A 111,582-nucleotide genomic window follows, 5' to 3' on the forward strand; every position below is an offset into this window, starting at 1 on the left:
CAGGGCTGGCAGGAGGGCGCTTCCTTCTGGAGCTGGGTCCTGACTAGGGAGTGCCTGGGTGAGGTGAGGACCTGGTGGCCGCAGTTGTGGCACTGTGCGCAGGCGCGGAACTGACCGGACCGAGCGGGCGGCTGTGGCCTCGCCAGCTGGTGAGAAGCGGGCGAGGGTCCGAGGTAGGGAAGGGAACGAGCGGGGAATGTGGACACCTCTTTCCCCGCCAGGCCTCGCCGGCGTCTGACCCTCCCGGCCTGCGGCACCGACTCAGGTGACTGGGCGGAGAGCTGAGGTGAGGGGGCGGGTCCGCGGCGGAGAGGGACCAGCTGGGCCTACGACCACGGTCACCCCACTCACGTGCGCGCGCCACGTGGGCCCGCGGGCTCGCCGAGGACCCTTGGCTACCTACCGGGGCGCCCCACTAGCTGCTCTGGCCCATCGAGCACCCCTTGGAGCTCTGTGTCCCGACTGCGCGCCCGTGTTTTACAGGCTGGCAAGCCAGGGCTCAGAGGCACCAAGCGGGTCGCCCGGGGGCACCCAGCTGGGGTACGGCCATGCCGGGGTTCTAGGGAGATCGGTTTTGGTGGGCTCCGGAGTCCATGCACTTAGCGATGAGGCTGTAGTCAGAGATTTGAACTTGGGATCTGTCTGTTTTCTTTAAGGATGCAAAATGGTTTGCGTCCTGGCTGCGGTGGATCGCCCTGCACCGCTGCCTGCCTTGACTGCAGGGCCGGAGCTCAGGCGCCCTCTGCTCCCGGACAGACCGCCCCCGCCCCGACTTCTGCGGGGTGGGCTGGCAGGGGGTGGGGGAGTGAGGGGACGGTCGTCAGTCCTGGGAACTCTTGAGATCCCGACAAATGATCTCGAGATCCCGAGGGCAGGATTCATACATGAAACCGGAGAAAAGCTCATTATAATGGGTCAAGGTTTTGTTCTGCTTTTTTTTTTTTTTTAATTTAATTTAATTTTATTATATTCCAAGGAAAAGTACCACCAGAGGCTAGTGAAGGGACTAGGAAACTCGTCACCCCCTTGCGGAGGCAGATGTGAAGCTTTTGGAAATCAGTTTGGCAATGAGTCTACACCCGTGGACCTACTGACTCCTTGTTTGGGAAATAACTAGGATAAAACCTAAGTAGAGAAAAGGTTACTGCATAAGGCAGTACAGTTTGGTAGGGTTTTGTTGTTGTTGTTGTTGCTTTTAAAGAGACAGATCTGGCTCTGTCGCCCAGGCTGGAGTGCAGTGGTGTGATCATAGCTCACTGCAGCCTTGAACTCCTGGGCTCAAGCGATCCTCCCACCTCAGCCTCTTGAGTAGCTGGGACTACAGGCACGTACCACCATGCCCAGCTAATCTAAAAATTTTTGTAGAGATGGGGCACTTGCTGTATCACCCAGGGTGGTCTTAAACTCCCTAGCCTCAAGTGATCCTCTCGCCTTGGCCTCCCAAAATGCTGAGATTATAGGCATGAGCCATTGTGCCCAGTTCAGTTTGGTATTTTATATTAATAAATAGCAAGTAGTAGAAACAACCTCTAAATCTCCAGCAGTAGAGAATAGTTAAGTAAGTTGTGATTATTTATGTGAAAATATAGCCATCAGATGTGAAAAAATACTCTTATCAGGAAAGCCAGATGCAAAGTTGTGGTTACAACTCTACAAAAATATGTACAGAATGACTGGGCGCAGTGGCTCCCACCTGTAATCTCAGCACTTTGGGAGGCCGAGGGCAGAAGATCGCTCGAGCCTAGGAGTTTGAGACCAGCCTGGAAAACACGGGGAGACCCTGTCTATTAGCTGGGCCTGGTGGCACATGCCTGTAATCCCAGCTACTTGGGAGGCTGAGGCAGGAGGATACCTTGAGGCCAGAAGGGCAAGGCTGCAGTGAGCCACAATCTTACCATTGCACTCTAGCCTGGGGACAAAGCCAGGCTCCATCTCAAAAAAAAAAAAAAAAAGTACAGAATGACTAGAGGGGTATATACCTAATGATGAAAATAATAACTACTTTTTTTTTTTTTAGCAGAAGGGTCATATTTTATTAAATTCTCACAAAACCTTCTAAGACTAATATTCCCATTCCACCAATAGATAACTGGAGTGTTACCTCATCAGCAGTGTGTCTGATGCTACACAAGATAGTATCACAGCTAGTGTGCTATTGGGCCTCTGAAAATGTCATATTTAGCCAGTATTTGAGGACTTAGTGTGTGCCGGGTTCAGGGCCAGGCACTGGAAAGCTGTTGGTGAGTAAGGCAGCCATAGTTGCTTGAGTCATGAAGCAACTATACTCCATGGGGAAATATACATGTATATAAAATTTAGTTTTTGAGACAGGGTCTTGCTGTGTCGCCCAGGCTGGAGTGCAGTGGCAGGAGCACAGCTCAATGCAGTTTTGACTTCCAGGGCTTAAGCAATCCTCTCACCTCAGCCTTCCAAGTGAATGGGACTATAGGTGTGCGCCACCCTGCCCAGCTAATTTGTAAAAAAATTTTTTGTAGAAACCAGGTCTCCTTATGTTGCCCAGGCTGGCTTTGGAACTCCTAGGCTCAAGTGATCCTCCCGCCTCAGCCTTTGGAGTGGCTGGGGTTACAGGTATGAGCCACTATGCCTGAGGCAGATTATTTATTTATTTATTTATTTTTGAGATGGAGTTTCGCTCTATTGCCCAGGCTGGAGTGCAGTGGTGCAATCTTGGCTCACTGCAAACTCCGCCTCCTGGGTTCACGCCATTCCCCTGCCTCAGCCTCCTGAGTAGCTGGGACTACAGGCTCCTGGGTTCACGCCATTCTCCTGCCTCAGCCTCCTGAGTAGCTGGGACTACAGGCGCCCGTCACTGCGCCCAGCTAAATTTTTTTTTTTTTCAGCTTTCCTGGCTTTTTTTTTTTTTTTTTTTTAAAGTATTTATTGATCATTCTTGGGTGTTTCTCGGAGAGGGGGATGTGGCAGGGTCATAGGATAATAGTGGAGAGAAGGTCAGCAGATAAACACATGAACAAAGGTCTCTGGTTTTCCTAGGCAGAGGTCCCTGCGGCCTTCCCCAGTGTTTGTGTCCCTGGGTACTTGAGATTAGAGAGTGGTGATGACTCTTAAAGAGCATGCTGCCTTCAAGCATCTGTTTAACAAAGCACATCTTGCGCTGCCCTTAATCCATTTAACCCTGAGTTGACACAGCACATGTTTCAGAGAGCACGGGGCTGGGGGCAAGGCCATAGATCAACAGCATCCCAAGGCAGAAGAATTTCTCCTAGTACAGAACAAAATGGAGTCTCCTATGCCTACTTCTTTCTACACAGACACAGTAACAATCTGATCTCTCTTTCTTTTCCCCACATTTCCCCCTTTTCTTTTCAACAAAACTGCCATTGTCATCATGGCCCATTCTTGATGGTTGCTGTCTCTTCGGAGCTGTTGGGTACACCTCCCAGACGGGGCGGCCGGGCAGAGGCGCTCCTCACATCCCAGACGATGGGCGGCCGGGCAGAGGAGCTCCTCACTTCCCAGACGGGGTGGCCGGGCAGAGGCGCTCCTTACTTCCCAGACGGGACGGCTGGTGCCCAGCTAAATTTTTGTATTTTTAGTAGAGATGGGGTTTCACCGTGTTAGCCAGGATGGTCTCCATCTCCTGACCTCGTGATCCGCCCACCTTGGCCTCCCAAAGTGCTGGGATTACAGGCGTGAGCCACTGCGTCAGGCCTGTTTTTGTTTTTTTTGAGACAGGGTCTCACTCCCTCTCTAGCAAGAGGCCCAGGCTAGACTGCAGTGGCACAATCACTGCTTTCTGCAGCCTCAACTTACCAGGTTCAGATGATTCTCCTACCTCAGCAGGAGGTGGGAGACTCCCAAGTAGCTGTGACTATAGATGCACACCACCATGCCTGGCAATTTTTTTTTTTTAATTTTTTTGGAGAGACAGGGTTTCACCATGTTGCCCAGGCTAGTCTGGGACTCCTGGGCTCAAGCTATCCACCTACTTTGGCCTCCCAAAGTGCTAGGATTACAGGCATGAGCCACCATGCCCGGCCCCCAAAGCAGATACTTAAATGAACACTTATAGTCTGCTGGTGAGAGTGAGTTTAATGTATTTTAATTAGTTTATTCTAAGTCATTTTTTGTTCAGGATATTAGCAAATATTTTCAGAAGTCTGTATTTTTAAGAAATTAAATTTGTGGCCAGGCGCTTTGGCTCGCGCCTGTAATCCCAGCACTTTGGGAGGCCGAGGCAGGTGGATCACAAGGTCAGGAGATCGAGACCATCCTGGCTAACATGGTGAAACCCTGTCTCTACTAAAAATACAAAAAATTAGCCAGGTGTGGTGGCGGGCGCCTGTAGTCCCAGCTACTCCGGAGGCTGAGGAAGGAGAATGGTGTGAACCCAGGAGGCGGAGCTTGCAGTGAGCAGAGATCGCGCCACTGCACTCCAGCCTGGGTGGCAGAGCGAGACTCCATGTCAAAAAAAAAAAAAAAGACATTAAATTTGAAACTTCAACTTTTTAATTTTTAGGTTTAAAAATATCCTTTTTTGCTGAAGGAACACATTTGCTGGTATAGTTTCAGAATGTCAAGTACTGTGTCCTACTGGATCTTAAATTCTGCAAGGAACAGCATTGCCACATTGCAAGGGGGCAGACGCTTATACTCCAGGTATATCTCAAATAGGAATAAATTAAAATGGAGGCTCTTTTCCCGGGTGCCACCCACCCTAAACAGTTCCCCGTGTGGTGGCTTTAGTCTGTGCAAAGCCTACAGACACACATCAACAGAGGAAGATGATTTTCACTTGCAACTCAGCCCTGAGCAGATAAATGAAGTGCTTCGAGCTGGTGAGTCAACCCACAAGATTCTTGACCTTGAAAGCAGAGTCCCAAATTCAGTGTTGCGGTTTGAGAGCAACCAGCTGGCTGCCAATTCCCCAGTGGAGGACCGGCGAGGTGTAGCCTCCTGCCTGCAAACCAATGGACTGATGTTTGGCATCTTCGATGGACATGGCGGTCATGCATGTGCCCAAGCAGTGAGCGAGAGGCTCTTCTACTATGTGGCAGTGTCCCTGATGTCCCACCAGACCCTGGAGCACATGGAGGGAGCTATGGAAAGCATGAAACCCTTGCTGCCCATCTTGCATTGGCTCAAGCACCCAGGGGACAGTATCTACAAGGATGTCACATCTGTGCATCTTGACCACCTCCGTGTCTATTGGCAGGAACTGCTTGACTTGCACATGGAAATGGGACTAAGCATTGAAGAAGCATTAATGTACTCCTTCCAGAGACTGGATTCTGACATCTCGCTGGAAATCCAGGCCCCGCTGGAAGATGAGGTGACAAAGAACCTGTCACTCCAGGTTGCTTTCTCTGGGGCAACAGCTTGCATGGCCCATGTTGATGGAATTCACTTGCACGTGGCAAATGCTGGTGACTGCCGAGCCATCCTTGGTGTCCAGGAGGACAATGGCATGTGGTCTTGTCTGCCCCTTACACGTGACCACAATGCCTGGAACCAGGCCGAGCTGTCCCGGCTAAAGAGGGAGCACCCTGAGTCAGAGGACAGGACGATCATCATGGAGGACAGGCTGCTGGGCGTCCTCATCCCCTGCAGGGCCTTTGGGGATGTTCAGCTGAAGTGGAGTAAAGAGTTGCAGCGCAGCATCCTGGAGAGGGGCTTCAATACCGAGGCCCTCAACATTTACCAGTTCACACCCCCACACTACTACACTCCACCCTACCTGACTGCTGAACCTGAGGTCACATACCACAGGCTGAGGCCCCAGGATAAGTTCCTTGTGCTGGCCTCAGATGGCCTGTGGGACATGCTGAGCAATGAGGACGTGGTAAGGCTGGTGGTGGGGCACCTGGCTGAGGCAGATTGGCACAAGACAGACCTGGCCCAGAGACCCGCCAACTTAGGGCTCATGCAGAGCCTGCTGCTGCAGAGGAAAGCCAGCGGGCTCCACGAGGCTGACCAAAATGCAGCCACGCGGCTGATCAGACATGCCATCGGGAACAATGAGTATGGGGAGATGGAGGCAGAGCGGCTGGCGGCGATGCTGACATTGCCAGAGGACTTGGCGAGGATGTACAGGGATGATATCACTGTCACTGTGGTGTATTTTAACTCAGAATCAATCGGTGCATATTACAAGGGGGGTTAAGAATCTCCCATCCTATTGTCAAGGTTAACATAAATGCTCTTCTAAAACGTTTCACTTACTCCTAAACTAGCTATCCAAACCTTGCTATTAAAGGCGCAGGCAGATTTAATTTGCTAAATAGACTAACAGGAGGAAAAAAACAAACAGCCTAGCTTTAAAAAACAGTGAAATAGCAGTGATTTCATGTCCCTGTATGTTCTGATTAAGTCTTATATGCAGAGAGGACAGAGCATAAAGTCTGTAGAATTGGCTTGGGCTTGTGTAGCCCAAGTCATTTGATAAAGATGTTGTTAAACTGTGTCAGCCTGAGCCTTCAAAGGGTAAATTTAATCATGATTCTGAGAATAAAGAACTTCAGGAGCTTCTTAGGTCTTGCCACAAAAATCTGCAAATTTGATAATTCTCCTGAATTCACAATCATGGACTTCTAGACTATGAAGAGCTATTTTATTTGTTTGTCTTTTATTTAAATTACTAAGGCCTAGGTTTACAAAGCATACTACAGGACACTTTTCTATGCAATATCCTAACTTTTTTTTTGTGATTATGCTTGTGAGAAATTTTGTAATACTACATTCTAGTTCTGTTTTCGTTTATTTTAAAACTGAATCCTTAAACTTGCAAACACGCCTACTGTAAGCATGCTTGGAATGACTTGTTTTGGTTTTCAGCTGATAGGATCTATGCCTCTGGACCAGCTGAATTTACTGGTGCAGCTTTTTGTCCCCTCTACTGAGTCCCATTCCAGAAACTTTGAGCCATGCTAGGAGGTAACTAGTCTATGCCTTAACTCCTGACCTTTCCTGCATTAGTAAAATTTCCTCCTGGGCTGAGCCTTTGGGGGTTGATTCATAGCATTAAACTTTCTGATTATACCTCTCAAACATTCGTCTGTCAATTCCACACAATCCTTCTACCTCTGCTATGCTGAACCCCTCATTCACCCTGCACCTGCCAACTGCAAAATACCGTCTGAAAGAATCTTTCACATGTTCCTGCTTCCTATGGCTGCAGGAAAGGAGAAAATGTGATTGCATGTGGTAGTTGTGGTGTTAGATGTTTAGACAGGACACGTTAATTTAGCGGATTGTGGACTTAAGATTCAACCTCTATCTGGAGAGGTGAAAATACAGAGGCTTAAAGACAACAGTTTCTAACCAAGGTTCTCTGAATCCTTTCCTGAGAGGTGGTGTGGAGGAAGGAGGAGTGAGACTTATCAGATGGGATGCTTGCCCCAAGACTGTGGGATAAACCACCATTGCTAGTCCTCAGGAATTAGACCATATTTAGTATAGGAGTTGGGGCAAAAATAAAAGTGTAATTTGTAATGGTTTCTGTGGGCTGTAGACTCTTTGTATTTACTTGGAAATTCAGTCATGTGGATCCATTTTGGAGATGAATTTCATCTCATGAGTTGCTGTGGCATTTAAACAACAGGAAATGTGTCCCTAAATGGAAACAAATATAATCCCACAAAACCAACAATTTTATTTGCCTCTACTACATCAGGCAGAATTCTTCAATTAAGCTGAACTACATTTGTTGATCCCTTTTCTCACCTTACCCCTTTATGCCACCTACTGAAAAGAAAAGCAAATAGCTGGGTTTGGTTTCCTGTTTTTTGTCTATGTCCCAGCTGACATTCAGTCAAATGTTGGGATACTTCTAATTTGGTGGTGTTTCTCTGTACATTTTTCAGTGCAACTGTTTAGTCATGTGTTTTCATCTAAGAAATTATATTTTGAATATTTAAGCCTTGATCCTTTTATTCTGAAACCATTAATATTCCTTCTTGGCTGGGTGTGGTGGCTCACGCCTGTAATCCCAGCACTGTGGGAGGCCGAGGCGAATAGATCACCTGAGGTCGGGAATTCGAGACCAGCCTGACCAACATGGGGAAACTCCGCCTCTACTAAAAATACAAAATTAGCCGGGTGTGGTGGTGCATGCCTGTAATCCCAGCTACTCGGGAGGCTGAGGCAGGAAAATCGCTTGAACCTGGGAGGCGGAGGTTGCGGTGAGCCAAGATCACACCATTGCACTCCAGCCTGGGCAATAAGAGTGAAACTCTGTCTCAAAAAAAAAAAAAAAAATCCATCTTATCTCTTAGTCCTTCCTTCCTGCCTGCCTGCCTGCCTGCCTGCCTGCCTGCCTTCCCCTCTCTCTCTCTCTCTTTCTTTCTTTCTTTCCTTCTTGACAGGGACTCCCTGTAGCCAGGCTGGAGTGCAACGGCATGATCTTGGCTCACTGCAACCTCTGCAGCCCAGGCTCAAACGATCCTCCTGCCTCAGCCTCCCGAGTAGCTGGGACTATGCACCACCATGCCTGGCTAATTTTTTAAATTTTTTGTAGAGACAAGGTTTTGCCATGTTGCCCAGGCTGGTCTCGAACTCCTAGACTCAAGCAATCTGCCCACCTCGGCCTCCCAAAGTGCTAGGATTATAGGCATGAGCCACCGCACCCAGCCTATCTCCTAGATCTTGAATCAAAAATAAAATGTAAATCACTTCCATTCTGCTAGCATGAGGGTTTGTTGCTAAAATTGAGGATTCTATCTGACATTTACTTTTTGTTGTTTTTTGAAACAAGGTCTTGCTTTGTCGCCCAGGCTGGAGTGCAGTGGCATCATTATAACTCACTGTCAAACTCCTGGACTCCAATGTTCCCTCCCCTTTTAGCCTCCCAAGTAGCTGGGTCTACAGGCATGAACCATCAGGCCCAGATAATTACAAAAATTTTTTTTTGGTGAAAACGTGATCTTGCTATGTTGCTCAGGCTGGTTGTCTGACATTTTCTTTGTCCTTTATTCTTTATACCAGCTAAACCCTGGAGTACCCTTGAAGCCTTTAATGGCATACAGAGTACCTGAATCTTACTTTGGAGCCTAGCATGGGTCATAAATGTATCTGATTCATTAACTTGTGAGACAGCTGAGAGAACACAGACTCCTTACCTGTGTCTCCAGGCATATCTGGTTTTTCTCCGCCTAATAGATTTTCCTGCTTTGTAGTTAGTAATATTGAGAAAGAAGAAAGGCTTATTTATCATTTGCTTTTTTTCCACTGTGAATCATCAGTTCTTTCCATGAACATTCTGGGGAGAACCTCCTGATTAAACTCCCGTCTCCCTGACCACTATTCTGCTGTCAGTGGACTTCGTGAAGCACATGGGCTACTGCCCCAGGACACTGGGATTTGAGAGGAGGTTAGTGGTACTTGTCAGGTCTTTCAAAGCATTTATTATTCCTTTTATACAGAGATTTCAGTATTGAGACTTAAAATGAACTGAAAAATGAGATTGAACATTCAATATTTTGGATGTAACTTTTGAAGAAAGTATGCTTTGGTGCTTAAAATTGTATATGATTTTAGGTAAGAAACTTTGGTAATATTGGCATAATTTAGATTTACTTTCTTTCTTTCTTTTTTTTGAGACAGTCTCACTCAGTCGCCAGGCTGAAGTGCAGTGGCACAATCTCAGCTCACTGCAACGTCTGCCTCCCAGGTTGAAGTGACTCTCGTGCCGCTGCCACCGAGTAGCTGGGATTACAGGCATGCACCACCACACACCACTAATTTTTTGTATTTTTAGTAGAGACAGAGTTTCGCCATGTTGGCCAGGCTGCAAACTCCTGAGCTCAAGTGATCCTCCCACCTCAGCTTCCCGAAGTGCTAGCATTACAGGCATGAGCCACCACATCTCACCAGATTTTTAAAAAATATATAACTGCATCTCTGTTGATTCTGGGGCTTGGTCAAAATGGATAGATAAGATAGTATCCTAAATTCAAATTCATGGCTAAGCACAGTGGCCCACACCTGCAATCCCAGCACTTTGGGATTCCAAGACAGAAGACTCACTTGCGTACAGTATGAGACCAGCCTGGGCAACATAGATCTTGCCTCTACAAAAAAAAAAAAAAAAAAAAAATAGCCAGGTGTGGCACATGCCTGTAGTCTCAGCTGCTTGGAAGGCTGAAATGAGAGGATCTCTTGAGCCCAGGAGGTCTAGGCCAGAGTGAGCTGTGATCGTGCCATTGCACTCCAGACTGAGTGACAGAGTGAGACTGTGTCTAAAAAAAAAGTTTGAATTAAAAAAAAAAAAAAGTCGGCTGTGCACGGTGGCTCATGCCTGTGATCTCAGCACTTTCGGAGGCCAAAGTGGGTGGATCACCTGAGGTCAGGAGTTTGAGACCAGCCTGACCAACATGGTAAAACTCCATCTCTACTAAAAATACAAAAATTAGCCTGGAATGGTGGCGCAAGCCTGTAATCCCAGCTACTTGTGAGGCTGAGGCAGGAGAATCCCTTGAACCCGGGAGGCAGAGGTTGCAGTGAGCTGAGATTGTGCCATTGCACTCCAGCCTGGGCAACATGAGTGAAACTCCGTCTCAAAAAAACAAAAACAAAAAACAAAGTCAAATTAGCATGATAGATCAGGTTACTTAAATTCAACTTTCTGAGATGTTATTTGTTAACATTAAGGCTAATTTATTATAATGAAAATGTAAACTTTGAGGTATGTTAATATATAAACATCTTTTTCCCAGAAGTACCTTTGGCCTAAAAGGTTTTTAGTATTCAGCACACTGGGTAAAGTTCAGTTCAGACACAATCAAATTGGCATCTTTTAAACATAAGTGAAATATAGAGAGCTTGAACTTGAGTTACTTAAAGAAGATACAGTATAATTAATCATACAGAACAACACAAAAATGTGTTTAGAGTGACTCTGGCCTGACTCTTGTCCATCAGCCCCTAGTAGCCTATCTTCAGCCTTTGGGAAGTCTTAACTTCCCGGGTTAAACTAGAATATTCTGGAACTGAGCTGTCCAAATTTTGTCTTAAAGTGGATCATTTGACTCTGAAACATGACTTGTGGCAGAAAAAGCCCTGGTGTTTCCTCGTAGCTGGGGATAAAGGCCAGTGAGCCAGCCTGTGATGAGAGCTGCCCCTGGCACCCTCTGAGTGGAAAGCTCATTGGGACAGCCATGCAGCTATCCGAGCCGACTGAAGCCCTGTCCCTTACCCCTCAGGCACCTGACGCTTAACTTGCCTCCTGGGAAATACTGATCTAGCATTTACTTGGAACAATGATTAATCATGTTCTTTAATAGTTACTGACATTTGTATTTTAAGCTGTATACCAATGTTCGTATTTGACATTGATTTTCTAACCATTAGAGATATTTAATTAAAACTTGTAAATGAAAGAAACAAAATGAAATTTGGTTTCTTTTGGTTTGAATCCTAATTTTTTTTCAGTCCTTGGGGTACTAGATGAGGCCAACCTTTTTTTCACCACCTTTATCTGACCGTGGAAGATTTTAGGCTGTTCAAGAGTCCAGCCAAAAGAGAAGTATGCTGCTCTGCAAAGTTTTGGTGGCTGTTGCCCAGGAAATCCTCATTTAGTGTTGACCATGTGTGTGGAGACCTGAAAAGAAGTGAAGGCTTTTGTTGTGAGGGTCTCCACACACTCAGGGCCAAAGCCTGCCAGAATTTCATACTATTTAACTTGAGACATTAAAACCAACTTGGCACATTACCCCCCCCGCCCCGGAAGAGAGAAGTGGGCGGAAGTGGAAGGGTGCAGTGGCTCATGCCATCATGCCCAGCCAACCCTCCTTTTCAGCGAGATCAAATTGATGCCCAGAGGTTGAAAAACACCCACGACACAGCGGTAGGGCCAGGATTTGAACCAAGTCCAAAGTCCCAATACTGGGCTTTCAGGAAGGGATAATTATGCACAGTTTTTTGCACAATTTTGGCCTGGAATGGGTGGGGCTGGGAGGAGAGGTTGGTGGTACTGAAAGGAAGCTAGAAGGCTTTTTGGGGGTTATTGCTGATAATAGCATAGTTCTATGGGCAGAGTGTGGTGGCTCACACCTGTAATCCCAGCACTTTGGGAGGCCAAGGTGGGAGGATTGCTTAAGCCCAGGAGTTCGAGACCAGCCCGGGCAACATAGTGAGACCCCCCCCCCATCTCTACAAAAATAAAAATAAAAATTAGCCAGGCAAGGTGGTGTGTTCCTGTAGTCCCAGCTACTTGGGGGCTGAGATGGGAGGGTTGCTTGAGCCCAGGAGGTGGAGTCTTCAATGAGCCATGATTGTACCAATCTACTTCAGCCTGTGCAGCCAAGCGAGACCTTGTCTCAAAAATAATAATAATAAAATAAGGCTGGGTGCTGTGGCTCATGCCTGTAATCCCAGCACTTTGAGAGGCCAAGGTGAGCAGATCACCTGAGGTCAGAAGTTCGAGAGCAGCCTGGATAACATGGTGAAACCCTGTCTCTGCTAAAAATACAAAAATTAAATGGGTGTGGTGGCACACACCTGTAATTCCAGCTACTTGGGAGGCTGAGGCAGGAGAATTGCTTGAACCCGGGAGGCAGAGGTTGTAGTGAGCCAAGATGATGCCACTGCACTCCCGCCTGGGCAACAGAGCGAGACTCAGTCTCAAAAATAATAATAATAATAATAATAAAATAAAATAGCTCTGTGGACTCTGATAATGCTTTGGCTCTTATGAGTAAAGCTACATATATTTAACTTATACACAAGCCAATGTCCCATCGTTTTAGAACATGATGAGGGGAACACAGGGAGAATTAAATTTTTTTTTTTTTGAGACAGAATTTTGCTCTTGTTGCTCAGGCTGGAGTGCAATGGCACAATCTCAGCTCACCACAACCTCCGTCTCCCAGGTTCAAGCGATTCTCCTGCCTCAGCCTCCTGAGTAGCTTGGATTACAGGTATGCACCACCACATCTGGCTAATTTTTAGTAGAGATGGGGTTTCTCCACGTTGCTCAGGCTGGTCTCAAACTCCTGACCTCAGGTGATCTGCCACCTCGGCCTCCCAAAGTGCTGGGATTATGGGCTTGAGCCACCGCGTCTGGCCAGAATTAAAATTTTTAAATTGAGCTGTTTGACCTCTTTAAATAGAGCAGGGAGGAATTAAATTTACAGACTTATTTTTTGCCTTTCATCTCTATAGGTTTGTTCGTTTGTTTGTTTGTTGGTTTTTTGAGATAGGATCTGGCTCTGTCACCCAGGCTGGAGTGCAATGGCATGATATCTTCTTACTGCAACCTCTGCCTCCTGGGCTCAAACCATCCTCCCACCTCAGCCTCCAGAATAGCTGAAACTACAAGTATGTGCCACCATGCCCAGCTAATTTTTTTTGTATTTTGTAGAGATGGGGTTTTGCCATGTCATCCAGGCTGGTCTCAAACTCTTGGTCTCAAGTGACCCTCTTGCCTCGGCCTCCCAAAGTGCTAGGATTCCAGGTGTGAGCCTCCATGCCTGGCCCATCTCTAGAGTTTCTCTTTCCATTTTACTTGATGCTACTAAATGCCCTTAAATGGTCCCCAGCTTAGTGATCCTGTGAATTGTTGGTGGCCAGTGCTCCAATCAGCTCTCTGGGATGGATGAACCTTTACTGACGTCTGTGGGTCAGAATGTCTTTGCTCCATTGGCCCCTGACTTTCTCTACCAGCAAGCAGCCTTGATCTGGGAAATCACCTAGCTGGGAGGAGCAAGGCAGGAAGTGAGAGGGAGGGTGGAGTGCGGGAGCAGGGCTGCGGAGGCCTGGCCTCCAGTTCTGATATATATATATTTTTTTTTTAGCAGGGTCTTGCTCTATTGCCCAGGCTGGAGTGCAGTGGTGCAGTCATGGCTCACTACAGCCTCGAACTCCTGGCCTCAAGTGATCCTTCTGCCTCAGGCTCAGGCTCTCAAAGTGCTGGAATTACAGATGTGAGCCACCATGTCCAGCCCCAGTTCTTTTTTTTTTTTTTTTTTTTCTTTTTTTGAGACTCACTGTGTCACCCAGGCTGGAGTGTAGTGACATGATCTTGGCTCACTGCAACTTCCACCTCCTGGGTTCAAGTGATTCTCGTGCCTCAGCCTCCCAGGTGGCTGGGACTACAGGCATGTGCCACCACACCTGGCTAATTTTTGTATTTTAGTAAAGATGGGGTTTCACCATGTTGGCCAGGCTGGTCTCGAACTCCTGACCTCAGGTGACCACCTGCCCCGGCTTCCCAAAGCAGCCCCATTAACCTAACCCCTGGGAGAGTGGTCTATAGAGGGAGTCTCCAAAGCCTACTCTGTCTCAGATCTCAACTCCTCCTGCCTTTCTGGGATTCTGGGAAGCCCTCCCATGCCTCACCCCATTTTCCCTGCAACAGATGAACAAAAGGAATGTCTGCCATGAACTACTGCTCTGTCCACCCTGCACAAGCTTGTGGCCCCGTGCAGTGGGTCTGGGATGGAGCTGCAGGGCCACTGTGGAGGCAGCGGGACTAGCCAATGTGGCTAGGTGGGAGGAGCCCTGCAGGTGAACTCCTGGAATGGGAAAAATAAGCAAGGTCATGTGGTGGCCTCAGGAAGGGCTGGGGGCGTGGCTGGCTCTTCATCAGCATAGAGGTAGGGAGGGGGCAAAGCAGAAAGTCCCGCCTCAATCCCCCACTTTCCCTGCATGTTGATACCAGGGCTTTTGGGTATTTGTCCTTGTTTCCTCGTTTTCCTCCTCCTCATCCCCATCCCTGTGGCTGCAGTCCTGGTCCCCTGTCCTGCCCTGGGGGTGCACAGGCTGCCTGTGGAATGAGTGAGGAAGGATGGGAGGACTGTTGGAGCGGTGGATAGACAATTAAGGGAGGAGCAGGTGAGAGAGAAGGAGGCAAACAGTGAGTGGCTGCATGGTTGTGAAAAGCAAGGAAAGTTGGTGAGGAGTGTCCAGTACCAGAGGGGCTTTGGGTGTGGGTGGATGGAAATGAACAATTTGCCAAAAAAAGAACACTACATAGCCAGGTGTAGTAGTGCATGCCTGTGGTTCCAGCTACTTGGGAGGCTGAAGTGTGAGGATCGCTTGAGCCCGGGAGGTCAAGGCTGCAAAGAGAGATGATCGCACCACTGCACTGCAGCTTGGGTGACAGAATGAGTTCCTGTCTCCAGAACAAAACAAGACAAAACAAACAAACAAAAACAGAAAAGGGGGAACACTACAGAAAGGTGAGAGCCATTCTGTGTTCTCACTCAGGGCCCTGGACACAGGATGATCCCGGATGGTGAGGCGGAGGTGAGGACATTGCTATATGAGCGGAGAGTTGGCTGAGCGGCCTCTGAAACGAAGCAGTGCAGGGATGGGGAGGGGAAGGTTGTCAACCAGCCAGCATGCTCCTGGGCCTGTGGAAGGGGAGAGCGTCCACGGTTCACCTGGGGTCCCAGGGACCTTGCCAGCCCTGTACTGGGCTTTGGCATGAAGGGGTGGAGAAGCTCTTCCAAGCTCTGACTGGTGTCTTGGTTACTAAATCCTGAGGGCGGCATGATGAGAACACCAGTGGGGAGCCTTTGGCTATGGGGTTCTGTGAGTGAGGCAGTATGAAGCAGAAGTTGCCTCTAGATGTCACCATCTGACCACACTGGCGTCAGCTGTGTGGCGTTGGAGGAAAGTGTTCATGAGATGCGGCCTGAGGCCTGTCCCCAGCCCAAGCTGGGCCTCCCGGCGACTGCAGCCTGGAGCACCTTCGGGAAGCCTCCTGGGACTCGGGATGTCTTTGGGGCTGGGAACAAGTGTGGGTAGAGGAAGGGCCGGGTCCTGTGGTCACCCAGCCCTGTCTTGTAGGGAAGGAACTGCTGGGGTCCCAGGAGGAGCCGGAGCCAGGCAGTGGGCTCCAGATGGTGGGGGAGTGGCTGCCACCTTGACCATCTTCCCCTGCATGGCTGTTCTCCTCTGTGAACCGCCCCATGCCTCTGACCCCCATCCTCCCTACCCCATTCCCTACAGCCAGTCCCCACAGCCACTATTCCAGCAGCCCGGAGGGCTATTCCCATCTGTCCTCCCCTGTCCCAGTTCCAATAATGGACCACACCACCTTTATCTTCCACCACCCCAAATGACAGCTGTCCGTCTAGTCAGTTCCACCCATCATACCACAGTCATCCTGACCATGTCACTCCTTTGCTCTGAACCATGGCTCCCCCTCACCCTAAGGAGGAAAGCTCAGACTCCCTCTCCCCAGGGTGGCCTCTCCAGCCTCCTCCATCTGCTCCCAGCAGGGTGGGCATGGCCGTCACATCTTCCTAGAACATGCCAGGCCTTTGGCCTTGCTGTTCCCTCCGCTGGAACACCTACCACTGCACCATCCACCTCCACCTGGCTTGTTCCTGTGACTCAGCATGACTCTACTGAAGCATCCCCTGCCCTGGGAAGACTTTCTGGCTTTCCAGGTAGTACCAGCTCCTGTCTCCAGTTCCCATGGCACTGGGACCTCCATCACATCTCCTCAGATAGCTCCCCCATGTCTGTCAGTCTGTCTGCCCTCTTGGCAGCACCAGGGACCTCCTCTGACTCTCCTCTGAGTACCCAGGGATCAGCCGAGTGCCTGGTATGAAGTAGGCACTTGCACATGCATTTAAAATGTTAGGGAGGAAAGAGTGGGAAAAGAGAAAGTGGTCCTTGTCTTTCCTCACAAGCTGAAGTCACCTCTTGCAAGCACTGGGCCTGTGCCCTGGTTATCCCTGGGATGGAGCCCAGAACCCTCCACCTTTTGCTTCTTGCTATGGGCTTTTTGTTCTGAGACAGTCTCATTCTGTTGCCCAGGCTGGAGTGCAGTGGCACGATCATGGCTCACTGCAGCCTCAACAATGTCCGGCCTTTGAGCCCAAGCTAAGCCATCATATCCCTTGTGACCGGCACGTATACATCCAGATCACCTGAAGCAACTGAAGATCCACAAAAGAAGTGAAAATAGCCTTAACTGATGACATTCCACCATTGTGATTTGTTTCTGCCCCACCCTAACTGATCAATGTACTTTGTAATCTGCCCTACCCTTAAGAAGTCCGCACCTTTGAGAATGTACTTTGTGGGATCCACCCCCTGCCCGCCAAACATTGCTCCTAACTCCACTGCCTATCCCAAAACCTGTAAGAACTAATGATTAATCCACCACCCTTTCTTTGCTGACTCTCTTTTTGGACTCAGCCCACCTGCACCCAGGTGAAATAAACAGCCTTGTTGCTCACACAAAGCCTGTTTGGTGGTCTCTTCACACGGACACATGAGACAAACTTCCCCTGGCTCAGGTGATCCTCCCACCTCAGCCTTCTGAGTAGCTGGGGCTACAGGCGTGCACCATCACCTGGCTAATTTTTGTATTTTTTGTAGAGATGAGGTTTCGCCATGTTGCCCCAGCTGGCCCTGTTATGGTTTTAAGGATAACCACAAATTCCTTGACACTCTTTCCATCAAGGAGTGGGGTCTAATTCCTCTCCTCTTGAATCTGGGCTGGCCTTAGAGGCTTGCTTATAACTGTCTCATGCGTGTCCATGTGAAGAGAGTCCACCAAACAGGCTCTGTGTGAGCAACAAGGCTGTTTATTTATTTTGGACTCAAGGCGGGCTGAGTCCGAAAAAGGAGTCAGCAAGGGTGGTGGGATTATCATTAGTTCTTATAGGTTTGGGGATAGGCAGTGGAGTTAGGAGCAATGTTTGGCAGGCAGGGGGTGGATCTCACAAAGTACAGTCTCAAGGGTGGGGAGAATTACAAAGAACCTTCTTAAGGGTGGGGGAGATTACAAAGTACATTGATCAGTCAGGGTGGGGCAGAAACAAATCACAATGGTGGAATGTCATCAGTTAAGGCTATTTTCACTTCTTTTGTGGATCTTCAGTTGCTTCAGGCCATCTGGATGTATAAGTGCAGGTCACAAGGGATGTGATGGCTTAGCTTGAGCTCAGAGGCCTGACAATAACTAGTAGAATATAGTAAGTCTTTATATAATATCCTCACTTAATGTAGTTCTTGGAAATTGCAGCTTTAAGCAAAATGACGTACAAGGAAACCAATTTTGTCATAGGCTAATTGACATAAACCAGAGTTAAGTTCCCACAGCATATTTCTGGTCATAGAAATATCATCAAACTTCTAAATAAAGACCCAAATGCTTCTCATATTAAACATTGAAACACATGTAAGAAAGACTAATAGAAACAAGGCCAGGCGTGGTGGCTCATGCCTGTAATCCCAGCACTTTGGGAGGCTGGGGAAGGCGGATCACCTGAGGTCAGGGATTTGAGACCAGCCTGGCCAACATGGCGAAACCCTGTTTCTCCTAAAAATACAAAAATTAGCCGGGCTTGGTGGTGGGCACCTGTAATCCCAGCTGCTCAGGAGGCTGAGGCAGGAGAATTGCTTGAATCCAAGAGGCAGAGGTTGCAGTGAACCAAGATTGTGTCATTGCACTCCAGCCTGGGCAACAAGAACGAAACTCCATCTCAAAAAAAAAAAAAAAAAAAAAGAAAGAAAGATTAATAAAAACAAGTAATACAATTATTTATCCAGTTATTCCCGTTCAAGGTCATGGATGGCTGGAGCCTATCCCAGCAGCTCAGGGTGCCAGGCGGGAACCAGGCCTAGACAGGATGCCATTGCCTTGAGTACACTCACACTCATGCAGACTGGGAGCATGCAGACAAGCTAGTTAATCTAACATGCACATCCTTGGGATGGGGAAGAAACCAGAGTACCCGGAGAAAGTCCACTACAGACTCCACACAGACAGTAGCCCCAGCCAGAAATAGATTTTTTTCTTCATTAATGTTGTAACACAATAATGTTGAACAAAATGAGCCAGGAGTGGTTGCACACCCCTGTAGTTCCAGCTACTTGGGAGGCTGAGGCAGAAGGATCGCTTGAACCCAGGAGTTTGAGGTTACAGTGAGCTATGATCATGCCACTGCACTCCAGCCTGAGCAATAGAGGGAGACCTGTCTCTAAAACAAACAAACAAACAAATCGTTAAAAAAAAAATAAAAACTTTCAGTGACATCCTCCCAGTCCTGCCTCCCAACATCCTCCCCTGCTTCCAAGGAGTCAGAAAAATGTCACAATCCCTTCATGATGTGCGAGGCTGAGTGTGACCTGGCCCTGCCCACTCTTCAACCCCATCTCATACCTCTACCACTTCTGTGCTTCAGCCACTCTGAGTTGCTTCCGGCGCGGGAGTCTCTCTGTTAACTGGACATAGTAGGGACTCAATTTGTGATAATCTGTGATCATAAACTAGGTCACATCTATGAGCCTATGCTCAGCACAGAGCTGTGCTAGCAGTTTGCATGTATTATCTCATTTAATCTTCATGCAACCCTATGATCAAGTATTATTAACCCATTTTGAAGATGAAGAAACTGAGCCTGGGCAGGTAAAAGGATGTGCCCAAGGTCACAAAAATAGCAAATGCAGAGTCGAGTTTGAAACCCTGGCATCTGACTCCAAAGCTTCCTCAGCAATAATGTGATTCCACTGAATATGTATTGATTTGATGAGAAGCACGTGCTCCACCTGCTCCCCAAAGGCCTGGCAGCAACTTAGGAAGGAGAGTGAGCTGTTGGTCTATGGAAGCATTCTAGCAAGAGCTGGGGAACACTAGGCAAGATGTGAATTGGACAGAGTGTGGGGGCCCCACCCTGAGGCGGGACCTCTGCCTATGCCTGGGATTGGGGGCTGTGTGCACGCATGGGTCATGGGATACCCTGTATAGGGCCTTTCCCTGTGTCCAGGCCAGCCTAGTCCTTGGGGCTGGGGGTGGGCAAGAGCAGGTGGAAGCTTGGGGAGCCCGCCTCGAGCAGGCGGAGTCCAGCAGACCACAGCCTGTCCACTGTCCTGACCCTGTGGCCCTGGACTGGCCTCTGCCCTGGGCCTGGCATCTCTGGCTTGGGGAAGGGCCCAGAACTATGCAGGCACACAGTGAGGCCTGCCCTCCCACCTGCTACCAGTCAGAATTTATCTCAACTGAGTGAGAAATAGACAGAGGGAGAGAGAGAGAGAGAGACAGAGAGAGAGAGGGAGGCAATTGCGTAAGAGGATTTGAACAAAAATGGTTATGGCACTGGTGTTTGTAAGAAACGGAAACTGGACACCGTTGACATGTCCTCCTCAAGGGCTGGACAAAGAGATTCTGATGTGTCCATCCTGGCAGACTTTAGAAATAATTAGGAAAAGAAAAAGTGATGGGGGAAGATCTTTATAGTTTATCTGACAGGAAACAGCATGCTAATTGTCAATACTGCAAATGTCGAGGGGAACTGATCACAAAACAGAATGTACAGTGTGACCCCAAGTTGAAATCCTTCCCCCAGCCCTCACACACACTCTTCCACCAGCTCCCTCGTGACTTACCCTATTGGCCAGTGGCCAGAGGGTGGGGGAGGGGACTTATCTTGGGAAGTGGATGAGATCACCCACGGCTGGCTGATTTAGTACTGGGTAACTTTTTCCACCCTTATGGCTCTCAGAGGCTTCTGTGCTGGCTCCTAAACCTTGGCGCCAGCCTCAGGCTAGAGGGGGGTTATGCTCCCCCTCCCCAGGGTGGAGATGGTGGCTAAAGCCGGATAGGGCACAGGTGCTGGGCTGACGCAGAGATGGAGTGGCAGAGGGGGTCTGGGGAGTTCCAGGGCTCAGCTGGGACCCTATGAGAAGTTTGCTCCCAGCAGATCTGGGTGTCCTGTCATTTCCCAGGGACCTGTGTGTGCAGAAAGTGCATTTTGTGGATACAGGAATATCCCAGAGGATAGCCACGGTGTGAAGAGCTGAGGGGTCTCCCTGGCAGTGCCTCTAACACCTTGGCATGTCTTGGGATTCCAATCAGCCAGCAGGGCTCTCCTCAGACAGGACTCCCCTTGTTTCTGGCCAAAATTCTGGTGGGGATGGTTTTGGGGGGAAGAGAGAAGTCTGTGCTGGGAAAGGGACTAGGGCTCAATTCCAGCTCAGCAAATAACTATTCAGTTCAACTTGCTGCCTGCCCCCTACCTCCCACGCCCCCACTCTCCCACCCGCCGGTGCCTATCAGGCGACTTCCAGCCTTAAGGAAACTTTGCAGTGTGTCCCAATCCCCTGAGCACAGCCACACCTCTGAGCCTTTGCCCAGACAGTTGTCCCAGCCTGACCACCTTTCCCCTCTCCAGCTGCCTTTGTCAACCCCCACCCTGGAGCTGGGTCAGGTGCCATCTGTCCCCAAGTCAGCATCCATCATGTCAGCTTGTCTATGTTCATCTGGGGTGAGCCTGAGGGCAGGAGCTCGGTCCAGGGAAAATTCTAGGACATGCTGGATGAAGGAAACGGTGGGCTCCTGGAAGGGGTCAGGTGTTGGGAGAGGACCAACTGTGTGCTCAGACCAGCTGTTCTGTGCCAGGGCCTCGAGGGGGGCACCTAGGAGCCCCTCAAACCCCACAGCAAACAGCAAGAGAACAGGGTGTGGGGCACTCTGCCTGGGCTCTGCCAGCGAGGAGCAGGAACTGGACAGAACCAGAGTGAGCTAGAGTGTCTCCTCCTTAGCCTGGGCCCTGGGCAGCAGGGCTGGGAATGGAATTCTCCAGTTGGATGGAGCTGTTCCTGGAAAATCCCTATATGCCCTCCCAGAAATGTGCTTTTGTGCCTGGCTCTGGCTTCTTCAGGGTTGGAGGAGAAGGGACTTTTCTGCTGCTAGGCAATTCGGGCAAGGCCCTTACCCTCTCTGGACCCCTGGGCCTAGACTCCAGGACAGATGAGCAGGGATTCATGCATCTATTGAGTGCCCTCTGTCAGCCTCACTAAATTCTCTCACCCACCCTGAGAGGCAAGGATCAGGGTTCCCATCATTTGGGAAGGAGGTAGATGCTCGGAGATGCCAAGTGGCTTACCCAAGGTCACATAGCTGAGTCGGGACTCAAGCCCCTACCAATCGAGGGTCAGCCTGCATGCGGTTCCAGCCCCCTACCTGCATTTAGGGTCCCTGAATGGGCAGCGTGAGCCTTCAGGCTGAGGACGCCACTGCCAGCTCAGGTCCACCTGACTGAGGCCAGGCCTGGCCCTGTGCCTGCCACTCAGAATAACCCTTGTGGTTGTGGGCATGGATCGTGGCCCATCACCTGGGACCTATTTTTGTCCTTCGGGTAACAAGGAAGTCTCACCTTGTGCAGTAACCATTTGGGACAAGGATGGAACATGTGACCCCCCAACCCCAGCTGATCTTGCTGCCCGGCCGGGAAGTGACCCCAATAGGGAAGGGGAGGGCCTGCTCCAGCCACTTCCCAGAACTTGGCTTCCTACCCTCATCCCCCTCTTCTCAGCAGCCCATACCCCTGCACACACACACACACACACACACACACACCCCCTATAACCAGGGTGCCCAGAGCATCTGCATTTGTCCTTAGGATCCATTGCCACGCCTTATGCAGTGGCAATGCCGCTTTCTCACATCTAGCTGTAGACCAAGCCCATTTCCTCAGGTTCCAGTCAGAGGGCTCTAGAACCCAGGTACAGCGGCCAGCCAGGGATCTAGCATCTAGAACTGGACCTTCAGAATTGCGGGCCTGGAATCCTATGGGGCAGTGGCTGATGGCATTTGAAGAAATCACAGAAGCTGTGGGCACGACTACATCCACTCTGAAAGGTCAAGTGCCATCTCGAGGGTCAACCCCAAAAGGCTTTTATAGAAGGGATGATTCCTGTATGGAGTGGAGCACAGAGACATAGAGGGCACCCCAGCAGACTGAGAGGGGCTGCTTTGTGCTGAAACCAGGCGTGTACACATGTATGGGGATGGGGTGGGAAGGGTCATGTCCCGAACCCAGTAACATAAAATAAATGCATAGAAAAAAGACTGGAAAGAAATCTGGTAAAAACATAACTATAACAACAAAACCAAGAATGACTGCAGCTGTAATGACAATAATAACAGAAGCTGTTCCATTTTTTGAGAGCCAAGTATGTGCCAGCCTCTGTGCTAAGTAAGGGCTTTGCTTGTATTATCTCAGTTAATCCCCACAGCGTGCTCTTCTCTGGGTGGGGGTGGGTGGGCAGTGGCCTGTGGGGTGAGCTCTATAAATGTGATTGTTTTCTGCCAAGTCTGCAGCTTCTGCAGAGGTAGACAGAAGAGCCCTTAGACCCCATCTGTAGGAGATGTTATGCTCTCCCTGCCAGCAATGCAGGGTGTGAGACGGCATGGCCAGCCCCCCTTGGGGATGCCTTCCGGGAGCCAGCCAGGCCCACTGAGCTAACCTCAGCCTCCACTTGGCCCTACTCCTCTAGGCGTTGGGGCTCAAAATAGCAGCCGCTCGAGAGCTGACAATCAAAGGCCAGCTAAAAAAAGGCCCCTCAGTCTGGGCTCTGTCGCACACGGCTCGTAGAGCCTATTTTAGGGGAGAGGGTGCCGACGTGCCAACGGAAAATCCATAGGGCGGGAGTCTCCCAAAGTGGGAGACCCATGTGCCTCCCTCTCCCCACTCCGGCCCCCCCTACCCAAGTGCTCACGTGCACACACACTCACATTTTGCAGCCCTTAGCCTGCTTCCTGACCACTGGACCCTGTCATCTCCACCACAACCCAGGAGAGGGATGAGGAAATTGAGGCTCAGAGAAGGGAATTGACTTGCCCAAGGTCACATGGCTGGGAAGTGGGCAGGACAGCCGCCAGATGGGACCACGGTGGCTCACAGTCCAGTGCTCTCCCACGGAGGAAGCCGCGTCACTGAGGAAGCCAATACATTGTTCTCTGGAGTGCCCAAAGCTCAGAGATGGGGCCAATGGTGGGGTGTTCTGGGTTGGACTGAGGGTGAGTAGGAGCTGAGGGTGACCTGTGGTCTTAGTCTCTGCATGGGAAGAAATCTCACTAGAACCCCCCCGGCCAGTTCTGAGGGGACCTTGCCTGGCTGTGGGAGAGGCGGCTGGAGCGGGTCCTCCTCGGCACTGAGCCCAGCCCAGCCCCCTCATCCTATCCCTGTGACCACCTCACGCCCTGCCCCGCCCAGGCCCCCAGAGGCTGGCAGGCCCTGCCAAGTTTCCAGGGAATGTGTCAGATAAAGGGCTGGTGCTCATGACTCTCTCCCACCCAGCAGCTATCTCTGACCCGACTGCCACCACCACTGCCACCGCCACTGGGAGGTGGATAAGAATAGCAACAGCCCCAGTGAGTGGGCACCCACAGTGACACCAACCATGTCTTTAGGTGTCCAGCCTCAGCCTCAGACTGAGGATGAGTCTCCAGGGTCCCCTTTTCATCAGTTCCAGCCCCACCTAGCTCCCCCATCATCCCGGGCCCAAAATCCTACCACATCTTAGGGTAAAACTCCAAGCCTCATCCCTTGCGGCTGCTGCCTCAGCAGAGGGAATCTGGAGGGGATGCCATCGCCACATTGATCCTGAGCTGGGGACTGAGCCCTGCCCTTCACTGGGGAGCTGTATGACATGGAGCTGGACATTGTCCCTCTCAGGGCCCACAAGCAGGGCAAGGTGGAACAGCAGCCGCTGGAGAATGAGACAGCCAGCCAAGGCCTCTCCAGGGGCTGCGTCCCCCGTTGTCCTGGTGACCACAGTCTAGTCTGGCTTCTGAGTGCCCCTGTGAACTCTGACTTTCTGGTCAGTGGGGATGTGAAGAGGGTGAGGGTCCTCATGTCTCACAGATAGGGGTCACTGGGATACGACCACCGGGTGGTGTTGAGGGGGCCCTGCATGAGTCCTGTGACACTCCTGTGAGGGTGTGAGGGTGGCTGCATCACTGCAAGGTAAGAGGCTGTTGTCATGGAACCCATGGTGAGCATAGTTGTGACACTGGAATCGGGAGATCCAGGGAGCCTCATCTCCAACTGTGACACATGGGGGTGATGGAGGGAGCCGAGTCCCAGTCCCCACGTCAGTGACTCCTGCAGCTCTCACAGCCTGACTCATTTCATGGCCCCAGACCTGGTATCCCCAGCCTACTTGCCCCCGGCTCTGGCGCCTTTCTCTCCTCGTGTCCTCCCTGTTCCCAGGCGACTCTTCCTTTTTTGTCCCCCCCATGTCACCCACCTACCAAAAGGGTCCCAGGGAGGAGGTCAGGGATGCTAGGGAAGAACGAGGAAGGGTGGGCCGAGGCAAGCTCCTCGCACACTCACACATTCTGATGTATGCATCACACAGACCAGACTGCAGCATATACTTATACACCCACAGACACACGTGTGCACACACGCCTGGTAGAGTGACCGGGCCACTAAGAAGTCTCCCAAGCTCAGTCTTCCAACACCAGCCCTGTCTGGTAGGCCCCCACCACCCCTTAAGTCAGGGCCCCACGCCGCCGAGGCCCTCACTTTAGAAACGCTTCCTCCCGCTGCAGCAGCGTGTCTGGCGGTGACACCCTAGGAAGAACTTCTGCCCCGAGGCCCCAGCTAGAGTCCTGGGTGGGTGTAGGTAGATGTGGGTGGGGTGGGGTCTCTGAGGGCCCGAGACTGTTGCTTTCTTTGTGGGTGAGGGCCAGACTGACCTCTGGGCCTCTGGCTTTAAGAGCCCTAATCGCTGGGGCTGGAAAAAGTTTAAAAATATCCTCATGTTTACATTCTTTCCAAGCTGCCTCCCGATCCTCCGTGCTGGGTCCCTTTGATCTGGCCCAGTGCCTCTGGAAGGGGCCTGGGAGATGGGGAGCATGAGGCCTCTGCTGGGGCTGACCCCTCAACCCCCTCCAGCTCCAGCCCAGAACCCCGTGAGACCCTGGACATCACAGACCCAGTGAGCACCTGGGCACTGGAAGGGAGCTGGGGCTGGAAGGGGTGTCTTGCACTCTTTCGTTGGGGCTGGAGCTGGGGCTCCTCTCCAAACTCCCTCCCAAAAGCCTGGGCCTCTTGGGACCTCTAGGGAGTGTGTGTAAGTGTGGGGCTATAGGTCCCTCAACAATCCATGCACTGGGGAAAGTCACATTTACTGAGCCCTGCAGTACCTGGCATTCTGCTAAATGCATTGTGCAGGGATTATCTCATGGAGTTTTCCTAAGGACAAAAACTTGTATCACCAAGTAAGCCAAGGCTCAGAGAGGTGAAGCAGTTTTCCTGGGAACACATAGCATGGATAAGCACAACACATGCTCTTCTACCCATAGAGTTATTGGTTGGCCCCCACCTTGCTCTAGCAGGGGCGAGGCCCTGCCTGCAGAATGAAGCCTGCCTAGCATTAATCTCTACAGGCATTCACTGGCCCACTGCCAAGCCTAGAGACCAATCAGCTTTGTGTCTCTCTTCGTTTGCGACCCAGGATAAGCCACACCCCCTCTCTGATCCTCACCTTTCTCTCTTTCTCTATTTATGTAGAGACAGGGTTTCACTTTATTGCCTAGGCTGGCCTTGAACTCCTGGCTTCAAGCAATCCTCTCACCCTGGCCTCCCAAAGTGCCGGGATTACAGGTGTGAGCCACCACACCTGGCCACCTTCCTCTGCAGAATGGGGCTGAGGATACAGGACAGTTTTATGTCCCCAGATGCCCAAGGAACCTGGGCCCTTGTCTGTGGAGAAGGGGCTTGTGGACCTGGCGGTCAGCTCCAGCACTGACAACCAAGAGTGGTCTGGGGCCTGGAGGTCCGAGGAAGAAACCCTCAAACTAGAGCAGATGCCTTCATTTGCCCTGGTATCCTGTCATCCACCCTTTCGTCTGTGGGTCTCCCACCCACCTGATTACCAACCCACCCATCCATCTACCCACCAATCCATCCGGCCATGCGTCTGCCTAGCCATCCACTTATCCATTCACCCACACACCCTCCTATCTCCCTACTTATCCATCTAGGATAAGGGCCAGAAAGTGGTGGTTATAGCTCAAGTGACACATCTTATGGCTGTATGAACCGAGAAATTTCCCTCCTTCTCTTTGCAATTCACCTTTCCATCTTTACAAGAAGGAGCTGATCTGGGTGATCTCTAAGGCTCTGCTGGGAAATCTTGTGGGAGCAGAGACCACCTCAACGCTGTGGACATTTCCAGAGAGGTAACACAGACCTTGGCCAGATATTTACGCCATGTGCTGTGGTTCTAAGACTCCCAGCTGCGGCCCTTAACCTCCCTGAACTTCAAGATCCTCCAATGCAAAATGGGGCCAATAATCCACCCTCGTAGGTTGATAGGAAGATTAGATGAGACACTACCTCCAGAAGGTTTGCACCCAGAAGACTTCTGAGTGCATGCAGGCCGAGCAGAGGATATCCTGGCAGAGGGGCAGGGAAGCCTTGCCTGGATGAGGGTAGCCAGCAGAGCCTTCAGTGGGGGTACCTGAGCCAGGATGACAGGGGCCAGCCTCAGAGTCCAACCCCTGGGCTGGGGATCCTGGCTGAGTCTTTGCCAAGTTGCCCGCCCTGTCTCTCTTAGCTGAGCTTGGCCTCTATCCCACAGAATCTGCCAGTAGTGGAGAGATTATCTCCTAAAAATAGGGCCTGGGCCCCACAGAGGTTGTTTTTCTCCCTTTCCCGTGATTTACCATCATCAGCTCATGGTGCATGGGACAGCAAGTCCCACCCTGACTCCCCAGAGATGATTGAGAAGGGGACATAGGGGATCAGCATGTATCTGGGGTCACCCACAGATCAGGGATTAGAGGTCAATCTGGAGAGCTCAGCTCTTAGCAGGGCTCAGCCGGGCTCAGCAGAGCATCAGGACATGGCTTAATCTTGGGCCAGGGTCAGGGGTTCACCTCAGAGGGGCAGCTCCAGAGTAAGCCACGGGGGTGCCTGTCCCGCTCCGATTGTCTCCATCTAAGTGACTCCCCTTCTCTGATTTCCTGCAGATGCCCTCAGGCACTCACCAACCTGTGTGTGAAACACAGCAGTGCCTTGGAGCCTACACTGGGGCAGAAGGACGCATCCCCAGCTTCACCTCTCATGCTTCTGACCCATGGGGCCTCACCATCCTACCCAGGGCCCTGCAGAGACTGAGGGGCCTCTGCCCATCCCTGGGTGTAGGTGACTCATGCACAGGAGCACAAGGTGCTCACACATGAGCAGAAGATGGGGACTCACAAGGTTTTGCCTTCCCATAGCAAAGATGACATCCATGAAAACACAGAGATGACACCCTCAAAGACACCCCTCCTTGACCATCACCTGCATATAGTTCACCCATCCAGGGTCTGTAGCTGGTGGGCTCTGGATGCCCACAAAAATGACCCACTTTGCTGTGGCCCCAAGCTTTCACCAATAGCCCATATGATGTCTTCATGTCCTTCCCTGCAGGGGACCTCAGTCTTGTCCTTCAAGCCCAAACCCTTTCTATGTGGCAGGAGATGGGGAAGGGATGAAAAAGCAGGTGTGTGCACACTCACACACACACATGCACACATAGACACTGAAACACAGACATACCAATCCCATAGGGTCCAGCCCAGCTCTCTGGGGCTTTATTATTGGGCAAACATCCTGACATTTGGAGCACTCCCATGGGCAGTCCATAAAGTCGGTGTCCAGGCTCTGGAGACATGTCTGGTGATGGTGATGGTGACTCCACCCCAGGGCAAATGGAGAGGCTTCTACTCTGTCCTGTCCCCTGCTGGATCTCGGGTGCCGGGCTCTCTCCCAGGGGACTCGGATGGAGCCAGAGGCCAAGTTCCCAGCTAGAGCTACCTGGGCCATTCAGACAGTCGCCTTCAGGGGCACGCTGTCTGCTGGTTGATCCGGGTCCTTCTTCCTTGACATCGTCCAGTGGGTGAAAATGAGGATGAGGAAGATTCCTGTGGGGCCCAAGAGGGATGGATCAGGCCTCAGAAGGGGCTGTGGGACTTGTTCATCACGAGGGACTTCCTGTGATTGGCATTGGATTAATGAAGAGATGAGTTTCCTGGACAGCATCCCGAGGCTGGGCTGGGTATGACTCTGTGGTCCTGGTGCCTGGAGAAGCTTGACTGCTCGGCCTGCTTGGCCCCTACCCCTCTGAGGCTGACCCAGTATACTCAGCCTCCAAAGTCCCCTTCTCTGGGGGACATCGGGGAACCAGTAAGTTGGATCCCAACTCCACGGACCTCCAAGAGAAAGGCTCATCACAGCAGTGTGCTAGAACCAGCAAGGAAAACCAGCAAGGAGAAAATTTCAGGGGCTAAAGAAATAAAGGGGATGGAAGGGGTGGCTTAGACTGACACAATTAGGCTAGAAAGACCTGGGTTCTGTCACAACCTGACTGTGTAACCTTGGACCAGTCACTTAACCTCTCTGAGCCTCAATTACCTCATCTGCAAAATGGGGAGATAACAGGATCTACCTCATAGGGTTGCTGGGAGGATTCCCAGCAATAGTCCCTGCCACACAGTCAATGTGCAATCATGTAACCGTAGATGCTATTATCAATGATGATGACAATGACTATGATCAAAGGGGCAGGCGCATAATGACTAGGAGAGTTGGGGGCTTCCTTTTTCAGAGCTGGGGGCACCATGGGGACAAAGGTGTTTATTTGGAGGCTGTGGTTCCAACCACCCATCGCCCTCGCACATGCAGGTAATGTCCAACCTCCATTACCTATTGCTACCAGGGTGCCTACAAGGATGCCCACTGCCGACAGCTTCGTGGGCATGCCCTTCATGTGGCCCACCTTGCGCATGCACTGCCCCTCCACGTTGCAGCGACACACGATCACTGGGGGGAGAGGGGAGGAAGGTAAGAGTAGGGAGGAGAGGGCTCCCCCGCTGCTCAGAGCCCCCAGCCCAGCCACCTGGCTGATATGTGTGTGTTTCTGCACATGTGTGTATTCATGTGTGTGTGAAGATATATGCGCTAGCCAGGCGTAGTGGCTCACACCTGTAATCCCAGCCCTTTGGGAGGCCGAAATGGGTGGATCACTTAAGCCAGGAGTTCATGGCTGACATGGTGAAACCCCATCTCTACTAAAAATACAAAAATTAGCTGGGCATGATGGTGCACACCTGTAATCCCAGCTACTTGGGAGGCTGAGGCAGAGGAATTGCTTGAATCTGGGAGGCGGAAGTTGTAGTGAGTCGAGATCATGCCACTACACTCCAGCCTGGGTGACAGAGTGAGACTGTCCCCCAAAAAAATGTATATGCCTCTGTGCCTGTTCCTGTGTGCCCAGGTATGTGTGCCCAGCCATAGGTGTGCAAGTGTGCACAGGCATGTGCTGTCCACATATGAGCAGCCCATATGAGCAGCCCATATGCATGTGTACCCAGCTCCCTCCTCTTGCATCCCAGCAGTTCCCTCAGGAACTGCAGGCTGCACCCAAGCCCAACCTCACCTCGAACCAGGAGCTGCCACATCTGGGCATTGTGGCTGACCACCACGGGGATTATGTGTTCACGTGGCTCCACCCAATGCAGGGCCAAGGTGAGGCAGGCATGGGAACCTTTCGGGACAGCAGGCAAAGACCAGGGTCACCAGCCTGGACAGGCCCTCTGGGGGCTGCTCCCCCTAGGCCTAGCCCCACCCCCATGGTAGAAGGGCATCTCACTTCCAAGTGACACCCCCTCCCTGCCTTGGCCACAGCCTCCCTCCCTTTCTCCACCACACACCATTGAGAGTCTGGAGGCGCCAATCCCGTTGCACCGTGGGGTTGGGACCAAGGGTGAAGCTGTAGGGACCGTGCCCACTGGCCAGATCGGGGTCCTTGCTGGGTCCACTCACGATCAAGCCATGGTCTTGGCGGGGCGTGCAGAGGTGTCGGGAGGGCACAGGGGCAGGAGTCAGGGCTTGGGCAGGAGGGGCCTTCAGGAAGTGGATCACCAGGGGTGCAGAGGTGCTCAGTCTCGGCTCATCTGCAGAGGAGGCAGTGCTGAGCTGGCCGGGTGTTGTCAGGGGGAGGGTGAGCTCTGAGGTCCCTGGGCTGCTCCCACAGCCCATGAGCCTCACCTTATAGACTCCCCTGCCACTCTCCCTCCATGCTTCTCTCCACCTGTCATCACCCCCATGCCACTGTGGACATCCCTGACTTTGGCGGAGCTCACTGCTGCTGGGTCTGCCCTGTATCACAGCCCAGCTCAGAGTTGAAACCTGCCTCCCGGGGCTCCCCACCCCAGGGCCAGCTCTCTGCCCTGAGCCGTGTTCAGAGTCCTCCACACCCGGCTCCAGTGGCCCATTCAGTCCAGCACTCCTTCCCCAGGGGCAGCCCCTGGTCCTCCTGCCACCTCCCCGGCCCTGTACCAGTCCCTGAAGCTGACACCCTGAGAGGCCCTCCAGGGGCTAAAGGACAGGGTTGGGAGATTTTGTGTGTCGATCTAGGAGAGTGGTCAGAGAGGAGAGGCAGACACCAGACTTGCCCACTGGAGGAGCAGATCCATTCTCAGAGAATAACATTGAACCCAGCTTCATATCTTCCTCTCCTGCTTGGGGCTGGGGGTTGCCAGTGAGGGCCTCTGGGAGGAAGCTCTGTCCTGCTGTCTGTGTGTCTGAGGTTTGTACCCCCTCCCAGGGGCTCCCATCACTGCCTGGCCATACCTGTATCCTGGGCCTCCACGAGCACTGTGTAGGTGTCCCCAGGCTGGGCACCCTGCAGGGACTGGGCGGTGTGCACCTCCCCGGAGACCTTCTCAATGCAGAGCCAGCCCTCTGAGTCATTGACTAGGGAGAACCTGCCGCCCAAGGAAGGAGGTGAGGGGGTACTGGGACTACATATAGGGTGTTGTTCAGAATCCCCCAGGGCTGTGTGACTTGCTTAAATTCCACACCCTCTCTGTGACTCAGGGGCCACAGCAAAGCCTGGGGGCCCAGTCTCTCTCTCCAGCTTCAGGATTTTTTGTTGTGGTGGTGGTGGGTGTGGGATGAAAAACAGATCATGTGGGTAGGGGAGAAACTCTCAGAGCCTGGGAGACCCATTTCAACTTTGCTCACTCCAGGTCACCCTGCAAGGGAATCAGAGTCTAGGAATAACCTTGTCTGTCTGCAATCTGTTGGGGGGCATTGGAGGAGGGCCTGGTCCTCCCTCCAGGTGCTGAGGCATAATCTGAGCTCTCATGGGGTCCAAAACACCCCTCTCCATGCCCCACCCAGTCCATCCAGCCCCGATCCCTGCCAGGAGTCACAACCTTGGCATTTGCCATAGTTTGAGAAATATTGCAGGCTGTAGATAATGTGAGTCCCCTCTGAGGCCCTAGGGTCATCCCCAGGGAGCAGGGGCAATCCAGTCCAGGTAAGGGGCTGGGATTTTAGCTCACCTGAGGGTTCGGCTGATGGGGTCAGAGGGCTGGATTGTCAGCAGGAGAGAGCCGGCTGGGGCACTGATGGGGACACTGGCCTCGTAGCTCTCCTGGTCCAACTTGGGGGGTGGCATCACTCTCTCCACCAGCACAGTCACCATGGCTGTGGCTCCAGGGCCTGGGCCTGGCCCCACCAGCTTCGCCACACTCCGCACCACCACCACCACCTCATGACTTGGAGCTGCCTCATAACTGAGGTTCTGGAACCAGGAGGCCCAGGTCACTGTGCGGGCCTGGGCAAGGCACACGTGCATGCATGTGTGCATGTGTGGGCCCCTTTCCCAGCCACCCTGGCCCTCACCTTGCAGAGTCTGAGTCTAACATGCCCAGAGTCTGGCTCCCAATCCAGGCCAAAGATCCCTTCCGTGTCTCCCCTCTCAATGGCAAAATCCATGAGGCGGAAGGTGGGCTCGAGGTCAGCATCAGTGGCCGTGAGCATGGCCACCAGAGTCCCGGGCTCCACATCCTCAGGGAGGCTTATAGGCCCAATCTGGAGAAGGAGGAGGGATGGTGAGCCCCCCACCAGCATCCTTCCCAAGGTCTTCTCCCCTGCATCTGCTTACCTGGGAAGTGATGAACTCAGGGGCGTGATCATTGATGTCTGTGACTGTGACTTCGACCTCACACGTGCTGCTGAAGCCTAGGGCAGAGGTGGACGTGTTGGTGAGGTCAGGGTAGGAACAGAGGCGACAGGGGGCCTGGGTCACCAATCAGGGCACTTACCACCCTCTGTGCCTGCCAGGTCCATGGCCAGCACCAGAAGCAGGATGTTCTGGCCAGCTCGGAGTGGGAGCACCCCCAGTGTCACACTGCCTGAAGTGGGGTCCACCTGGAAGGCTCTCCCCTCTACCCCATCCTCAGGTTCAGGGCTCAGGAGCTGATACACAATGTGGGAATTGGGGGAGCCAGGGGCATCTGCATCCTCTGCTGACAGTCTAGTCACTTCAGTACCTGTAAGACAGCACCCGCCTGAATAGGACCACAGCCTAGCCTGGAGGCCTTACCCCACCCACTCCTTATTTTGTGCCGAACTAAACTGAACTTGAGCTCGTGTGTGTGTGTGTGTGTGTGTGTGTGTGTGTGTGTGTGTTACGGAGGGGCATTGACATGGGGGCCTGAGGCTAGGTCCTTATCCCAGAGAAGAGCAAGACCAGGTGGTTAATAGAGACTTCGTCCCTTTCCCATCCCGTAGCTTACCTGGGGGGCTGAGCTCAGGGATGCTGACTGCGGGGTCACGGGGAGGGCAGACAGGCACGTTGTCATTCTCATCCATCACCAGCACGTGCAGCTCCAGAGGGGCTGCATAGTCCTCGCCACGGGAATTCTGAGCCCGCACCTGGAGCAGGTACTGCGGTGGGCAGTAGGGGGCTTCAGGTCAGGACCAAGGGCAGCTCCAGCCTTGCCTGGCTCTGAGTTTCCTTCCAGTGGGCCAGCTCCAGCTCTTCAGGGCTCTTTCCCACTGCCTCAGCCTCTGTTGTAGTTGTGACACCCCCAAAAGCCAACTGGACACTGACCAAGCACCCCCAGCCTGCATCCCTGGCTCCCCATTCATATCACCTCAGCCTGGGCTTCTCTGTCCAGCTCTCTGGTCACGTAGAGGTTTCCCTCTGCATTCACATCAAAGGGTCCCGGGGGATGGCTCTCCAGGTGATAGTGCACATCACCCCCACTCCAGTGTACCTGGGGGGGACACCCCGGGCCAAGGGGCAGGAACAATCCATGTCAGCCTTTGCACCCCATCTGATTTCTGGTTGAGGAGCCTGAGCCCCAACTGTGTGACCCAGGCAAGGTGCTTCCCTCCCTGGGCCTGGAGTCCAGGTGGATCCTTCTGTTCAGGGCACATGTTGTTAGTGGCCTTGCCCTGATCCAAGCCTGGACGCTGGCCAAAGTGCCTGAGTGACCAGGTTACTTTATTTTCTGCCCTCTCAGCCTGGGCCTGACCCCAGGGCATTCCTAGAAGAGGCCTGAGACATTCCTGGTCCAGGGTGACAATCCCCATGGCAGCAAGAGGTGGCAGCTGTTCTCCCTGAGGAAGCCTTGGGCAAGTTCAAGAGGTCAGAGCACAGAGTCACGCCTGCCAGAGGATGGCAGGGCAGGCGAGGGGCTGTGGGCCTGCATCTGGGGCCTTGAACACCCCAGTCCACAGTGGGAAGTAATGGGAAGAGTGGAGGGAGGAGAGGGGTCAGGTGGGTTCCAGACCCAGCCCCCAAATATCCATGAGACTCAGGCCTGGCTGCACCATCCATGGGGCTGCTTCAGCCACTGACAGCCACTTACTCACCTGGGCCATGTGGTGCGGGTATAGGACTTTGAGATTCTCTGCCAGGTGGATGGGTTCTAGGGGCACCCAGGTGCTCTCTGTGATGGAGACTTCCACGGTGGCAGTGGCCTGGTGGCCTGAGACCTGGTCGCCCATGTCCTTGACCTGTACCAACAGCTGGTAGGTCCTCTCCAGGGCATGGTCAAGGCTGGTGCTCCCTAGAACAGGGAGGATGGTCAGCTGAGCAGGCAGCCACGGAGCAGGGGCCAGGGCATCATTCTCAGCAAGATACCAGACACAAAACCAAGCATACGGCAGGTGATTGGGACATTCTCTTGGCCAAGGGAAGAGAGGAAATTTAAGCACTGTTGTGAACCTCCAACAAGTACATGACAGTTTGCAAAGCCACCTCCATATCTCTTCACACAATGAATGCGTGATAGACTAGAGAGGTAGGTGGATGACCAGGATGAGGAGGTGGGTAGATGGTAGATGATGGGTTGGTTGGATGAATGGGTGGTTGACTTGGTAGGTGGATGGGAGTTTGAGTGTGTGAATAGGAGAGTGGTTGGATGAATGGGTGGTTGACTTGGTAGGTGGATGGGAGTTTGAGTGTGTGAACAGAAGAGTGTTTGGATGAGTGATGGGTGGTTGGATGGACTGTGTAGGTGGCTGGGTGGTAGATGGGTGAATGCGTGGCTGGCTATGATGATGTCTGATTCACTTTTCTTTCCATCCCTAGTTCATGCCTCTGGTCTGAGCTTCCAGGTCCAGGTCTCTTCTGCCATCAGTCGCAAGGTTGCTCAGCAGCATCTTAGGCTACAACCCCTTAGACTGTTCCTATCCTTGTCCCTTAGGCCCAGGTCTCCGTGGAGCGTGGAGCTGAGGCCCTCCATTCACACCATTTCCTAGCTCTCCATGCCTGGCCTGCCTCCACAGCCCCCTGCCTTGTTGCTGTCTCCACCTAGAGTGCCCTTCCCTCCCTTTTTACCTCTCAAGCTCCCACCCATGCTTGTCTTATGGCTCAGATACCACCTTCTCCAGCTTTCTCTGACCCTCCCTCCCCAGCACACCCTGCTCGGGCTCACCTTTGGGGCTGAGGGCCAGAGCCCCCAGCCGAGGCTCCAGCTGGAACATGTCTGGAGAAGGCTGGGCTGGAGTCTGGCTCAGGACGTGGAATCGAAGATCCGAGTTGGCTGTGCCTGGCTCATCCCAGTCTGAAGCCTCAAGGAAGAGGAAGGGGATGCCTGGTTCACGGTGGGAGGGCAAACTGTAAGGGATAGAGAGGGTGGGGAGAGTCTCCCATGCCTCTCCTATTTCTCCTCTGTCCTTTCTTCCCTATCCATCATCACATCAGGACTCTGGAGATGAGCCACGGCTTTTCGTCTTACTTCCCAAATGAGCAAACTGAAGCCAAGGGTGGATGGCACTCTCAGTGGAGTAGGGAGGAACAAGGTGTGACAGAAATGGTACAGGATGGGCCAGGCGCGGTGGCTCTTGCCTGTAATTCCAGCACTTTGGGAGGCCGAGGCGGGCGGACCACCTGAGGCCAGGAGTTCGAGACCAGCCTGGCCAACAAGGCGAAACCCCATCTCTTTTTAAAATACAAAAAAATTAGCCGGGCATGGTGGTGGGTGCCTGCAATCCCAGCTACTTGGGAGGCTGAAGCAGGAGAATTGCTTAAACTTAGGAGGTAGAGGTTGCAGTGAGCTGAGATCGCGCCATTGCACTCCACTCCAGCCTCGGTGACAGAGTGAGACTCCATCTCAAAAAAAAAAAAAGAAAGAAAAGGAAAAAAAGAAAAGAAAAGAAAAAAGAAATGGGACAGAAATGGCTGCCCTGTCCTATGCCAACTGTCTGGCCATCTCTTCGCTCTCTGCTGTTCCATCAAGGCCCACCTGACTTTACTGTAAATTGGCTGCCCTGGTCACTCACCAGGCCTGGTATCCCGGCTCAGGCGAGCTCTGTAGATGGCTTGAGAGAAACGGGGCACCTGGTCATTCTCATCCTTCACATGCACAAGCACAAGCTGTGGACCCCACAAGACACGTCCATCCTGCGTCTCCAGGGTGACCTGGCAGGGAAGGGGAGTCAGCGTCTGGCCCTGCCTTGCCTGCTCTCCCCTACACCCGGCCCAGCCATACCTGTAGCTGGTACTCTGCCTGCTCCTCTCGGTCCAGGGCCCTGGTCACCAGCAGGAAGCCAGAATCTGGATCCATAGCAAATGGGCCCTCAGCTGCCTTACCTGAGTCCCCTGACAGCACGATCTGGCCTTCAGCCCCCTCACGGGGTAGTGGCAACTGATGGAAGTGAACAGAAGTGAAGGGAGCGGTGGCCAGGCCTGGGAGATGCCCCCCCTCCACATGCTGGCCTCATTTTACATGTGGGGAGACTGAGTCTCAGAGACATCTGGCTCCTGCCTGAGGTCACACAGCCAGTAAGCATCAGGACTGAGACTCAGAGCCAGAACTCTTTCTCCTGGACCTGATGCTCCCCAAAACTCTCTGCCCTTCTTTCTGAAGCTTGAAACCTCATCACCGAGATTTCGTTCTTTAACCTAAAGCTCTGCTCTCCACTAGGATTAAAATCTGTTAGTCATTCCCACTGCAGGTTGAGCATCTCTAACCCGAAAATCTGAAATCTGAAATACTCAAAATCTGCAACTTTTTGAGCGCCAACATGACGTGACAAGTGGAGAATGCCGCATCTGACCTCATGTGACAGGTCACAGTCAACACAGTCAGAACTTTGTTTCATGCACAAAATCATTAAAAATATTCGCCCAGGAGCAGATTCACACTGGGCTCTTGGCCCCTCAAGGATTCTATCGGAATTTCACCTCTATACTGTCAGCTCCTTCTCGCCATAGCCTCCCCAGCTCACAAATCCCAAAGTGGTAATCCCAGCACTTTGGGAGCCCAAGGCGGGCGGCTCACCTGAGGTCAGGTGTTCAAGACCAGCCTGGCCAACATGGCGAAACTCTGTCTCTACTAAAAATACAAAAAAAAAGAAAAAAAATTAGCCAGGAGTGGTGGTGCATGCCTGTAGTCCCAGCTACTCAGGAGGCTGAGGCAGGAGAATCTCTTGAACCCAGGACGTGGAAGTTGCAGTGAGCTGAGAACATGCTACTGCACTCCAGCCTGGGCGACAAGAGCGAAACTTCGTCTCAAAAGAAAAAAAAATGTATAACGTTACCTTCAGGCTATGTGTATAAGGTGTATATGAAACATAAATGAATTTCGTATCTAGATTTAGGTTCCATTCCCCAAGATATCTCATGATATATATGCAAATATTCCAAAATCTGAAAAAAAAAAAAAAATCCAAAATCTGAAACACTTCTGGTCCCAAGCATTTCAGATAGGGGACACTCAACCTGTGTAACATGTACATACTCTCTGGAAAGCAGGGTTTCAAAGAGAAACAGCAAGAGGAAGGGTGCCAGAGGAAGGAGAAGCAGGACTTTGTGGGGAGGGATCCCCCCGGCCCCAACCCCAGCTTTCTGGTTCACCTTGGTCAGGTATAAAGGGAAATTTCCACCATAGTTTTCTGGAACGTCCACAGACAGCTCTGCAGGCTGGGCCTCCGGGAGAGCCTGTGGGAGGATTCTCACCTTGTCACCAGGCTCTATCTTCCTGCGTGGGCACTGGGACCCAACAGAAGAGGGGAATTTCTGCTCCTTCCCAGGGCCTGGCCGTACCTTAGTCCATCCACCCGCGCTCTGGCCTTTGACCTCCTCATTCCACGGTAGCTCTGTAGTCCCACCTCTGACCCCTCCCATGCCTTGCACCGACCATTCTCATGGTCAGTGCAATTGGTCCGGGTGGAGTTGGGGGCAAGGGTGTCAACCCCCAAGGCCAAGACCTGAAGGAGAGGGGGCAGGGCCCAGCTCACCTGGGGGACGGAGACACAAAGCAGCCACAGCCAGGCAGGGACCATGGTCAGGACAGGCCTGAGGGACACAGCAGTGAGGATCCAGCCCAGGTGGGTGGGGAGGGGCTTTCCATCCCACACACACAACTAGTGGGATTGTACTGCAGACTAGTCTTCTCTTCCTCCCCTCTAAAGGAGCTGAGGCTCCCCATCTCCTGCAGGGTAGTGCCCTGCTCCTCGGCCAGGCCCACCAAGGCCCCCAGGCCCAGCCACCCTGTGTCTAGGCTCTTGGCCCATCAAGCACTCTATCAGAATTTCACCTCTAGACCTCCAGCTCCTTCTCGCCATAGCCTCTCCAGGTCACAGATCCCAAAGTGGTAATTTTCTAGCAACCCCTCAAATCACAAAAGTTTGAAGCTGGAAAGTTCCTGAAGACTTGGAGGGTCACTTCCTGAAGTCACCTCTTGTTGCAGGCAAGGCCTGAAGGCTGGGGTCTGGCCAAGGTCACAGAGGACTTGACCACAGGAGGAGTCCTCCTAGCTCAGGGCCTCCGGGACTGTCCTGCCTCCCACTGCCACCTTCTAGACAAGCAGAACCCCCGGAGCAGAAGCCCGGCCCTTGTCTCATCATTTTCCGGCCCTTGTCATGGAGCTGGGCAGGCAGAGCAGCAACAAATCGACAACCTCTCTAAGATGAGGCCCTGGGAATTCTTTCCCAGATGGCGAGGACAGGGCAGTGTTTCTCCTTTCCCTGCCACCAACCCCAGCCTCAGCCATGTCCTCCCCTCCACTCCCAGCCCCTCACCCTCCAGCGCCCAAGACTGGCTCCTTTGGTCCAGCTGCCAAGCAAGAGGGCTCCTTCTCCAGGGGGATCTGGCCAGGCTGGGCTGGGTGGGGCAAGGCAGGGCACTTGAGCAGGTAGGAGGGTTCAGCCACACTTGCTCAGGAGTGGAAAAGGCCACTGGGCCCACAGCAGCAGGCCTGGCCCCGCCCAGCCCCCCAAGTTACTCATTGACTTTGGAAAGCTAGGAGCTGCTCAGCATCCGTGACTGCCAGCCCCAGGAGATGGGGAGATGGTTGGCCTGGCACTCCCTCGACCCCAGCACAGCCCAGGAGGTTTTCCTTGGCCCTCTGGGTCTGGACACTACTTTTTCTGTGGCTCCAGACTTAGTCTCACTTATCTCCCAGGCTCCAGCGTCTGCAGCCACACCTTTGCACATTCTGTTCCTTTTGCATGGAACACCCTTCCCACTCATTCATCTGTGTGGTAAGCACCTGCTCATGCTTCAGTGCTCAGCTCAAATATTCCTTTTTCCAGGAAACTTCCCCTATGTTCCCAGGCTTGTTCAGGAGCCTCCTCTGGGAATGCCCCTCCCCCTCACGCCATGCTATGTGCTATTTCTATTAATACACAGAGGACACCACATTGTCATTGTCTGCCTCTTCCATTAGACTGGGAGCCCTTTGAGAGCAGAACCCAGGGACTCAGGAATGACCTGGCTCTCGTTCTGCCCTGGCAGCTCCCCATGGCTTGTGGAACTAAGACAAGGAGCTGGAGGTTGCAAAGGATGGGTGAGCAGTGCATGAGTGGAAGTGGGTATTGGGGCTCCAGACCACCCCCCCCCAGGGGGACCTGTAGTGGGGGAGTGCAGCAGCCTATGAGCTCCCGAAGTCCTTACACTGGCCACTCAACAGTGACAGGGCTGAGACAGTGGGCAGTCTTGTGCCTCTAAGAAGATTAAACTGGCTCAGGTGACCTTGAGGGAGTTGCAGGGCTGAACAGGGGCTCTCCCCACAATGAGGGCAGCCAAGCAGAGCCAGGAGATGCTTCTGGGGCCTGGGAGTCTGGAACGAGGGAAGAGGGTGGGAAGAAGGTCTCCAGTCCCTCCCCAGCCCTTGGAGCTTCCCATGGTCCCCACGAAGTCCTTCCCGCTGTACATCTGATGAGTCTCTCAGGCCAGAAGCTACCCCCAGCTGCCCCCAGCCTTGTCACAAGCTGAGTGCCTGCTTCAGGGTCACTCTGGCACCCAGCCTGGAGCAGTGCAGTGTAGGGAGGTTGAAGGGGGTTTCACACGTGTTAAGCTCCTGCTCTGCGCCCAGCACTGCTCTGAGCACATACCTTCATTATGCCACATACTGCGTTCTGAAGGGGCATTGGGCCCATGTCACACGCTGGGGCACAGAGAAGCTGAGTGGTTTGCCTAGGCTCACACAGTCAATAAGTGACAGAGCCAGGAAGGCCTGGGGACCCTCACTTGATCTGAAAATACCATGCCTTCTGCATTCCTTGAAGTATGTGGGGAGGAGGGGCAGAGCAGCAACAGCTCTGAGCAGTTACCTCTGCCCTGGGGAGCACGTGGGTGAATCTCAGTTCTCCCCTGTACATGGAGGGGCAGCCCTCAAGCCTCCTCCTGCCATTCAACAAGCTGCAATCAGGATTCTAACCAGGTTGCCAGGGCTCCCTGGAGTCTGTGGAATGATTAAATTGAACTAAGGAAGGAATGTATGGACCTTGGCCCAGAACCTTCTTAGAAACTGCCCCCCACCTCGCCCCAGGCTGCCTCCAGGCTTTGGAGATGGGCAGACCTGTATACCAGTCCCCACTCAGCCACTTCCCACCCAGCACCAAATGGGCATGGTTTTTCCTGAGACCATGTAGATAAAAACTCTTAGCAGCACTTCTGCTGAGAGTGAGGGAGCCATGGGCATGGGCGGGCAGGGAGACAGGTGCATCCTTAAACATAAGCACGAGTACACCTTCCTATACAAATGCAAGACCTCTCATTCCAGGCAGGGCGGGCTCCCGGCAGCTGTTCCCACCAAAACTGAATTAGCCAATGCTGAGCATGGAATGTTCTGGCCTGGATACTCATGGTAGAGAGAATAGTGAGGGCCTCCTCAGTAGCTCAACCCCAGCGAAGTGGTGGAGGAGCCATGTGGAGCTGTGTGTGCCTTCACAAACCACCCCTCGGAGGTCTCTATCCCCAATCTCAGCTGCTTCCAGCCCCTCAAGAGGGAACAGGGCAGAAATACCAGCTGTGGAGCCAGATCCTGCCTGGTCGTGAGACCCAGGGTTCCTGCCTGGTTGTGAGACCCAGGGCAGAATGTGCTCCCTTGAGCAGCCTCAGTTTCCCTTTATGGACAGTGAGGTGATTGAACTCTCAATCAGTTGGGCAACGCCAGGCCCCAGTGCAGAAAGAGAAGAATCTGGATAACAGGGACTGGGAGGGGTTTGTGTCTCCTGCTCCTTGAACCCCTAACCAGACCCGATGCCCATCCCAGCTGGCTGTATCTGGACCCTCACATTAACACATCATGGCCACACACTAGGGTGGGGCAGTGAGCCCCCATCCCTCAACTTCAGAAATCCTTCCAGCTCCTGAAGCGCCCAGATAGGAGGAAAGAGAGTCAATAGCCATGACTATCAGGAAATAGCCTTTATTACAAAAATCTGCATGTAAACAAATAGCCACCGCACTGAACAGCCTCCCTCCAGGGCAGGCACACCCGGGCTGTGAAAAAAGGCAGGAGTCCTCTCTCCCGGCACGCAGGCCTGCCCGGCGGCTGCGCTGCGGCTGCTTGGGACGCATATGAGCCTGCGCATGCATCTCTGTGGGCCCAGCCCTCACTGGCCTCTGGGAGCCACCTCGCAGGGCAGCACTGTCTATCTGTCCATGACCATGAGGTTTGGGGTGCGGCTGGCAGCTCCGAGGGACCCAGAGTCTGAGCCTGCTCTGAGGCACCTGGGGCAGTTGGCTGGGCCAGCCCACCAACCCTTCCGTTCGTCTCCCACCATAGTGGGAGCGGGTGGGACCTAGAGAACCGAAAGGTCGTGGCAGGACTTGGACTTGGCGCGAAAGGCCATCTTGCGGCTGTTACGAGCTACGATGCGGCCCAAGAAGCGCTTCGCCTTTTTGCCAAGGCTCTCTCGCCTCCGGGTGCCTGCTTGCCGTCGCGCGTTGGCTTCTTTGCTGTCCCTGCGCAGGCGTATCTGGCGCACGACACCTTCAAACAGCGCCTGGACATTGTGGTGCAATGCCGCTGATGTCTCAATGAACTTGCAGTCAAACACCACCGCGCAGGCCCGGCCCTCTGTGTGGGTGGGGAAAGGCAGGCACCAGTAAACAAAGGGTGGGTGAGTGAGGAGTCCCCTCCAACACTGGCCACCCATGGAAGCTGCCACTCGAGAATTTGCAAGGTCCTCCCGAAAAACACAGAGACCCCAGCTCCTGTACTGAGGGTACTGGGCACTGCTGCGTCACCCAGTAGCAGAGTGCCTGCGTTTAAGGAGCCCCCAAAACAGTGGCCCTCAAAAGGAGATCCATTTATTGAAATAATTTGAAGCCCGATATTTAAACAAAGTACGACAGTAGTAAACACAGGAAAATGAGAACTATGTTGGACAACTTAGTATTTTATTTTATTTTATTTTTCTGAGACGGAGTCTCGCTGTCTCCCAGGCTGGAGTGCAGTGGCACAATCTCGGCTCACTGCAAGCTCCGCCTCCGGGGTTCACGCCATTCTCCTGCCTCAGCCTCCCGAGTAGCTGGGACTACAGGCGCCTGCCACCACGCCCGGCTAATTTTTGTATTTTTAGTAGAGATGGGGTGTCACCATGCTAGCCAGGATGGTCTCGATCTCCTGACCTCGTGATCCACCCACCTTGGCCTCCCAAAGTGCTGGGATTACAGGTGTTAGCTACCCCCTGGCCTGCGCCCGGCACAACTTAGTATTTTTTAATTCAAAGTTATATCATGATGAATGATCCAGTGGACTGGGGTTGCGGGGGCAAGGTCACCAAGTCACTGCTGGGTTCCTCTGAGGGGCTCAGTACTGGGGCCCACCGAAAAGGATGCTGAGGCCAAGTGGGAAGGGTCTTCCCCAGGGCCAAGTCTACTTTAAGAATGGCCCAGACCTAGGACACAGGCTCTGACCTCCTGGCCTGTTCCCCTACACTCTCTTCCACCCACTTACCCCCCAACCAGCCAGGCCAGGACCAAGAGGGGCAGGAGAGGAGGGCCCTGCGGTGCCCAGCTGCCCTATCAGATTTGGTTCTTTCCCCAGCCCTCTGGGGCCTTCTGGAGCCCTGTGAGCAGGCATCCGCTCTCTCCCATTTCCCTCCCCACCAATTTTCTTTCTGAACATTTTTAGCCTCTGATGATCCCTGGGGACTCAAGCTGAGCCAAGACTGCCTGGATCAGGGCCCAGCTGGGTGCTTCCTCCCCCTGCAACCTGCCACCTACTCACCATCCACCGAGACCTCACGAGAGCGCACCAGGTCACTCTTGTTGCCCACAAGGATGATGGGCACATCATCTGTTTGCCGTGCACGCCGCAGCTGGACGCGCAGTTCTGAGGCCTTCTCGAAGCTGCCCTTGTCCGTCACTGAGTACACGATGACATAGGCATCCCCCATGGCCATGCAGTGGCCGGGCAACCAGCGGCCCCCGTCCTGGAGAACACACACACACATCTGCCCAACAGTCCTCATGCCCCTGACACGAGCCTGGCACTCCCAGACCCCTAACCCAACTCACTCCTCCCTCCCCTGCCCTGGGTCTCAGCCTGCACCCTACCTGCTCCCAAATGTCGTAGACCATGAGTGATGCCTCTTCTCCGTCCACTACAATGGAGCGATCATAGGTGTGCCCTAGGCAGAAGGCCAGTAGACAGTTACCAGCTGGTTGTCAAAGCCCCTGTTGCCAGGTTTCCTGTTCTGGCCACACCCTCCAACTCCTCCCCAGACCCCTCCTTACCCTCCACTCCACTTGCAGATGCTGGTATGTGGCAACAGCAGTGCCAGGCAGGGAAGTGGGGGCATGGAGGGCATGGTGTGCCTGACCTCCACCCACATGCGCCCCCTGGGGACCTTGGCCACCTAGGGCTCCTCTCTTAGAAATCCCTCTGGTTAGAAACTCTGACCTGTCCCTGATAGGCAGGGAGGGATGTCTGGTCCCATCCCACAGAGTAGCCATATCTATGCCCTGGCCTTCTACTCTGGGCATTTCTTCCCTACCAAAGGCTGGGGGGTGTCCCTTCTCCTTTCCTTTCCCTATTTATGAAATGGGTAGGTAGAGGCATGATTCTGAAAGCGCCAATAGAATTCCACAGTATTGGCCAGGCACGGTGGCTCACGCCTGTAATCCCAGCACTTTGGGAAGCCAAAGTGGGCAGATCACGAGGTCAGAAGTTCGAGACCAGCCTGGCCAACATGGTGAAACCCCAACTCTACTAAAAACACAAATATTAGCCGGGCGTGGTAGCAGGCGCCTGTAATCCTAGCTACTCTGGAGGCTGAGGCAGGAGAATCCCTCGAAACCTGAAGGCGGAGGTTGCAGTGAGCCTAGATCGAGGCCACTGCACTCCAGCCTGGGCAAAAGAGCGAAACTCCGTCTCAAAATAATAATAATAATAATAATAATAATAACAATAATAATAATAATAATAACAACAACAACAACAACAATAATTCCACGGTATTTGCGGCTTTGAGTCCCGGTCTCAGTCCCTAGTCCTAGCCCCTGGATCGTCCTTCCCCTGAACAGCTGGGTCCCCTCACCTGCTGCCTCTGCTTCAGGCCCGTCCTCCACACCGCCGAAGATGCGCGCCAGGGCGCTCTTGCCCACGCCGGGCGCCCCCAGCAGCAGCACCTTGTAAACGCTCTCGTCTGAGTCGCTGCCCCCTGAGCTGAGCGAGTCCTCGGAGTCCTCCGGCCAGTCCAGCCTGGGACCCTGGGTCCCCGTCCCGGCCGCGGCCGCCGCCGCCGCCAGGGCACCCGGGGCCAGCGCCGCCTGCAGGTCGCGCTCGTCAACCGGCATGCTGCGGCGGTGGAGCGGTGGGGCGGGGCCCCAGGGTGTGCTGCCCCGACGGCGCTCGCGCTCCTGGCCCCCGCCGCGGCTCCCGCCCGCTCTGCTGCCGCCGCCGTTCAGGGTCATCGCGTCCGGGACCGTCTAGGGGATCAGGAACCCGAATGGCCGTGTAAGCCGTGAGGGAGGCGGAACCCGGGGCGCAGCTGCCCAACCCGGAGTCAGGCGGGATGCTCCGGCCGAGGTCCCGCCGCAGCCCTCCCCCAGCACCGAGGTCGCGGCACCCTCACCCGGGACCCCTCCGGACCTGGCGCATCCATCTGCAGCCGCCCCGACCCCGCTCCGCCAGGACACTCACCCACTCGCACACAGACACGCTCGGGACTAGGATCCGGATTAGGATGCCACTCACTCGTAGTCCGGACTCGGACTCTAGGGTTTCCGCCGCCGCTGCTGCTGCAGCCACCGCCTTCTCAGCCCGCACTGGGCTCTGGCTCCAGAGCCGCCTATTTAAGCCTCCACCCGCCCCCGCTCCCGCCCCCGGTCCACGCTGCTGCGGGGGCTGACGTGTCTGTCCACCCCCACCAGGGGAATCCCCCACCCTCCTCCTCGGACCTCACATCCCCGACACCCCGCCCTACTCGCCAGGGGAGTAGCCGTAGCTGTCTGGGAATAGAGGGGCTGACCGGTAGGCGAGGTCCGGGGCTGAGGGTGTGTGTGTGAGGAGGAGAGAGAGAGCGAGGTTGCGAGGGGAGTACGTGATGGGGAGGCAGGCAGCGGGGTAAACCCAACCAGCCAAGAGCAGCAACTGCCCTCTGGAGAAGAATTCGGTCTGGCCCCGTGAGAGTGAATTCTCCCTTTCCTCTCCCCTAGTCCTGGCTCGTCCTCTTAGCAAGTAAACTAGTTACAGGCTGGACAGAGATCCCCCTTCTCTGCCCATGACACCCACTCCCCATAGGCTCAGGTCTGAGCTAGAATTTAGGGGGTGTCCTAAATTCACACAAAATCCTTTCCACTCCCTCCCCATCCTGGAGTTGAAGATTCTCCCTAATGAGCCTACCCTTCAGTGTGAGGGTTGGTGTCACCCTATGAGCCCCTGGGGGCCCTGAGAGGGCTGCTGGGGGTGGGGGCAGCTCTGACAGTGTTTCAGGTGGAGATGCCTGCTTGAATCCTGGGGAGGAAACCCCAGCCCAGAAGAGGGAAGGGATTAAACTCAGTCCCCATCCCACCTCCCAGCACCCACCAGGCAGCTGCCAGCAACTCTGCTAAAAATAAATAACTGCCTCAGCCCTGGTCCTGGCCCTGGCCCTGGTTATTCTGCTCCTGGACTGGAAGTTGCCCAGAGTTGGGAAATCCAGGCCAATGGGTGTTGAATGCCAGCAGGAGCCAGCCACTTTGAGTCGTCAAGGTCTCACTTCTTCCCTCTAGCTGCAGGCTGAGCCAGCCACCCAGGGCACATCCAGGGCCTGGAGGTTCAGGCCCCCACCCAAGAGGGGCATAAACACAGGGTGTGGTCAAGGCATGAGGAGTGTCTTAGCTCCCTGCTTATCTCTCAGGGGTGTGAGGGTTGCAGGTCAGGCTGTGAGGTATTTTGTAATAGGGACCTGCTATCAGACTGTGACATCTGATTGTGACAAGTGTGGTGGGGGTGGGAGGGCATCCATTTGGGGCTCAGGTGACATCACAGATGGATGGACCCTGGTGGGCTGTGGTAGGTTGTCATGGAGACCTGGGCCAGGCTCTTTGGCTGCTGCATCAGTTTCCTTGGCAACGCCTAAGAAGGCCTTGGATTGAGGAGGGCCTGGCTCGCTAAGATTAGGGCCCTCTTGTCCTTGAGGTCTTCAAAGTAGGCAAAAGCTGGGCTGAGGGGTGGCCTGCCCATGGTCCTAGGGGATCTTGGAGGCCTGAGCATCCCCATGCTGGTTCTGGCTTCCTGAACGAACTCCAGTGGGAAGAGGGAGTTATGGGCAGAGCCTCCCGTTAGCACACAAGTCTAAAGAGCCAGTACACACTTCCCATGAGGAATCCTGGCTGGGCTGCCTGTGCCCCCTCCAACTCCACGACTGTGCCACTGGAAAGAGCCCCTGGGTGTCTGGCAGAGGGCGAGGGTGGGGGGTAGCTGTGGCCCTTCCCAGCAGGGGGCCATGCAAAGAAGGAGGGCTGGGTTTCCCCTCTGGCAATCTGAGCTCTTGACCTCAGCAGTGTTTCTTCATTGCCAAGGGAACTGCATCCACAAAGGGCCACTCAAGCCCCAGGCATTCCAGTGGCTGCTCCAACAGGCCAGAGACACTCACCACAAGCTAGATATGGCCAGGGGCCCCAGGGATTAACACCAGGACACAACCTTGAGACACCCCCACTCCCACCACCTGGTCCTCCCACTCTCTGGGCTGAGCATGGCTGCCCAGGAGGAATAAACTAGGCTAGAACCACTCCTAGGTCCGCCCAGGCTTCAGATCCCAGCTGTGCTCCTTGCTAGCTGTTTCACCTGTGTCCATTTATCTAGGCTGAGCCTCAGTTTCTCCAGTGTAGAACAGGGATCATCTCTTCCTGACGGTTATTTATGAAACAAAACAAACATGAAAGAGGCACAGTAGTTGGTTCAAGTCGGGCACACAGTAATATCTCACTAAGAGCATGTTTATCATCATCATCCTTAGTTGGATGGGGCAGGTTAGGTGAATTTGTGGTCCCTCTCCTGTTTCTGCTCCACTCTCTCCAGGACGGTGGTCTGTCCAGGAGTGGGGCAGAGGTCTCAGGAACAATGCAGATACCTCTCCCCTAGCCCCATACCCATGTCTCTTCTCTGTAGGTCCCCACACTCTTCCCCCTCCCTCAGGTGACAAGATGTTGCAGAGGGAACTGGGCTGGGCTTCAGTGTCCCCACCCCCTCCTCACACCACAGCCTTGAGGCTCCAGGACCTCTGCTGTGTTCTAAGGCCCAATGCATTCATTCATTCCGCGGTCCTGTACTAAATACCTACTGTGTGCCAGGCCCTTGTGCTGGGGGCAGGATGATAAGCAAAAATAGACATGGCTGGGCATGTTCATACATGTCATCTAATCCCTGGGTCAAACTCAGCTATGATTTGTTGTTCCCATTTTGTAGACATGGTAACCAAGGCCTGAGGGGTCACAGGCCAGAAACAGCAGAGCCAGACATACCTGGTAGAGGGTTTCAGGAACCTCAAACTTCACCACCCCCTGTACCCCTGTGTCCTCAGATAGCATCTGGGGTTCCAGAAAGTTCCCTGGGCACTGGCCCAGGATGCACAGATGGTGGCCCTGCAGGCAGCCAGGGGCCAGGCACTGATGAGTCAAGAGTGACAAGAGAACTATCTGATATGTCAGCTGTGGCATGAGCAGTTTGGTGTCCCTCACCCACCATGGACTGGCTGCCAGGAAGGCCAGCCAAATGACTCAACCACACCTGCTGCCCCCATGACTCCCTTCGTCCTCAGCTCAACACAGACACCATGGCCACCTCAGACAAGGACTGTCAGGCAGAAGGTACACACGTCGCAGGGTGTGAGGCCTTCAGCTCGGGAAGGCTCCCTGGGGCTTAGCTGCTCACCCTGCCTCTCTGGAGCCCTCAGCTTCCTCATCTGTGTGGGATACAGTGCCTAGATCATCAGAGCTAGGCCTAGACCCACTTAAATCTCCCAAGAGCAGTCCCGAGTGGTTGCCGTGACTATCCCCCTATCACAGATGAAGCAGCTCTGGGCAACAGGGGCTGATGGCTTCACCTCTCTGATCTTAGGTAGCCAGATCCAGCACCTCCTCTTGGTCATTAGGTGGCGAGGCCACTCCCTCCTAAGAGTGAGCTGAGTCGGGGCAATAGGAGTTGGGGTTCAGGATGGGCTTAGCCCCTTCTGTAGGCAATGGCGCCCCCTGCCAGCTGCACAGCACCTATCAAGCTGCTCAGGGCCTCCTTTACTCCCTAGCTGTCTTTTTTTTTTGAGACAGGGTCTTGCTCTGTCACCCAGGATGGAGTGCAGTGCCACAATCATAGCTCACTGCAGCCTCAACCTCCTGGGCTCAAGCGATCCTCCCACCTCCGCCTCCCGAGTAGCTGGAACCACAGGCACGCACCACCATTCTCCACTAATTACACACAAAAATTTTATTTTAGAGACAGGATCTTGCTATGTTGCCCAGGCTTGCCTCAAACTGCTGGGCTCAGGCGATCCTCTCACATCAGCCTCCCAAAATGCTGGGATTACAAGTGTGAGCCACCGTGCCCAGCTAGACATCTTGAGAAGTAAATTAGAGTTGTCCCTTGGTATCCACAGGGGATTGGTTCCAGGATCCCCATGAATCCCAAAATCCATGAATACTTAACTCCTTTACATATTTTTTTTACTTTATTTTTTAAACTCAACTTCAGTGGCTGAGATCAAGTCTCTTATATAAAATGGCACAGTATCTGCATTTAACCTCTGCACATTCTTCCATATATTTTAAGTCATCTCCGGATTACTACTGTAATACCTAATACAATGTAAATGCTATGTAAGTTGTTGTTAGACTGCATTGTTTAGGGAATAACAACAAGAAAAAAAGTTTGTACATGTCCAGTACAGACACAGTCATCCTAGGCCTAATTACATTTTCGATCCACAGTGGGTTGTACCCGTAGATGTAGAACCCATGCATAATGGAGGTCTGACTACATTTATTCTAGAAGCCTATTTCCTGTCCAAAAACTGGGGATAAAGAATAGCAAGCTAGGTGTGATGGCACACGCCTGTAGTCCCAAGTATTCAGGAGGCTGAGGCAAGAGAATCCCTGGAACCCAGGCATTCAAGGCTGTAGTGTGCTATAATCATACCTATGGATAGTCACCGTACTCCAGCCTGGGCAACATAGCAAGGTCCTGTGTCTCAAAAAAAAAAAAAAAAAAAAAAAAGAGAGAGAGGATAGCAATTGCCGCATAGGGCTGGATGGAGAACTGACTAGATAGTAAGTGTAAAGCCCTCGGCTGAATTCCACTCTTAGGATAGGCTCAATGCTGTCAGCAGGCCCTCAAGAACAGATGTGCAAAATGGCCAGGATCCCTACTGAGGCTTCTCTGCCCACAGTCACATTCGGGCCTCAGTAGGGATGAGGTGGGGTTGGGCACTGCTTCTCAATATTGCCATTTATCCTCACAGAATGAGACTAAGGCAGGAAGGATGTTCCCCCTGGGAAAGCGATCCTAACCGGCTAAGCCCTACAGTCTGTCCAGGTGACCAAATGCAATCTGGGCACAGGGCCAAGGGGAGGCAGAGGACTTAGACCCGAGCACATCACTTCACGGTGCTGAGCTTCCCTCTTACTCAACACTGCGGGTGACACACGCCTTTGGGAGGGCTGATTGAGAGGGTGCCTCAGGTTCCCTTCAACAGAGAAGTCTGATGTCACTGCCCTTACCAGGGACCAGACAGCCATCACTAACAGCAGGAAAAGCTGGCATCACACACCTACTAGTGGGTTTATAAAATATATATGCCACTCCTGGGCAGGGTTTTCATCAAAAAGCTCAAACCTGGACTCATTGAGGCCTTTAGACCAATTTCCAGTTACAGGCAACATCTATCAGGAACAAATCAGACTGCAGGACTGGGACTTCTCTGAACTTTTCCAAAAAATCACTGTGAAAAAAGACAAAGGGCCAGGCGTGGTGTTCACACCTGTAATCCCAGCACTTTGTGAGGCTTGAGCCTGGGAGTTTGAGACCAGCTTAGGCAACACAGGGAGACCCAGTCTCTACAAAAAATTAAAAAATTAGCCTGGCATGGTAGCACACACCTGTAGTCCCAGCTACTTGGGAGACTGAGGCAAGAGGATCACTTGGGCTTAGGAGGTTGAGGCTACAGTGAGCTCTGATCATATCACTGCACTCCAGCCTGGGTGGCAGAGCAATACACTTACCTCTTAACAAAATGTTTTTTTGAATTTAAAAAAACTGAAAAACAGCTAGGTGTGATACTCAAGCCTGTAATCCCAGTGCTTTGGCAGACCAGGCGAGAGAATTGCTTGAGGACAAGAATTTGAGACCAGGCTGGGCAACACAGCAAGGCCTCATCTCTACCCAAAAATAAATAAATAAATAAATAAATATATATTTTTTAAATTGGGCTGGTTAGGGTGGCTCATACCTGTAATCCCAACATTTTGGGAGGATGAGGCAGGAGGATCACTTAAGCCCAGGAGCTAGAGACCGGCCTGGGCAACCTAGGAGACCCTGTCTCTACAAGAAAATTAAAAATTAGCCAGGCACAGTGGTGCATGCCTGCAGTCCCAGCTATTCGGGAGGCTGAAGTGGGAGGATCGCTTGAGCCCAGGAGGTCAAGGCTGCGAAAGGTATAATTGTGCCGCTGTATTCCAGCATGGGCAACAGAGCAAGACTCTGTCCCATCAAAGAAAAAAAAATTTGGCCAGGAATGGTGGTGTATGCCTGTAATCCAAGCTACTTGGGAGGCCAAGGCTGGAGGACTGCTTGAACCCAGGAGTTGGAGGCTGCAGTGAGCTACAATCTTGCCACTGCACCTGGGCCTGGGCAACAGGGTAAGACCTTGTCTCAAACACAAAACAAAAACAACTATGAATGACACATTAGGGAAATCCAGATATGCCTGGGTATTAAATGGTGTTGAGGAACTGTTCATTTTCTGATCAGATAAAAGTATTGTGGCTATACAGGCTTATATTGACTATAGGAGCTGCAGTACTTCAAAGTGAAGAGTCAAGTCTCTGCAGCTTCCTTACTGATATTTATATATGCACACATAAATAAGGCCAGTGTTGCAATATGTCAACGACTGTTGACTCTAGTGGTGGTGGTGGGCATACAGGCACATTCGTACACTACTCTTTCCATTTTGATTTTATTTTACGAAAAGTTGCAAGTACACCACCCTTCAGAGGCACTGACTACCACCATCCCCCCTCAAACTCCAAATGACTCCACCAAGATGAAAGACACCAAGGCATGCTGGGAACTGAATATAAATTAACTTTATTACAAAAAGCAAAATGTTAGTTTCTCATTGTGAGTGGTTCAAGAAAACAAGGGTAAGAGCCCTGGCAGGAGCTGGGACCAGGATACCAGTATGCAGGCTGAGGGGCCAAAGCCCAGGCTCAGGAGCGGGCTGACAGGCACTGATTCACAACCTCCAGGAGGTGGGTGTTCTCCAGGGCAGCTGCCACCCGCTCCTTATCTGCAAGTTGCTTGTTCACTAGGTTGGAAGGAGGGTATGGAGAAGGCAGAGTCAAAGCTAGGCTCTGGCCAGAGTGCTAGCCAGCCCTACCTCTGAACCTCTGTATAGGATCTGTCCCCCGCGGCAACAGAGCCCTCCTGTCACTTCCTTCCCAGGACCACACATCTTGATAAGGCTACTTCAACCACCTGAGCCCACCTAATCTGCCTTCTTAGGATCCCTCCCCCCGGCTACCTCCTGCGCTGCTGAAGCCTGACACACTCTGGTCCTGTATATTTGGTGAGAGGGGATTTGGGAGAAGAGGACATGGTAAGCACAGGAGAGTCTTGTCAGGCCAGCTTTGGTCTAGGCTATAACCTACACTGAGGAGTCTGGCAATTTCACTCATGCAGTTACCCATCCCGTCTTGCCCATAGACTCCTGTGCAAGGGGGAAGCCTCAGACTGCTTAGGGGGTGCCCGGGCCAACACCCTCACCACCAGTCCACACTTACCTGCATGCTCTGAGGCATGGGTCCCCGGAGTAATGTGCACATCCATCTGGGAGGGAGATAACCAGGGCCTGAACACCCACCCACCGACCCACACTTTTCCCTGCAGCCCCCAGACCCTCAGGCACCATCTCCAGCTGATCCTTCCTCCTAATCATGCCTTTGGACTCTGGCCCTTCCGTTACACCCCAAACCCATCCACAAGCATTCCAATTCTTTTTTCTTTTTTTTTTTTTTTTCCGAGACTGAGTCTTGCTCTGTTGCCCAGGCTGGAGTGCAGTAGTGCGATCTTGGCTCACTGCAACCTCTGTCTCCCAGGTTCAATTTGATTCTCCTTCCTCAGCCACCCGTGTAGCTGGGACCACAGGCACACGCCACCACGTCCCGCTAATTTTTGTATTTTTAGTAGAGATGAGGTTTCACCATGTTGGCTAGGCTGGTCTCCAACTCCTAACCTCAGGTGATCCACCCACCTCAGCCTCCCAAAGTGTTGGGATTACAGGCGTGAGCCACCGCGCCCGGCCCTAGCTATTCCAATTCTATCCAAAGAACTGGCCCACTACTGCTGATTTAAAGGCCTGCCTGTGCCCCACCCCTGGTCCAAACCCATCTGCCGCTCCCTGCTGCCCTTCCTGCCACACTCTTCAATACTTTTCTCCACTTTCCAGCTCAGATCTTTATTCCTGTCACATCGAGTTGGAAAGCTTCCTCCCAGTTTCCTCTCTGCTAATGGGGATCCTTCCAGGCCCCACTCTGATGTCCTCTCCATGTTCATGATCTCCTAGTCCCCATCCTCAGCAGTAGACCCTCAATGCCTGGTCCCACTCCCGGGGCTCAGCTCCAACTGACCTTGAAACGCTGAGGAAGGGAGCGCAGAAGCTTGACCTTGATGGACAGGCCAATAAGGGTGGCCATGCTGCAGTGCGGAATGGTTGGTGTGAAGGCCACAGCCACTGTACTCTCGGGGTCGCTAACCTGGTTTTGGAGGGGAGATGTCAAGAGTCAACCACCCTCAGCCCAAGGCCCCTCTTCTTAGTTTGTTGCTTTGGGCAAATCATCCAACTTCTATGGGCCTCAGTTTCAACACCCATAAAATAGGCACAATCTCCCTTCCCAAAGATACCCTTCGGTGTTCGTGAGCGTAGAGCACACCAGCTCCTGGTGCACAGAAACCTTTCTGACTCTCTGGAACAACTCGCTCCCCTCGGAAGTGACTCACCTGAACCCGCACCTGCTCTACTACGTTCAACTCCTCTAGCGTCAGTGGATGCTCCGGGTCATTGATGGAGCGAATCAGATGTGGGAAGTGAAGGAAAAGGGACACTGCGCCCTTGCCCACTCAGAATCCTCTGTCAGGAACGCCCTGCTGGAATGCGGCTCCACCAGCTGCTCTACATCACTGCTCCCCCCACCGCAAGCCCCCGGAACCCGCCCGCGCCCAGCAGCGGCGGATATCGAAGATCTCGCGTGCGTCGATGCTGTCGGGAACCTGCTCGTCCTCCTCGCCCGCCGTCACGGGCCGCTCCCCAGAGCGCTGGTAGATGAGGGGGTTGGCATTCTCCAGGAGGCCGCCGCCGACCACACCGCCGCCTACCATCGCGGAACCACCACCGCAGATCATAGCAGGCGTGCGCTTCCGCTCCTACCCGCGCACTTCCGGAGAACGGGAAGGGGGCGTGGTGTGGCGACGGGGTAGCGCGAGGGTCACGCCGCGTTGTGGGTTCTCCGCCTGAGGTGTGAGAGAAGCGGTGACCACGGCGCTGGCTGCTGGGACACGGGAACATGATGATCTCTGGAGCAAAGGCGCTGAGAAGGGACCCTGGCGGCGCTGGGTCGTGCGAGCCAGTAGCGGGCTGAAACGTAGAGGCCAGAGCCAGGTCTTAGGGGGCACCAAAGGCGATCGGAGGTGATCCCCACACCCCTTCCTCCTGAAAGTCAGGCTGGCCGGGAGCTCCCGTATCCAGGACGGTTGGTCGCCTCTGGCCTGGCAGGTCTCCTAGTGTCTCGGGACCTCCCGGTGACGCGCCTGCCTCCCCTGCTGCACCATAGCCCCGGGAGTACGGCGTCCCCATCGCTCGGACCGGCAGGCGCTCGTGAAATGTTTGTCAAGTGGATAAATGACCATGGCCATGGTCTCCGTGGGAGGTGAGGAAACTGAAAGCCACCAAGGCAAAGGGGGGCGCTCCTTAAGAAGTGCCGCGGTCACGTGTACGTTTCAAAAGAAGGGCGTGACTGAGTAGGGAGGGGACCGCGGAAACCCTCAAACCCTGGACTGTAAGGGGATGAGGGGCCGTGAAGGGGAACCCAGGAAACTGAGTCCTGAAAGCAAGGAGGAGCTTCCAGAATGAAGGGCGCCATCACGCCTCCCTGCCTTTGCTCAAGCGGTTCCTTCACCCCGATCAAGTTCTTTCCCATTTCTCCACCTGTGGGGATCCTGAACGTGCACCTCCTCAGAGAAGCCCTCCTTGGGTCTCCAGTTCTAGTTTATTGCTCCCTCCTATCGATTCCCCAGCACGCTCATCGGGCCTGTGGACAAGGACCGGTTTGAGGAGAGGATTCTCTGGATCGCGGAGGGACTACAGAAGCCGCGCAGCCCCTTCCCAGGATGCCAAAGGGGCCTGGGCAGAAGGGAAGTGGCCGTGCCCGGGCCTGCCTGCCACTAGATCCCCACCCACCTATGACTGCTCAGTCCTGCTGTCCTGCTCTCCTACCAGACCCACCTTTCCTTGGCCCAAGCCAGCGCACCCCGCCCACTCCCTGCCCAGTCCAAACTCCGAGGCTGGGCGAGGCACTGATCCACGGCTGGAACGACCTGGGGCAGCCTCTGGGTGAACAGCAGCGTGACCGCCGGCAGAGAACCGAGACCAGCGAGCCGACCATGAGGCTGCACCGACTTCGCGCGCGGCTGAGCGCGGTGGCCTGTGGGCTCCTGCTGCTTCTAGTCCACGGCCAGGGTGAGGCTCCCGCGGAGGGGCGACAGAGACTGGGCTCAGATCTGCCAAATGCTGCGGAGGCAGAACCTGACAGTGCGGGGAGGGAAGGTGCCTGAGAGGTAGGAGCTGGTGGAGATGACAGCGTGGAACTCGTGAGCCCTACGCGACGCCTCCCCGCCGCCCAAGGTGGGCTCCTAGAAGCGCAGAAAGGGTCGGGCTGCGGGACACCACGGCGAGGAGCCAGCGGAGTACAGGGGCCCCAGGAGCGCCGGGACGTGCCAGGCCGGGTCGGCAGCCTTGGGCCGGAGTGGGTGAGGGATTGGGGGTGCGGGGATTCAGTCCATTTCCCTCTTATGATTGGGGCTGTAGCCAGTGCTGCTGGCCGGTAATAACAATAACAGCTTCTCGCAGCATCTGGCTGTATGTGGCGTCATTGGCCAGGGGGGCGCTCTGACCCCTCCAAAGGGGCCTCAGAAAAGGTTAGTAGTCCTTGGGGAACAGAAGCCTCCAGGCCCCAAATCCGAAAACAGATCTAAGATGCTGCAGTAGTTGGGTGCGGTTGACTTACGCCTGTAATCCCAGCACATTGGAAGGCGGAGGGGGAGAATCACTTGAGCCCAGGATTTGGAGGCCAGCCTGGGCAACATAGTGAGATTCGCTCGGTGTGTACAAAAAATTAGAAGAAATCAGTGGGCTGTGGTGCCTGTGACCTGTAGTCCCAGCTACTTGGGAGGCTGAGGTGGGAGGATCACTTTAGCAGGGGAGGTTGAGGCTGCAGTGAGCCTTCATTGCACTATTGCACTCCAGCCTGGGTGAAAAAGCAAAAATCTGTCACAAAAAAAAAAAAAAAAAAAAGCCAAAAAGCTCGTGGTGTCCCTGACACCATTTATCTCAACCTGGGGAAGGGCACAGCTTGGCTTCCAGGGCAAAGGTGAAGGCTCTGTGTGACTGCCAGGCTTCTCCAGGCCCTTATCAGAAGCTGGGGGAGTGTTTCGGCCTTTGGTCCTCTCAACTGAAACTCTCCTAAGTGTATGATCTGACTGCCTCTCCCGACCCTTTCCCAATTTAATCTGCCCAGGTGGAGTCCATACCCCCGCCCCATGGTGCACTCCTGCAGGGCTTCCTCCCGTGCCTGCCCTTGACCACGTTCTAGAGTTCACCAGGAGCCCAGCAGGAAGATCTGCCTGGCCTCACAGATGGCTACCTTTTAAAATACTTTGGGCCAGGCACAGTGGCTCACACCTGTTATCCCAGCACTTTGAGAGGCAGAGATAGGAGGATCGCTTGAGGCTAGGAGTTACAGACCAGCTTGGGCAACAAGACTTGTCTCTACCAAAAAAAAAAAAAAAAAAAAAAAAGTCAGGCATGGTGGCAGACAGCTGTACTCCTAGCCACTCAGGAGGCTGAGGCGGGAGGATCTCAAGTCCAGGAGGTGGAGAGCTGTAATCACACTACTGCCCTCCAACCTGGGCAACAGATAGAGACCTTGTCTGACAAATATATATATATATATACACACACACACATATATATATACACATATATATACACATATATACATACATATATACATACATATATACATATATACATATATACATATATACACACATATACATATATATACATATATATACACATATACATATATATACATATATATATATACACACATTTTGGGTTGGACCCACAATCAGAAAAAATAATTGGCAAGCCATAGGAGGGTACAGGTGATGTGTGCCATACTCTTTTTACCCAACCAGTCCTGGCTTCTCAGTGGCCATCAAAGTCCCCATGGCCCACACTGGAAACTGCTTGTTGACACTGCAGTACACACAGTGCCCAGCAGTTTACACAAGAATAGATGTATGCACTTGTCATTGATTTTCATCCAAACGGTCATAAACTCACCCACTTTCTGGGGCCAGGCTTTTCCACTTTCTAACACGAGGGGTGGCCTCCACACACCCCTACATGGTAGAGCTTCTTCATACTGATTAGTGGAAGGGCTTCTCTCAAGGATGAAGCAAGTAATGAATCTCTATATTACATGAGTTGATGTAACAGGTCTCTAACCAGGGACATTTCAGCAGGTGATGTCCTTTGCTGTAACAAACATCAGGCATCAGTGGCCAGTGGCCACAGAGAATTACCTGGATAGACATCCCCTCCAGCAAGGAATCATGTGTAGGAGCATGTTACTCGGGAGAGGAATGGGTCTTTTGACTTGGAGACATTGTTAAAATGTCCTCTCTGGTGTCTGTAAATGTCTACTGACCCTGGCCTCACCCACACCGGGTGGCATCAAACATATTGATCCATGTTGAACTGACAGGTGTAGGGTGGCATTAGCTCCCTAAGGCTGTTTTCGCTTTTTGACTTTTTTTTTTTTCTTGAGACAGAGTCTCACTTTGTCACCCAGGCTGGAGTGCAGTGGTGCCATCTCGAGTTACTGCAACCTCTGCTTCCTGGGTTCAAGCGATTCTCATGCCTCAGCCTCCCAAATACCTGGGTCTACAGGCACGGGCCACCATGCCCAGCTAATTTTTGTATCTTTTGGTAGAGATGGGGTTTCACCATGTTGGCCAGGCTAGTCTCGAACTCCTAACCTCAAGTGATCCACCCGCCTCGGCCTCCCAAAGTGCTGGGATTACAGACGTCCGCCACCATGACTGGCCTGTTTTTTGACTTTTTATTATGGAACTGGGCTCAGATCTTACAGAAAGCAGAACCTGAGATTCCAAAAGGGAAGATGCCAAGCAGGTGGGAGCTAGTGGCAATAACAACAGCAGGTGAACCTCCCTGAGGCACAGAGAGGGTCAAGGCTGCTCGAGGGTTGCACAGCACCAAAGGATGAGCCAAGTCTGAGGTAGAAAGAGTAGTATAACAAATCCAATGTACCCATTGTCCACCTTCAGCAATGACGAAGATCTTGTTTCTGTTTTAAATTAGCTTTCTCAGGTTGAATATAAGCTGGTGTTTTCTGGATGGCCACCTCTCTCTTTCACCATCATTTGAAACAAATCCCAGACATGATATCATCTGTAAATCTTTCATCATGTCCTACTAAAAGAAAAGGAACATATATATGTATGTGTGTATTTCCACAACATAATATGTTCTCAATTTAATCAAATATATAGTCAAGTGTTTTTTAATATTTATAAATGATACTTGTATTAATACAAGTTTTTAAAAAATAAATCAGGATTAAATAAGGTTCATAATTTGCAAATTGGTAGTTTTTTTTTTTTTTGAGATGGAGTCTCACTCTGTCACCCAGGCTCACTGCAGCATCCATCTCCAGGGTTCAAGGGATCCTCATGCCTCAGCCTCCCAAGCGGCTTTAATTACAGGCACACACCACCACACGTGAGTACTTTTTGTATTTTTAGTACAGACAGGGTTTCACCGTGTTGACCAGGCTGGTTTCGAACTCCTGACCTCAGGGGATCCACCCACCTTGACCTCCCAAAGTGCTGGGATTATAGGCATAAGCCTCCATGCATGGCCAATTTTCTTGTTTTATACTTAGGAGTAGAATTGCTCAGTCATATGGCAACTCTATGTTTAATCTCAGAAAAACTGCCAGACTGTTTTCCAAAGCAGCTGCACCATTTTACCTTCCCACTGGCAATGTATGAAAGTTCCAAGTTTTCCACATCCTTACCAACACTTGTTATTATCTGTCATTTTTATGTGCTTCTTGAATCTCTTTCAGTCTTCAGATTTACCCTCTGCCTCTCTTTTATTTTCTTTCTAAATTTTGTTGCATGTTGAAGAAACCAGTTTATTTGTTCTGGAGAGGATCCCACCATTCAGGTTTTGCTGATTGCATCCCGGCAGAGTCTTCTTAACTGTTCTTCTGTCCCCTGTCGACCCTGTAAACTTGTATTTATATTCTAGAGGCATAATCAGATTTGGGTTTTAGGTTTTATTTATTTTATTTTGTTTTGTTTTTTGGAGGGCTACTTCACCTGTGGTGCTGCATACTTCTGATAGAAAATATGTAACATCTGATTGTCTTGCTTGTTGGGATACCACAAAATGAGTGGTTGACATCACAGTGAGAATTCAATGTGCATTTCTCTTACTATAAATTAGATAAAGCTCTCTTTGTTTATTTGAGAGACACTGAATTTGTATCACTTATTCTGAACATATTCCTATGCTGCTTTTCCTTTTGTGTAGCTGGCATATTCTTTGTAGAAATTCTGTATCTATTAAGAGGACTAACTTTCTCTCTTAGGTGATTTTCAATTACTTGCTCCCTCCCTGATCCCCACAGCAGATAGGCTGTGTTTTGTTTTTTTTTTTCGTTTTTTTTTTTTTTTTTTTTTTTGAGACAGGTTCTCACTCTGTCACCCAGGCTGGAGTGCAGTGACGCGATCACGGTTCAATGTAGTCTCAACCTCCCAGGCTCATGCAGTCTTCCCACCTCAGCTTGCTAAATAGCTGGGACTACAGGCATGCACCACCACACCCCGCTAATTTATTTTCTTGATTTTGTTGCAGAGACAGAGTTCCACTAGGGTCCCCAGGCCAGGTGCAGTGGTTTTTCTGTCCCAGCCACAGCCATACTTTTCTCTTGCACTGCTTTTCACCAACATCACTCACGGTTTCGAGGATGCTTTCTTTATGTCATTTCTTGCCACCTTGGGCATGACATCCCTGAGGACAGGAAACCTGCCTGCCCAATTCCCACCATCATCCTACTGTCACATGACCTGGCCTACGGTTGAAGGACACTCTAGTCCCATCAAGGGCATGTGACCCTTTGTTTGAAGGTCGTAGGGCTGAATGATGATGCCCGGCCCCAAGGAGCCTCAGCCTGGTGGGATGGAGACAAGCCCAGGAAGCCAGAGGGGGAAGGGAGTGTTACAGGCAGGAAGTTTGTAAAGCCCGTGTTTATAGATCAGGGTCCCTTGAGCTGAGCTGAGGATGGCAAGGAGGCGGCAATACCAACAGTCTGGGAGGGCAGCTGATTGGTCAAACCCAACAATGTTGTCTATCTCTCTGCCTACAGGCCAGGACTCTACCAGTCCCATCCGGACCACACACACGGGGCAGGTGGTGGGGAGTCTTGTCCATGTCAAGGGCGCCGATGCCGGGGTCCATACCTTCCTGGGAATTCCCTTTGCCAAGCCACCTCTAGGTCTGCTGCGATTTGCACCGCCTGAGCCCCCTGAATCTTGGAGTGGTGTGAGGGATGGAACCACCCATCCGGCTGTGTAAGCTCTCCCAGGGGTCCAGGGAATTCCAGGCCCTGGGGCACGGGTTGGGGTGCTCTGAGCTCAGCTAGGCTGCAGTTGTCATTTCATCTAAACCCCCATAGCCAGTTTTCCTTCTGAGTTTCGTGGATTCCCACGTGCATTTTTCCAATGAGCGTGCTGAGGCTTGGGAGGGCAGAATAACTTCTCAGACTCCTGGATCAGAGCTTGGCATTCAGAGGACATTGGCTCCAGGTGGTGAAGGGAGGGGCAGAGACACACATATCTCCCCAGATTCTGGTTATGCCGAGCGTTCTCTGCCACCAGTGGCAGGTGTCCCTGGGAAAGGTTCGTGTTGGCTCTATGAATCTTGTAGGAGCCCCTAACTCTAGTGGCAGATGTTGCAAATAGCTGAAGAGAACAGTAGTGGTAGCTTTCTGGGGACCCGCACTCTCCATAGTCACTGTGTCCACTGACAGGGCCAGGAGCCATTTGCCAAGAGACGTGTATATTTTTCCAACTGGAGGCCGTGTGGAATGATGAGTTTTTGAGAGTTTAGACTTGGGATGAGGGACATCCCACTGCCCTTCTCATGAGAAATTAACATCCATTCACTCATGTAGCACACATATGTGGGCTACTCCCCTGTTCCAGGCCTGTGGGGGTACAGCGATATAGTGGTGAATATCAACACATGCAGCCAATGGTTCTCATAGAAACCCCTAAGAGTCAAGGTTTCCAGCGTCGGGAGGAATGATACCCAAGGTCCTCAATAACCTCGAGGCCTCCCTGGAAGTCCAAGCTCCATCCCAGCTTCCCCAGAGCCTGTGGCCTGTAACTTGGTGGGAAGAGATTTTTGAGAGGGATCATGTGTGAACAGGGTATTGTGGGAAGGGGCTGAGGGTGGCTGGGAGCACATCTGAATCGAGGGTCTCATTTTGGCCACGATCTGGCTGCTGGACTGATTGTTTGCCCTGGTTACCAGGTGTCTGCAGGACCTCACCACAATGGATTCAGAGGTTCAGAACCAAGTCAATGTGACCATCCCTTCCATCTCCATGTCCGAGGACTGCCTGTACCTCAGCATCTACACGCCGGCCCATAGCCATGAAGGCTCTAACCTGCCGGTGGGTGTCTGGACACACAGTTCCCTGCAGGTTGGAGGACAGTTCTTCTGCAAGAAGCTAGAAAGGCAATATTAGCTCAGGCCCTGCTGCAGAGTGGATGCTGCTGAGAAGCTTCTCACTACCAGGTCCAAGAAATGCTCCTTACCCAGGCTGGGCAGCTGGCCCCTGGACGTGGGATCACAGAGTTCTGGCTGCTCCCAGAGGTCAAAGGCTGTGGCTCTGGGCTGGACCCAGGACTCACCCAGCCAACTAATGCCAGGAGATCCACTCAAGTGCCCAAGGGCTGCACCTTGAGGTGACCAACAACCCCAGCCATGGATAATCTGTTGGGCCTATGAGAATGGGCACACACAAAAACTTTTTTGTTAGAGATGGCATCATGCTCTGTTGCCCAGGCTAGAATGCAGTGGCATGAACGTAGCTCTCTGTAGCCTCGAATTCCTGGATGATCCTCCCATCTGAGCCTCTCGAGTGGCTGGGACTACTGGCCTATTCCACCATGCCTGGCTAATTTTTAAAACATTTTCTGTTGAAACAGGGTCTCACTATGTGGTTCAGGCTAAGGACATTTTTGATTAATGTTCATGTGGAGCCATCAGGGAGACACCCCTTTTCTTTTCACTTTTGTGAGTTTTCTGGGGCTAATGAAACCAGGCTTTGATACAGGTGGTCGATCCCAAAAGATGTGAGTCCTGGTCTTCCTGATAGATCTTGGGTGCCTAGTCTGTGGCCCACGTAATGAATTTGTGCTGGGGTTCTAATGGGGAGGTAGACAGAGGCAAAGCACTGGTTGGTCTAGGTAGTGGCCCTGGTGGGGTTCTGGCTGGGTGGGAGCATGGTGGTAGCTGCCTTGATTTCCCCAGGTGATGGTGTGGATCCACGGTGGTGGGCTTGCTTTTGGCATGGCTTCCATGTATGATGGTTCCATGCTGGCCGCCTTGGAGGACGTGGTGGTGGTCACCATCCAGTACCGCCTGGGTGTCCTGGGCTTCTTCAGGTGAGACTAGGGCTGGGCTCAGCAATGTGGGTTGAGTGGGGCCAGGACAGCCCTGTGATCCCTGTCTCTGCTACTTCTCAGCACTGGAGACAAACATGCAACCGGCAACTGGGGCTATCTGGACCAAGTGGCCGCACTACGCTGGGTCCGGCAGAATATCGCCCACTTTGGAGGCAACCCTGACCGTGTCACCATTTTTGGCGAGTCTGCAGGTGGCACGAGTGTATCTTCACTTGTTTTGTCCCCTATATCCCAAGGACTCTTCCATGGGGCCATCATGGAGAGTGGCGTGGCCCTCCTGCCTGGCCTCATTGCCAGCTCGGCTGATGTCATCTCCATGGTGAGTGCCCTCAGCTGCAGAGGCCTAGGCCTGCTACCTCCCCTCATACTCCTCAGAGCCTCTGTCTGTTAAACAGGGGTGACAAGGGCCATCGGAGAGCATGATCCAGGAGCTGCTGCCTACCGTGGAATTGCTGGGGGGCTCCAGGGTCAGAATGCGCATCCTTCTGCCATTGCAGAGGCCGAGCTTGTTCTGTGACCTCTGTGCAAAGTTGTCACCCCAGGGATCCCCATCATGAGGAGAACCATTTAGGCAGATGGGATGGCCCCTCTGTCTGGGACTTCTGAGTTGGAACAGTATCAGAACTGCAGGAATTCATACGCAGTACCCTCTGAGATTTGGGGTGCCCCTATCCTTGGCCAGGGCCTTGGGCAAACTCCTCTCCTCTACCGGGAAGGATGAGCCAGCCCCTGCCTGGTCCCTTTGCAGGTGGTGGCCAATCTGTCTGCCTGTGACCACGTTGACTCTGAGGCCCTGGTGGGCTGCCTGCGGGGCAAGAGTAAAGAGGAGATTCTTGCAATTAACAAGGTCGGTCTAAACGGATGTGGGTGTAGAGGAAGGGGTGCAATAGGCATGGGGCTGGCAGGCCTGCATGCCCCTCATATTCCCTGAGCACATTACCTCATCTGCTTGCCTGGGTGTCATAGTCCTGGGTGGGGACTGAAGGTTGTTGCATGCCTGAGCCAGGCATTGACCTCCTGGGGTGGATATGAGCATCCGGGGATGAACCGGGAAGGAGTGGAAGGTACTCAGACGGCATCAGAAGATGTCTGGGACCTGATCTTGTTCCCTAACCTTGCATTTCCCCTCAGCCTTTCGACATGATGATCCCCGGAGTGGTGGATGGGATCTTCCTGCCCAGGCACCCCCAGGAGCTGCTGGCCTCTGCCGACTTTCAACATGTTCCCAGCATCATTGGTGTCAACAATGATGAATTCGGCTGGATTATCCCCAAGGTGAGGCCAAATCCAAGCCCTCAAGTGCCTGGGGAGCCCATCTGGTAGTGGGGGGTGTTCAGGGCTTCAGAGCTCCAGGCTTATTCCATCCCCAACTACTGACTCTCTCCTGGCTTCCTAGGTCACAAGTATCTATGACACCCAGAAGGAAATGCACAGAGAGGCCTCCCAGGCTGCTCTGCAGGAAATGTTAAGGCTAATGGTAAGGCTCCTGGGGTCCCTCGTCAATGGAGACAGGCTCCTCTCCTGTCCTGAGGCAGAGGAAATCCAACCCCCAGATACCCTGCCTATGTAGTGACCCCCATGAGCAAAGGCCTGGGTGTGTGTGTGCTTGGGGGTGGGGTCACCTCAGAGCCTCGCCTTTGCTCCCCCTTCCTATTGCATCTCATGGTCCATCTCCCCAAGCCCGAGGCCACCTCCTCCCTGCTTCTGGCATTCAGTCTAACCTGCCTTTTCCTGATCCACCTGGGGTAGATGTTGCCTCCTACATTTGGTGACCTGCTGATGGAGGAGTACATTGAGGACAATGGGGATCCCAAGACCCTCCAAGCTCAGTTCCAGGAGTTGATGGCGGACTCCATGTTTGTGATCCCTGCACTCCAAGTAGCACATTTTCAGTGTGAGTATATTTGGACCTAAGGCCTGGCTGTCAGGGTACAGCTCAGGGCTGTGGGTTCCAGGTGAGACCTGTTGCTTTCCAGGTCCCCACTCATTTTTATTGGGCCCCTGAGACACTTGACGTCCGTCATTGCAGTAAATCCTCATGGCTAGCCCAAGAGACAGACATTTCCCCATTTCACAGATGAGGAAATTGAAGTTAGGGACCTTCAGTGACTTGCCCAAGATGACACAGCTAAGAAGTCCGAGGCCATGATTTATCCCAAGTCTCTTCCTCTGCTCCTTCCCCAGCCTGGGGCTCCACACCCCACTGTCCAGATTCCAGCCAGCTTTGGACCTAGGTATCTTATCACCATAGGTGAGGCAAGAAGTCTTCAGGGGAGGGGCCACCGTGTCATGGGCTGTCCATCCCACAGGTTCCCGGGCCCCTGTGTACTTCTACGAGTTCCAGCATCAGCCGAGCTGGCTCAAGAACATCAGGCCGCCGCACGTGAAGGCAGACCATGGTGATGAACTTCCTTTTGTTTTTGGAACTTTCTTCTGGGGCAACTACGGTGAGTCTTCTTCCTTTCCCCGGAGGTGGGCCGGGACCCTGGCTGGGTCCCTGAAGGGTGATTGATTGTCCTCACTGCCCAGATAAGGAAACTGAGGCTCAGAGAGAGGATGAGATCATGTGTCCAAGGTTTTGCAGCTCCAAAGGCTGCGCCAGGATTAGAATTAACTACTCTTCAGACTGTGGCCTGTGCTCCCTCCGCCTCTCCCCACCCATGGGTGTCTGGCCTGGTGCAGAGCAGGTGTTTCACGGACATGTTTGTTTCTTCAATGACTCCCAGTGTCAGAAGGAAGAAGGGGCCTTCAGGGCCAGGAAGGAGCCCAGGATGGAGTCAGCCAGAGCTTGGACTAAGGGGAAAGTTTGGAAAAGGGGAGGGCTGGCTCCTAAGGGCAGTGGGAGAAAAAGCAGAGAAGCGGGACTGGGGACAGAGGGCAAATGGGCCAAGGACAAGCTCCACCTGGGATGCTGAGGTGGGACATCCTGACCAAGACACATGTCCCCGTTCTCTCTGCAGTTAAATTCACTGAGGAGGAGGAGCGGCTAAGCAGGAAGATGATGAAGTACTGGGCCAACTTTGCTCGTAACGGGTGAGACTGTACACCCCTGCCTCAACCTCCCTGGGTTGGGGGACTTGTGCCTATCCAGCAATCTCCTAGTCGGGGTGACCTCACGAGCACACCCCCATCCTTCGTCACATGATAGCCCCTTCCTCAGCTCCGGGACCCACTTGGACAGGGTGGGGGTGCTGTGGGGCAGTGGACACGCTCCATCTCTCCGGTCTACCTGGAGGGTGGGCGCCAGTGCTGTGCCACCGTCAGGGCCTCCCTCTCAGAGAGAGGGACACAACAGAGCCGGCCGCCCCGCCTCCACTGGTGCTGACACTAGCTGGAGGGAGTTTGTTTCCTGTTTCTGGAAGCCTCCCCGCTCATTCCCCAAGCCCACCTGGCCTGCTTGGCTGCCTTGCCTGACCAGACTCAGGGTGCTCAGGTCTGGGCTCCGGGGGCTCAGAGTGACCCTCATACCGCCCTGCTGGGACGGCATGTCTACAGGAACCCCAACGGCGAGGGTCTGCTACACTGGCCGCTGTTCGACCAGGAGGAGCAATACCTGCAGCTGAACCTACAGCCTGCGGTGGGCCGGGCTCTGAAGGCCCACAGGCTCCAGTTCTGGAAGAAGGTGCTGCCCCAGAAGATCCAGGAGCTCAAGGAGCCTGAAGAGAGACACACAGAGCTGTAGCTCCCTGTGCCGGGGAGGAGGGGGTGGGTTCGCTGACAGGCGAGGGTCAGCCTGCTGTGCCCACACACACCCACTAAGGAGAAAGAAGTTGATTCCTTCATTCACTTAGCCATTCATTCATTCTTGCATCCATCCATTCAGAAAGCATTTATGAAGAACTTACTCAGGCATGATGGCTCATACCTGTAATCCCAGCTATTGGGAAGGCTGAGATGGGAGGATGGCTTGAGTTCAGAGATTTGAGACCAGCCAGGGCAACACAGTGAGACCCCTTCTCAAAAAAAAAAAAAAAAAAAAAAAAAAAGAGAGAGAGAGAAAGAGAGTGTGTGATTGAGATTAGAAGCTAAATAGGAAAGTTTTGAGCTTCAAGTTAGTGAGGAGTAAAAAAGATTTTTAAAAAGCAAAGAAAACAAAATATAAGGGAAAAAAACACAAGAAAAATAAAAATAAACAGAGAATAATCGGCCAGGCACTGTGGCTCATGCCCGCAATCCCAGCACTTTTGGGAGGTCAAGGTGGGCAGAACACCTGAGGACAGGAGTTTGAGACCAGCCTGGCCAACATGGTGAAACCCCATCTCTATGAAAAGTACAAAAATAGACGGGCACAGTGGTGGTGCCCACCTGTGATCCCAGCTACTCAGCAGGCTGAGGCAGGAGAATCACTTGAACCTGGGAGGCAGAGGTTGCAGCGAGCTGAGATTGTGCCACTGCACTCCAGCCTGGGCAACAAGAGTGAGACTCCGTTTCCAAAAAAAAAAGAGAGACTAGAAGAAGCTACTGCATGATGTTAGCTACCAAGCCTGCCACGGGTCCTCTCTTGTTAGACACACTCGATAGATCCCCCCACTGAGCTGTGGATGGGCAGACCCCAGTGGAATCCCACCCTCCCCAACACCCCACTGAGCCCTGGGCCCCCTCCTCCCTTCCTCACCTCCACCTTCTCCCTGCCTTCTCTCTTCTCTCCTCTGAGCCCCCAGGCCTTTTCCACTTTGAGGGAGGTGCTTCAAAGAATGTTGTCCACACCTAAGTGTCAGAAGCCTATGTCCGTTCATCCCTGAGAGGTCTGAAAGAATAAAAATAAATTCTAAAAAAAGCCTCTGTCTGCCTTTCCACAAGCCCCAAATGCTCTTACATCTGTGAGTGGCCAGGCCGGGCGCGGTGACTCACGCCTGTAATCCCAGCATTTTGGGAGGCCAACGTAGGTGGATCACCAGGTCAGGAGATCAAGACCATCCTGGCTAACATGATGAAACCCCGTCTCTACTAAAAGCACAAAAAATTAGCTTGGCGCAGTGGCACATGCCTGTAGTCCCAGCTACTAGGGAGACTGAGGCAGAAGAATCCCTTGAACCTGGGAGGCAGAGGTTGCAGTGAGATGAGATTGTGCCACTGCACTCCTGCCTGGGCCACAGAACAAGACTCAGTCTCAAACAAACAAACAGACAAAGAAACAACAACAAAACAAAGAAAATCTGTGAGTGGCCAATAGGAAACCTGGTTACCGGAATTCCCAGTGTCTTAGTCCATTCAGTTGCTATCGCAAAAATACTACCGATTAGACCGGGTGCAGTGGCCCACACCCATCATCCCAACACTTTGGGAGGCCGAGGTGGGTGGGTCACTTGACCCCAGGAGTTTGAGACCAGCCTGGCCAACATGGTGAAACACTGTCTCTACTAAAAATACAAAAATTAGCCAGGCTCTGTGGTGCACACCTCGAATATCAGCTACTCAGGAGGCTGAGACATGAGTATCACATGAATGCAGGAGGCAGAAGTTGCAGTGAGCCGAGATTGCACCACTACACACCAGCCTGGGCAACACAACAAGACCCTGTCTCAAAAAAATAGTTTCCTATGCTGATATAAAACTTAAACAAAATACTATAGGTTGCTATTATAAACTGGGTGCCTTATAATGACAGAAATGTATTGCTTACAGTTCTGGAGGCTTGGACATCGAGGATCAAGGTGCCAGCAGATTTGGTGTCTGGCAAGGACTTGTTCTCTGGTTAATAGATGGCAACCTTGGACCAGCTGTGGTGGCTCACATCTGTAATCCCAGCACTTTTGGGAGGCCAAGGCGGGGGGATCACCTGAGGTCAGGAGTTCAAGACCAGCCTGGCCAACATGGTGAAACCCCATCTCTACTAAAAATACAAAAATTAGACAGGCGTGGCGGCAGGCGACTGTAATCCCAGCTACTCAGGAGGCTGAGGTAGAAGAATGGCTTGAACCCAGGAGGCGGAGGTTGCAGTGAGCTGAGATCACAACACTACACTCCAGCCTGGGTGACAGCGCAAGACACCATCTAAAAAAAATAAATAAATAAAACAAGCCACCCACCCAACTATCGATGTCCTGCAGAGGTGACTCACCTCATTTTTGTAAGAAGCAAGATTGGGCTTGCCCATAGGCCCCTGAGGCTGGGCCACCTGCACAGTGGCCCAGAAAGCCAAGCTGCTTCCTCAGTGGCCCGTCTCCTGAAGGTTGCTCTTCTTCTCAGTGGTTCTACAGACACTGTAAGGCCCCTACTCACAGGATATTAGCACACCTGTTAAGAGATTCCTGTCCGCTGGCTTCCAGGGGCCTCTCCATCCAGGGAAATGTCCTCTCACCTTTCAGAATTCCCCTGCCAACCTTTCAACTCCCTTACCATCCCCAAACTCACCATGTGTGTCCACATGATTACTTTTCCTACTTACCTCGTTGTTGTCCCTAAACTTTTCTCCTTCTCCCCTCTGCAAAAAACCTCATATTTTATATCAGTGTGCAAAGGTGGACAATTTTGTTCAAACCAATTTGGTTTCACCAAAGTATATTCTCTCTGTCATTAAGAGGCTGTATTCCTGTCCCATAGACCCTAAGAATCCCCTTATGAATCTACCTCTGAATGACTTGCCTCTCAGGGCACCGGTTTTCCATGGGGAAAATCTCCCTTCTTTCCAGCCACAGCCTTTAAGCCCAACTACAGAGACTTATGAAGTTTGCGGTGAAAGACCAGGACACCCACATTGCCCATTTTGGCCACCAGGTGGTAGACAAGGATAATATTAAACCTGGACTGACTTGAACTTGAGAGAGGGAGGAGAATTTCCTTTCAATGAACACTGATTGGTGCATAATGTTCCCACTACATTCTGAAAGCATTTATTGAGCACCAGCTGCATGCATGTCTCTGTATGTTTTTCAGTTCTGAAGATGTACAATATACTTTCCCAAAGTCCACTCCCAGGATTATTGTTTAGCCTTAATGGTTATTTTTTTAACGGCTTTATGGTGAAATAACTTACAATTAAATTTACCCCCTGCCCCCCACCTTTTTTTTCTTTTTTTCTTTTTTTTTTTTAGACAAGGTCTCATTCTGTCACCCGAGCTAGAATGCAGTGGTGCCATCGCAGATCACTGCAGCCTCCACCTGCGGGCTTCAGACACTGTAAGGCCCATAGTTACAGGACCATAGCACACTCCCGTGCCCAGACCGGTTGGTCGCCTCTGGCCCGGCAGGGCTCCCAGTGTCTCGGGATCTCCCGGTGACGCGCCTGCCTCCCCTGCTGCAACACAGGCCCGGGAGTGTTGGGTCCCCAGCGCTTAGGCCGGAAGGCACTGGTGAAATTTTCGTCAGGTGGATGAATGACCATAGCCGTGGTCTCCGCGGGAGGTGAGGAAACTGAAAGCCACCGAGGCAAAGGGGGACGCTCCTTAGGAAGTGTTGCAGCCACATGTACGTTTCAAAAGAAGGGCGTGATTGAGTAGGGAAGGGACCGCGAAGACCTTCAGACCCTGGACTGTAAGGGGATGAGGGGCCGTGAAGGGGGACCCAGGAAACTGAGTCCCGAAAGCAAGGGGGAGCTTCCAGAATGAAGGGTGCCGTCAGGCCTCCCTGCCTTTGCTCAAGCGGTTCCTTCACCCCGATCAAGTTCTTTCCCATTTCTCCATCTATGGGAATCCTGAACGTGCACCTCCTCAGAGAAGCCCTCCTGAGTTCTCCAATTCTAGTTTATTGCCCCCTCCTATCGATCCCCCAGCACGCTCATCGGGCCTGTGGACAACGACAGGTTTGAGGAGAGGATTCCCTGGATCGCGGAGGGACTGCAGAAGCCGCGCAGCCCCTTCCCAGGATGCCAAAGGGGCCCAGACAGAAGGGAAGTGGCCGTGCCCGGGCCTGCCTGCCACTAGATCCCCACCCACCTATGACTGCTCAGTCCTGCTCTCCTGCCAGACCCACCTTTCCCCGGCCCAAGCCAGCGCACCCCGCCCACTCCCTGCCCAGTCCAAATTCCGAGCCTGGGCAAGGCACTGATCCACGGCTGGACCGACCCGGGGCAGCCTCTGGGTGAACAGCAGCGTATCCACCCGCAGAGAACCGAGACCAGCGAGCCGACCATGCGGCTGCACCGACTTCGCGCGCGGCTGAACGCGGTGGCTTTTGGGCTCCTGCTGCTTCTAGTCCACGGCCAAGGTGAGGCTCCCGCGGAGGGGCGACAGGGATCGGGCTCAGATCTGCCAAATGCTGCGGAGGCAGAACCTGACAGTGCGGGAGGGAAGGCGCCTGGGAGGTAGGAGCTGATGGAGATGACAGCGTGGAACTCTTGAGCCCCACGCGACGCCTCCCCGCCGCCCAGGGTGGGTTCCTAGAAGCGCAGAAAGGGTCGGGCTGGGGTACACCACGGCGAGGAACCAGCGGAGTACAGGGGCCCCAGGAGCGCCGCGACATGCCAGGCCGGGTCGGCAGCCTTGGGCCGGAGTGGGTGAGGGATTGGGGGTGGGGGGATTCAGTCCATTTCCCTCTTATGATTGTGGCTGTAGCCAGTGCTGCCGGCCGGTAATAACAATAATAGCTTCTGGCAGCATCTGGCTCTGAGTGTGTGGCGTCTTTGGCCAGGGGGGCGCCCTGACCCCTCCAAAGGGGCCTCAGATAAGGACAGTGGTCCTTGGGGAACAAAGCCCCCAGGCGCCAACTTTGAAGCGGATCCATAAGGCCACAGTGGCTGGGTGCGATTGACTCATGCCTGTAAACCTGCCACTTTGGAAGGCCGAGGGGGAGAATTCCTCGAGCCCAGGAGTTGGAGGCCAGCCTGGGCAACATAATGAGAAGACTCGGAGTGTACAAAATATTAAAATAAATTAGTGGGCTGTGGTGGCCTGTGACCTGTAGTCCCAGCTACTTGGGAGGCTGAGGGGGGAGGATCACTTTAGCAGAGGAGGTTGAGGCTACAGTGAGCCTTCATCACACTATTGCACTCCAGCCTGGGTGAAAAAGCAAAAATCTGTCTCCAGAAACAAGAGCCAAAGAGCTCGTGGTGTCCCTCATGCCATTTACCTCATCCTGGGCAAGGGCACATCTTGGCTTCCAGGGCAAAGGTGATGGCTCTGTGTGCCTGCCAGTCTTCTCCAGGCCCTTATCAGAAGCTGGGGGAGTGTTTCAGCCTTCAGTCCTCTCACCTGAAACTCTCCTAAGTGTATGATCTGACTGCCTCTCCCGACCCTTTCCCAATTTAATCTGCCCAGGTGGAGTCCATACTGCCCCCGCCCCATGGTGCACTCCTGCAGGGCTTCCTCCCGTGCCTGCCCTTGACCACGTTCTAGAGTTCACCAGGAGCCCAGCAGGAAGATCTGCCTGGCCTTACAGATGGCTACCTTTTAAAATACTTTGGGCCAGGCACAGTGGCTCACACCTGTTATCCCAGCACTGTGAGAGGCAGAGATGGGAGGATCACACGAGGCTAGGAGTTACAGACCAGCTTGGGCAACAAGACTTGCCTCTACTAAAAAAAAAATAAAAAGGACTCAGGCGTGGTGGCACACAGCTGTACTCCCAGCTACTTGGGAGGCTGAGGTGGGAGGATCTCAAGCCCAGGAGGTGGAGGCTGCAGTGAGCTGTTACCACATCACTACACTCCAGCCTGGGCAACAGATGGAGTCCAAGGTTTTACATATATATTATATCATATTATATTATATTATAAATATATGTGTGTCTGACAAATATATTATCTATTTTGGTAGAGACAGGATTTCACCATGTTGGCCAGGCTGGTCTTGAACTCCTAACCTCAAGTGATCCACCCACCTCGGCCTCCCAAAGTGTTGGGATTAAAGACATCAGCCACCTCACCTGACTTGTTTTCTGACTTTTTATTATGGAACTGGGCTCAGATTTCCCAAATCCTGCAGCAACAGAACCTGAGATTCCAAAAGGGAAGGTGCCAGGCAGGTAGGGAGCTGGTAGGAATTACAACAGCAGGTGAACCTCCCTGAGGCACAGAGAGGGTCAAGGCTGCTCGAGGGCTGCACAGCACCAAGGGATAAGCCAAGTCTGAGGTATAAACAGTAGTATAACAAATCCAATGTACCCATTGTCCACCTTCAGCAATGACGAAGATCTTGTTTTTGTTTTTGTTTTAAATCAGCTTTCTCAGGTTGAATATAACCTGGTGTTTTCTGGATGGCCACCTCTCTCTTGCATCATTATTTGAAATAAATCCCAGACATCATAACATCTGTAAATTTTTCATCATGTCCTACTAAAGAAAAAGAACACATATATATATGTGTGTATTTCCACAAAATATTATGTTCTCAATTTTATCAAATATATGGTTGTGTTCTTTAGTATTTATAAATGATACTCGTGTTAATACAAGTATTTTTTTTAAATCAGGATTCAAATAAGGTTCATACTTTGCAAATAAGTAGATCTTTCTTTCTTTCTTTCTTTCTTTCCTTCCTTCCTTCCTTCCTTCTTTCTTTTTTTGAGATGGAGTCTCACTCTGTTGCCCAGGCTCACTGCAACCTCTGCCTCTCAGGTTCAAGGGAGCCTCATACCTCAGCGTCCCAAGTGGCTGGAATTATAGGCACACGCCACCACACCTGGCTAATTTTTGTATCTTTAGTAGAGATAGGGTTTCACCATGTCAGCCAGGTTGGTTTCGAACTCCTGACCTCAGGTGATCCACCTACCTTCACCTCTTAAACTGCTGGGATTACAGGCGTAAGCCTCCATGCCCCACCAATTCTCTTGGCTTTATAGTTAGGATTGGAATTGCTGAGTCATATGGCAGCTCCATGTTTAATCCCCTGAAAAACTGCCAGACTGTTTTCCAAAGCAGCTGCACCATTTTACCTTCCCACTGGCAATGTATGAAAGTTCCCATTTTTCCACATCCTTACCAACGTTTATTATCATCTGTCATTTTTATTTGTTCTTGAGTCTCTTTCAGTCTTCAGATTTACCCTCTGCCTCTCTTTTATTTTCTTTCTAAATTTTGTTGCATGTCAAAGAAACCAGTTGATTTGTTCTGGAGAGGATCCCACCATTTAGGTTTTGCTGACTGCATTCCGGTGGTGTCTTTTAACTGTTCTTCTGTCCCCTGTCTACTGTGTAAACTTGTATTTGTATTCTAGAGGCATAATAAGATTTGGGTTTTAGGTTTTATTTTGTTTTGTTTTTTGGAGGACTACTTCACATGTGGTGCTGCATACTTCTGATAGAAAATATGTAACATCTGATTGTCTTGCTTGTTGTGATACCACAAAATGAGTGGTTGACATCACAGTGAGAATTCAATGTGCATTTCTCTTACTATGAATGAGTTAAAGATTTCTTTGTTTATTTGAGAGACACTGATTTGTATTGCTTATTCTGAACATATTCTTATGCTACTTTTTCTGTTGTATAGGTGACATATTCTTTGTTTGTAGAAATTCTGTATCTATTAAGAGGACTGACTTTCTCTGTTAGGTGATTTTCAATCGCTTCCTCCCTCCCTGATCCCCACAGCAGTCATGCTATGTTTTTTTTTTTTGGAGACTGGGTCTTGCTTTGTTGCCTAGGTTAGCGTGCAAGTGCGGGATCATAGCTCATCCAGCATTGAAATCCTTCTGCCTTAGCCTCCTGAGTAGCTGAGTAGCTGGCCCGGAGTTTGAGACCAGCCTGTCCAACATGGTGAACCCCTGTCTCTACTAAAAATACAAAAATTAGCCAGGCTTGGTGGTGCACACCTATAATCCTACATATTCGAGAGGCTGAGACACAAGAATCACTTGAACCCAGGAAGTGGAGGTTGCAGTGAACCAAGATTGCACTACTGCACTCCACTCTGGGTGACAGAGCGACTGTCTGTCTCAAAATAAATAAATAAATAAATACTACCAGTTAGGCCAGGCGCAGTGGCTCATGCCCATAATCCCAGAACTTTTGGATGCCCAGGTGGGCCTCCTGAACTTGAGCCCAGGAGTTTGAGACTAGCCTAGGCAGCATGGAGAAATGCCATCTCTACAAAAAAAATTTAAAAATTAGCTGGATGTCATGTCGTGGCACGCACCTGTAGTCTCAGTTACTCAGCAGGCTGAGGCGGGCAGATTACTTGAGCCTGGGAGGTCAGAGCTGCAATGAGTCGTGATTGTGCCACTACACTCCAGCCCGGGCAATACAGTAAGACCCTGTCTCAAAAAAAAAAAAAAAAAAAGAGTTTCCTATAACGATATAAAACTTAAAAAAAATTCTGCAGGTTGCTATTATAAACTGGGTGCCTTCATGTGACAGAAATGTATTATTTACAGTTCTGGAGGCTTAGAAGTCCAGGATCAAGGTGTCAGCAGATTTGGTGTCTGGCAAGGACTTTTCTCTGGTTAATAGATGGCAGTCTCTCACTGTGTGCTCCCCTGGAGGAAAGGGAGAACAAGCTCCCTCTGGCCTCCTTTGTAAGGACACTAATCCCCTTCACCTCCTGAAGTCACCACCTCTTAACACCATCACATTGGGGATGAGGTTTCACCATACAAATTTTTGAGGCAATACAAACATTTAAACCATAGCACTTAGAGCTCCCAGATTTCAGCTACCAAGGTCACCAACTACTGAAAATGTAAAAGTTCTTATACTCCCCTTTTGTCCCACTAAATGTCATCTATCATTGACATGTAAAACAAGCCACCTTTACAGGCCAGGTGCGGTGGTTCATGCCTGTAATCCCAGCACTTTGGGAGGCCAAGCCAGGTGGATCACCTGAGGTCAGGATTTCGATACCAGCCTGGCCAACATGGTGAAACCCTGTCTTTACTAAACACAAAAATTAGCCAGGCGTGGTGGCACATCCTTGTAATCCCAGCTACTTGGGAGGCTGAGCCAGGAGAATTGCTTGAACCCTGGAGGCGGAGATTGTAGTAAGCTGAGACTGTGCCACTATACTCCAGCCTGGGTGACAGAGCAAGACTCTATCTAAAAAAAACAAAACAAAAACAAACAAACAAACAAAAAACAAGCTACCTCCCCGCCTATCTGTGTCCTGCAGAGGTGACTCACCCCATTTTTGTAAGAAGCAAAACTGGGCTTGTCCATAGGCCCCTGAGCCTGGGCCTCCTGCACAGTGGCCAGGAAAGCCAAGCCGCTTCCTCAGTGGCCCGTCTCCTGAAGGGTGCTCTTCTTCTCAGTGGTTCTACAGACACTGTAAGGCCCCTACTCACAGGATCGTAGCACACTCGGGAAGATGTTTACCTGTCAGGTGTGCCCTGGAAGTGGGATTGAGGGTCCAAAGGTCCAGGCATATCTAAGAAAAGAGATTCCTGTTCCCTGGCTCCCAGGAGCCTCTCCACCCAGGGAGATGTTCTCTTGCCTTTCAGAACTCCCCTGCCAACCTTTCAACCCCCTGAGCATCCCCGAACTCACCATGTGTGTCCCCATGATTCTTTTCCCACTTACCTCATTGTTGTCCCTAAACTTTTCTCCTTCCTGGCTCCGCAAAAATCCTTCTCATATTTTATCTCAGTGTGCAAAGGTGGCCCATTGTGGTCAATCGGCCTCTTGGTTTCACCCAAGTATATTCTCTCTGTCATTAAGAGGCTGTATTCTAGTCCCATAGACCCTAATAATCCCCTTATACCCCTACCTCTGACCAACTTGCCTCTCAGGGCACCGGTTTTCCAGGGGGAAAGTCTCCCTTCTTTCCAGCCACAGCCTTCAAGCCCAACTACGGCCTTTTGAAGTTTGGAGTGAAAGACCAGGACACCCACTTTGCCCATTTGGGCCACCAGGTGGCAGACAAGGATAATGTTAAACCTGGGCTGACGAACTTGAGAGGGTAGGGAGACTTTCCTTTCAATAAACACTGGTGCATAACGTTTCCACTACATTCTGAAAGCGTTTATTGAACACCGGCTGCGTGCCTGTCTCTGTATGTTTTTCAATTCTGCAGAGGTACAATATACATTCCTAGGATTACTGTTTAGACTTAATAGTTATTTTTTAACAGCTTTATAGTGAAATAACCTACAATTAAATTTACCTCCCCACACCCTTTTTTTTTTTTTTTTTGAGACAAGGTCTCGTTCTGTCACCTAGACTGGAATGCAGTGGCGCAATCACAGCTCACGGCAGCGCCCACTTCCTGGCCTCAAGCCATCCCCCACCTCAGCCTCCCAAGTAGCCAGGACCACAGGCACACGCCACCACGGCTGGAGAACTTAAATTTTTTTATTTTTTATTTTTGGTAGAGGCAAAGTCTCACTAGGTTACCCAGCTGGTCTCCAGCTCCTAGGATCAAGTGATCTTTCCATCTAGGCCTCCCAAATTGGTAGGATTACAGGCAGATGTGAACCACTGTGCTTGGCCTAAACTCACCCATTTTCAGTGTGAAGTTTGATCACTTTGAGTAAATGTATAAGACATGCAAACACCACCACGTGGAGTTTTACAATATTTCTATCACTCCAAAATTCCCTCAAGCCCTTTTGCAGTCAATCATCCTGATCCATGCTCCTAAGCAACCATCAAATTGCTTTCCATTGCTATAGTTTGCGTTTTCTAGAATATAAATGAAATAATACAAATTATAAATTAATATGATAGTACTAATTATATAAATGAAATAACTTGCGATTGGCTTCTGTCAATTGTGCTTTTGAAATTCAACCAGTAGTTCTTTTCTTTTATTGTGGACTGGTATTCCATGTATAAATATACCCCCTTTCTTTTTCTTTAGAGACAGGGTCTTGCTATGTTGCTCAGGCTGGTCTTGAACTCCTGGGCTTAAACAATCCTCCTGCCTCAGCCTCCCAAAGTGCTGGGATTGTAGAAGTGAGCCAGTGTGCCTCGCCAATATACGCAATTTTATTAATTCATCAGTGTAGGGGTGGCCTGCCCCTCCACACCTGTGGGCGTATTTCATCAGGTGGGACGAGAGACTGAGAAAAGAAATAAGACACAAAGACAAAGTATAGAGAAAGAAAAGTGGGCCCAGGAGACAGGCGCTCAGCATACGGAGGACCTGCACCAGCACCAGTCTCTGAGTTCCCTCAGTTTTTATTGATTATTATTTTCACTATCTCAGCAAGAGGAATGTGGCAGGAGAGCAGGGTGATAGTGGGGAGAAGGTCAGCAAGAAAACATGTGAGCAAAAGAATCTGTGTCATAATTAAGTTCAAGGGGAGGTACTATGCCTGGATGTGCACGTAGGCCAGATTTATGTTTCTCTCTGCCCAAACATCTCAGTGGAGTAAAACATCACAAAGCAGTATTGCTGCCAACATGTCTGGCCTCCCGCCACAGGGTGGTTTTTTTCCTATCTCAGAATTGAACAAATGTACAATCGGGTTTTATACCAAGACATTCCGTTCCCAGGGGCAGGCAGGAGACAGAGGCCTTCCTCTTATCTCAACTGCAAGAGGCCTTCCTCTTTTACTAATCCTCCTCAGCACAGACCCTTTACGGCCCGCCACAGGGCGGTTTTTTTCCTATCTCAGAATTGAACAAATGTACAATCGGGTTTTATACCAAGACATTCCGTTCCCAGGGGCAGGCAGGAGACAGAGGCCTTCCTCTTATCTCAACTGCAAGAGGCCTTCCTCTTTTACTAATCCTCCTAGGCACAGACCCTTTATGGGTGTCGGGCTGGGGGACAGTCAGGTCTGTCTCATCCCACGAGACCATATTTCAGACTATCACATGGGGAGAAACCTTGGACAATACCCGGCTTTCCAAGGCAGAGGTCCCTGTGGCTTTTTGCAGTGCATTGTGCCCCTGGTTTATTGAGACTAGAGAATGGTGATGACTTTTACCAAGCATACTGCTTGTAAACATTTTGTTAACAAGGCACGTCCTGCACAGCCCTAGATCCCTTAAACCTTGATTCCATACAACACATGTTTTTGTGAGCTCAAGGTTGGGGCAAAGAGGTTGAGGCAAAGTGGCTGGGGCAAAGTTACAGATTAACAGCATCTCAGGGCAAAGCAATTGTTCAGGGTACAGGTCAAAATGAAATTTCTTGTATCTTCCCTTTCTACACAGACACAGTAACAGTCTGATCTCTCTTTCTTTTCCCTACAATCAGTGAGTGCACATTTGAGTGACTTCCATTTTTGGGGTATTTTTATAAAGCTGCCGTGAACATTTTCAGACAAGTCTTTCATTTCTTTGGGGTAGATAGCTGAGAGTGGACACTCACCATATAATGCCATTCTGGGTCATATGGTGAGGGTGTGTTTCACTTTTAAAGAAAATGCCCCTTATTTAAAGATCTACGCTAGGCTGGGCGCGGTGGCTCATGCCGTAATCCCAGCACTTTGGGAGGCCGAGGCAGGTGGATCACCTGAAGTCAGGAGTTCGAGACCAGCCTGGCCAACATGGTAAAACCCCATCTCTACTAAAAATACAAAAATTAGCCGGGCATGGTGGCGCATGCCTCTAATCCCAGCTTCTTCAGAGGCTGAGGCACGGGAATTGCTTGAACCTAGGAGGCACAGGTTGCAATGAGCCGAGATTGCACCACTGCACTCCAACCTGGGCGACAGAGCAAGACTCTCAAAATAAATAAATAAATAAATATCTACACTACACGATAAATAAATAGATTTTTTTTTCATGACGGAGACTTGCTCTGTCACCTAGGCTGATTTTTTAAAAAAATAAAATGCCAAACTCTTTTCCAAAATGACTATATCGTTTTTGCAACCTTACCAGCCATCTGTGAGGGTTCCAGATGCCTTCTCTCCTCACCAAAACTTGGTCTTACGGGCCTTAAATCTGATTTTTTCAGGTTTTGTGTTTTGTTTTTTTAGACTCAGTGTCTCTCTGTCACCAAGGCTAGAGTGCAGTGGCATGATCATAGCTCTCTGTAACCTTGAACTCCCGGGCTCAAGGAATCCTCCTACTTCAGCCTCCTGAGTAGCTAGCAATACAGGCATTTTTAAAAATTCTGTGGCCGGGCGCGGTGGTTCATGCCTGTAATCCCAGCACTTTGGCAGCCTGAGGCAGGCAGATCACGAAGTCAGGAGATCGAGACCATCCTGGCCAACATGGTGAAACCCCGTCTCTACTAAAAATACAAAAATTAGCTGGGCATGGTGGTGTGCACCTGTAGTCCCAGCTACTCTGGAGGCTGAGGCAGGAGAATTGCTTGAACCCAGGAGGTGGAGGTTGCAGTGAGCTGAGATTGCACCACTACACTCCAGCCTGGCGACAGAGCGAGACTCCGTCTCAAAAAAAAAAAAAAAATGTAGAGATGGGATCTCATTATGTTGCCCAGGCTAATCTCAAAATCCTGGGCTCAAGCTATCCTCTTGCCTGGGCCTCCCAAATTGCTAGGATTACAGGTGTGAGCCATCACACCTGACCCTGATTTTTGTTAATGGGTGTTTAGTGGCATCTCATTGCAATTGGTTCCTTGGACTTTTAGCCTCTGCTTTTGACTCTTTATCTCTCTCTGTGTTTCTCTACCTCTCTACATTTACTATATATGTAACATTTCCTCATACATAGAGAAATGTGCTTCCGAGATGACTCTTCTTTTCCTTTCACTTCTTTTTCTTGAGACAGAGTCTCCCTTTATTACCCAGGCTGGAGTGCAGTGGCACGATCATGGCTCACTGCAGCCTTGACTTCCAGGGCTCAGGCAATCCTCCCACCTCAGCCTCCTGAGTAGCTGCAACTAAAGGCGTGCAACACCAGCCCAGCGATTAAAAAAAAAAATTCTGTAGAGATAGGGTCTCGCTATGTTACCCAGGCTGGTCTCGAGCTCCTGAGCTCAAGTGATCCTTCTGCCTCAGCCTCCCAAAGTGCTGGGATTACAGGTGTGAGCCACCATGCCTGGCCTTCATTTCACATTTTTATGATTCCCTCAGTCATCATCAATGCCAAGACCTCTGAACCATAGCACAGTAAATGGTGGAATACATGGGCACGTCCACCCCAGTAGTCATGGACGTGCCCAGGGATTTGGAAGAAGTTGACCTGTTAATGTAAAGGAGTTTGTCACTGGACTCTGAGCCGGGAGGAGCTGGGGACCTGTTAGCACCCACAGCCCAGGTATTAATTAGGGCATGGGAATTAAGGGCAGAGTTAGCATCTACCAAGGCAGGAGGCTGGGAGGATGGCTGGGGCCACAGTGAGTTGGATGGGAGACATTGAATCAACAACAGGCCGTGCTCTTGGGTGGAGGTCAAGAGCAACTTCTGGTGGAGACTGGAAGGAGAGAAACTGGAGACAGCAAAGGTGGATGACTAGCTTTCCTAGAAATAAGAACAGGAGGGCCAGGCGTGGTGGCTCACACCTGTAATCCTGGCACTTTGGGAGGTGGAGGGAGGAGGATTGCTTGAGCCCAGGAGTTCGAGACCAGCCTGGACAACATAGGGAGATCCCATCTCTACAAAAAACACAAAAAGTAAAAAAATAACCAGGCATGATGACACGCATGCACCTGTAATCCCAGCTACTTGGGAGGCGAAGGTGGGAGGATCACTTAAACCCAGGAGATCGAGGCTACGGTGAGCCAAGATCATGCCACTATACTCTACCCTGGGTGACAGAGTGAGACCCTATCTCCAAAAATAAAAATAAAAAAAGAAGAAGAAGAAAGAAAGAGAGGAAGGAAGGAAGGAAGTAGGGGGGAGGGAAAGAAAGCAAGAAAGAAAGAAGAGAGAAAGCAAACAAAGAGAGAAAGAAAAGACAGGAAATAAAAAGAAAGAAAAGAAAGAGAAAGAAAGAAAAGAAAAAAGAAAGGAAAGAGAGAGAGAAAGAAAGAAAGAGAAAGAATGAAAGAAAGGAAGGAAGGAGAAAAAACAGAAAAATGGAGCAACAGCTAGAGGGCAAAGTGGGTCAAGGCAGGCTTTGATGGTGGCATTTACACAGAAGCTGTGTTTGCAGCTGATGGGAGGGATGCCGCTACCAAAGAGACAGCCCTGAAGACGTGGGAGGGGACCAGGGTCTAGAGTCCATGGGTAGGTCCCAGAGCTGGGACTACAGCAAGACAAGCAAGTGTAAAATTTAGAAGGCATTCATTCTCAGCTGCCGACCCTCTACTGGTATGACCCCGGGGGTGAGTGACTCTTTAAGTTTTATGCCCTGGGCGCCTTGCTGGCCTGTCTCACCCTAGTCCTGGCCCTGGTAGGCCCATCCACAATGCTAGGAGGGAGGGCAGACCTAGCTGCAGGGAGTTGGGAAACTTGGCCTTGGGAGCAGATGGAGAGCTCTCCTGACAGCATCTATACCTGAAGATGGAAGGTAAGATTGCGGGCGGAGAAGAGATCCAGGTGCCTTGATGTGAGTGTTGAAGGTGGAAAGCATGCCAGAGCCAGGTGCTACAATCTTCAGCAGATGATCAAGGGGGTGTGGCTGGGGGGTGGCAGGGCTGTGATGGCAACAAGAAGAGAAAGGTGAAATAGGGAAGGACAAAGGTCTGGAGGCAGCTCTGAAAAGGAGACCCCACCCCAGGCTGCCAGGGAAGACTCAGGAAGTTGCGATGGTTTTTTATTGATTTTTTTTTTAGAGACAGAGTCTTGCTATGTTGCCCAACCTGGCCTCAAGCTCCTGGGCTCAAGCAATCCTCCTGCCTCAGCCTCCTGAGTAGCTGGGACTACAGACTTGTGCCACAATGCCCAGCTGGCACTAGTTATTTTTGGCAGAAGGGAAATTTCATCCTAAAGCCTGTCTCTTCAGCTCTGGGTGCCAGCTGGATTCCCAGAAGAGGATCTGGCATCGTGTTTAGGCACAACCCTCGCTCTGTCCTTCACTGGGCCAGCAAATATCTATCCAGCCTCCCACCGCCTACTCCCAGCCAGCCATGGACTCACTGAGGCCCAGAAGTGAGTCCTGCCCTCCCTTGGGGTGGGAGCCTCCTAAGCCAGCAGAGAGACAGATGCCCTGCAGATCCCCACCCCAGTCAAGAGCAGGCTTCCATCAGTTCTGGTTCCCAGCCTCTCCTCTCCTCAGACTTCCATGAGTTCTGACTCCAAGCCCCTCCCCTCCTCTCCCCTCCCCTCCCTCCCTCCCTTTCTTTCTTTCTTTCTCTCTTTATCTATTTTTCTTTTTCTCTCTTTTTGTTTCTTTCTCTCTCCTTCTTTCTCTCTCTCCTTTTTTCTCTCTCTCCTTTCTTTCTTCTCTCTCTCTCTTTCTCTCCTTCTCTCTTTCTTTGTCTTGCTCTATAGCCTAGCCTAGAGTGCAGTGGCATTATCACAGCTCACTGCAGTCTCGACAACCTGGGCTCAAGTGATCCTCTCACCTCAGCCTCCCAAGTAGCTGGGACCACAGGCATGCACCATCACACCTGGCTAATTTTTTTATTTTTTCTAGAGACGTGTCTCCCTGTGTTGCCCAGGCTGGTCTCAAACTCCTGGGCTCAAGCAATCCTCCTGCCCCATCCTCCTAAAGCACTGGGATTACAGGTATGAGCCGCCACACCCAGTCCCAAGCCTCATGTTTTCACACACACACACACGCAAACATCTACCCTCACTTCAATGCTATGAGGTGGGTCCTATTATCATCACTGTTTTATTTTCTTTCACATTTTAACATGAGATTTGGAGGGGACGAAACATCCAAACCGTATCAAGCCCTCACTTCAGGCCGGGTTGCCCACTCGGAGTGGCACCCCAGGGTCACTGGCCACCACTTCCTAGGGTCAGTGATGTGGTCATCTTGGGATGAACGCACAGGATTTCATGGAGATCACCAAGTCAGGAGAGCTGGAATTTGAAAACAGTGGGTCGGGGAGGGCTGTCATATCAACCAGGCCTCTGCAGGGCACTCATCTAGCCCTGCCTCTGGCTCAGCCTGAGCATGGGGCTGGCCACCAGCTAGGCGGCGCTGTCCTTGGAGGTTCTATATCACAGCCCTTTAGAGATCGGTGGTGCTGAAGGGCAGGGATCTTATTCTACCTTCTGAAGCTTCTGTCAAACCAGTTGTAAGGAGAATGGAGGCAGCAGTGAGAGTGGAGTCCGGGGTCCTGGTCGGGGTGGTCTGTCTGCTCGTGGCATGCCCTGCCACAGCCACTGGTAAGACACACCTGCTGGGCCTGCAGAGGGACTTGGTGTGGAGGAGTCAAGAGTGACACAGGGACAGGGAGCAGTGGGCAGACCGCTCAGGAAAGAGTCGTGTTTGGAGGCAGACCAGGGGTTGTGCATTCTCTCTGGGCAGGCGCTCTGCTCTTGCTATATTTGTTTCGTTGTTGTTGTTGTTGTTTGAGACAGAGTTTCGCTCTTGTTGCCCAGGCTGGAGTGCAATGGAGCGATCTCGGCTCACTGCAACCTTGGCCTCCTGGATTCAAGTGATTGTCCTGCCTCAGCCTCCTGAGTAGCTGGGATTACAGGCACCTGCCACATGGCCGGCTAATTTTTGTATTTGTAGCAGAGATGGGGTTTCACCATGTGGGCCAGGCTGGTCTCAAACGCCTGACCTCAGGTGACCCACCTGCCTCGGCCTCCCAAAGTGCTGGGATTACAGGCGTGAGCCACCGCACCTGGCCTGTCTTTATGTCTTAAGGGGGCCTGAGGTTTGTTTGAATGAAGTATAGTAAGACAAGCAGATATGCAAATGACTATCACGAGGGAAGGAGTTTGCTCATAGTTCCCTGTGAACAGGAAGCAGGCCATGCCACACAGGGCCACAGAGGGAAGCACCAGGTGGCAGCGGCCAGGAGGCAGAGGGAGCAGGGGGAAAATGTGGGCAAGCCCCTTTGCCACGGTTGCCTCGGGAAAGAATAGGCAAGGCAGGCTAAAGAGGTTTACGATTGGCAGCAGGCTCTGGGGAAAGGGGCTGTCCCCAGCCAGCTTCCTGGTACCTGGCTCTGCGGTGATTATGGCTGGTGGATGGCAGCCAGGAGCTGAGAGCTGTATAAAGGAGGTGGTTGGGGTATGGCTCTGGACTGGTTTGCCTTTGCTCTCGAGAGTTGCCTGCCAATTCCAACTCCCCAGAGAGCTGCCTCCTATCTCTAGGAATTGTCTAGCCTGGGAGAGGCAGTCCTCCAGTCTTAGTCTGTTTGTGTTGTTGTAAAAGAATACAGGAAGCTGGGTAATTCACAAAGAAAAGAAGTTTAATTAGCCCACAGTTCTGCAGGTCGTACAAGAAATGTGGTGCCAGCTGGGCATGATGGCTCACACCTGTAATCCCAGCACTTGGGGAGACTGAGGTGAAAGGATTGCTTGAGCCCAGGAGTTTGAGACCAGCCTGGGCAACATAATGAGACCCAGACTCTACTTTTTAAAAAATAATTCAGGGCTGGGCATGATGGCTCATGCCTGTAATCCCAGCACTTTGGGAGCCCCAGGTGGATGGATTACTTGAGGTCAGGATTTCGACATCAGCCTGGCCAACATGGTGAAACCCCGTCTCTACTAAAAATACAAAAATTAGCCAGGCGTTGTGGTGCACACCTGTAATCCCAGCTACTTGGGAGGCTGAGGCCCTGGAGTCGCCTGAACCCGGGAGTCAGATGTTGCAGTGAGCCAAGATCGTGCCACTGCACTCCAGCTTGGTCAACAGAGCTAGACCCTGTCTCAAACACAAAAAATGAAAACAAACAAAAGGGCAAGTGGCTGGCCCCAAGGCTCAAGGCCCTAGTGGCAGGCCCGGTCTGGCCTGGAGTGGAGTGGTAGTGACTCTCAGGCAGGCAGGGAGGAGGAAGTTGGGTGTCAACCTAAGACCAGGCTCACCGGCTTGCTGGGAGGGTTACCAAGATGCTGTGTGGTAAGTACTGAGAACAGCCTGAGTGTCTGTCTTTCACTCCTTCCCCTCATGGGGGCTGCAAACTCACCCCGTGGCCTTTCTGTCCTTCCCTCAGGGCCCGAAATTGTTCAGCCTGAAGTAGACACCACCCTGGGTCGTGTGCGAGGCCGGCAGGTGGGCGTGAAGGGCACAGACCGCCTTGTGAATGTCTTTCTGGGCATTCCATTTGCCCAGCCGCCACTGGGGCCTGACCGCTTCTCAGCCCCACACCCAGCACAGCCCTGGGAGGGTGTGCGGGATGCCAGCGCCGCGCCCCCAATGTGAGTAGTGCTGGTGGAGGCGGGCAAACAGGCAGGTTGCAGGAGAATCCTGCTGCTGGGGCTTGTGGGGCTGAACAGCTGGACCTCAGGCCCACCCTTGGCCACAGGTGCCTACAAGACGTGGAGAGCATGAACAACAGCAGATTTGTCCTCAACGGAAAACAGCAGATCTTCTCTGTTTCAGAGGACTGCCTGGTCCTCAACATCTATAGCCCAGCTGAGGCCACCGCAGGGGCCGGCAGGCCGGTAGGCACCCCAGAGGGCCCTGTCCACCTGATCCAGCTCCCCTATGCCCACCTGTCCCCTCCCCGTCCCTGTTTCCAAAGCACCCTAGAGGTCCTGAGACTGCCCTGGGCTGGCAGGTGGGCAGCTGAGGTCTCAGGAGCTTGGGGGTCAGTGCCCCATGGCCACCTCTGCAGGTCATGGTATGGGTCCATGGAGGCGCTCTGATAACTGGCGCTGCCACCTCCTACGATGGATCAGCCCTGGCTGCCTATGGGGATGTGGTCGTGGTTACAGTCCAGTATCGCCTTGGGGTCCTTGGCTTCTTCAGGTGAGATGACAGGCCTGGCCAGAGCACTGCCTGCGCCGAGGAGAGGCCAGCTCACCAGAGCAACTGGGGATCTAGGCTGGGGTCCGGAACCTGAATGGAGGGCCACTTACCCATGCTGTCTGGGGCAGAGAAGGGCACCCCCAAGCCTCCACCCTGGGAGAGGGGTCCAGCCAAAGCCAGAATTATACAGTGAACTTGGTCCCTTGGGCAGAGGGCATTGATTCCTGGGCTGAAGCCCAGGTTCCAGCAGGATATGGGACAAAGAGCAACAGGCTCTGGAGATGCCAACCATGGCTCCCAGACAGGCCAGACCTGGGGAGCAGAGAAGGGTCTGGCATCCTGGTGGCTAATTCAAAGCAAACCTGCAGAGGCTGGCGAGGAGCCAGGCTGAACTAACCGTTGCCCCAACACTGCCCCCAGCACTGGAGATGAGCATGCACCTGGCAACCAGGGCTTCCTGGATGTGGTAGCTGCTCTGCGCTGGGTGCAAGGAAACATCACCCCCTTCGGGGGTGACCTCAACTGTGTCACCGTCTTTGGTGGATCCGCCGGTGGAAGCATCGTCTCTGGCCTGGTAAGTCACCATAGGGGGCTAGTGATGGTGGCCAGGAGGGCTCCGGTGGTCTCAGAACTCCCAGCTCCTCTGCCCTCCTCTGACAGCCACCTACTCTCTCCAATGCACCCAGGTCCTGTCCCCGATGGCTGCAGGGCTGTTCCACAGAGCCATCACACAGAGTGGGGTCATCACCACCCCAGGGATCATCGAGTCTCACCCCTGGCCCCTAGCTCAGGTCTGCATTTCCTTCCCTCTCTTACTCTATGTGTGCCTCCCATACCCCACTCTGTGCTGGCCCTGGGGTCTCAGAGTAGCGGGGGTTGCTGGCAGGGAGCTCCCTGTTAGCAAAGAGGAGCCCAATAAGATGGAGCATCAGAGGAAACAACTGCTGCATTCCAACATGTTGGCAGTCAGGGAGGGCTTCCTGAAGGAGGCCACCCTGAAGCATATCATCGTTGGCCCTTTCTCCAGGGTGAGGTCTTCAGGAGCACCCCTCTCTGCCCCGGGCAGCATGGTGAAGGGAGTCTCCATTGCCAGCCACCTGCTGCCTGAGAGCTCTCCATTCAGGCTCCAGATCCCCACCCTAGATCTTCATTGTAAGGCCTTGTGAAGAGAATCCAGGGGAGGGAAGTCACAGTGGGAACTGCATCTGCAAAGGCTGCAGGTGTGGGAGAGAGTGACAGGTCCTGCAGCAGCAAGCTCGCAGGTTAGGGAACAGGGCAGGAAGTGAAGGCGCTGGAGAAGTGGGGGCCATGCCTGGGAATCTGGACTTTATCCAGAGGGCAGGAAGAAGTTGGGCAATGACAAGGTTGAGCTACTTGGAGTAGAAGGTGGGTTGGAGGGAGCCATCCTGAAGCTCAAGAGGCCAGTGAAATGACCAGGGCAGAGTCCAGGAGAAAGAGACAGGATGGAATAGGGATAGAGCCATCGGGGGGAGAGGGGGCAAATGTGAGCAGGATTTGGAAGGCTGGGTCATTTCCCTCACCTGGCCCCAGATGGTGGCCAAGGCAGAGTGGGCTGGGCGTTGTAACCACTGGGTACAAGACGATTCTGGAACCTCTGCGTGGGCATGCTGACTCTTGTATGGACAACAGCATCCACCTCTCAACCTCCCCAATCCATCCTCTCCCCGTGGCCAGGAGAGATTTTCTCGACCTCAGACTTGAGATCATCCCCTGTCTCCAAAGAAAAACACAGCGCAAGGCTGAGGCGGGCGGATCACAAGTTCAGGAGATCGAGGAGATCCTGGCTAACATTGTGAAACCCCATCTCTACTAAAAATACAAAAAATTAGCTGGGCGTGGTGGCAGGTGCCTGTAGTCTCAGCTGCTCAGGAGGCTGAGGCAGGAGAATGGCATGAACCTGGGAGGCAGAGCTTGCAGTGAGCTGAGATCACGCGACTGCACTCCAGCCAGGGTGACAGAGCGAGAGTCCGTCTCAAAAAAATAAATAAATAAAAGATAATGACACTATTCTTAGAGGGCAATGAGGACTCAGCGCCCCCATTCCCCTAGATAATAAAATTATGGTATAATAGGGGATGCAAGGGGGCCTTTGGGACCACCCAAGCTGACGGGCAGGGCAGGCTTCTCAGGAGTGATGGCACGTCTATGACCAGTCTCGGGGCCCATCTGTGACATCACGTCCAGCTGTCCTACAGATGCACCCTCTCTGTGGGAGGCAGAGGGCTGCAAGGTGGGGCTGTGTGGCTGAGAGTGAGGCATGACTCTTTCATTTGTCCCCAGAAAATCACAAACACCTTGGCCTGCAGCTCCAGCTCCCCGGCTGAGATGGTGCAGTGCCTTCGGCAGAAGGAAGGAGAAGAGCTGGTCCTTAGCAAGAAGCTGGTATGGCCACCCTTTTGGGGATGGCGCCGGGCAATGGCACAGAAGGGGTTCTATCCATCCCTTGCAGGAGCAGAGGGGCAGTCTACTCCCAGGTGGGGCTGGGGACAGCAGCTCATGAGGGGAAGGGGCTGAGGGCTTGGAGACAGAAATGGAGGGCCATCTCCATCCCCACAGCAGGCCTGTCTTCTAGGAAAGAAACTGGAAGCATCCGTTGCCCTGATCTCCCGGTTCCCCCGACCCCCTTAGCCCTGGTGATCTCCATCTCTTCACCTTCCCTCCAGGCTCAGCCACTCAGGCCTGGGGCTTAGTGGCTCCTGGGGTCCTAGCCTTTGAGGCTTGGTCCTAACTTGGGAGCCTCCTGCATTGCTTTCTCCTGCAGAAAAGTACTATCTATCCTCTCACCGTTGATGGCACTGTCTTCCCCAAAAGCCCCAAAGAACTCCTGAAGGAGAAGCCCTTCCACTCGGTGCCCTTCCTCATGGGTGTCAACAACCATGAGTTCAGCTGGCTCATCCCCAGGGTGAGTTGCTCCTGCCCCTGTGCCCTTCAAGGCCCTGCCCCAGTCAGTACCTCCCACCCCAACATCAACACTACAGCCTTGTGAACTGAGTACTCCTGGTACTCCCATTTGATAAGTGAGAAAGCAGAGGCCCAGAAAGGTTTGAGGGACTTGCCCAAGGTCACCCAGCTTTGTTTTGTTGTGTTGTTGTTGTTGTTTTGTTTTGTTTTCTGATTTTGTTTGTTGTTTTTTTTTAGACAGAGTCTCCCTCTGTCACCCACGCTGGAGTGCAGTGGTGCGATCTCAGCTCACTGCAACCTCCACCTCCTGGGTTCAAGAGTTTCTCCTGCCTCAGCCTCCCAAGCAGCTGGGATTACAGGCACATGCCACCACACCCGGCTAATTTTTGTATTTTTATAGAGATGAGGTTTCACCACGTTGGCCAGGCTGGTCTCGAACTCCCGACCTCCAGTAATTCGCCTGCTTTGGCCTTCCGAAGTGTTGGGATTACAGGCGTGGGCCACTTCAATAAAGCAAATGTTTTCTTTTGGGGAACCAGGCTTTTGCACAAACTGGCCTTCTGGGCAGTGCTGATCTGGGCAGCATATTCCTGCCTTGGCGTCTGGTTTATACCTCAGGCTCTATGAGACTGGTTAGTGTGACTCTGTGCCAGAGCAGTTGACTAAGACTCTCAGGTTTTAGATATCAAGCCACCGGGGACCTCATGAGCCAAGTGCCTTCCAGTCCTTTCCAGGTGCATAGAACTTCCCACAAGAGCGTCAGCACTGTGCTTTCATCCCAAGCATCTTGTTTCTGTCATTCTTATTCTTCTATCCATCTTCACAGCAATCGTTTTTTTCACTTTTCTTTTTTTTTTTCATCTTGGCCCATTGCACACCCTAAGACAAAGCAATCCGTTTTTTTGTTGTTGTTGTTTGTGTGTTTTTTTGTTTTTTGAGACAGAGTCTCGATCCATCATCCAGGCTGCAGTGCAGCAGCGCCATCATGACTCACTACTGCCACAACCTCTCAGGCCTGAGCAATCCTCCCAGCTTCCTGAGTAGCTGGGGCCTCAGTTCTGTGCCACCACACTCTGCTAACTTTTTTTTTTTCCCGTGTATAGGCAGGTCTCCCTCTGTTGCCCAAGCTGGTCTAGAGCACCTGGCCTGAAGCAATCCTCCTGCCTCAACCTCCCACAGTGCTGGGATTACAGGCATGAGCCATAGCACCCAGCCAGGAACCACTTTTAATGGCTGCAAATCTTCCACAAATGGAGGGTCTCATTACATTGTTCTTTCATCTTGGCATTTGGGCAACTTCTAGTTTTTTTGTTTTGTTTTTGAGGCCGAGTTTCGCTCTTGTTGCCCAGGCTGGAGTGCAATGGCGCAATCTTAGCTCACCGCACCGCAACCTCTGCCGCCCGGGTTCAAGTGATTCTCCTGCCTCAGCCTCCTGAGTAGCTGGGATTACAGGCATCTGCCACCATGCCTGGCTAATTTTTGTATTTCTTTTCAGTAGAGATGGGGTTTCTCCATGTTGGTCAGGCTGATCTAGAACTCCTGAACTCAGGTGATCCACCAGCCTTGGCCTCCCGAAGTGCTGGGATTACAGGCATGAGGCCGCAACCAGCCCTGGCAACTTCTAGTTTTTACCACTGAGGCTAATAGCGCAGTGAATGTCTTCGTGTCCATAGCTTTTGTCCTCTGACTTAGCCCTTTGGAATCAATCCCCTAGTATTGGTCCCTTGGTATGTGAGAGAGAGGCTCATGCAATCTTGACACTCAAAGACATAGCTTAAGCCGGGTGCAGTGGCTCATGCCTGTAATCCCAGCACTTTGGGAGGCTGAGGTGGGTGCATCACTTGAAGTCAGGTGTTCGAGACCAGCCTAGCCAACATGGTGAAACCCCATCTGTACTAAAAATACAAAAATTAGCTGGGCGTGGTGGTGCATGCCTATAATCCCAGCTACTCAGGAGGCTGAGGCACGAGAATCACTTGAACCCAGGAGGCAGAGGCTGCAGTGAGCTGAGACTGTGCCACTATACTCCAGCCTGGGTGACAGAGTGAGACACTGTCTCACAAAAGACAAAGCTTGTAAAAGTTTTCAGGTCAATGCCCTAGACTCTGGAAGGCAGCCTTAACCCCACACCATCAACTTACAGTTGTATGAGTGAAACCAAGGGAACCCCAACCTGGCTGTGCCCCAGGACCTGGGGAGATCTGCCTGGCGTGGAAGGCTGTGCCGAGGACTTGTTGCTGAGAATGTTTCTTAGAAGTTGGGTGACTCAGGCTGGGCCCGGTGGCTCATGCCTTTAATCCCAGCACTTTGGGAGGCCAAGGCAGGTGTATCACTCGAGGCCAGGAGTTTGAGACCAGCCTGGCCAATATGGCAAAACCCCACCTCTACTAAAAATACAAAAATTAGCCAGGCATGGTGGTGCATGTCTGCAGTCCCAGCTACTCGGGAGGCTGAGGCAGGAGAATAGCTTGAACCCGGGAGGTGGAGGTTGCAGTGAGCTGAGATTGCGCCACTGCACTCCAGCCTGGGCAACGGAACGAGTCTCTGTCTCAAAAAAAAAAATGTTGAAGAAATTCTTTCATTCTCTACAGTCGCCTTTAACCACTTGCCTGTTGTATTTGGGGCTGCTGTCCCCACCCACACCCCCCACCTCCCACCAATTTGAGGTTTATCTTCTTGGGTCTGTGGACTTTTCGGCCCCATTTTGGCCAAGTGCTCCATGATGAGTTTCTGGCCTCAGGGCTGTGAACACTCTCTTGCCCAGGACTGGGAGTCGGGGTGAGCCAGTGGTCAGGCTCCACTGAGAGGGCCTTGGTGTCCACACAGGGCTGGGGTCTCCTGGATACAATGGAGCAGATGAGCCGGGAGGACATGCTGGCCATCTCAACACCCGTCTTGACCAGTCTGGTGAGACAAGAAGCAGGAGGGAGGAGGCTAGTGGGTATCCCATCCAACAGCACAGTCTCTGCCCCTACCTTCCGACACCCACAGCTACCCACCTACCACCAAGCCCTTTGTCTAACTGATCAATTTTACTTCCACTCCGGAATCTCCTTAGATATGAGCCAGTGTGGTTCTGAAAGGAAAACCATTATCACCATCATCGTCAAGGTGAAACTGCCCGTTAATGAGCACATATTACGTGCCAGGGACTATGGTGTACTGAGCGCCGGGTGAGGGATTCATCTCCTTCAATCTTCACTGAAACTCTTTTTTCTTTTCTTTTCTTTTCTTTTCTTTTTTTTTTTTTTTTTTTGAGGCAGAGTCTTGTTCTGTCGCCGAGGCTGGAGTGCAGTGGCCCGATTTCGGTTCACTGCAACATCCAACTTCCTCATTCAAGCGATTCTCCTGCCTCAGCCTCCCGAGTAGCTGGGATTACAGGCTCCTGCCACCATGCCCGGCTAATTTTTGTATTTAGTAGAGACAGGGTTTCACCATGTTGGCCAGGCTGGTCTCACACTCCTGACCTCAGGTGATTCACCCGCCTCGGCCTCCCAAAGTGCTGGGATTGCAGGCATGGAGCCACCGCGCCCGGCACTGCAACTCTTTACAGAGGAATTTTCACCAGCCCCATTTTACACATGAGGAAACTGAGGCTTGAGGTGTCATGGTGGGGAAGGAGCAGAGGCAGAGTTTAAGCCAGTTCTTTCTGACCCCAGAGCCTCAGCTGTCAGACGTGGAGCTAGATAGACCTGGGGCCAAATCCCAGCCCTGGGCACTTGCCCAGTTATCCTATCCCCTCTAAGCCCATCTCTTCATCTACACATGGGGATGATACTGCCCACTCTCCTGGGCTGTCGTAAGGAGACTAGACGTTGCATTTGAAGAGTCTACCTGGGATCTCAATACCAGGGGCTGTTCAATCTTTGTCCATTTCCCTTCGTTGGAAGCCCCAGAACCCTGCCCATTCACACAATCTCATCACTGCCCTCTGGAGCTGAGGGGAGCCCCTATCATTTCTGCTCTCACTTACTTCCCGATTAACTTCAACCGAGCACCTGCTTCCAGGCCAGACCCTTTGCTGGGGACTTCACATAGGCTGCCAGGCAGAGACTGACTTTCAGAGAGGTTTAGCCACCTGTCTGAGATCACACAGCCAAGCAGTGGTTGCAGAGCTAAGATTTGACTCCAAACCTGAGCTTATGCCAAACTCCCAGGGAGGCAGAGAGGCAGCTGGCTGCCCCCTGGACCATGAGCCCTGGGACATGAGGGAAGCTATGCTGGAGAGTTTGGGGCTTCCTGGGAGGGTCTGCCACAGCTGTGCACCCTGAGCAGGCCTGAGCCTGGCCTCTTGCCCCAGGATGTGCCCCCTGAGATGATGCCCACCGTCATAGATGAATACCTAGGCAGCAACTCGGACGCACAAGCCAAATTCCTGGCGTTCCAGGAATTCATGGGTGACGTATTCATCAACGTTCCCACCTTCAGTTTTTCAAGATACCTTCGAGGTAAGCCTATCCCTGGCCACCTGCCCAACCCCTCCCACTTGGGCCCAGGAGCGGGGTCATCACAGGTGACATGGCATGATAGGGTGCTGGTTCCCCCGATGCCTTGCACCCCACACCCCACTGCCCCCCCCAAAACCCATCTTTCTCTGGGATGCAGTGTCATAGTAATGAGAGGTGTCTCCAGCAGGAAACTATGCAGAGGAGAAAAACCCAGGCTCAGAGAGGTACAATGACTCGCCAAAGGTCACCCAGCAGGGCCTATCAATAATTCTCAGGGATTCACTCAATTGGGTGATTTCATCCTCTTTCAGCACTTCTTGGGGGAAAGTCCTGCTTCCTTCAAGCCTAGTAGCTAATCCCTGACGCAGACCGGGAACAGTTCTAAGTTTTAAACTTTGTGATCTTGGGCAAGATACCTACCCCTTCTGTGCCTCAGTTTCCTCCTTTGTAAAATGGAAATAATAATAGAATCTAATCTATTAATTCTATTAATACAGAATCTAATCTATTGTGATGGGGATTCAATAAATGATGACACTGGTCAGGCGCGGTGGGTGGCTCAAGCTTGTGATCCCAGTACTTTGGGAGAAGCGGGAGGATCGCTTGAGCCCAGGAGTTCAAGACCAGCCTGGGCAACATATTGACCCCAATCTCTACACAAATTTTTTAAAAATTAGCCGGGCATGGTAGTACCCACCTGTAGTCCCAGATACTTGGGAAGCTGAAGTGGGAAGATCACTTGAGCGCAGGAGTCTCAGGCTGCAGTGAGCTATGATCATACCACTGCACTCCAGCCCGGTCGACAGCGAGACCATTTCAAAGATTAAAATAAAAATATTAAATTAAATTAAAATGATGACACAAAGCACGCAGAATTGTGCCTGACACCTAGCAAGCGCTCAGTAAATGTTTGCAGCTAGTCATTTTATCATCATCATCATGGAAACTGGTGTTATTACGAGCATGTGCTGCCAAAGGCAGCATCGAATCAGGCTATGAGTGCCTAACTCGCATCCCATCCTTTTTTCGTAGATTCTGGAAGCCCTGTCTTTTTCTATGAGTTCCAGCATCGACCCAGTTCTTTTGCGAAGATCAAACCTGCCTGGGTGAAGGCTGATCATGCGGCTGAGGGTGCTTTTGTGTTCGGAGGTCCCTTCCTCATGGACGAGAGCTCCCGCCTGGGTGAGGACAGACAGACAGACATGTGATCCCTAGGCTGCCAGACTCCAAGGGGCCTGGGCAGGGCTTGCGGGAACACAGGTCTCCAGTCAGCACTGAGGATCCTTGGGTCCCTTCCAGGTCCCACCTGACTCTCATTCAGTTCTGTCCCTCTCACCTTTCCAGCCTTTCCAGAGGCCACAGAAGAGGAAAAGCAGCTAAGCCTCACCATGATGGCCCAGTGGACCCACTTTGCCCGGACAGGGTGAGTGAGTGACACGGCATAGCTGGCTTTGGGCCTGGGATGCTCAGGTTGGCCCCTCTGGGGGACAGCACGGGAAGCCTTGGTCCTCATTCATTCCTCCCACCCAGGGACCCCAATAGCAAGGGTCTGCCTCCTTGGCCCCGATTCAACCAGGCGGAACAATATCTGGAGATCAACCCAGTGCCACGGGCCGGACAGAAGTTCAGGGAGACCCGGATGCAGTTCTGGTCAGAGACGCTCCCCAGCAAGATACAACAGTGGCAGCAGAAGCAGAAGAACAGGAAGGCCCAGGAGGACCTCTGAGGCCGGGCCTGAACCTTCTTGGCTGGGGCAAACCATTCTTCAAGTGGTGGCAGATTCCCAGCAGGGCAGCCCGCCTCTCCCGCTGCTGAGACTTTAATCTCAACCAGTCCTACATGGAGTCATGTTCCTTAAAGCGTCGGCCGCTCTGTGACTGGCATTATGCTCTTTCGAAACGTCACAAGGCTGCCTCCCACCTCTGGGCCATTGTACAAGTTCTTCCCTTTCCCTGAAGTGCCTTTCCTGCTTTCATCGTGGTAGGTTCTAGCACATTCCTCTAGCTTCCTGGAGGACTCACTCCCCCAGGAAGCCTTCCCTGCTTTCTCTGGGCTGTGCGGCCCCGAGTCTGCATCCATTAGAGCACAATCCACCCGAGGCTAGCACTGTGTCTGTGTCTGCCTCCCCCTCAGAGGAGCTCTCTGAAAGTGGGGATTAGCCTAACCCCACTCTGTCACCCACACCAGGATAAGGCGGGACCTGGAGCTAGGGGGTGTTTGCTGAGTGAGTGAGTGAAACACAGAGTATGGGAATGGCAGCTGCTGAACTTGAACCCAGAGCCTTCAGGTGCCAAAGCCATACTCAGGCCCCCACAGACATCGTCCACCCTGGCCAGAAGGGTGCCTGCCAATGGCAGAGACCTGGGATGGGAGAAGTCCTGGGGCGCCAGGGGATCCAGCCTAGACCAGACCTTAGCCCCTGACTAAGGCCTCAGACTAGGGCAGGAGGGGTCTCCTCCTCTCTGCTGCCCAGTCCTGGCCCCTGCACAAGACAACAGAATCCATCAGGGCCATGAGTGTCACCCAGACCTGACCCTCACCAATTCCAGCCCTGATCCTCAGGATGCTGGATGCCAGCTCCCAGCCCCAGTGCCGGGTCCTCCCTCCCTTCCTGGCTTGGGGAGACCAGTTTCCGGGGAGCTTAGCACAGCTCCAAGAGCACCCACCAAGACACAGCAGAACAGGCCAGGGGAGAGCATCTGGACCAGGGCAGCAGTCGGGCTATTGTCACAGAGAAAAGAGGAGACCCACCCACTCAGGCTGCAAAAGGTGAAAAGCACCAAGAGGTTTTCAGAGTGGAAGTGAGAGGTGACAGTGTGCTGGTAGCCCTCACAGCCCTCCCTCACTCTCGGTGCCTCCTCTGCCTGGGCTCCCACTTTGGCAGCACTTGAGGAGCCCTTCAACCCACCGCTGCACTGTGGGAGCCCCTTTCTGGGCTGGCCAAGGCCGGAGCCGGCTCCCTCAGCTTGCAGGGAGGTGTGGAGGGAGAGGCACGGGCGGGAACCAGGGCTGCACGGGGCGCTTGAGGGACAGTGCCAGTTCCGGGTGGGCATGGGCTCAGCGGGCCCGACACTTGGAGCGGCTGGCCAGCCCGCCGGCCTCAGGCAGTGAGGAGCTTAGCACCTGGGCCAGCAGCTGCTGTGCTCGGCTTCTTGCCGGGCCTTAGCTGCCTCCCTGCGGGGCAGGGCTCGGGACCTGTAGCCCGCCATGCCTGAGCTTCCCCACACCCCCCCGTGGGCTCCTGTGTGGCCCGAGCCTCCCCGATGAGCACCAACCCCTGCTCCACAGTCCCCAGTCCCATTGACCACCGAAGGGCTGAGGAGTGCGGGCACACAGTGCAGGACTGGCAGGCAGCCCCACCTGCTGCCCTGCTGTGGGATCCACTGGGTGAAGCCAGCTGGGCTCCTGAGTCTGGTGGGGACTTGGAGAACCTTTATGTCTAGCTAAGGGATTGTAAATACACCAATTGGCACTCTGTATCTAGCTCAAGGTTTGTAAACACACCAATCAGCACCCTGTGTCTAGCTCAGGGTTTGTGAATGCACCAATTGACACTCTGTATCTAGCTATTCTGGTGGGGACTTGGAGAACCTTTGTGTCCACACTCTGTATCTAGCTAATCTAGTGGGGATGTGGAGAACCTTTGTGTCTAGCTCAGGGATTGTAAACGCACCAATCAGCACCCTATCAAAACAGACCACTCGGCTCTCTGTAAAATAGAACAATCAGCAGGATGTGGGTGGGGCCAGATAAGAGAATAAAAGCAGGCCGCCCCAGCCAGCAGTGGCAACCCCCTCGGGTCCCCTCCCACACTGTGGAAGCTTTGTTCTTTTGCTCTTTGCAATAAATCTTGCTACTGCTCAGTGTGGACTCTTTGGGTCCACACTGCCTTTATGAGCTGTAACACTCACTGCGAAGGTCTGTAACACTCACTGCGAAGATCTGCAGCTTCACTCCTGAGCCAGCGAGACCACGAACCCACCAGAAGGAAGAAACTCCGAACACATCTGAACATCAGAAGGAATCAACTCCAGACACGCCGCCTTTAAGAACTGTAACACTCACCGCGAGGGTCCGCGGCTTCATTCTTGAAGTCCCTAAGACCAAGAACCCACCAATTCCAGACACAGAAGTAAACATTTCTTGCTTTGAGGATCAATGTACCACTACCTTAAAACATCTGGGTTTGTTTTTGTTTTAGTTTTAGAGACAGGGTCCACTCTGCTCTGCATGCTGGACTGCAGTGGCACGATTGTAGCTCTCTGCAGCCTTGAACTCCTCGAACTCACTGCAGCCTCGAACTCGATCAAGCGATTCTCCCACCTCAGCCTCCCAAGTAGTGGGGACTGCAAGCGAGTGTCGCCATGCCTGGATAGTTTTTTTCGTTTTTGTAGGGACATGGTCTCACCATGTTGCCGAGACTGGCCTCAAACTCCTGGCCTCAAATGATCTTCCCGGCTCGGCCTTCCAAAACACTGGGATTGCAGGTGTGACCCACTGTGCCCAGCCAACACCTGGATTTCAATACATATCCCAGAGTCTTCCCTGCCTCCATTATGCCATCCTACCAGCTCCAGGAAGGATGCGCACAAATGCCCTTCCTCAGTCAGACTGAGCTGCTGGCTGCTGATGGGTGTGTGAAAAGCATTTTCATTTTCTTTTTTCTTTCTTCCTTTCTTTCTGTCTTTTTTTTTGAGATGGAGTTTCACTCTTGTTGCCCAGGCTGGAGTGCAATGACACGATCTCAGCCCACTGCAACCTCCACCTCCCAGGTCCAAGCAATTCTCCTGCATCAGCCTCCCGAGTAGCTGGGATAACAGGCTCCCACCATCATGCCCAGCTAAATTTTTTGTATTTTTAGTAGAGACAGGATTTCACCATGTTGGCCAGGCTGGTCTCGATCTCCTGACTTCAGATGATCCACCCACCTCGGCCTCCCAAAGTGCTGGGATTACAGGCGTGAGCCACCGCGCCCGGCCAGCATTTTCATTTCCAACTGGAACCAGCTCTGTTCTGGGAAGTCCATTTTGGGGAGGAAGGAGAGACAGCAAGCCAGAAGGGCTGTGAGTCATGTCATTCCCCTGCTTGAAAGCTCCTGTTGACTCCCTGTCTCCCTTAGGACAAGTCCAAGTTCTCCACGTGCCACTGAAGTCCTGCTATTCTCATCCCTTTCCTTCCAAAAGGGAAGTTCATCCCCACAAGCTGGTAGAGCTTGACAAGTAGACAGGCCCTGGCTGGGCACGGTGGCTCAGGCCTGTAATCCCAGCACTTTGGGAAGCCGAGGCAGGCGGATCACCTGAGGTCAGGAGTTCGAGACCAGCCTGGCCAACATGGCGAAAGCTTGTCTGTACTAAAAATACAGAAATTAGCCAGGCGTGCTAGTGTGCACCTGTAGTCCCAGCTACTAGATAGGCTGAGCCAGGAGAATCACATGAACCCGGGAGGCAGAGGTTGCAGTGAGCCGAGATCATGCCACTGCACTCCAGCCTGGGTGACAGAGTGAGAGCCTGTCTCAAAAACAAAACAAAACAAAAGAGGCCCCAATAATACAGTGTGTAACTGGGACATGAAGGGCTGTGTGGACACAGAGACGTAGACCAGCCCAGACTTGGGAGACAGGGAAGGAGGGACAGCTCAGCTGAGACCCAAGGAATAAACAGAGGTTACTCAACTGTGTAGACCAGCGTAGAAGACTGGAAGGGTGGGGAGCGGGGGAAGGGCGTGCCTGGCAGAGGGAACAACAGGAGCAGAGGCCTGAAGGATGCAATGTGTGGAGGAATCGCCGCTCTGCAGGGCTGGAGAGGTCAGCAAAGAGCAGACATGAGAGGACTTGTGGGCTGCGTCGGTGGGGAGCGGCATGGACTTGAAACTCATGGAAGCCCTGTTGTATGGAGGAGGGTGGCTGGGAGAGGGGAGAGGAGCAGGAGAGCAGCGAGAACACGGAGGGCACCAGGGTGGGCTGCCAGGTGGATGGAGAGGCACTGGTGGGCTCTAGATTTAGAGTCCGCAGACAAGACCGGGCGACTGACCAGACACAGAGGTCAGGGAAAAGAAGCCCCGCTAGGGCAGCCTTAAGGCAAGCAGGAGCAGACCCGGAAATCAGGGGTCTGCCGTGGGCCACCATGGATGTACAAAGAGGCCTCTTCCTCCGGACCTGACGGTGGCCCCCACAGGGCAGCCATGGGGGTGTGGGGGTGTTACCAGGTTGGGTATCGCCAACACCAGCAGGCCCTGGAGAGGGTGGGCAAGCCGGCTGCTGAGGCCTCAGACCCTGTCCTAGCTCCAGCCCTCTCCGCCAAGGGCATCCTTCACCCGGGGAGGGAGGAGAATGGTACCGCCCCAGGGGCCGGGGGATATGACCTGCCAGACAGAGGGGATTCCAGGCCTCATACCTCTCTATTCTCTCTTCTCTGAGGCTCCCTGAGGGCCCCTCCATGCCCTAGGACCCAGCAGCCATGCAGAGCTGAAGGGAGCAAGCCAAAGACTCAGACAGGCGTGGCCCTGCAGGACAGGGACTGGTGGACCCGGGAGCCTCCCACTGGTAGGGCCACAGGAACGGCCAAGTGAACAGTGTAGGAGTGTGAGCACCAGGGGGCGCTGCAGGATCAGACGTGCACACCTGGACCCCACCACAGGATGAGGTCCTAGCAGATGCTTCCAGTATCTATCCAAGGCCAACCTTGGTTACTCACACAACCCGATGGTCTCACACACACGCTCACGGATAGGGTTCTTACGAGTTCCACCATTTACTGGGTGTGTGTCTTTTCTTTATTTTATTTCTATTTTTTATTTTTGTTGAGATAGAGTCTCACTCTCTCACCCAGGCCAGGGTGCAGTGGTGCGATCTTGGTTCACTGCAACCTCTGTCTCCAGGGTTAAATGATTCTCAGCCTCCCAAGTAGCTGGGATTACAGGCACGCACCACCACACCCGGCTATTTTTTGTATTTTTAGTAGAGACGAGGTTTCACCATGTTGGCCAGGCTGGTCTCGAACTCTTGGCCCCAAGAGATCCACCCACCTCGGCCTCCCAAAGTGCTGGGATTACAGGCATGAGCCACTGCACTCGACCACAGATGTGTATCTTTGAGTAAGCTGTGTCTCCTCTTTGTTCCTCAGTTTTCTCATCTGTAAAATGAGAGGAAGGTTAGTGACTCCCTTCCTAGGTCTGGCTGTGAGTACTGAAACATCATTAGCATAAAGCACCTAGAGTCGTGCTTGACACACAGCCAGTGCTAAATAAGTGCTCCCTGGCACAGGTATAAACACTCCGCTCGCAATGTCCAAAAAAATCATATGGCTCCTCGACTACAACTCAAACATGGAAGAATTGGGGTATGTCAGGGGGCATCATAATATTGGCATGAGTCTCTTCCACCTTAAAATAACTTCTGGGACTAGGTGCAGTTGCTCACGCCTGTAACCCCAGCACTTTGGGAAGCCGAGGTTGGAGGATCGCTTGAGGCCAGGAATTTAAGATGAGCCTGGGCAACATAGCAAGGCCCCATCTGTACAAAAAGTTTTAAAAATTAGCCAGATGTTGTGTCTCACACCTATAGTAGTGTGAGGCAGGAGGCTGGCTTGAGCCCAGGAGTTTGAGGTTACAGTGAGCTGATTGAGCCACAACACTCCAGGCTGGGCAACAGAGTGAGACTCTGTCTCTAAGTAAATAAATAACTTCTGGGCCTGTAGCTGCCCGAAAGAATTGGCAGGTGGACCCCTGGGAGGCTCTGAATGGCAGGTTGAGTGTCATATAGAGTCTGTGTCCCTCCCTGGGGACTTCAGGGAAGCCAGGTTCAAGCTCCTCCCCAGTCTGTCTATAGCCCCACCTCCTGGGTTTTAGCCACCCCCCATCTCCACTTCTGCACCCGCCCCCCCATCTCCACCCCAGTTTCCAGTCTGGTCTGCCCAGGCTCTGGGAAGGCTATTGCAAGAACAGGAAAGAACTTGGCAGGGGAACGCCAGCTCTGGTTCTTGTAGTGGCACCTTCTTTCCTTGGCCTTCTTTCCTTGCCCTAGCCTGCCTGCCTTCCTTCCCATCACCCCCAGACCTCCCACACTTTGGGGCATCGTTGCCACTAGAGCCTCTCTTCAGGTGAGGTTGCCCCTCCCTGCTGCCCCCAAGCTGGCCCCTTCCCACTCTTCGGACCTTGACCAGGTCCCCAGGAAACAAGTCAATCGCTGGTGATGCAGGTCGGGGTGAGGTCCAGGCTTCTCCCAGCCACCCACTGAGCTCTCCTCTGAGCCCAAGCTTACTCATACCCGGCCTCTCCCGCAGGCCTCTGGGTGTTCCTCTGGGGTTCTGAGAGGACCCCACCTTTCAGATGAGGAAATTAGAATCAGAGAGGGGCAGTACCGTGCCTGAGGCCACACAGAGTGAGTACAAAGCCAGGACTCACACCCAAGTTTACTGGCCTTCAAACTGCAAGTCCTTCCCCTCCAGAATGTGCCCTCGTGTCTAGGGTGGGCTTTCCAGGTGCTGGAGTTGGGGTGTAGTGGGCTGACTTAGGTGGGGGGACTGCGATTCTAGTTAGGCCAGCAAGGGAGGTCCAGAGGAGGGGTTTTGCAAGGCAGTGGCTTCAGACTGGGGCTGGACAGCCCGCAGGGAAATGACAGGGGCCAGCCCTGCTCTCCCTCAGATGCCTTCGTGAGTTCCCTCTGACTTTTGGGCCTGGACTGTGGCTCCTGGAGTTTGTCAGCGTGCACAGTGCTACTCCAGCCAGACTGCAGGGCCTCAGTCCCTACCAACCAGGTGTGCAGGTGCAGAGGAGTGTGCAGGTGCACGGGAGCCTGCGGAGGGAAGGGCCATGTTGAGCTTCCCTACCCAAGGAGGGTGGGCCTCTAGACCTTATTACCCTCGAGCACCATCCGAGGGCCCAAGGAAGAGAAGATCCTGATCCAGGACATATCAACTCTGGGAGGAGATGAGCAGCCGTAGGAGGCGATGAAACCCCCAGGCCTCCCAGTAGACCAGGTAACCCTCAGAGCAGACCCAGAATCACCACGGGGTCTCAGAGTAATAAGGCTGACCAGGTGAGCAGCCAGAGCCCCTCACCTCCACCTGCTCCCACCTCCTGAGGCACCACTGTGATGACACAGGACAAGCCCCAGGAGTCAGTGCCCAGCCTTGGCCAGGACCATCCCCTGGGGTGGGAGCCACCTAAAGTTGCCACCCCAAGGAAGGCCTGGAAGCAATCTGACTTGCCATATGCCTAGGGCTTGTCCTGGTCAGGCCCTGTCTGTTTCTCTGTGACCCCCAGACCACAACACAGCCAGGCTCCTGGCCCTGGCCCACCTCCCGGACCCTCATCGTGCCCTATGACTGACGTTAGTACAGGGCTGCACCTCGGTCCCCATGTGGCTAGCTGGAGGCATACCTGGGTCTTGGCCTGAGCCTGGGGAGTGGGGCTGGGGAGTGGGGCCAGAATTCTAGGTAAGAGACAGCATTGGGCCAAGCACAGTGGCTCATGCCTGCAATCCCAACACTTTGGGAGGCCAACGTGGAAGGATTGCTTGAGCCCAGGAGTTTGAGACCAGCCTAGGCAACATAGTGAGACCCCTGTCTCTACAAAAAAATTAGCCAGGCATAGTGGCTCATGCCTGTGATCCCAGCTACTTGGGAGGGTGAAGTGGGAGGATCCTTGAACCCAGGAGGTCAGGGCTGCAGTGAGCTGTGATGGTGTCATTGCACTCCAGCCTGGGCGACAGAGTGAGATCCTGTCCTTTTACAGGACTGAGGGGCTTCAGCAGATCACTCCTGGCCTCCAAGGCACCCTGGAAGGACACGAGCTGGGTTTTGCAGGATAACTAGTTCATCTGTCCCTTCCAAGACCCTTTGTAGCTTAGCGCTCTGTCAGGAGTCAGTCCTTCCGTAAAATTCCCCCGACCCCTTTCTTTTCCTTTGTGTTTTCTTCTCTCTCTCTCTCTCTTTCCGTCTTTTTTGTGACAAGGTCTTGCTCTGTCACCTAGGCTGGAGTCTTTGTATTTTCTTCTTTCTCTCCCTTTCTTTTCTTTTCTATTCTTTCTTTCCCCTTCCTTCCTTCCTTTCTTTTCTTTTTCTTTCTCGCTCTCTCTCTCCTTCCTTCCTGTCTAAAACAAAAAAACAGAAAACAAAACTGAAGCTTATTCTGATTAGGTAAAATGTGTATGGTAAGCCCTAAAACAAACATTTAAAACAATGATGACAAAAACAAAACTAAAAATACACAGTGAAATAAATCATTAAAGAAATTAGGCCAGGCATGGTGGCTCACGCCCATTATCCCAGCACTTTGGGAGGCTGAGGCAGGCAGATCACTTGAGGTCAGGAGTTCGAGACCAACCTGGCCAACGTGGTGAAACCCCGTCTCTACTAAAAATACAAAAATTAGCTGTGCATGGTGGCGGGCACCTGTAATCCCAGCTACTCAGGAGGCTGAGGCAGAAAAATTGCTTGAACCTGGGAGGCGGAGGTTGCAGTGAAGCCGAGATCGCGTCACTGCATTCTAGCCTGGGTGTCAAAAATAAAAAACAAACAAAAAACGTGTTAATCGACAACTATGTTATCAGTAAGGCTTCCAGACAACAGTATGCTATTAGTAAAGTTTATTGCGTGTCAAAAGTTACATGCAGATTTTCAACTGCATGGCAGTCAATGCCCCTAACACCCACATTGTTCAAGGGTCAACTGTATACTTAGGAATGGAATTGTTGGGTTATATGGTAACTCTATGTTTCATCATTTGAGGAACTGCCAAACTGTTTTCTAAAACCACTGTTTTCTATACCATTTTATATTCCCATCAGCGATCTATAAGGGTTTTGATTTCTTCACTTCTTTGCCAAAATTTATTGTCTGACTTTTTTTTTTTTTTTTTTTGAGGTAGAGTCTTGCTCTATCACCCAGGCTGGAGTGCAATGGCATGGTCTTGGCTCACTGCAAACTCTGCCTCTGAGACTCAAGCAATTCTTCTGCATCAGCCTCCCAAGTATCTGGGATTACAGGCGCCCACCACCACACGCAGCTAATTTTTGTAATTTTAGAAGAGACGGGGTTTCACCATGTTGGCCAGGCTGGTCTCCAACTCCTGACCTCAAGTGATCCACCTGCCTCAGCCTCCCAAAGTGCTGTGATTACAGGCGTGAGCCACCATGCCTGGCCTTATTATCTGACTCTTTAATTCTAGCCATCCTAGTAGGTATGAAGTAGTAGTGGCTAATATTGGTTTGATTTGCATTTCCCTGATGGCTAATGATGTCGAGCATCTTTTCATGTTCTTGCTGGCTCTTTTTATATTCCTGGGAGAAAGGTTTACTCAAATCCTCTGCCCATTTAAAAAGTTAAGTTGTCTTTTTGTTGTTGAATTGTAAGAGACCTTTATATATTCCACATATAAGCCCACATAATTTGCAAATCTTTTCTCTCATTCTGTGGGTTGTCTTTTCCATTTTTCCATAGTGGCCTTTGCAACACAAAAGTTTTTCAATTTGATGAAGTCCGAATTACCTATTTTTGTTGTTGTTTCTCATGCTTTTGGTATCACATCTAAGAATACGTCACTAAACCATGAAGATTTACCTCTATGTCCTCTAAGAGTTTTATAGTTTTACCTCTTACATTTAGGACTTTGATTCATATTGAGTTAATTTTTGTACATGCTTTGATATAAGGGTTTTTTTTTTTTTTTTGTATTTTTAGTAGAGATGGGGTTTCACCGTGTTAGCCAGGAATGGTCTCGGTCTCCTGACCTCGTGATCCGCCCGCCTCGGCCTCCCAAAGTGCTGGGATTACAGGCGTGAGCCACCGCGCCCTGCCCAGTACCACACTCTCTTCATAGCATTTCTTCCTCATAAGTTTTGAAGTAGGGACGTGTGAGTTCTTCTACTTTGTTCCTTTTCAAGATTGTTTTGCTTGAAGTGGGACCACAGACATATGCCACCACACCCGGCTAATTTCCTTTTATTTTTTGTAGAGAAGGGATCGCACTATGTGGCCCAGGCTGGTCTCAAACTCCTGAGCTCAAGTGATCCTCCTGCCTTGGCATCTCAAAGTGCTGGGATTACAGACATGAGCCACCATGCCTGGCCACTTCTGTCACTTTTTGCTTCATATATTTTAGTGCTCTGTTATCTGGTACATATATGTTTATAATTGCATGTTTTCTTGATAGATTGACATTTTTATCAATATAAAATACCCTTCTTTATCTCTAGTAATATTTTAAAAGTCTACATTACCTGGTACTAGTGTAGCCACTCCAATTTTCTTGTGGTTACTGTGTCCATGATATACGTTTTCCCATTCTCTTCTTTTCAATTGATTTGTATCTTTGACTCTAAAGTCTGTCTCCTGTAGACAGCATATAGGGGACTTTTTAAAAAATCCAATCTGGGCTGAGTGTGGTGGCTCACGCCTGTAATCCCAGCACTTTGGGAGGCCAAGGCTGGTGGATCACTTAAGGTCAGGAGTTGAAGACCAGCCTAGCCAATATGGTGAAACCCCATCTCTACTAAAAATGCCAAACAAAAAAAAAAATTAGCTGGGTGTTGTATCACATGCCTGCAATCCCAGCTACTCGGGAGGCTGAGGCAGGAGAATCACTTGAACCCAGGATGCGAAGGTTGCAGTGAACCAAGCTCGTGCCACTGCACTTCCAGCCTGTGTGACAGACCAAGACTTTGTCTCCAAAAAATGAATAAACAAAATTTTTTTAAAAATCCCATCTTACAGTCTCTGCCTTTTGACTGGATTGTTTAATCCACTCACATTTAATGTTATTCCTGACATAGTTGGATTTACTGCTGGCATTTTACTTCTTGTTTTCCATGTGTCTTATGTCTTTTTTGTCTTCTATTTATCCTTTACTGCTTTCTTTGTTTTAAGTAAATATTTTCTAGTGAAGTATTTAAATTTCTTTAATAATTAATATCACTGTATATTTTTAGTTTTGTTGTCATCATTGTTGTTTTTAGTGGTTGTTTTAGGGTTTACCATATTCATTTTACCTAAAGAGAATCAGCTTCAGAGGTTTTTTGTTTTGTTTTGTTTTCTTTTGTCTTGTTTTGAGACAGGGTTTCACTCTGTTGCCCAGGCTGGAGTGCAGTGGCATGATCTCGGCTCACTGCCACCTCCATCTCCTGGGCTCAGGTGATCCTCCCACCTCAGCCTCCCAAGTAGCTGGGACTACAGGTGTGCACCACCACCCCCAGTTAATTGTTTTTTCTATTTTTAGTACAGACAAGGTTTCACCATGCTGCCAAGGCTGGTCTTGAACTCCTGGGCTCAAGCAATCCACCCACCTTGGCCTCCCAAAGTGTTGGGGTCATAGGTGTGAGCCACAGTGCCTGGCCCTATCTCTACTAGCTTCATTCCAGTGAGATATAGAAACATTATTCCTATATATCCCTATTCACTTTTCACCCTTTTGTGGTATCATTGTTATATGTATTATATCTATTAATGTTACAAACCCAAAAATACATTGTATGATTGTTATTTTATGGTTTTCATTTTGTTACCCCAATGCAGCTTACTTCCACCCACCTCCTTTGTGTTGTCATTGGCGAATATATTAAATTTCTACATGTTACAGGCCCAATAATACACTTTATGCACATTCTTTTATAAATTGCCTTGGTCAATTTTTGCTTTAAATCTTTTATAAATTGCTGTTTTAAGTTAAGGTTTTTTAAAAAAGGAAAAAAACACATTTATTCTGTGTTTTATAATTACAACTTTCCTCTTTAAGCAATAAAAAAGCCACAGATACGGGGAATTACACAGACATCACAATCTCTACCACGCTGTGGTGTGCCCCATGCAGTCCCGCCCACTTAACCGCAATTTGTTTAATCCTGACAACAACCCTCACAATTAGTCATTGTTAGCTCTGTTTTACAGATGGGACAATTAAAGCTCAGAAAGGTCTTCTGGGACACATGGATAGTAAGAGACTAAGTGAGCTTGGAACCTACATCTGGTTTTTTTGTTTTTTGTTTTTTGTTTTTTGAGATGGAGTCTGGTTCTGTCATCCAGGCTGGAGTGTAGTGGTGCGATCTCAACCTGCATCCTCCACCCCTCCGGTTCAAATGATTCTCCTGCCTCAGCCTCCCAAGTTGCTGGGATTACAGGCGTGTGCTACCACACCGAGTTAATTTTTGTATTTTTAGTAGAGATGAGGTTTCACCATGTTAGGCAGGCTGATCTTGAACTCCTGACCTCAGGTGATCCACCACCTTGGCCTCCCAAAGTGCTGGGATTACAGGCGTGAGCCACCGCGCCTGGCCTACTGGGGCCTACATCAGTCAGACTCAGATCAATGCTCATTCCCCAGCACTAGTTCCTTCCCTTTGCTCAACCAAGATACATAGGCATGTTCTCAAGAAAATTCTACTAAGAGACTCAGGCAAATAACATCCAGGCTTTCTGAGAAAAGACTGATTCTCGGAAAAGATGATGCTGTACCAGGACTACCTGAATGAAAACTCTGCTAAGAGACTCAGGCAAGTAACACCCAGGCTTTCTGAGAAAAGGCTGATTCTCGGAAAAGATGATACTGTACCAGGACTACCTGGCTGACGTGGCTGCCCACTCAACATCCCCTGTGCCCCATGTGAGCATCAGATGGGGCACGCATGTGTCCTGGGCACCTCATCACGGTACCTGGCCTGGCACGACTGCTTCCCATATGGGCTGGGTGAAAGGTTGTTGCTTCCCCAGGCACAGGTGGCAGGAGCAGAGCCAGAGGTTGGCAGAACTCATCCTTGAGGCCCACACAGATGTGGCCAAGGAGCTGCATAGCTGAGTGGGGGAATCTATGTGTGACTGGCCCCTAGGCCTAGCAGGTGGATTCACAGTCTTGTCTGTCTTCCCCACTGCCCCCTTCCCCTGTCCTCCGCCCAACAGCTTGTCCTGTGCATTCTGAACTTTGTCCTGTGCCTTCTGAACTTTGTCAGATGCTGGGCAGCAAAACAACCAGCTTCCTCACCTCCCAAAGCCTAATATCCATACTCCTGTTGATGTGGCCACAGCCTATAAGAGAACCTGGCAGAATGAGGCTGTGAGGATAGGCAGGCAGTCAACAGAGAGAGATGTGGTCCAGGCCAGGTGGAGCTGCTGGTAGTCCCTGCTTTCCTGGTCCTGCCCACCCTGTCCTTCCATCCCTGCTCCTTTAAACCTCACACTGACTGAACCGTCAACTAATGTTTTTTTTTAAATATGGAAAATACCACTTTGGGAGGCTGAGGCAGGTGGATCACCTGAAGTCAGGAGTTCGAGATTATTCTGGCTAACATAGTAAACATGCTACTAAAATTAGAAAAATTAGCTGGCTGTGGTGGTGAGCACATGAATTTCCAGCTACTCAGGAGGCTGAGGCAGGAGAATCGCTTGAACCCAAGAAGTGGAGATTGCAGTGAGCCAAGATCATGCTATTGCATTCCGGCCTAGGCAACATGAGTGAAACTCCATCTCAAAAAATAAATACATAAATAAATATGGAAAATATGTGGCCGGGAGTGGTGGCTCATGCCTGTATTCCCAGCACTTTGGCAGGCCAAGGCGGGCAGATCACGTGAGCTCACGAGTTTGAGACCAGCCTGGCCAACATGGTGAAACCCTGTCTCTACACAAAATACAAAAATTAGCTGGGTGTGGTGGCATGCACCTGTAATCCCAGCTGCTCAGGCGGCTACGGTGGGAGAATCACCTGAGCCCAGGAGGCAGAGGTTGCAGTGAGCCGAGATCATGCTGGGAATACAGACATGTGCCACCACACCACATCAATTTATTTTCTTGATTTTTTTGCAGAGATAGAGTCCCACTATGGTCCCCAGGCCAGCCGCTGTGCTTTTTTATGTCCCAGCCACAGCCATACTTCTCTCTTGTAGCTCTTTTCACCAACATCACTCACGGTTTGGATGATGCTTTCTTTATGTCATTTCTTGCCACCTTGGGCATGACATCCCTGAGGACAGGAAACCTGCCTGCCCAATTCCCACCATCATCCTACTGTCACATGACCTGGCACACAGTTGAAAGGACACTCTAGTCCCATCAAGGGCATGTGACCCTTTGTTTGAAGGTCCTAGGGTTGAATGATGATGCCAGGCCCCAGGGAGCCTCAGCCTGGTGGGATGGAGACAGTCCCAGGAAGCCAGAGGGGAAGGGAGTGTTACAGGCAGGAAGTTCGTAAAGCCCATGTTTATAGATCAGGGTCCCTTGAGCTGAGGTGAGGATGGTAAGGAGGCGGCAATACCAACAGTCTGGGAGGGCAGCTGATTGGACAGACCCAACCGTGATGTCTGTCTCTCTGCCCACAGGCCAGGACTCTGCCAGTCCCGGGGAGTCTTGTCCACGTGAAGGGCGCCAATGCTGGGGTCCAAACCTTCCTGTGAATTCCATTTGCCAAGCCACCTCTAGGTCCACTATGATTTGTACCCCCTGAGCCCCCTGAATCTTGGAATGGTGTGAGGGATGGAACCACCCATCCGGCTGTGTAAGCTCTCCCAGGGGTCCAGGGAACTCCAGGCCCTGGGGCAGAGGTGAGGGTGCTCTGAGCTCAGCTAGGCTGAAGTTATCATTTCATCTAAACCCCCACAGCCAGTTTTCCTTCTGAGTTTCATGGATTCCCATGTGCATTTTTCCGATGAGCGTGCCGAGGCTCAGGAGGGCAGAATAACTTCTCAAACTCCTGGCTGAGGGCTTGGCATTCAGAAGACATTGGCTCCAGGTGCTGAAGGGAGGGGCGGAGACACATATCTCCCCAGATTCTGGTTATGCCGAGCCTTCTCTGCCACCAGTGGCAGGTGTCCCTGGGAAAGGTTCGGGTTGGCTCTATGAACCTTGTAGGAGCTCCTAACTCTAGTGGCAGATGTTGCAAATAGCTGAAGAGAACAGTAGTCGTAGCTTTCTGGGGACCCGCACTCTCCATAGTCACTGTGTCCACCGACAGGACCAGGAGCCACTGGCCAAGAGACATATATATGTATATGTTTCCAACTGGAGGCCATGTGGGAATGATGAGTTTTTGGGAGTTGAGACTTGGGATGAGGGACATCCCACTGCCCTTCTCATGAGAAATTAACATCCATTCACTCATGTAGCACACATATGTGGGCTACTCCCCTGTTCCAGGCCTGTGGGGGTACGGCGATATAGTGGTGAATATCAACACATGAAGCCAATGGTTCTCATAGAAACCCCTAAGAGTCAAGGTTTCCAGCGTTGGGAGGAATGATACCCAAGGTCCTCAATAACCTCGAGGCCTCCCTGGAAGTCCAAGCTCCATCCCAGCTTCCCCAGAGCCTGTGGCCTGTAACTTGGTGGGAAGAGATTTTTGAGAGGGATCATGTGTGAGCAGGATATTATGGGAAGGGGCTGAGGGTGGCTGGGAGCACACCTGAACCCAGGGTCTTGTTTTGGACACTGCCCCAAACCAGAAGCCACTGCCCCAGAAGATCCAGGAGCTCAAGGAGCCTGAAGAGAGACACACAGAGCTGTAGTTCCCTGTGCCGGGGAGAAGGGGGTGGGCTCACTGACAGGCGAGGTCAGCCTGCTGTGCCCACACACACCCACTAAGGAGAAAGAAGTTGATTCCTTCATTCACTTAGCCATTCATTCATTCTTGCATCCATCCATTCAGAAAGCATTTATGAAGAACTTACTCAGGCATGATGGCCCATACCTGTAATCCCAGCTATTGGGAAGG

The 111,582-nt window shown here is 52.1% G+C and overlaps 6 protein-coding genes across 23 annotated transcripts; 3 read left to right on the forward strand and 3 right to left on the reverse strand.

The window, feature by feature from the left end:
* Nucleotides 1–14: 14 nt before the first annotated feature.
* On the forward strand, nucleotides 15–7,902 carry PDP2 (pyruvate dehydrogenase phosphatase catalytic subunit 2). 4 transcript variants are annotated; one of them, XM_054453814.2, is made up of 2 exons: nucleotides 15–149; nucleotides 4,499–7,902. In XM_054453814.2, exon 2 carries the CDS (start codon nucleotides 4,553–4,555, stop codon nucleotides 6,140–6,142), a length of 1,590 nt encoding a protein of 529 aa, XP_054309789.1. In that variant the 5' UTR covers nucleotides 15–149; nucleotides 4,499–4,552; the 3' UTR covers nucleotides 6,143–7,902. The 4 variants fall into 4 exon arrangements, with proteins under 4 accessions (XP_054309789.1, XP_054309791.1, XP_063511323.1 ...); XM_054453816.2 differs by having other exon boundaries at nucleotides 24–286; XM_063655253.1 differs by having other exon boundaries at nucleotides 24–265.
* A 20,375-nt stretch (nucleotides 7,903–28,277) lies between these two features.
* Nucleotides 28,278–39,142, reverse strand: CDH16 (cadherin 16). The gene is made up of 18 exons (XM_054453819.2): nucleotides 39,051–39,142; nucleotides 38,268–38,325; nucleotides 37,885–37,968; nucleotides 36,518–36,673; nucleotides 36,309–36,447; nucleotides 35,462–35,620; nucleotides 34,395–34,591; nucleotides 33,671–33,793; nucleotides 33,311–33,461; nucleotides 32,837–33,064; nucleotides 32,677–32,753; nucleotides 32,415–32,603; nucleotides 32,072–32,313; nucleotides 31,356–31,489; nucleotides 30,434–30,676; nucleotides 30,160–30,267; nucleotides 29,427–29,543; nucleotides 28,278–28,645 (listed from the first exon to the last, which is right to left on the reverse strand). The coding sequence occupies exons 2-18, from the start codon at nucleotides 38,310–38,312 to the stop codon at nucleotides 28,548–28,550; spliced, it is 2,490 nt and encodes an 829-aa protein (XP_054309794.1). The 5' UTR covers nucleotides 38,313–38,325; nucleotides 39,051–39,142; the 3' UTR covers nucleotides 28,278–28,547.
* Nucleotides 39,143–41,667: 2,525 nt separating this feature from the next.
* Nucleotides 41,668–45,588, reverse strand: RRAD (RRAD, Ras related glycolysis inhibitor and calcium channel regulator). 2 transcript variants are annotated; one of them, XM_054453821.1, is made up of 5 exons: nucleotides 45,464–45,588; nucleotides 44,805–45,195; nucleotides 43,822–43,895; nucleotides 43,493–43,697; nucleotides 41,668–42,337 (listed from the first exon to the last, which is right to left on the reverse strand). In XM_054453821.1, the coding sequence occupies exons 2-5, from the start codon at nucleotides 45,178–45,180 to the stop codon at nucleotides 42,060–42,062; spliced, it is 933 nt and encodes a 310-aa protein (XP_054309796.1). In that variant the 5' UTR covers nucleotides 45,181–45,195; nucleotides 45,464–45,588; the 3' UTR covers nucleotides 41,668–42,059. The 2 variants fall into 2 exon arrangements, with proteins under 2 accessions (XP_054309796.1, XP_054309795.1); XM_054453820.1 differs by having other exon boundaries at nucleotides 45,410–45,550.
* A 6,444-nt stretch (nucleotides 45,589–52,032) lies between these two features.
* Nucleotides 52,033–54,406, reverse strand: CIAO2B (cytosolic iron-sulfur assembly component 2B). 2 transcript variants are annotated; one of them, XM_054453827.2, is made up of 5 exons: nucleotides 54,197–54,402; nucleotides 53,963–54,040; nucleotides 53,593–53,718; nucleotides 52,747–52,792; nucleotides 52,033–52,271 (listed from the first exon to the last, which is right to left on the reverse strand). In XM_054453827.2, the coding sequence occupies exons 1-5, from the start codon at nucleotides 54,362–54,364 to the stop codon at nucleotides 52,174–52,176; spliced, it is 516 nt and encodes a 171-aa protein (XP_054309802.1). In that variant the 5' UTR covers nucleotides 54,365–54,402; the 3' UTR covers nucleotides 52,033–52,173. The 2 variants fall into 2 exon arrangements, with proteins under 2 accessions (XP_054309802.1, XP_063511330.1); XM_063655260.1 differs by having other exon boundaries at nucleotides 52,033–52,792; nucleotides 54,197–54,406.
* On the forward strand, nucleotides 54,265–67,021 carry LOC129015596 (cocaine esterase). Of its 8 annotated transcripts, none has more exons than XM_063655255.1 (13): nucleotides 54,467–55,862; nucleotides 58,936–59,048; nucleotides 60,703–60,907; nucleotides 61,872–62,013; nucleotides 62,877–63,010; nucleotides 63,092–63,350; nucleotides 63,780–63,878; nucleotides 64,163–64,306; nucleotides 64,428–64,508; nucleotides 64,781–64,925; nucleotides 65,341–65,478; nucleotides 65,992–66,064; nucleotides 66,527–67,021. In XM_063655255.1, the coding sequence occupies exons 4-13, from the start codon at nucleotides 61,894–61,896 to the stop codon at nucleotides 66,711–66,713; spliced, it is 1,380 nt and encodes a 459-aa protein (XP_063511325.1). In that variant the 5' UTR covers nucleotides 54,467–55,862; nucleotides 58,936–59,048; nucleotides 60,703–60,907; nucleotides 61,872–61,893; the 3' UTR covers nucleotides 66,714–67,021. The 8 variants fall into 8 exon arrangements, with proteins under 8 accessions (XP_054309797.2, XP_063511325.1, XP_063511328.1 ...); XM_063655258.1 differs by having other exon boundaries at nucleotides 55,561–55,862; nucleotides 58,960–59,048; XM_063655256.1 differs by having other exon boundaries at nucleotides 55,561–55,862; nucleotides 58,984–59,048.
* Nucleotides 67,022–70,979: 3,958 nt separating this feature from the next.
* Nucleotides 70,980–97,788, forward strand: CES3 (carboxylesterase 3). Of its 6 annotated transcripts, none has more exons than XM_054453829.2 (13): nucleotides 70,980–71,176; nucleotides 85,767–85,971; nucleotides 86,079–86,217; nucleotides 86,391–86,524; nucleotides 86,945–87,098; nucleotides 87,211–87,315; nucleotides 88,826–88,927; nucleotides 89,307–89,447; nucleotides 92,273–92,353; nucleotides 93,747–93,894; nucleotides 94,927–95,076; nucleotides 95,239–95,317; nucleotides 95,425–97,788. In XM_054453829.2, exons 1-13 carry the CDS (start codon nucleotides 71,101–71,103, stop codon nucleotides 95,618–95,620), a joined length of 1,710 nt encoding a protein of 569 aa, XP_054309804.1. In that variant the 5' UTR covers nucleotides 70,980–71,100; the 3' UTR covers nucleotides 95,621–97,788. The 6 variants fall into 6 exon arrangements, with proteins under 6 accessions (XP_054309804.1, XP_054309805.1, XP_054309803.1 ...); XM_054453830.2 differs by lacking the exon at nucleotides 70,980–71,176 and adding an exon at nucleotides 83,291–83,370; XM_054453828.2 differs by lacking the exon at nucleotides 70,980–71,176 and adding an exon at nucleotides 83,814–83,982.
* The last annotated feature ends 13,794 nt before the right edge of the window (nucleotides 97,789–111,582 follow it).

Source organism: Pongo pygmaeus, chromosome 18, assembly GCF_028885625.2.
Source record: "Pongo pygmaeus isolate AG05252 chromosome 18, NHGRI_mPonPyg2-v2.0_pri, whole genome shotgun sequence".
Taxonomy (NCBI): domain Eukaryota; kingdom Metazoa; phylum Chordata; class Mammalia; order Primates; family Hominidae; genus Pongo; species Pongo pygmaeus.

What these genes read in the sequence shown, in the direction of transcription:
- PDP2 (XM_054453814.2), top strand. Translation starts at nt 4,553, where the DNA reads ATGTCAAGTACTGTGTCCTACTGGATCTTAAATTCTGCAAGGAACAGC.
- CDH16 (XM_054453819.2), bottom strand. Translation starts at nt 38,312, where the DNA reads ATGGTCCCTGCCTGGCTGTGGCTGCTTTGTGTCTCCGTCCCCCAG. An exon ending in CCCTGAGCTCAGCCCCCCAG is followed by an intron (nt 33,065 to 33,310) that starts GTAAGCTACGGG and finishes GCTGTCTTACAG; the next exon opens with GTACTGAAGTGACTAGACTG. An exon ending in CCTGGCAGGCACAGAGGGTG is followed by an intron (nt 32,754 to 32,836) that starts GTAAGTGCCCTG and finishes CCTCTGCCCTAG; the next exon opens with GCTTCAGCAGCACGTGTGAG.
- RRAD (XM_054453821.1), bottom strand. Translation starts at nt 45,180, where the DNA reads ATGACCCTGAACGGCGGCGGCAGCAGAGCGGGCGGGAGCCGCGGCGGG. An exon ending in GCCTGAAGCAGAGGCAGCAG is followed by an intron (nt 43,896 to 44,804) that starts GTGAGGGGACCC and finishes CCTTCTGCCTAG; the next exon opens with GGCACACCTATGATCGCTCC. An exon ending in TCGTGAGGTCTCGGTGGATG is followed by an intron (nt 42,338 to 43,492) that starts GTGAGTAGGTGG and finishes CCACCCACACAG; the next exon opens with AGGGCCGGGCCTGCGCGGTG.
- CIAO2B (XM_063655260.1), bottom strand. Translation starts at nt 54,364, where the DNA reads ATGATCTGCGGTGGTGGTTCCGCGATGGTAGGCGGCGGTGTGGTCGGC. An exon ending in ACGCACGCGAGATCTTCGAT is followed by an intron (nt 54,041 to 54,196) that starts ATCCGCCGCTGC and finishes CACTTCCCACAT; the next exon opens with CTGATTCGCTCCATCAATGA. An exon ending in TAGAGCAGGTGCGGGTTCAG is followed by an intron (nt 53,719 to 53,962) that starts GTGAGTCACTTC and finishes CTCCAAAACCAG; the next exon opens with GTTAGCGACCCCGAGAGTAC.
- LOC129015596 (XM_054453822.2), top strand. Translation starts at nt 55,349, where the DNA reads ATGCCAAAGGGGCCTGGGCAGAAGGGAAGTGGCCGTGCCCGGGCCTGC. An exon ending in ATGAAGGCTCTAACCTGCCG is followed by an intron (nt 62,014 to 62,876) that starts GTGGGTGTCTGG and finishes TGATTTCCCCAG; the next exon opens with GTGATGGTGTGGATCCACGG. An exon ending in AGGAAATGTTAAGGCTAATG is followed by an intron (nt 64,509 to 64,780) that starts GTAAGGCTCCTG and finishes CACCTGGGGTAG; the next exon opens with ATGTTGCCTCCTACATTTGG.
- CES3 (XM_054453828.2), top strand. Translation starts at nt 83,901, where the DNA reads ATGGAGGCAGCAGTGAGAGTGGAGTCCGGGGTCCTGGTCGGGGTGGTC. An exon ending in GCCAGCGCCGCGCCCCCAAT is followed by an intron (nt 85,972 to 86,078) that starts GTGAGTAGTGCT and finishes CCTTGGCCACAG; the next exon opens with GTGCCTACAAGACGTGGAGA. An exon ending in TCAGCTGGCTCATCCCCAGG is followed by an intron (nt 89,448 to 92,272) that starts GTGAGTTGCTCC and finishes GTGTCCACACAG; the next exon opens with GGCTGGGGTCTCCTGGATAC.